Raw genomic sequence first — 105,710 nt, forward strand, 5'->3', positions numbered from 1 at the left:
AGTATTACAAATACAAGCACTTGATGCTGAAAATTGATTCCCCTCTCATATAATATCCAATTAAGATTCATGTGCAATTAGCTTTTTCTATTTTGTTAGTCCTATTTATTTTTACGATTGTGCTGTTTGGTATTTTAATCATTAACATTAAAATACATGAGCTTTCTGTATGTTATATATGTAAAATGTGAATTTCTTAATGTTTGTTCAACTAAAGTACAATTTATGGAACATTTTTGTGTAGTTGAATCCTTCTTTTTGTTCTAGTTTTCAGATATTGTGTACATATGACAGCCCCTCCTCAGGAGTCTGACTATACAAGAACTCTATCCATGAGCCGCATCTCACTGGACACCTTCACCTCTTACTTTGGATGTGTCCTGCTGTTTCATGTGAGGCTGAAGACATAACACAGCTTTGTGTCAAGGGAATTAAACTGCAACTGTACTGGTAACCTCGAGGTGCGTACTAGATTTGTCTTGAGTGCCAAAGAAATGAAGTGTCTCGGACAGGGAGAGCCCAGCCCTGAAAAGCAATGTCATTATCCAACGTCTGTGTACGCCTGATGGGGCTGAGGAGTGGACGCACTGGCCAAGCAGATCTGCGGAGAAGAGGAAGGAGGCAGGTTTCCAGGAAACTTGTGCATTGATGGATAGCCATTTCCCTGTTTCAGCTCTTGTACACCGATACCTGCACATTCTCGTCAGTGTACACAATCAAGTTTGGACTTTATAGGAGCTAATAAAACCGAGCTGTCATTTCAACCACAACATCATTGCTCTGACCCAGAAAAGGAAAATAATATGATGTGCACAATATGGATTTTTTCTGGAAGTGACAGTTTTGGTAAATCATACTTGTGACTATGGACATTGCCTTCTCTGTGTATATGAGGAGAAAAGCATAGATATCTGCAGCCACTGCTAATGTGCACTACCGAAACCATGGTGGTCCATGCATCAGCTTCTCAGCCCATCTCAGTCCATGACTACAGAAGCCTTTAGAGGCCAGGATCAGGAACACGCTTGCCAGCCAACATATACAACTCATATGCAATGGAAGAAGACATTGATGTCGCATCCCACACTGAGGTAAAATTATTTCACCTTTGGTCTAAAATGTGTCACACTTTAATCTCATGCCATGGTTTTTGTTTCCAGCACTTAACCATTAACACATAAAAAGGTGCTGTGTTATGACTGTTGCCACGTTGATTTAGTCACCCGCTGGAAAACGTCTTCTTTTCCTATACCACACTTTAATATCAAATGAAGTGCTAATTTGTTTAAGAAGTGTTTAAATTAAGGCCTAAGGTCAAAAGTTGTCCCTCTGCTCTCAGTGTAATCTTTGGTCTAGCTTGCTTGGCATGTTGCTATGGCAGCAGCTGACGGGGCATTTCCCTTATCCCCAGCTTGGTTTTCTAGCCGTAACATTAATTATTGCTCCCTGGTCTCTATCCCTGTTTACTGCTTTTATTTTGTAAACAGTTGGATAAGTATGTCCCCTGTCTGGCTGCTGGCAACGTAACAGGGCAGGGACGGTTTTCCTCAAAGGAAGTGTACCTTCAAATTCCAGAATCTACCAACACAAAAAGCTTCCGAATAAAACAGAATAAGTAAAGTGTTTCCAAGTGTTCAACTTCTGAGATGTAATTTGGCTAATTGTACTAAATCTTTTTCACAACTTGGTTTTAGATGACAGTGATGGCAAGGCTACAACACGTGACGATAAAGAAGCATGCAATTAGTTTTATAAGCAGTGAAAGCTGTGCCACTGACATTGTGTACATGTCTGAAGCATCTTGCTCTGTGTTGCTCGCCTCCTGTTAGGGCCTGAATGGTTTGCCCCGTGAATGTAAACCATTAGAGGATATCACCAATGGACACTCCAACCATAAGCCTGTGAGCAAAAATAACCTTCCGTTGATTCATTGAAGTTTGCTTTTCTGTGCAAGTCTTTTCTTTGTTCATTGACAATTCAAACTTTTGTCTTCACAGGTCATGAATGGACTCGTGATTAGTCATAGTGTCAAAGACCAGACGAACGGCAACGCACCACTCAGATCCCTGCCGGTAATTAAAATGAATTATTAGCATCTCACTGCAACCAACATGCCCCTCCCTTGAATGTAAAATAATCCATAATTTGGTCATGGTCCAGATTTCAGCCCTGAAGCAGAATGGTCTTCTGCAGACCCTGACAGCTGGAGCGACCCAGCCTCAGCCTGAAGGTAACACACACATGCTCTCACACAACCTCCCCTTTGTCTCGCATCCTCTTCCCACCGGAATGTGAGAGCGTGTATCCTAGATACCAGGCAGCCGCTGCAGGTAAAACCTCCCTGAGGAGGGCAGGTTGCCTGCTTGGAGGAGGCACGGGGCCTCAGTGGTCCACTCTGAGTGATGCAGGTCTGTCGGAGAGGAAGGATTTATGACTGAGAATGAATTTGATGGGTGTCGGCCATTGCACCGCAGGCCATTGGCTGAGAAGATACTCATCACCTGTGCTCCTGGTGATGTTTGTGTGTGTGACCCAGTTGGGTGTTTTAGTTTGACGTGTTGCCTTATTTCTTATTTCTTTAATTCTCTCCAGAGGAAAATGTGGAGTTGGAAAAGGCCCGAGAAGAGTGGGAGGCTCTGGAGAACGTCCAACCAGGTCAGATGCTTCTTTGCTGTATCACCTGTTTGCATTAGGAATCTGACGGCATTGTTGATCCATTTAATTTTTTTAGTCTTTATGTTGCTGTTCCAAAAGATTAACTTTTTACGTGATATCCTCCAGCTGTCACTGAGGACTCAAACCCAACTCCGCTCATCTCCTTCAATGAAGCGCTGCAGTACTTCCAAACCACGGACCTCGGGGACTTGCTGGTAAGGAACACGACTAACCCCAAATTATTAAATAGAAGCTGATATTTCAATAATGGCCAGCTCTCAAATAATCGCAGAAGTAGGGTTTGTTGGAACAAATAAAGGCTTCATTCAACAAAATGTATATTTCCACCACTTTGTTTTGCTATTTGCAGACTTTTGAGTTTGATATCACAGTAAAACTATTTCCAGTGATGGGAATCATTTTCTTAAAGTTTGCATTTAAAGCGGGCACAAGCAACCGCAAATTAAAAACGTCATTTTAAAATAAATATAACGTAATGACCTATCTCTTATAAACCTGCGTCACTTGTCACCAAGGGAAATACAGAATTTACAGTGTGGGTAAGACTGACTTGCATAATTCCAGCCCAAAATGTAATTATTTTACTAAAATGAAATTGCAGTGCTCTTGTCTCGCCATCCTGATGCAAATATTTACATGAGATTTAAGTGGATTACTTTTGGACTTGCTTAAGAATTGTAATGATGGTGCTAACTATAGTTTTAAAGCAGTATTGTATTTCTGCCCCAACCCCCATCTGTAGAAGAACATCCAGCCAACCATACGCAGGACAGGTCTGGCCGCTATTTCACATTTCCTCTTCGGACCGCCACGGCTGCACAGGGAACTCCTGGAGGAGAGGGATTTGGTCTTTGCCATCGCACAGTGTGAGTGTGTGTTCTGGGCTTATTTGTGTAATCATCCTGCCATGTGTAAGATTTATGAGTGTGTCCAATAAACCACTCATTTTCACTCCTGCATATTTGTATATAGGCCATGTGGACAACAGCCAAGCAGTCCACATGCGTGTCCTCCAGACCATTTATAAGAGGCTGATTGGCAGCAGGCTGGACTGTCCTCGCTTTGGAGCACACTGGGAAAACATTGGTTTTCAGGGTAAGAGACATACTTCGCTATAGATACAGCGGTTCAAATGTCAGTTTTAAAGAAAGTTACGGTTTATTAGCAACTGTCAATGCAATACATGGTATTTCTACAGTATGAAATGCTTCTCTAAATAAATGCGGTCGTTAATTGAAAGATAGTCCGGAAGCCTCGGTGTGATGCTATATTTATTTATTTTAGAAAATATAGTTGTACACTACCGTTCAAAAGTTTGGGGTCACTTAGAAATGTCTTTATTTTTCAAAGAAAAGCACTGTTTTTTCAATAAAGATAACATGAATCAAAAATACACACTGTACATTGTTAATGTGGTAAATGACTATTCTAGGTGGAAACGTCTGGTTTCTAATGAAATATCTCCAGAGGTGTATAGAGGCCCATTTCCATCAACTATCACTCCAGTGTTCTAATGGTTCATTGTGTTTGCTAATCGCCTTAGAAGACTAATGTCTGATTAGAAAACCCTTGTGCAATTATGTTAGCACAGCTGAAAACAGTTATGCTGGTGATATAAGCTATACAACTGGCCTTCCTTTGAGCTTGAAGTTTGAAGAACAAAATTAATACTTCAAATATTAATCATTGTTTCTAACCTTGTCAATGTCTTGACGATATTTTCTATTCAATTTTCAATTAATTTGATAAATAAAAGTGAGTTTTCATGGAAGACACAAAATTGTCTGGATGACCCCAAACTTTTGAACGGTAGTGTATATCCAAAAATAATTGACCGCAAACATGACTCAATGTGTCGCATCGTCTCAGTTGGTTTGTTTTCTGTGCTGCAGGTACCGACCCAGCCACTGACTTACGTGGCACTGGTTTCCTTGGACTGATGCATACGCTGTACTTCGTCATGGACCCAGAGACTCTGCCGCTGGCTAGAGACATCTACAAGTTATCACAACACCCTACACAGGTATCGCCTTTAATCGCCCATGCCAGCAGAGTCAGCTAATGTGTGCATGCATGCATGTGTTTTATTCTGGAATCCGATTTCACGAGACATTGAAACACCTCACACCCCAGGCGTGCTACTTAGTAGCTGACCCTGACCGTTGTCTTCCCTGCAAAGGGAACTAGAGCGAAAAAAGAGAATTCCCCCTCGGGGATCAATAAAATGTGCTACAAAACGAGCTTGTTTCAGGCCTTGCTCTTGCAGCCTCCATAAGTACTGTGTGTGGACCTACATTTCCTTTTCTATTTTCTCTGGTTTAGAACTTTCCATTCTGTGTGATGTCAATCAACATGACGCGCATCGCTCTGCAAGTGCTCAGAGAGGAAGCCATGTCCAAGTAGGTCACCGATCCTCAGTCGTTGCCTCTTGAGTATTGATGTGCTGCGTGTTTGTCCCACCGTCCCTCTTCACTGACTTTGTCTTCGGTCACGCCAGGGAGTGCAATCGTCGTCAGCAAGTGGTTGGCGTGCTGAATGAGTTCTACGTTGCCACGTATCTGCACCTCTACCAACTTTGGAAGACCCAACAGAAGACCATTCTTGACTCTGGCTTTGTACTAAAAGGTAAATAAAGTGGTGTACTGTTTCTGTGAACTCGAGGTACTTTTACAGGATGTTTGTTCATTTGTAATGAGGAGATCTGTCCTTCAGTTGCAGAGGCATTTTATGTCGGTAAAAGTGTTGCATGAATTGGAGTTTCTCTTCATTTATCTTATATCGTAATGCATCGGAAAACCACCGATTTTACACATCAAAGTCTGTTTACTGGACTTGGGAAAACTGCTGAATAAAGCCTTTTCTAGCTCCAGTGGGAGCTGCCTGAAATCCGATAACTTATCTCAAGGGATCGGTACAAAGTCGCCGTTGTTTGGGTCTGGATAAGACAAGTTTGAAAACTAAATCATATCTGTGGGTGTGGAGTTTGAAAGAAGTGACCCTACCAGACCTCTAGATATGCTACTCGTCTGTGTTTAAGGCTATAAAAGCGACTACATAAGACACGACTAGCTTAACACCCCGGAATCTCGAGTAAGAAGAATGTGTAAATTACAAACTTCTACATTGTTAACTAAGTGCTAAATTGTTCCAATATTCTTGTAACTGTACATGCGTTTGCCCTGATTTTTAACCAGATTTAATCAGCCTGAAAGTTAAATGACAAGATCCATATCAGTCTGTTAAATAGGAAACTATGCAGCTTGTAATACTGCGTAGTTCACCGCTGATGGTATTTATTGGACGGTTATGCGAGTGGTCCTAGTTAAAAACATGAGTCACGGGTCTTTGCGCTGAACTCAAAATTCGACTGCAGAAGTAAAGTCAACCGCAGATCGTCGTCGCAGCACGAGTAGCACACTTTCTGTGTTTTTCTAACCCTCCAGAAGTGGAGCTGTTTGCCAAAAAGAACCCCAAGCAGATGCTGCGGCGACTCGAGGTCTTCCTGAAAGAGAGGCGGGCCGGTGGAATCCGCCGGGGGACGTCGCCAGAGCCTCAGGCCCAACAGCCCTCTCCCACCCAGGGGGCCCGAGCCGGGGCGGGACAGGGAGGCAAGGGGAAGGAGATGCACTTCACAGGAGTGTGTGAACTGCCGCCAGACATGGAGGGAGAGGCCAGACTCATCTAAGCTAGACTCTGTGTTTCTGTATGTGTGTGTGTGTGTGTGTTTGTGAGAAAGAGAGGGAGAGAGAGATCCTGTTTGTGAGTACATCAATCACTGTGTGTGCGTGGTTTCCTCTCGGGGAGCTCAAGCCCCACCAGTCCCCGATCTGGGACCTCTTATCTGAACCTATTCAAACACTTCCACTCCTTCCACTAACGATGGGGTGCTGCACTTTGACCAGACAAAGCTTGAGGGTCTTTCAGAGTTCGATTTGGGTTTTGTTTTGTAAATGTTTCATTATTTTTTTTTAAACACAACATGGAGCAGTCGTATAAAGAGCTGATGCCGGTCAGAAACACAGCGATCGTTGCACTTTTCTGTGGATTTAGTAGCCAAATCGATAGCTGCCAAACTCTTGGTTTAACTCTACCTTCCTAGAAGTCCAAGACACATTTGTCCCATAACATCGCGGCGTGGGGCTCGGAGCGCCTTCTTCACAAGCTCGCCGTTCGCTCTCGCTCTAACATGCATCTCTATCACGCGAGCTGACGGCTCATAATGCATGTTGCTGAACACGCCGTTCACTTCGCGGTCATGAGAGAGAGAACTAACACGTTCTCGCCCTTCGACAGAGCAAACGGGAAGCAGGTTTTCTCTCGGCGCGAGTGGAGAGCGTCGGAGAGGAAACCTGGGGAGGTGACGGAATAGTTTGAGCGGGGAGAAGAAGATGCCAGTCGATGCCGCCCTCAAATATCTCACACCGTCGACTTTGAAGGTGTGATTTGCGTTCTCTGTTGGAGCGTGGATGAAATGTGCAAGGATGGTCCAGATGTGTGGAGGCACAGCCAGTTGTTGGTGTCCTCGTGGCGTCTGTTAGACGTAGTCCAGAGCTCCCACGTAATATGGGGGGATATATTTTATATAATTTAAGAAATAACAATTTTCGACCTTTCTGAAAGGACCGCTGTCCAAACTCCACAGTGGTCATAAAAGCAGTTCAGAACGTTGTCGTGAAGCTGATGACCTTGAGAAGGGTTTTTATGAAATGTAACAATGTAGGAAAATCCCCCGAGTCCTCACCTGTCGGCAGTCGAAGCCACGGAGAAGCGTCTGGGTGCTCGGTCGGGTCCCGGCTGAAGCGGAAGGTCGGGTATGAGCGTTCTCCACATTACGTTTATAAAGCATGCGATTGTAATTTTATTTGACCAGTTCAAAATGTATTCCGGTGTGTTTGTGCGAGAGCTGATATTGGTGAAGGGCGCCTCTTCTCGGAGATGCACGGTCCAGAATGCAATCCCAGCTCTCACTCGATGATAATCAAAACGATAGTGCTGTGTGGCGATAGAAATCGTTCCTAACTTCAGGGTTTGTGCGCTTGTGCAAGCGAATGTGTGTGTGTGTGTGTGTGTCGTATGACAGGAAATGACTACAGATGGGGTGCTTTCCTCTGCACACAATAAGCCAGCTTCACGAAGTACTTGATCCATCGAGCTGCAAAGACGGTACTTTTTTGTCATTTAAAAAAAAAAAAAATGGTACATAACATTTCTGAGGACACGATTTATCCCAAACCAAGAACACCTTCGTTGGTTTTGCTTTTTTAAAACGCAAAACCACAAAGTGTCGGTTCTGGACACGGCTGCGTTCAGCGGCTTTTGCGGCCTGGGATGGATGGAGCTCCTCGGCAAAGCTGGCTCCTGCTTCGTGCTCACGTGAAACCATCTCCCATCGGTGTAGTCTCAATCTGTAGCATGTTCAGGTAGCACTAGTACTGTAGCATCTTATAGGCTCCTCCTCCTCCTCGTAAAGCTCGTCGATGTCGCGTCTCAGTTCCGGTCCGTCGTGTCGCTTTGGTGCGCAAGCTGTTACTCCTATAGCACATTTATTTAGTGTTTGCATTCACGCCTCCTTCAGCAGACGCACGTTTAATTGGCGCGCCGTCTGTTTTCGGAGAGATGTGGGAGAGGCTCGACGTGTCCTTGAGCTCGACCGTGTCTTCTAAGGAGGTCGCAGTTAAAACGGTGCCTCCATCCAGTGGAGCCACGTGGGGGAGAGCGCTGGTTTATCCTGGTTTCCTTTCTTTCGTTTGTCTTTCTTTTGATCCACCGTGCCATAGTAGACTTCCTCCATTCATGTAATGCAGTAAACAGAGTTGATGTCCCCCCCCCTTCTAAAACATGCAGGCCTAATGGATTATATACATCGACATACACAAGCATGTACATTGTCCATGTCAACATCGACTAAGATACTTGACCTTTGTCATCGCCATTCTCGACCGTATAACTTCAAAAATGAGCTGACGAGCTGAAAATTTGCACTGTTGTAGATATTTGATAGTATGTGTGACGTATGCAAGAGGAAAGCGGCCATCTTCAATCGCCATAATGTTCATTGTCGCCCACCTCATGAGACAGGCCCCTCCTCCCCCGAAGAAGAATTGCACCGTGGATATGATCTCACATTTAGTTTTATTCCATTTTAAACTGAGGAGCAGTACAGTGTATGTAAATCAGGAAGTTTGTATATAGAGAATTAATGATTGTAACTGTATGATTGTCTGTAGGGCATTATACTGAAACACATTGCTTACCTCAAGACTTGAGACAAATCTCCTTTCTCTCCTGATATTCGTTTGGCCTGTCAGTCAGACTCTCTTTTTATGTTTCCTTGTACCTAGGCCCTCTCTCGTGCTAATTGGACATGTTATATAATGTATATTCAACACCTGAAGCACTACGTAATAGCAAACTAACACAAAAGCTGGTCAATGTTGCGTGTATTCTATTTAAAGACACATTTATAGACTATATAAGCCCACACATCTGCAGATGGTAAAGTCCTTTTTTAAATTATCTATATAATTGGCTGATGTTTACCATGTTTGAAATAAGCTGGTTTTCTTGTGGCTTCAGTGACGGTACAGTATACTTTTGCTGTGTTTAAGTGTTCGATGTCCGGAAAACACCAGAAACAATCCGGTCTTACAGTCACCAACAGTTCAATATATATGATTGTGAAGATATAGACTTGATAAGCAGTCATAATACGTCGTATGCTTTGACCTTGGTATATATTCAGTACCCAAACGAGACCTAATTTATCCTCTCATATTACCGAAAGTCATATTTTCAGCAGTTTTAATAGATCATATTTGTATGCGTTTATCATTGTTTGGAAGTTGTGACACAGAACCAAGAGAAGAAGAAGAAAACGGGTTCTTGCAGGATGTCGGATGCTCTGAGGTGTGGTGTGAAGTTCTGCTTCCAACACGAGCACTTCTCTCAACATCCTGCGCTTTATATGAAGGTGTTTTCCTGTTGCCGTCGTCATGTCCCTCAGAGCATTTTATGACTTTACCTTGATTGTAGAAGCCCTATTTTATACTGAGTTATTTCAGAATACAGTATGTGCTGTTGTACATTAAATGTATTGTATGGAGAAAGCTAAATAAATGCTGTTTAAAAATGAATGTATTTCTCAATCTTTGAGCTCTTCTAAGGAATACTTACACTGGGCTGTGCTGTCTTCTAACTCCAGTGTGTGTGTGAGAGCTGAAACCAGAACATTTTCCCATTTTTTTTCAACTAAGACTATTGTTTTACAAACTTGTTGCAATTTGATTTTCTTTTTATCGAGTAATTAATTTGTCAACTTCTGTTTCCTTTCAGCTGTGAGCAGCTTTTATTTGTGCAATGCACTTTGGTGAAAAGCTCTCAAATCATGATTTTAATTTGCACCCTGACATTTTTTTTAAATAATCCAAATTTCATTTAATTAGTATTTTGAATTGAGACAATATGGTTGGTAGTGGGCCCTCTGCTTTTCTAAATAGCTTTTTCTGTAATTCAGCCACTAGAGTGCACACTTTGATAGATCTGCAATCAAAAGGACCAAAGCTATAAGAGCATCTTGCAGTTTACAGGTGCTGCATTAGTGTTTTATGTATTAAAGTTCAACAAAATACCCTCCATGTATGCAATAAACTGGAGTCTGTTCAGTGGCAGAAGCTCAAGTGTGATTAACACAAATATGTCTCAGTGCGTAAGCTTTTAAAGCATCAGCTATAAAACGTAACCTTATCTATTCTATCTTAGGTTGTTTAGTGAACCTCTCAAGTTCCTCTGGCGCTTCATCGTTAAATTGGAGCACCGTATTGGCAGATTGTGTGTAGACGATCTTGAAAATCTCAGAATCCAAGACTTCAGTCTGGAAAAAAAATCTGAATAAAAACCTCATGGAAGCATTATTAAACAGACATTCTCGTAAATGTGCCTCCCTTGTGTTGCTATGATGCAATGCCGCTGCGCTGCAATGTTGAAATAGTTGCAATGATCTGAGAAAAGGGGTTTTTCGGTCCTCGGTCAGAAGATGTGGGACGCCTCCAAAGGAATCGGTGCTGCGTGCTTCCACAGCTGCGCTCAATCAGACTTGTGGCTCCAGTCCCACGGAGCCAGATGACTGCTGTGGTCGACCTGCTGAATCACAGCACACACACGGTGGAAAACATCTCTTTGCCAACCTTTTATTCACGAATCTCTCGTCAAAATCACAGTTCCATAAGCAGTTTTTCATATCTGCTCGTACTTTTCCGTGCCGTCTGCGCTTGTATTCGCATTCTTTACACATGGGTTCAGTGGAGAGCAAAGGACAACTGGAAGTGTATGACTCAGGAGCCCATTAAAGGGAAAATAATCTAATATACAGACATCAGTGATGTGTCATGTCTCCTGAGGGAGGGTCCGTGTGTCCACATGCTCAGTGAGAGTGAAGGGGAAAGAGCAGGATGGAGTTTTAGATATGCGTTTCCATTTGTACCTAGTGATCCTGCTGGAATACAGCATTGCTTCCTCTCTCTCTCTCTCTCCCTCTCTCTCTCTCTCTCTCTCTCTCTCGTCTTCCCTCCCCCAACTCTCTTCCTCTCTGTCTCTCCCTCTCTGATGTCATTGTTTCCTGCCCAGTAGATGCTGAAGCTCAGCTCAAACTCTGTGTGCACAGACCTTAAACTTATTGATATAGGTTGCCTAATCGGGCTTTATAGACACAAATAAAAACGGATGTCAGATCCATTAAATACCAAAGTCAGCCAATTGAGCTGGTTTCTGTTGTCTGCTTGGCAATTATGTGTAAGTGCTGAGTGTCAACAGTTGTCCTATCTCAGTTAATTTAAGGCCTTGAAAGCTCATCTGCTCTTTGTGATCATGCACGGGGTCCGTTCTGACACAATGCACTCAATCTTTTAGGAGAAAAGTCCCTCTGACTACTAATAATTAAGAGTAATCACCATGTGAGTGACATGAAAGGTCAGGAAGTCTTGTCTTCATGTCCTGGATTAGTGTGTTTTGTCTTCAGACACCACACTTGTGTACAGCAGCGGGGAGGTGGTCATATCCCTAAAGTATGAGCTGGAAAAAGACCAGAGTACATGTGGAGTTAATCTAAAGTGCGATGCAAGCAGGAGGGCTGCTGGTCGTTTTATATCAGCGGTGGAACGTCAAGAAGTACATTTACAAGAACTGCAATCGATTACACATTTCTGACACGTTGTACACCAATTTAAGTCAAAGGGAAATACTTTTGATTTCTGATTCTGATTCTTTTAACTGAACTACATACGTCTAAAGTAATCAGGTACTTTCATTGACGGTATATAGGAAATACTTTACAAACCGCGATCTAACCTCCATAAAATACTTAAACTAAAAGCACTAGATTCAGTTAAACTAACTGCCAGTATATAAATTATATTTAATTAGTTTGATATTTAATACTTTTAATTTGTAAAAAGACAAATGTTTTTTGATTAGTTTTAATGTTACGTAGTTCTGCTAATATTTGGAGCTAATATTGACTAACTAGTTAGCATTTATTTATTAATCTCTACTGTAGCTGTCAAGTAAACAAAGCATGAATTATAATATTTGTCTATGAAATGTGAAGCAGAATTTGTGTAATTAAGCAAAGTAAGTTATGTTACAAGCCCCTCAAAATGTTACAATCTTCCCTCGATCACTAGATAAGACATCAGGGATTTCTCTCCGGGAAGTCGCTGCTGTGCCTTTCTTCTCCAAGTTTTATCAGCAAGTGATTGAAGTGATTCACAAGTTGTTTTATATACTTTCATTTGGCTTTTATTACTGAAGGCATTGCCCCTGCTGCAGATTTCTGTCTGTATTGTGAAAAAAGAGAAAGCCTTTTCCAGCTCTCCCCCGAGCGCCCCCGGCCCCAGGATGTGTCTGTATGGCTGCCAGTTGAAAAGGCCTCTGCTTGACCTCACTGGAGTCTGAATTATCTGCTGCACTTTTTGTCTTCGTCATATCCTCCTTCGATGTGTTTTTCTTCAAATCCAATTCTGCACAGCTCAATGTTTACATATTTGTGTGTGTGTGTGTGTGTGTGTGTGTGTGTGTGTGTGTGTGTGTCTTTTCTGTAAATGTGCTCAATAAACCCTCCACTCTTTACCACAATTAAAAGGACTTCAGTGGGATGTGCAGTGTTTTTATTGAACTGTTTAGATTCGGTCATTCTGGATAATAAAAACATTTTCATGTGTGACGATAGAGTTTTGGGGAATTTGGGGTTAAAAACTTGAGCTGAGCTCGTTGCACTTGGTAGGAATGTCTGCATAAACTGGGTTAACGGAGTAACACGATGCCTTTTCCCTTGAACATATGTTTGCCCTCATTCCTTGCTTGAATTATAGAAATGATTGTTGAGAATTTGGACATTTTATAAAAAATTTGGTAATTTCTAGCTAATGTCTTTACATGGACTTACATTTCAGACCCAAGATGGAGCTATCATATTCCTCACTGAGAATATACTGCTCTACGAGAAGATTTAGACCGCCAGTCTAGTCCAGATTGACCTTGACTAGACTGGTGGTCAGATAAACACATCCAGCATTTCAAGGCCCTGACATTCTCTCCTAACAGTGGAGAGAGGGGGGGGGGGGGGCTGAGGGGTAAGCACCCACCCTTTAAAGGTTATTATTCCATCATATGCTCAAACTATTCTCTCATTCTGTGTGTGTACACCTCCATGGTCCACTAGCCGATCATTACTTTTTTCTTCTGAGAAGAGAAAGCGAGCTACGCAACACCATGAGGAAAGTGCACAACCAAAACAAGTCCAGGACTGAAAAATAGTTTATGGCCTATTGCTGCCTGTTTTCATTTTTCTTTGAATTCCTCCCTCTGCTGATTAGTGGTGTTTGGTTTTGTTAACACACACACACACACACACACACAAAATCCCTCCTCCTCCTCCTCTTCTTCTTCCTCATCCTGTTGTGGAATTCAACGTCCTCGTCGCTCCTCTCTCCTGCTGTTCTGCTCTGTGGTAAGTCTGCGGAGCAAAAGCTTTCCTCGGACCAATCCAACAGGAGTTGCGGGCAAAAAAATGGAGCTGGCTTCTCTCACCAACTCGGGAGGTGCGAGCCCTGTAGTCTGAGGCCTCGTCTGGACCGAGCCCCCCCCCACCCCCACCCCCCGTCTCCTGTCTGAGCCCTGCACCTGTTGTGACTCGTCAGCCAGGTGAAGGGGATCCTCTGGCCTCGCGTTGTTTTTTCAGCTGACCGTAGCTGCGGGGCAATTAGGAAACCCAGTCTATTCATTTGACTGGATTGCTGCTTTGCTTTGTATCTCTCTATCGGCGTCTCTCTCTCTCTAAAACCCACCTCCCTGCATATCCCTACCCCCCTCCCACTCCATCTCCGTCCAGCCCAGTCTGAGTCTGGTCGACACTGTGGCTGGGAGTACGTGTGCAGCTGCAGACGTTTCCGTGCCGGAGTGAAGGTGTGGATCACATTGCAAAGACACAGGGGAGGAAAGGGGGGGGGGAGCATTCTTCTTCTGGTGGACAAAGTTGGATGGAGCATTGAGATAGAAAAGTTAAAAACCACAAACCGAATAAGTGTGCGGTTGGAAGAGCAGCAGGTATGAAAAGCCAGACGGCGGTTGTGACTGTGGCTCTGCTGGCCCTGTGCTGCCTGCTGATCCCCAGAGGAGGGGAGAGCGCTGGGGGGATCGTTTCTCTCCGGCGGACTGAACGGGAGAAGCAGGCAGAGGATCGTCTGCAAGGCGACTCCCTGGATAACCCAGAAAGTGAGAAAGAACTCGCAGTGGACCCCCACCCACTGGGGAGCAGCAACAAGGACAAGAGGGACGCAGAGGAGGCGGCTCGGGTTGGTGAGTAGAGAAAAGTCTCATTTGAACCACAAGAAAAACGCCATCATTCAGGTATGGTCCGAGGTCCAGCAGGACACGGGGGAGCAAACACAGACACAAACACACACGGAATGTCTGACAGCTCCAACAGGGAGGAGAGAGTCCAGGCGCTCACCTGTCCACCACTATTTTTCCACTGCGGAGAATACAATGGACAGACCGCCAGACGGGAGAGGAAGACACACAGTCAGCATCTTGCAGACAGATTTCATGACACTGACCTTTTCCTCTGCATAGTGCTGCTAACCATGATTAATACACTCTGGGGCACATTTACAATGGGCATGGATGACTGTTGCACATAGTTAATAGGCCTCTTTCCGAGAGCTTTAGATGTAATGCACCTAAATGAGTCTCACTGACATGATCATGGTTTAACAATAAGATGTTGCCGAGGCGAGAGTGATATGTTTATTGAGTATCTGGATTGGTTTTTGTCATTAAACCTAAAGTGTGGTTAATGAAGCATGACTAATGGAAAGAGAGAGAGGTTCTTTCCATGAAAATGTCTCAACACTTCAGACAACCTCAGAAGGAAATTCTGATGGACCTGAAGCAACCGCTGAACCGCGCATGGTTGTCTGGGTCTTTTTCCTGCCAGCATTGTGTTGTGAAATTGCAAGAAATATTTGCTCGTAAATTATAGTAAGCGTTAAAATAAGCTTTTACTTCAGTGTTCAACATGAATGTGCTTTCATTGATTCATAATTTGGCATCCGATAAGCATTTACAGATTTTAAACCGTTAAGAGATATATAAATAACAGCTGAGGAGAGTTCAAATGAAAAATGCTTCTTTCACATCCCATCTCATATTGTTCCCCTATTTAACAGTATATGGGGAAAAAATTAAAGAACAAATATATTTTTTAAAGATTGTCCCATTTTGAGCTTAAGTAAGATAGTCCCACCTCATTTTTAACCAATGAAATTATGACAGTACTCTGCCAATCAATCTGCTAATTTTAGGGTGTGTGTGTGTGGAGATTGTTAGCTGCTCCACTTTTTATCAATCAAATGTTCTGTGGGAATACTTAACAATGCAGAAGCTAAAGTGATCCAACTCCTGTTTGACCGGGGGTTTGAATTCAGTTCAGGAATTTTAGTGGAAAAAGGAGTATAATTTGGTATAAATATCTATCCAGATCATGAGTGCTTATTTTGATTCTGACCAAAAGTCAATTAAGTGAGTTTTGAGTTTTTCTTCTCTTCCTTTTTCGTTTTTTCCAGGGTTTTCAAGCAGAGTGAGGAGAGCACCGGAGGAAGGCAAAAAGAAGAAGAAAGACAAGAAGAAGAACAAAGAGCCAAAGGACCCCAATGCCACCAAAAAGCCTAAAACTGACAGGAAGGGAAAGAAGAAGGGCAAGAAGATAACCACAACTCTACCACCGACCACAACTCCACCACCGACCACAACAGGTGAGGGCCGAACTGAGCGGGGACCCAAGTTCCTACTTGAAGAACTAAGACGTGAATGAAAGTCGTTGACTTTGTGTCCGTCTGCTGCCTCCAGAGATCCCCACTGAACCCCCCACTGAACCTGAGGTGGACACGGACTACCCCTATCCTGATGCTGGTGAGTGACACACACCCTCCACAGCATCATTCAGATTTTATTTGGACCAACCTGTGACTTTGAAAAGGAAACGGGAACTCCCTCAAAATATAGCACTGGGTTGGTACAACTCATTCCAACGTTAATTAGGCAAAGCATTAACAACTTAGAGTGGAACTCTGCCTATTTGTAACATAAGATGTCTACAGGTCCTTAAGCCTATTCAAGTTTGAAAATTAAAAAAATTGGGGATGTGTCATTAGAAAGAAGGGAGTTGACCAGAAGTCTGTTGTCCACGTCATTACATTTTGGATATCATAGGTGTCATGTTTTGACAAGTTAATAGATTGGAATTAAAAAGCCAAAACAAATAAGTCACACTACCTCAGCAACTATTACAAAAACACTTCCCTCCTCCTTTTCTGACCTCCCTTCGGAATTTAAGACACTGTACAGGACGTAACTCAGATGCTCTTCTGTACTCACAGAACCAGACACAATATTCTAGTTCAGTCGTCTTTCCATCTGTTTCTCTGGCAGACGATTATGACTTGAAATCGGACGATGACTACTGGGAGGAAGAGCCCACACCAGCCAGTCCTCAGCCCGAGACTACGGTCCCAGATCTTCCATACGACGACTGGAAGCCGGAGGAGGAAGACCCAACTGCCCCAGTGACAGACGCCTATGATGACTACTGGACACCAGAGGAGAAAGAGCCGTCCACTCCGGCGCCTGATGCCTATGATGACTACTGGACACCAGAGGAGAAAGAGCCGTCCACTCCAGCGCCTGATGCCTATGATGACTACTGGACACCAGAGGAGAAAGATCCGTCCACTCCGGCGCCTGATGCCTATGATGACTACTGGACACCAGAGGAGAAAGAGCCGTCCACTCCGGCGCCTGATGCCTATGATGACGACTGGAAACCAGAGGAAAAGGAGCCGTCCACTCCGGCGCCTGATGCCTATGATGACTACTGGACACCAGAGGAGAAAGAGCTGTCCACTCCAGCGCCTGATGCCTATGATGACTACTGGACACCAGAGGAAAAGGAGCCGTCCACTCCAGCGCCTGATGCCTACGAGGACTACTGGACCCCAGAAGACAAAGAACCATACGCTCCCGTGACTGACAACTACGACAGCTACTGGGAAGAGGCGGACTCGACTCCCCCTGCCCCTGAGGTTGATGGGAAGGCCGGGACAGATGACACCGATTACTGGGAGTCCACATGTAAGTCGGACTGTTTCCTCCAGCTTTGTTTTCAGGATGTTTGTTTGAATCCTGGTTTGAAATGTGTTTCAAAGGAGGCAAACTTACAGGAAATGGTTGGATCTCCATCTTGAATGATATTGTTTTAATTTTGATCAAAGAGAAGACCATGTGACTCATCTGAGACACTTAAAGAAACGTATGACACATGTTAGACAAAAGGTGGTTTCTGGTGGTTTTGAACTCGATACAATGCATGCTGGGTAGTAAGCTCACAATGTTTCTAAACAACTAGATCTAATGTGTTTGGTCACAGCAAGAAATGTGAAGTTATCATGATTCACCCACTCTTGTTGAGGCCGGCTTTCTGAGTTGCCACAACTTTACTATAGTTTGCTTAAACAATGTGAGGATATTACCATTTGTTTTATATATATCTGTGACAACATGAACTGGCTCATATTTAATATATATATAATATCTTCCATCCCTTGATAATCACAACATGTTGTTCTGCCCAGACTACACGTTCAAGCTACAAACTTCTACTAATGGTACAACTATCTTTCAGGATCTAATCTCCTGACTTCATGATGAAAACTTTTACGAGAGTCGCTATCTCTTCCAGCCTTCATCCACCAGACATCTCAGTTACTGCATTACTTTCCTCCACAGGTTCAGATGTAGGAAAGAGTGTGTTGTGTGGATCTGTGGCACTCATCTGGACCGGACTGACATGTTCTCATTACTCTGTGTTTCCAGCGTACTGCGCTGTACCTCTAACTCCACTGATTCATTCACACTCCCCCGTTTCTGTCACTTTCTCATGTTTCTCAGTCTCCACATAAATAATCTCTCTGTTTGACCTTTTATATATTTTTTATATATTTTTATTTTTTCCAATGTTGCAGTTGAGGTGCCGGAGAACCTTCCATTCCCCGATGGTAAAGAGGTCAGCCCTGAAATCAAAGTAGAAACTCTACCAGGTAACACTCATGAGAAGTCCCTGTGGACGAATGAAAGATGAAATGTCCGTTCCATATGTGCCTTTTGGCTGAATGAGGAGAAATCATGAGCGATTCAACACATGGGAATAACATAATAGTGAGTCTGTGAGCTAACCTGCCCTACTTTTCAAAGAGTGGGTGGGATGACTTGGTTCCACAGAGTCAACAAAACTTTCCTCCATTTTGATGTGGAGTTAAAAAAAAGAGCCCTGTCATCAGTTCACAACTCTGTTATGATTGTTGTAAATGTAAATTCAAGATTTAACAACTTAATTACAAAGTAGGCGTCGCATTCACATCCAAATTGAAAACAGTTGTTGGGGTTGAATAAATCAAGGCTGTACTAACCATTAAAACTTTATTAAATCAGGTCATCGTATAAATTCTCACTTGTAGCCGTGCCTCTGACTGACTTGATGTTTATTTGTGTTATTTTTACACAGACGAACCCACTACCACTCCTCCCCATGAGGGAACCTTTTATGATGATTACGACGAATATGGAATGAGTATGTGCACTCACTCACACACACACACACACACACATATCCATACTGAATGTTTTATAATAGATTAATTAGTTAAGCTGCAGTGAAACTTCCTGGCAACAATCGGTTTCCAGATTTATAAATCCGTTGTGCCCTTTTTACGGTTTATTGTTCCGAATGAAAACCGTGCTTGATGCACACTGCTGTATACAGGAATGCTCCATTCATGGTTGTTTTTTTTCAAAAGCCATTCTTGATTTTCCACAGGGAAGAAAGAGGCCGAGGCGGACGACAAATGGATGGAAAAGGAGCGAGAGAGAGCAGCAAAAGAAAGAGCGAGGGAAGAGAAACGTAAGAAAACTCCGATGTGAATCTTTTTTTCCCCTTGCATAACACCACTCTGCACAGTCATGTCATATAATACTTCCAGTAATGTAGTTACCAAAGCAAAGAACACGCCCTTTGACCCAAGTGCAAAAGTACGAACAGATAAAAGCGTGATGATGTTCCCTCCCTTCGATCACATTTCTGTTAGAAGAGAATGCAGATGTGACTTCCCGCCATGTTAATGACACCGGTCCTTTGGTACTTGCTCTAACTTGCATCCAAGGGAAAAAAGTTAATCTCTCTATAACAAAAAGGAGATTTTGCCAAAGAAGTTCAGAAATCTCTTTTGAGCTAATGGAGACGGATCCACATGGAGCGGATTAGTGTGAGTGATAAAGGAAAAAGGCAACACGGGAGAATTAGCAGGCAGAGGATGTTGCAATGGAGGGCTCTAAAGCATTCCGCCAGCACCGGTTTGCCACGTGTAGCGAGGCTAGCTGGTGGTTAATGCTGGAGACAATGATATACAACACCATGAGGATGGTGTCAATAGGGCACTTCCTGTGTGGACTGCTCTCTGGGTTTAAGCTCCAAAGCATTCTTAGCTAACATACGTTTTTTAAAAAGTCTGCAGCTTGAAGCACTCATCTGTGACAGATGTGTGTCTGCACACAGGCACCCAGTGTGGGTCAGTGGGTGCGTGGGTTGGTCCACTTGTACATGTGCGTACGGTCGGCCAGTGAGCTTACAACATGTTTCACGTTCCCACTGTCGGTAAAGATTCTGGCAGCCAACAGGTCAGTGTTTGAGAATATGAATAATGATAAAGATGTGTGTGATTCAGCAGCTGACCTCTGTGGGTCAGGAGGATGTGAGTTTGATATGAGCACACTTGGAATGGGAGGGAAATCCCAACATCTGGGATTTTTTTTAACCTTTATCTAATCCTGGGGGGGATACATTTAGAAATTGTAAATATTTTTTTTCTTCTTTTTTTTTTTTTTTACAAAGTATCGATGAGTTCTTAGATCATTTCTGGGCAGAGAGAGAGCAAGAGAGAAAAATATTCAGCCAAGACAGCAACATTTATTTGGCTTTAAAACTGTTTTCCTGACTTCTGCCAGAGAGAGCGCAGAAGCTGAAGGAGGCCGAGGAGCGGGCCAGGAACAGACCACGCATCTTCAAAGCGCCAAAGAGTAAGTCCACGTCTGTTCCCATCTGGAAACCACCACATAAGCTTTGCGAAAATTAACATCCCATTTGATTTTCTCTGGCAGACTGTCCTCCCCTGGGGATGGAGTCCCGTAAGATCGAGCCAGACCAACTTTCAGCCTCCTCTGTGTCTCAGTATAGTTTTGCACCTCAGAGGGCTCGCCTCAACATGCAGGTACACAACAATCAGAGCAGCTTACACACAGTACAGCTATCACACAGTACACACAGTACAGCTATCACTTACATGCTGCCAGGCCTTAAAATAAACACCAACTACCAGCCACATGTTAGAAAATACTGTTTTGGCTGAGCCTGTCGCTTCCATTAGCTGTTTGGGGTATTTACGTTCACAATCTTTATAGTCTCAGAATCCTTTTAGCAACGTAGTAATTAAATCAGTCAATGTCTCTTCAAATGTTTCCGCTCACCACTGCTGCATCTTTTAGTCATCATGACATCTGTGCTGTATTTAACGACTTGCATGTCAGTGCACAATACGCTCATATTTGAAGTGTATGCGTGAACTCCAAATGAGTCGAAAGATCCATCAGCATGTGTTCTGGTCTCCGTGGCTCCCAGGGCTCAGATGATGAAGACAACATGAGAGGCGGAGCCTGGTGTGCAAACCCAGAAGACAAAACCCACTGGTTTGAGATCGATGCTCGCAGGGCGACGGAGTTCACAGGGGTCGTGACACAAGGACGCGACTCTTTGAACGAGTAAGATGCAAACACACAGATGAGTGCACTGTATTTGACCTGTTCTACATCCAACATGTTGCCCACGTATTGCTTTGTTTCAGGAGCGACTTTGTGAAGTCCTACTTCCTGGCCTTCAGCAATGACAGCAGAGAATGGACCACCATCCACGATGGATACACTGACTGGGTGAGCTCACTTCACATTATGTCACTTCTTTGGCACCATGAATGATGTTTCCCTCCATTTTCCCTGACTCGCCTTCCTCCCACGTATCGCTCCCTTAGTTGTTCTTTGGAAACAGCGATAAGGACACTCCATTGATGAACCAGCTGGCGGTGCCTGTGCTCGCCCGTTACATGCGGATCATCCCTCAGAGCTGGAACGGCTCTCTGTGTATGAGGCTGGAGGTCCTCGGTTGCCCCGTACCCGGTGAGCCTCAAACACACACACACACACACACACACACACACACACACACACACACAATTAATAAGACATTTTGTTCTTTTTTGCTTCACAGATCCAGTGGATGTTCAGTACAGGCAAAACGAAGTCACTCCAGTAGATTACTTGGAGTTCAAACATCACAGCTACTCAGACATGGTTTCAGTGAGTATCCTCACAACCTGGACAGGTGTCTGCACGTCTGCTGGCGGATGTTTTGAAGAGTAGTCATTCGCTGTTTTATAAATAATATATAGCTGTAATGATATATGTTGCACTCTGACTGTTTTTGTATAATGTCATGTATTCAGTTCATGAAGTCAGTGAATGCGGAGTGTCCCAACATCACCAAAATCTACAGCCTGGGCCGCAGCTCCAAGGGACTGGATATCTTGGCCATCGTCATTTCTGGAAACCCCACAGAGCACGAAATAGGTGAGAATGACTTCATACAAGCATATAAAAGACAAATCTAAATATCTTTAAACGTTTAAAAGCTGATATGTTGAAATCAAACATATGCGGACTGGGGGGCCTCGATGACACCGCCAATGATTCCAGTATATCCACATAAACACGAGGTGGAAGTCAGCAGGCTATAGTTAGTGTCACGACGGGATTAGGGTGGACCCAAATGCACGACTCAGGAGACAGATAATGCTGATAAAGATCCTTGACTGAAAGTGTTGTCAGGAACAGAAAACACCAAATAAACAAACACACTGTGGAACTCTCACAGGCTTGGTCTGAGAAACACAAGACAATCTGGCAGAGGACAAGTGCAAGAGAGGGAACCTAAGTAGACAAGGACTAATTAGGGAATGGGTAACAGGTGAGATGGGCATGAAGACCAGGTGAAGGTAATGAGGGACTAACGAGGGAGTGATCAGAGGCAGGTGAAGGGAGTTGGACTGATGAGATGGGAAGCAGGATCTGGAATGACATCATAGTTAGTGACAGGATGAAAACAACTCATACAAAAAGGAAGGTGTGGAGCTAAACTGTAACAGTTAGTGGACAAACAGCTTCAGTCTGGTCCGTTTGTCTCTGCAGGCGAGCCAGAGTTTCGCTACACGGCAGGTCTCCATGGTAATGAGGCCTTGGGTCGGGAGATGATCCTGATTCTGATGCAGTACCTGTGCAAAGAGTACAAAGACAGAAACCCCAGAGTACAGCGGCTGGTGGAGGGAATACGCATCCACCTGGCGCCATCGCTCAACCCTGACGGACATGTGGAAGCTTTCGAAGTGGTCAGTGATGATCATCAAAAATCTGATGTTTTGACTCAACTGGCAAATAAAAGGGAGAAACAAAAACAAACAAAAAAGCCAGTGAATTATGTTGTGGTCTGGGGCCAACTTGGCTCAGTGTCTCATTTGACAAAATTCTCCCCGGCAGGGATCGGAGCTGAGTGGATGGACCACTGGACACTTCACTGAGGACGGCTTTGACATCTTCCAGAACTTCCCCGACCTGAACAGTATCCTGTGGGATGCTGAAGATAAGGGCATGGTGCCCAAACTCACCCCGAATCACCACGTGCCCATACCGGAGAACTTGGAGACCAACAGCTCGGTAAGCAAGAGGGTCCCAGTGTGTCTTACGACTATTCATAAAGTCTGGGGACAGAATACCTCCAGTTCAGGGTTGTCGTGAGGCAACTGTTTTGCCTCGAGAGCTCCTCTTCTCATACACAAGTGATGTTTTACTAAACAATGGATTTGAAAGTTGTGATTTTACAAAGGTGGCTTAGTCAGTAAACTAAAATGAAGGTATACTGTGCTTGCATCTGTTTTTGTTCCAGATTGCTGTGGAAACCAAGGCCATAATCGCCTGGATGAGAAACTATCCATTTGTGTTAGGTGCAAACTTCCAGGGTGGAGAGGCGATCGTAGCCTACCCTTTTGACAGCTTCCGCCTCAACAAGCCTGCCGAGAGCCAGAAACCCCACAGCCGCAAGAAGAGACAGTATGACTTTCCCTCTCCTTTTGCCACTGCTTTACCCAGAATTAATCTCCTCTTGTCTTCATGAACTGCTTACGATCATAAATTAACGATCATCATAAATAGTTCAACTAGAATCCTTTCTTACAGGTATGAAGAAGTTGACGTAACAGAGTGGGGGAGGGGCTACCGCGAGGAGCCGGAGGAAGACCGAGGAAGAGGATATGCAGAGCCAGAAGAGGAGAGAAGGGGCCAGGGGTACGACCAAGGTTACGACCGTGGCTATGACCAGAACCCAGGTTACGACCGTGGCTATGACCAGAACCCAGGTTACGACCGTGACGACCGTGGCTATGACCAGAACCCAGGTTACGACCGTGGCTATGACCAGAACCCAGGTTACGACCGTGGCTATGACCAGAACCAAGGTTACGACCGTGGCTATGACCAGAACCAAGGTTACGACCGTGGCTATGACCAGAACCAAGGTTACGACCGTGGCTATGACCAGAACCAAGGTTACGAACGTGGCTATGACCAGAACCAAGGTTACGACCATGAACACAGCCACGGGCATGGCCATAGAGAGGAAGAAGAGGATGATAGAGGAAGAAGCGACAGCCGGCAGTACTCTGAGCCCGAGGATGAGCCTCGGGTGATCGCAGACGAGTCCCTCTTCAGGTGGCTGGCTGTCTCTTACGCCTCCACACACCTGACCATGACACGCGAAGTGTACGGCTCTTGCCACGGAGACACCGTAGGAGGGCTGCATGGCATCGTCAACCGAGGCAAATGGAAGCCAATCACAGGGAGTAAGTAGAGGCCATTAGGTTCAATAAATGTGTTAAAGGTATTTAAGCTTTCTGTAGTTATAACACACCCTGGTGGACAACATGTGTAGTGCGGGCTCTGGGATCAATGTGTGTGCGTGTGTGTTTACCCCCTCTCCAGGTATGAATGACTTCAGCTACCTGCACACCAACAGTTTTGAGTTGTCCATATTCCTGGGATGTGATAAGTTCCCCCATCAGAGTGAATTGGCCAATGAGTGGGAGAAGAACAAAGAAGCGATCCTCATCTTCATGGAGCAGGTCAGTCACTCACACAGCATGTGATGTACTGTGATTTTAGATTGCCCTAAGAGAGACAGGTATATTAAAATGAACTCAATCACGGCAACATGAGAACTAGCTACGTTCCCCTTTTTAAAGCCCCCCCTCTCTCTATCTAGGTGCATCGAGGCATCAGAGGCATTGTGAAGGATCAGCAGGGGAACAGCATTGCAAATGCCACCGTGTCTGTAGAGGGGATAAACCATGATGTCACGACAGGTCTGGTGAAAGATGTCCTCTTTGCCCTTCCTTCCGTCTAATGTGTGTGAACTCGGGTGCTTTGACATACACAGTAGCCCCTCTGCTGAGAACAACATGCCTATCCTGTCCCTTTCATTGCAGCATTAACAGGGGACTATTGGCGGCTGCTTAACCCGGGAGAGTACCGCGTGACAGCTCGAGCTGAGGGCTACTCCCCTGTGACCAAACTCTGTGTGGTGGGTTACCAGTCAGGAGCCACCACCTGCAGCTTCAACCTGGCCAAGTCCAACTGGGACCGCATTAAACAGGTACGGCACTTCTGCGCTGCGATGACCACAACCAAAATACTCATCTGTCCAGTGATTGATAAAGGGTCTTTTTCCATTTCTCTGCAGATCATGGCCCTCAATGGCAACAAGCCAATTCGACTGAGCTATCGCAACAACAGAGCACGGAACCCCGCAGTTGCTAATGGCAACAGGCGTGTGGTCGGTGGCAACAATTCACGAGTCGGCACTGAACAACAGAGGAGGCTCAAGATAGCTCGTCTCCGTCGCCTTCGGAGACAGAGATTACTGAAGTTAAGATCAACGACGACGTTACCCCCGACGACCACAATCCCCACAACGCCAGAGACCACCACATCCTGGTACGACTCGTGGGTCATCGGGGAGGGACAGACGTCCACGCCAGGCGGATTCACAGACTCCATCCTGGATTATAACTACGAGTACAAGATTGATGACTATTAATCTGAACCCACACACAGCCCGATGAAGCACGCGGTCCTTTCCTAGAGGTAGTTCTCGTTGCCTTGTTGTCCTCTGAGGAATCCTGTCTTTGTAGGATACGCAAGCAATGGGAACGTAGAGTATTAACTTCATAGTTGTATAAAGATTGTGTATCTATTACATGACAAAATGCCTTTCCACAGAATGTTACCCCGTTAATAATAATAGTATTTCCGTTTGACGGGATCATGCTGCATTTTTCTGATGGTTATTCAGTCTTTTTGCTTCCTGAAAAGTTGTTTATTGTAGATTAACATTTTTTAAAAATCATGATTTTTTTTTTTTTTTTTACTTCACCATGGCAGAAACATTTTTTACAGTATGAACAGTCACTGAAAGTAAAAAAAAAAACATTTGTTCAAACTTGATTGAGTCAGAGGAGGCTCAAATAAAGGCTTGTTAACACACAATGCTTGCCTCCTTTTTCTAGCACCTGTGTATCAACTGGGGTGTCAGTGCTGTAATCTCTCACAAAAAATACAACCACACTAAAGAAAACAAGTAACTTTGTATGACAATTGTAACAGCTTTTCATTCACCATCACGATACAAGAGAGCATCAGTGTAGCAAGAACAGTATTTCTTGGCCCAATTTTGTTTTGATTCCTCTGGAGTCAGGTGAAAGTAGCCTCAATATTCATCCATAATGTCCAAGAAGTGACAGCATGTTGTACTGCATGTGGATTTGGATCCTCAGTGGCTGACATCCATCTCATTTTCCTCATCAGCGGAGAAGGCCGAGAAGCTCACTGGCTCACATGCAAGAGTGCGTAAATTGACCAGACATGCCGTTTGAGTGCTGCTGAAGACTGGAATTGTAACCAAAAGGACTTCCTGGCCATCAGGACCTGGCAGGGAGAGAAGAAGCAATATTGTGGCACATTAGTGAGCGCAGTTCAAATTCAATAATAATGTCAATACTTTGTCAGTTTAGAGAGCCTAAAGAAAGACCATTGTCCAACAAGTTTCTTATGTGTACATGTACACAACACACACTGACCGTTGATTAGCTTGGACTCAAAGGAAGGGGCGTTGCCACTGAAGTAAACATCGGGACACTCCTCCAAGATGAAAGGGTCTTTTTGGTAAAATGGGTAACAACCTGTACAGAAAACAGTGTCAATACTTCCAGCCGATATATCAGCCATACGGTTTGTGTTTTATTCTGCATCAACTTGTCCGACTAACCCAGAGTATCAGGTGCAGTAGGGGCCAGGTGTCTGAGTCGTAGCGTATACTCCAGTATTTCCAGGTGACTGTCCATGCTGCTGTACCTCTGAATGTCACAGATATTCTGGCCTGATGTGCCCAGGAACCTTTTTGGAATCACAGTTTAAAAAATCTGCACGCCAACTTGGGCTTCAAAAGTAAATACAAGATGGGAGATAGTGACTGTGCATGATAACACTTACCGTACTCCATCAACGCTAGCTTGGTGTGGATTAGAGGCCAACTGTAGTGTGGGGTACACAGAGGACAAGGGGAACATACAGCGGTGGAGAGGCTGCTGAGGGAGGGTGTAGTTGGTTGGGTCGTGGTGGCCTGGCATTACATCCACAGGTACTGAGGCCTAAAACAACAGGAGACGGTTCAATTCAGTTCATTTCGGATCAGGAAAAACTCCCCCAAAAAATAGAAAAACCCTTTCCTGGAAGACAGTTAAACCCATATCTATTTATATTTTTTTCATTCATAAAGATTTTTGACTCATCGTTGGTTACAGGCATCAGTTCTTGCTCATATGACCTAGGAACTTCATTTATATACAAAATCATATATTTTGGGGCTGCTGCAGCTAACAATTATTCCGTCAACAATGTTTTTTGATTCAATCAAGCTACACTATAACATATCAGAAAATAATAAATGAAAATGTAGTCTCAAGTGATTGTCTTGAAATTGTTTCCTTCCTCCAACAGTCCTAAATCCAAAAGATATTCCACTCAGACAGAAAACCGTGAATACTCACATTTGAGAAAAAACTGTTTGAATTATCAGAATTGTTCTCAATTACCAGTTACCATGTCTTTTATCAATTTATCAACTCTTTCTGATCCAACTTTTCTTATACCAGCAGATAAATACCTAATTATTACTCTATATGTTGTTTGATTTAATGTTGATATTTTATAATTTTGGAAATATTTTGAAAAATCAATTAAGACACTGTTTATGGATTGAAAAATCCAAACAGGAATAATACAACCAGAGATATTTAAGAGATCCACCACAGTGTAAAGGATATGGTAACATCTCTGAGGCTATGCACATACACATCAACTCACACAGTATATAGTACATTGTCATATTGCACAACATATGAGTGTGAGTGTGTGTAAAGGGGGAAGCAGACTCACCACCAGCTGACACAGCAGCTCATCCAGGAGTCGAATGGCTTCCACGCTGCCAGCCTGAGTCTTCTTGGTGAGGTACTTGGGCTTGGCACACAGAGAGGATAAAACAGCTGTTTTAAGTGAGCCAGTTCATGTTTGCTTCTTTTCTAAAACGGAAAACTAATTAAATATACTGTCATGTCAGTAAATGTGTGAACGGTTAAACCATTTCCAGTTACCTTCGTTGATGCGTCCTTGTCCTGGGTGCTTTGGCTCAGCAGGTTTCCAGCCACTAGGACCCTGGAAATTGTTGCTGCCCCACTCTGCTCCCCCTGGTCACCAAGTTGACCAGTTACCATGTCTACCAGCAACTGTAGCCCGAGCATACTGTCAGCCTGACTACTGCCGAGACCAAGTCCTGAGACCAGGAGCACAAACCTGGATGGGGATGGTCAACGATATTAGAATAAATTATCACCGAAGGCTGGGATTTAAGCTGTGTGTGTGTTAGTGTGTGTGTGTGTGTGTGTGTGTGAGTGTGTACCTGTCGGAGCTGAGCGCAGGTCTTGGTGTCTGCTGCGGAAGGTCAGCCATGCAAAAGTCCTCAACTGTAAACTTCCCATCATTTTTCTCGGCTCCATAAATTGCAATAACACTACCTGAAGAAGAAACAGAAGAGGCCCCATGACATCCAAGAGATCTGTCCATTGGCTGCATTTCAGCGATGAAATCCTTTAGTGGCATGATCGTGACATCCTTCTTCTCAACCTCAAGAACAATTCTGACCTGTGACACACTTGTCTTTGTCAATTTGTCCTTCCAGTTTGATCCTTTGCAGCTCATCCTCCAGGATCAGCTCGTCTGTCTCACTGATGTATTTGGAGCGTGCAGGCTGAGGCAGCAAGTTGTGCTAATGGAGAGGGAAACACAAGAGGTATGACACCTGCCAGCAAATTATTTGTATTTGGTCTGGGATGTAGGAGGCCCGATTTTAAATTAAGCATGAATGCTCACCTCCTCGCTGATCTCTTTCAGAATAGATGGCTGCAATTCCATACGCTTGAACACGGTTCCCACAATGCAACACTGCTCCCCTGTCTGAAGATCACACAGCTTCCTGATAAGCACTTCTGGTCCTGGCAGAAACACAAATAAACTAATTAAAAACGACATGGAAAAAACATTTCTACCTCTCTACAAGTCCCAGTCCCAGATGTAGGTCAAACTGTCCAGCGCTTACCCCACTTCTGCTGGGCCCTCTCTGAGAGCAAGGGCCTCATCTGCATGAGTCGTGCTGCGTAAATATGAGCATACTGGCGACTGAAACTCCGTTCCCCGACTGTGAAGCGCTCGGAGCATGGACTGTAGGCCAGTGACACCCTCTCATACACCGGCCCCTGGTCCTCGGAGGCAGGGCGGCAGAGCAGCGAAGCCTCCTTCTGGGCGCTTATGTCGGAAAACATGACTGTCCTGCAGCGGAGGCACGAGAGAGACTAGTTGAAATATGGTGTTACATGCACACGGTATGTGCATGTTTACAAAGTTGACAGGCTTGCAAGTCGAGGGTGTAGCTTAACCCAATGACTTAACGTTCATGACAACTAACGTTACTACCGTCTAAGCTCTTACAAACAATGCCGACAGATTTAGCGATCTTACCGTATAAGATGGAAAGTCGCGCTTCAGCTGTTCGCCGTATTACATCAGCTATTAAGTTATATTTTTAGATATCACTGGTTGTTTTCCTTGTCAGCGAGCGAATAAAACTATTCCCGCGAAATCACCTGCTCAACGTGAACGTGTGTTCTCGCGAGAAACTGTGCACAGCAAAATAAAAATAACTAAAAAGAAACTAATGTATCATTGGCCTGAACGAAAATTGCCTTCCTAAACTTTAGGAAGCAGTGTTATAAACGCTGAGCATAACGTTGGTTGTATAATGTAAGATTTGGCAAAAGCCGCGACCGGTCTGTTTTTAGTTTTTCTCGCACCGTCGCACGGAGACTACGTCACAACTTGATATGCACGAGTCGCGTCATGATGAGGTCACATTAACGTCGCGGCAGCACGCAGCGTCGCCATTTTCGCAGCTCTTTGTGCGCCACTCTGCTAATAGTTTTAAGTATTTTGTCGAGCGATTCGTCGACTCGCGTTTTAAATCTTTTCTACAAAATGCAAGGTAACAGAGGCCCCCAGCAGAACCACGGGTCTAACCGCCCGGGAGACCAGAAGAAACCCGGAGGAACAAATGCTAACGGCCAACAGCCGGAGCATTGCGATCCGACCAACCCCAAAGAGGCCTTAACCCTGGATCTGCACAGCTTCAAGAAGCCCGGGGAGAAAACCTTCACCCAGCGCAGCAGGCTATTTATAGGAAACCTCCCAACCGGGGTTACTGAGGAGGATCTCCAGAAGCTGTTCAACAAGTACGGCAGGGCCAGCGAAATCTTTATCAACAAGGAAAGAGGTTTCGGCTTCATCCGACTGGAGACCAGAATCATAGCAGAGATTGCCAGATCCGAGCTGGATGATGCTCCCTTCAAAGGAAGACCCATACGGGTGAGGTTCGCCACACACGGTGCTGCTTTGACTGTCAAGAATTTGCCTGATTTTGTGTCCAACGAGCTGCTGGAGGAGGCGTTCGGCGTCTTTGGTCAGATCGAAAGAGCTGTGGTCATAGTTGATGACCGGGGGAGGCCCACGGGGAAAGGAATAGTGGAGTACACCTCGAAGCCAGCTGCAAGAAAGGCTTTGGATAAATGCTGCGATGGGGCCTACCTCCTCACAGCTTTCCCTCGACCTATTACAGTGGAACCTATGGAGCAGCTCGATGAAGAGGAGGGACAGTCCGAAAAACTCATGAACAGAAACCAGCAGTATCACAAAGAGCGCGAGCAACCGCCGCGATTTGCTCAGGCGGGCTCCTTCGAGTTCGAGTACGCCATGCGCTGGAAGGCCCTGATGGAGATGGAGAAGCAGCAGTACGACATGGTGGACCGCAACATGAAGGAGGCGCAGGTGAAGCTGGAGGCTGAGATGGAGGCGGCGAGGCACGAGCACCAAGTGGTGCTGATGAGACAGGACCTGCTGAGGCGGCAGGAGGAGCTGCGGAGGATGGAGGAGATCCACAGTCAGGAGGTGCTGAAGAGGAAACAGGCTGAGCTCCGGCAGGAGGAGGAACACCGGAGGCGACTGGAGGAGATGAGGATGCGCAATGAGGAGATGCTGAAGAGGCAGCAGGAGGGCTTCAGAGGCAACTTTTCCGAAAATAGGGAGCAAGACATCCGGATGCATATGGCCAATCACGCGATGAACAGGAACTCGCTAGGTGGCAATCCTGGTCCCGCGGGTACTCCCGGCATGGCTGCTGAGAGCGCTCCAATGATGCCGGGGCCAGTAAACAACAACAACAACAACAACATGCCCGCAGGAGGCCAGGGCGGCTTCCCGAGAGGCCTCCCCGGACCTGGAGACTTTGGACCTAATAATAAGCAACGCAGATTTTGAATCGCATGTCTTTTTTTAATTTTTCACTCGATGCATTTTAAAGTTCAGGAAGTGAATTTTACTTTTGAACTTTGAAACCTGTTGCATGTGTTTTTATTTTGTACCATGAGTTGTGTTTTTAGTACTAAAATGTCATAACCCAAAAATGAGCCATGTCTTTTACTTTTCATCTCATATTATTGTCCTGGACATGTTAACTATTCTGGAATAAAGTCACGATTCCCTGTTTCAACATTAAAGATTCATCAATGTCTTTCAAAGCAGCGTGGAGCCAAATGTGTCACCATCAAGAAACCATTGATCTCCAGGATGGTACTGAGGGGCGGGGCTCATCCTGGTCCGGGTCCAGAGGATATAGTCCCAGCTGTCAGCTGGACTTTTGGCATTGATTATAGTGTTGATTTAATTTACACTGACTCAATGGCCTGAAACACAATTCCAAGGCAGTGTATAATCAATACCACCCAACTCCTTTCTGTTAGGCATAATATAATGCAACATGTCATGAATGGGAAAGATTGAGCAGAACAAACTAACGCTGTAATAGTACAAATGTTCAGCTATAGTTATTGAGTTAGTTGGTCAGTCTAAATAGAGAAAGGCAACAAGAATGCACTGACAGTAGTATTGAAGTTATTTTGGGTTTATTGTTAATATCTGCCATTGTCAATGCCCTAAATTTGATTTACGGATTGACATTTATTTCACTACAGGTGTGGCACCCATTCTGACTTCCTGGGATCTAAACTGACAGTGCGTCTCCCGCTGTGCCAACATACAGTGAGCGGTTGTAAAGTCACGTAATGCTCACAAATGTATCCTGATTGCTGACTGGGAAATCCACCACCTACCAAACTCAATGTGTTGTGACTCATCGTTCCTCTAGACAAGGAGGAACCGGAGAGGGGTGGTGATCCGTCTGAAGGAGGAATAAAACACTCATGATGCTTAGGGCAGGGACACCTGCACACCCACACAGTCCTAAAACATCACAACCCACTGACTTGAGACAGAAGGAAGAGGAGTGTCTTTTCAAAAACAGTTGGCAGTAAGAGGGGGGTCTGATTAAGAGGCACAACTTATTTTCCATCACATTAAAAGAGAGGGAAGCGGTGCTCCACACCAGAACATTAGAGGTGGGGACAATTAAGCAAACGATACACTTTTCATTTACAGCCCGGTGATTGGCCCTGAGGTTTACGGTCAAAGTTCACTGATCGCAAGTATTAAATGCTTTCGAATGGCGTTTTAGCTTACTCCCCGTGCTGACCCCAGTTTCACTTCATGCTCCATCATCAGTGTGTTGCTCGTACTCTAGTGTTTGAGTTTCATGTCAAGATGAAACCCAAACAGAAGCGGCATGCAGAGACATTCTGGTTTGTAAACAGATGTGTGTTGGTGGGAGTTGACTGACACTTCAGGGTTGCATCATACCAGAGCAGTGGAGGGAGCCAGGTCGTATCGGTGCGCAATGTCACTGGTTGAGCAACTGCTCAGTACAAACCACACGGCCATGCAAAGGTTAGAGGCAGGTGGTTAGTTAGATGATTAAATCAAGTAGCATTTAGTCTATCGCTTCACGTCTTTAATGTCAGAGCATCCAGGGGTCACTTGATGAAAGAGATGAAGGAAATTGGAGATTTTTTAAAGCATCTTCAAACAAATATGCAGCTCAAAGTGCTTCACGTAGGAATAAATAAATGAAATGTTACAAGACTAGAATTGGCAACAATAAAATTATAAAGATCAATAACTTGAAGTAAAAATAAATCAAACACATTTCTGTAAAAAAAACAGCGATTGAGGACTGAGAACCAATGCTATTATTACTACAAATTAAAATCCATATTTTATAGGGCAGGTTTAATTTTCTTTAAATATTCAGAGAAAGCTTGCCTCTCGAACATTCAATGGCAGTGAGTTCCACAGTTGAGGGGAAACACAGGACTCGCTGCTTTTAAAGGACACAAAAGGAACATTCCCTCCTGTTACCTTAACATTTACTAACATATTTTACCCTCGGGGTCAATTTGACCCCAGCAATTAAAACCTCCAGAAAACTATTAGAATTAATATTGTTTCCCAAGTTTAAGTGTGAGGTACTTTATGTTTGTTTGTTTGTTGACTACCTAAATAGCCCTTTAAATATATAAAAAAGTTTCTATTTCTTATATGTTTGACACAGTGAAAAACAGCCTGGGGTCAAATTGACCCCAAAGAACACCGACATTAAACATTGAATGGGGTCAAATTGACCCTAAAGGTAACAGGAGGGTTAATTAAACGAGCAGTGATGGGGGACCGTAGAGATCTGGCTTGAACATAGAAAGGAAGAAAATCTGTGAGGATTAATTTGATTAATGCTTTATAAACAAGTACAATAACTTTGAAACTAGTTCCAACAGATACAGGTATTCAGTGCGTTGTCTTAATCTCCATCACGCAAAGGTTTTATATTTTATGGTGTTTTCAGCTTATAGCCAAGATTTTTCGGAGGAATCTACCCTTCATCCGTATCGGAGTTCAAGAAGTCAAGACCGTCCAGTCCGCACAACGAGAGCCCCATAAACGGTGATTGCTTAGGACTCGGCCATAAAGAAGGGAAAGTGTATTATCTGGATGAGATCAGCTCTCAGGGGGAAACTGGTACAGTCAAGTTCTTGTGCTGGCAACAGCTTCTCTGGAAGATTTGTATTTTTTATTTCGATCACAAAAAGACAATGTAAATGAAAAAAGAAAAGCACAGATATTCCGTGGATCTTTTTCACTATTAAATATTGTGTATAGACAGTTTATCATTATAAATTCAAATGTGCACCATAATTGAAAGCCTGTACGATTATATAAATGCAATACATGTCAGACGACTATTATAAGTAGAACACATTATGCATCATATTAGTCAGGAGTGGTTGAACTCCAAACAGAATTTGTACTTCTCAAAACTTTTTTTGATAAATTAGTACCGGTACTCTATAAATGATATATGTTTTAATACCTGAAACCTTTTCACTTGCACCACAGAAGGTATTGTTACACCCATATTCATATTCATCCTTTGTCAGTGCACATAACATTTAGTGCACTATACTATCTCAAGACCAAATTGTACTATTAATACATGAAAACATGCATTTCAATGAAAGTAGATATGTATGATCAGCACACACATATGAAATATAAAAGTTATTTTTGAGTAAAATGATAATTTTTTCTTTCAGTGTTAAAACACACATAAACAACAACTTTAACAACATTTAAATGTAATATGTACTTTAAGGTGATTGGTTTAAATGAACAACTTCATCATGTGTTATGAACCTATCATATGTGCTTTCCATGTAAAATCTTATTCTGTGCAATTTAGCTAGATAATAAATATGGTGCAACAAAAGTATAACATTTTAAAAAATAGAATTAATCAATTCATGTATTCAATTTATATAAACTATATGCAGTACTTGTGTAGGAATGTCCATGTCTGTAATCCTGTATTAACGTCTTTACGCTCAGAGCATAAATCTCCTTTGCTCCCTCTTTGAAAACTAATTAAACACATTGAGCTTTTATTTCAGAATATTTAATGTTGAAGTAATTTAGCATTATCAGTTTAAGTGATGGAATTATACTTGTTGACTTGTCCACTTTTATGAAAACTTTACTGCAAAAGGACAATGGGAACAACAATAGAATAAGGATATAATACAATGCAATCAGATTCAGCATCACAAGTAACAGAACAATACAAATGACGAGAGATACAAAAATATTCTTTTGACAGCCTCAACCGAAATGTAACATTACACGGTAAACATCAAGATAGTATTTATTTGAAGTATAAATACCACCTTTAAAGGCTATCTGTTGCATTTTTGTTTACATTTGTTGCTGATAATCTTTTGTGTTTTATTTGAAGTATGTGAAAAGTTTATCACTTTTAATGCTTTGTTCCTGTGAGTTATTAAAAAAAAGATAAAAAGTGGGAATAAAATGCTCAATAGATCCATAAATAACAATATAAATAGATTTCTTCACAGATAAAACACTGTAAATATAAAAAAAAACAATTAAAAGTCATTTTCAAAGTACTTTTAATTGCAGCGACGCACAGCCGCTGTAACAGTAGACAAATAACACTGATGTGTAACATGATTTTACTTTTTTATTTATTAGTGGTCAGTTTTTGTTACAAGTTAAAAAATGTATGTGTTGTTGTGACTTATCAGCAGAAGAAAGAACAAAGAACATCACGATATCAGCTCCATTTCTTCTTGCCTTACTTAGCATCTCCGTTTATCACAAATTGAAATGCGCATGCACCTTCGCCCTGACATGATCGTGCAGTCTCGCTTGAAAGTCTTATCTCAGCCGTGGCCTTGACACGTGTTGACAACTTAATTAAAAGTTGATCTGATATTGTCGGATTTGATCCAAAAAGATATTAGTCGTGTTGACTTGGTGGCCTGCTCATGCTACTGGGTTTATTGTAAGATGTTTGTGATGAAGACACATCTCCTGGGACATTAGCAGGTATATTCCTCTCTCTGTTCATTACACATCAGATAACTTGCACACACCCGTGTCTAAAGGTCAAGTTCAGTGAACAGATGTTTTTTTAGGTCAACCAATGGGTGGATGTGTCTTCAGTAGACCAAAAGGGGCAGAGCGTTAGAACATATTCAGTATATGAAGGGAAGAACTGGGTGCGGTTGCTATTTCAGATCATCCTGTAGTTTTTCACTGCTGCTTTTGGTCTCCCAAGCAACCCTATCGAATTGTCCCCCCCTCCCCTATGTTATCAGACAGGTATTTAGTCATCCATAGCTGCGATTGGCCAGCCGCCGCATCACACCAGATAGGAAAGGTGTGACATCACAGGCTTGATGACCCTTTACTTGTCGTGATGTTTTTCCTTCCTTGACCCAAACCCTGTTAGACGGGGCTGACCGACGATAGGAGAGACTGTCTCTCACTCTCCTGCTCTGTCTGCTCCAACAGGGCAGCAGTGATTAATACCCACTCGTCTACATACTGTACGAGTGAACTCTGACTCTGCTGGCGTGGAAATCACCTGGAATCATGTTCCGTGTCGCTGCTCTGATCACCTTCCTGTCTTTCGTGGTAAGTTGGTCCAGTAGTTTTTCTCATGAACCTGTGACGAAGTTGTCTTAAGTGTATTCTCAATACGGTACACTTTCAGTCAACAGCTAAATAACTCACATTGCTTTGTTTTTATACATAATAACTGTATAGGTATTAACTTTAGGATATGATCTGCGACCAGGATGAAAAGTAAAGGAATACATAGAAGTGCTTTTGTAATTTAAAAACATCCAGACATTGGTATTCAGAAAATGTCAATGGTTGAAATAGTTTTTGCAGTAAAGCACCATCAAGCTCAAAGCAAAACTGGAATTCGAGAGTATTGTCACGTCGTTGATTGAAAGACAAGTTCAGAGAAGTGTTTCTGTCCGTCTGTTGTATGAATGTCTGCTTCGATAAAATGTTTTCTGTCGTTGTAAGTTCAACAGTATGTATGATATTAAAGGACAAGACAAATACAATACATATTGTAACATGTGATTCAATTAAAAAGAATAACATATTACGATGTTTATTGTATTTAACTGTATCTGTTTGTTTAATGTGTATTTATTTTTTAATTTACAATCTTTCATACTCCTGAACGTTCTCAGGAAATAGTCAAACATATATTCATAAATAATCTAATACAAATCTTTAAAAGACGTCACTCTTAAACATCTTAGTGACTTCCATCTAAATTGATGTTTGCCATTTATAGTAAATCGTGTTAAAATTTACAGTAACAGGGTTCTGGAATTTATTTTCTGGTTTTGGTTTTGGTTTATTATTACACCTGGATGAATGAATGCACTTATCCTAATTTAAATTCTGATTATAAATTCGAATCACAATAAAACATTTTTAAATGTAATACATTTTACTAGTTTACAAATATAAATATAACTGAATGGAAAGAATTTCATGCAAGACTTACTGTAATATGAAAATAAAGATAGAGAGATAAAGATTTGTTCTGTATTTTTGGATGTTGTTATCTTCTCCTGTGGCCACAAATGAGCATTGTGGTTGTAATAACCTTGAACATACTATATTTTAACTTGAACATTTGTATTCTAATTTGTGATGTTGGGCTATATAAAATAAACTGAATTGGAATTGAATTAAAGTCACAAGTCAATGACACACATGGTTATTGTTTTCATGTTGAATACAGTGTTTCTTTGTAAAACACAGAGATACGTAGGCCCAAAAATGTTACGTAAGAAGACTAAAAGATTACAATATAACATAGTTGTATGATATCTCAACAGTTGAGATGGCTCGAGTTATCGCAAGAGTCTTCTTCATTTACCTCCAGCACAATGTAATACATCCTTCTCCTGTGCAGGTGCTGACAGAGGCCCAGCATGAGCCGGGCTACTGTGCTTTCTATGATGAGTGTGGTTGCAACCCGACGGTCTCAGGATCGCTCCTCCCTCCTATCGTCCCATGTTACGACTACAGCCGTGCCCGAGCCCTCTCAGGGGAACACTACAGGAAACTCATAGGGGTCTGTAGATCCTGCTTCGTGTTTTAAGGAAAAACAGGATTGAACTAGAGTTTTCACTCGGTAGAGCGCATACCTTCGCATATCACACGATTGGGCATTGAATTATGAACATTTTGGCATTAGTTGCATGCCAATTGGATACAAATTGACCGTGCTATGGTAAAAATAAGATGTTGACCTTTTCATGACCTTGACATTGACCTTTGACCCGATCAATCCCAAAATCTAATCAAATGGTCCGCGGATAATAACCAATCATCCCACCAAATTTCATGCGATTCGGTTTTATACTTTTTGTGTTATGCGAGTAACACGCATACAAATAAATAAATAAATACACGGCGATCAAAACATTACCTTCCGCATTTTCAATGTATTTTCGGTGTATTCTTAAGTCTTTTTTAGTCTATTCTTACAAAATCATTTTCAAAGTATTCCTTTGACATGAAGTGAGCTTGTGTTTGAGTCGGTCAGTTGATTTAACAGCCCCTGTTCTCGATGCAGGTGTGTCCCATCCTGGACAAAGGAGAGAGCAACACTTTCGCCTGCTGCTCCATGAAACAGCTTTTGTCCCTGGAATTGAGTCTGGCCATGTCCAAGGCCTTGCTGATGCGCTGCCCCATCTGTGCGGACAACTTTGCCCACCTGCACTGCATCAACACCTGCAGCCCCAACCAGAGCCAGACAGTAAACGTCACAAAGGTGATGAACGTCACCACCGGAAACATAACGAGGGAGGCCGTGATCTCTTACCAGGCGTTCTTAAGCGACACCTTCGCATATGGCTCCTTCCAGTCGTGCAAAAATGTCCGGATCCCCGCCACAGGAGGCTTTGCCATTGCCACCATGTGTGGTCGGTATGGCGCCAAGTTGTGCAACCCCCAGCACTGGTATGACTTCCAGGGAGACTCCAGTAACGGCCTGGCTCCACTGGACATCGACTTTCAACTGATAAAAGAGGGAGATACCGAGGGACTTCCCGAGGGCGTGATTCCCTACAGTGGACGTGCTCTGATGTGTAACGAGACCACGCCATCCGGAGGTCAGGCCTGCTCCTGCCAGGACTGCCAAGAGTCGTGCCCGAGGATGCCGCCCCTTCCACTGCCGCCCGGCCCCTTCAGACTGTTGGGGACTGACGGATTCCTCGTGATTTCGATCATCTTACTCTGTCTCCTGCTGTACGCCTTCATTTTCTACCTCTTTGTGGCTTACTTTGTGAGGACTTGGAAAAGAAAGGAGGCAGAGAAAGGAAAAGGAAAAAGCAAAGACCAGAACAGTAATGATGTGACTCAGCAGGTCATTGATCCGTCAGAGGTGACCTGTGTGGACAGGAACAGCCTGGCTGCTCAGGCTTTCCTAAGCTCAGAGTTTCGCCATTGGGGAACCCTGATGGCCACTTATCCTCTCACGGTTAGTGTCACCAAAGTATTTTCAATCAGCAAAAGTCGAACACATCGTCTTCGGCATCGATACAGACATTTGCCTTGTTGATTTATTGAGCCTGTGTGACTTTTTCTGAGCCACTGTGGCCACAATGGCAATTACAAGAATCTAATTTAATCAGCTTCATTCATTTAATTTGATGTATTCATAGTTGAGCTGTAGCACAGATAGAAAAGAGTCATTACATTAAGTCAGTGATTCAATAATGCCAGAGACTAAATTCTACACTCTTTAACCCTCCTGTTACCTTTAGGGTCAATTTGACCCCATTCAATGTTTAATGTCGGTGTTCTTTGGGGTCAATTTGACCCCAGGCTGTTTTTCACTGTGTCAAACATATAAGAAATATCAACTTTTTTATATATTTAAAGGGCTATTTAGGTAGTCAACAAACAAACAAACATAAAGTACCTCACACTTAAACTTGGAAAACAATATTAATTCTAATAATTTTCTGGAGGTTTTAATTGCTGGGGTCAAATTGACCCCGAGGGTAAAATATGTCAGTAAATATAAAGGTAACAGGAGGGTTAAACATTGAATGGGGTCAAATTGACCCTAAGGTAACAGGAGGGTTAAGAGAAAAGAAGGTCGTCAGCCAGATGATATTAACGTGTGAATCTCATCTTTATTCAAGGTGCTCCTGCTGTCGGCTGTCGTCGTGGCCGTTTTCTCTGCCGGCCTCAAGTCCATCGAGCTCACCACTGACCCGGTCGAGCTGTGGTCCTCTCCAAACAGCCGCGCCCGCCAGGAGAAAGACTTCCACGACACACACTTTGACCCTTTCTTCAGGACTAACCAGCTGATCTTGACGGCGCCGGACAGGAAAGGCCACATTTACGACTCTTTGCTCTTTGGGCTGCAGAACTTCAGTGGGCTTGTCTCCAAAGATCTGATCATTGAGCTCCTGCAGCTCCAGACACAAATCCAGGTAAAGAGACCGGAATCAAAATTGTATACATGGAGAAAATATACCACCTTGACTTAATAGTCACATTATATTGTATCTCATTTGAGTTTGTAAGAGTTTAGGTTTACCCTGCCCTCCTCTCTTCTCTTTCCTTCACTTCCTTCACGTTCCTCTTCCTCAATATTCTCTCCCCTCCCCCTCTCTCTATTGATGATGCATCACTTACTTGTTTCGGACCAATATATTTCGACATTGGTAGAGAAGCATCCTCCCACTCTGCTGATCAGTTTAACACCATATATGTATGCAAGCTGACAATAACCCTGATGAAGACCCATGTCGTGTTGTGTTATGTTCATATTGCCATCTAAATTAAAGGCATTCTAATTTGGCACAAATCCTAAAATGTGCTTGAGGTTATATCTGAAGGAGACCTGCATTTCACACTTTTTTGAGACCATATTTAACCAATGCAATGAATCTTTCACAAGATTAAATAAGCAGATCTGACGGCTCCACAGAGCACCTGTACTTCATCACAAAGCCATAGTGTTTTGGAGAAGTGTACTGTATGATGTTGACCCATTGAAGTCTCTTCTATGCCATCTTTAGAACATTGAGTTCTGGTCAGAGGATCTGAACCGCACAGCGAGTCTGAAGGACGTGTGTTTCGCGCCACTGAACCCATCCAACCCCAGCCTGACGGACTGCGCAGTCAACAGCCTGCCGCAGTACTTCCAGAACAGTCTGAAAAACATTGACGCGAAGGTGAACATGACAGAGCTGGGAGTGACCAAGGAGGTGGACTGGAGGGACCACGTCATCTACTGCCTCAAGTAAGGAGTCATCAAACAGACTTTCACATCAAACATGACAAACAATCGCTGTGTGATTTAACACGAGCGTCGCCCTTCTTCTCCCAAGCTCTCCCCTGTCCTTCCAAGACATCACGGATTTACGTATGAGCTGCATGGCTGATTACGGAGCTCCGGTCTTCTCCTTTCTGGCTGTGGGAGGCTATGAGAGTGAGTAGCTTTCGGCACCGTCTTTTCCACGTGAAACAGCTTTACAATCAAGACAAAAAGGGTGGCTCACTTGTATATTTGTCTTCTTGCTTCTTCCAGATGACGACTTCACCAACGCGGAGGCTTTCATCTTGACCTTCTCCCTCAACAACTACGCTCGCGACAAGCCCAAGTTCAAAGTGGCGATGCAGTGGGAGACAGAGTTTCTGAAAATTGTCCAGGCCTACCAGAAGAACCCAGCAGCCAAATTCACCTTTGCATACATGGCAGAGGTGCAGTAAATATTGTATATGCATTGGTCTGCTGTCACAGCTTTTTCAAGAGGCTGTTGAGTTCTTAACCCCCACTCCTTCTCCTCACTCTGGTTTCCCCCTCGGTCGACAGAGGTCTCTGGAGGATGAGATTAATCGGACAACAGCCGAAGACATCCCCATCTTCATGATTAGCTATGCTGTAATCTTTGTTTACATTTCCGTGGCACTGGGAGAGTACACTTCATGGAAACGCATACTGGTGAGATTTCAGAGAGTAATGTCTATCTTTTATTATTGTTTGTTTTGTTTGTTTGTATTTTTTATTCAGTCAATCAAATCAAATACAATACAATATTATCCTATATAATATACAAAAGAGAAAGACTGAAAAGGTATAGGTAGAAGTAAAAAATGCTTATAAATTCCTATCCTAAATTGAAATCAAAATCAATCAGAAAATTAATATAAAATAAAGAAGAAAATAAAACAACAACAAAACAACAATAAACAAAATATATTTAAATATACTACCACATACATCTTCCATATTAATACGTTTTTAATTACATTTATAACTCTCTAATTATAATTATAATGCTGTATTTCACATTCATCAGCTTTTTTGTGTGTGACATTAGCGGTTGGTCGGCATACTGCTTTGGCTAAGCCTCCACCTATAAAGTACAACTGATAAAGCAGTACTTATCAGGTACATACAGTAATAGTCATGAGATTCAGCTGTATAGCGCTTATCTCTATGGGGACCATGAAGCTATATAATACAGAAGACACGATACAGCAAAAGATACGGAACATAAAAAAGGTTCACTGAGTTGTCCGTCTTGATTCTTATCTCTGCCTCACATTTAGGTGGACTCCAAGTTTCTGGTGGGTCTGGGTGGGATAATGGTAGTCGGCTGTTCTGTCCTGGCCTCTATGGGCTTTTACTCCTGGATCGGCATCCCCTCCTCGCTGATCATTCTGCAGGTCGTGCCTTTCCTGGTGCTCGCTGTCGGCGCCGACAACATCTTCATCTTTGTTCTGGAGTACCAGGTGTGTATACTTGTGTGCAGGCACGTGCACAGACATTTTGGGGGGCAGGTGCTCAAACCAAAAAAAAGGGCACCCATCGGCAAAATGATTTTTATATTGATCGCTGTAACCTGAAGTTAGCAAGTAATTGAAACACATTGTGTCGTGAGAAGACATGAGAGCTAAAAAAAAAAAAATGTTTTCTATTCACAATTACAATTAGTTTTTATTTACAAAATGATAGGAGCGAAAAATGCCATATAATAAACAACTTACTAACCTCGACCGCCCGGTCATGCCGTGAAATATCAAACCTCTGTAAAAAAGTTATAAAGCCTCAGTCTGATATTTCCCGGCATGACCTCACTCTGGGTTAGTTAATACAAGTGTTGTTTTTTCTTGCGTTTACTCTTTTCACCCTCTGCAATGCTCATACAAGATTGATCTTTGTAAAACTGGAACAGACAAAACAAAGAGAAACATACCACAAAAAACAATGTGGTACAAGTTTGTCGGGGCGAAATTCTCACAAGAACTCAAATAAATGCCCCGTCGGATATCAAAACACATTTGGGGGGACTTGATGACAGAGAGTCATTTTTATTCTTAAATGCTGATGAATGAAAAAAAAAAGTGGCTCCAGCAAAAAGGGCACTTTTCTCATCCAGGGCAAAAGGGCTGGTGCTTGAGCACCACTAGGGCTCTATCTGTGCACGTGCCTGCTTGTGTGCTCAAGAGACGTCCAGTCCTGCTGTAAGAGACGTATATCATTCTTAGTGATGTTACTCTTCCCTCCCTTTCCGCAGAGAGATATGCGGAAGCACGGCGAGACGAGAGAGGAGCAGATTGGTCGCGTCCTTGGAAACGTGGCTCCCAGCATGCTCCTGTGCAGTCTCTCCGAGACCATCTGCTTCTTTCTAGGTCGGAACCTTTGCACAAAGCAATACAGTTCTGGGCACCGACAGTAAGAAGGGACCATTGCATTTGATGCTTTAATCTCTCACTGTTCTGCTACCCAAGGGGCCTTGTCCACCATGCCAGCAGTGAAGACCTTCGCTCTGTACGCTGCTCTGGCCGTGCTCATGGACTTCCTGCTCCAGATGACCGCCTTTGTGGCGCTGCTGTCCCTGGACACCCGGCGCCAAGACAACAACCGCTGTGAACTGCTCTGCTGCGTCACAGTGTCCACCCAGCACCCCAACAAGCCCAACGAGGGCATTCTTCTGCCCCTCATGAGGAGATACTACGCCCCTGTTCTACTGCACCGTTACACCAGGATCATAGTGGTAAAGCGACTAACCCTTAAACGATCACATTAGATTATCCCTTATAGAACAGGTATTCTCAACCCGTTACCTCTGGTGTCCCTTTAAAGTTCCAGTGTGTAACATCGAGGAGGATCTATTGGCAGAAGTGGAATATAATAAAATAAGTGTTTTCTACACGGAAGAAATGTCCTAAGAATGAGCTGTTCATATTTACTTACAGGGAGGGTCCAGGCGTTTTATCTGAATATTATGCCCTGTGTTCTCTTCAGATGGTGGTTTTCATCTTCATGTTCTGTGGATCCGTATTTCTCATGTTTAATGTGACCGTGGGTTTGGATCAGGAGCTGGCTATGCCTCAGGTCAGTAAGCCCTGCTACATAAGTATAAATTAATACCTGCACACTTTGCGTTTCAGTGTAACCTCACTCGTATTTTTTTGTTTTTGATGCAGGGCTCTTATATGCTGGACTATTTCCAGTACCTGTACAAATACTTTGAAGTTGGAGTCCCTGTTTACTTTGTAACAAAGAAAGGCTTCAACTTCACCACCGTGGAGGGCATGAATGGAGTCTGCTCCAGCGTGGGCTGCGATCAGTTCTCTCTCACCCAGAAGATCCAGTACGCCACCAACCACCCTGAATTGTGAGTTTGTTGATTTTCCTCATAGGGACAAGAGAATTGATAAGTTTTTAGACTAGCACCTTTTTTTTTACTCAGGTCTTAACGTGTGGCTGCTAAATGATCTAGTACATCAGCAAGTTCCTCTGCTGAGATCCGTGGAGAGTGTTTCTCTCCCTTTGTCCTTCACGTTTGTACTTCTCATCGGCAAATCCTTGAACCTGCTGATATCGTAGTAGCAACCTCTTACATACTAGCCAATCAGATCTGTTAATGATGAACTTGTTACATGATGCCACTGAGCAGATAAGGGTGCTGATCATACCTGAGAGCAAACACCCAAAAGATCCCCTAAAATGACAATTCAAACAATTATATTGTGGTTATGATCGAGCTGATTAGTAGGAGTAATACATGTGTGCCTCTATGCTGCAGTATAATATGTATGTTTCATGTTTCATGAACAGACAACATGAATGCATCCCAACACTTACAGTAGAGGGAGTTATAATACCTGGTGGCCACTGTAACACATGTTGTCAGTATAATAAACTATCAGCGATAGATGACTTGAAGGGGATTTGACAGTTATTGGATTACCAGCAACATCGGCTTGTTTCCTTGAGTTAACAAAGACTATGGAGCTAAGTTATCATTGGTAATATCAGTTCCTTACTGTTCCTGGCAAACAGTAAAGCTCTTTTAATCGAGTGGGGATTTTCCAGAATTATAATATGAAATTGAAAGATGTAAGACTAAAATAGCTGAATATGGAATGTATTGGCTATTCAATTTATAGTTTAGTTTCCAAATACTGGCTTGAATGAGCTCAATTGGTGTGAACTTCAATAATGTAAGTATCCTGTCAAAAGGTAGAAACAAATTGTTTAGACTTCGCTAAATACACTTATTGTCTTTCTTGCCGAGAGCAAAATGTATGCATGGACAACCGCATTGATGTTGTTGTTCTATTCATGGGATTTGGTGATCACAAGAAAGATCGAGAATAGCACTTGTCCTATTCATAAATAAGGACATCTGTATTCCTGCCTTCCTTGACCCACTGGCGATGTGACCTGCAGATCCTACTTGGCTATTCCTGCTAACTCCTGGGTGGATGATTTCATTGATTGGCTGAACCCTGGATCCAGATGTTGTCGTCTGTACAGCTTCGGACCAAATGCGGGAAATTTCTGTCCTGCAAGCGAATGTGAGATTCACCACAATACTCCACATTCTTTACTATGAATGACCTTATAGGATGAAAGACATGGCCTTTATTTTATTAACACCTCCTCTTCTTCCATATCTCAGCCGCTCCTTTCCTCTGTACCACAAAGTGTGTAGATGCTCCTCCAGATGGTGTCCTCAGGCCCACGGTGGAAGATTTCAACCGCTTCCTCCCCAACTTCCTGGGTAACAGGCCTGGCCTGAAGTGCCCCAAAGGGTATGTCGTGGAACATGTGCACGTTATACACAAAACAACAGGACATGAAAACACGTTTCTCATTGCTTATTGTCCCCTTTGACAGTGGCCTTGGAGCCTATAACAAAGCGGTGGTGACGGATCAGAGTGGAGAAATTATAGGCAAGTCATCTTAGAGCGGCCAAAGTTCCTTTAATCGTTTCATGAATCTGTGCAGCGCGTGAACCTTTTCCTCCCCGTGTTCCTAGCCACTCGGTTCATGGCTTACCACACACCTTTAAGCAACTCTCAGGAGTTCACCGCTGCACTGCTGAAGGCCAGAGAGCTGGCCCACAACATCACAATGGGCATGAGGCAAATACCAGGCACCTCCCCTGACTTTGAAGTATTTCCTTACACGTATGTACACCTTCTCTTAACTACAATAACTACTATTGCTTCTACAACCCCGTGGGCTCTTTTTCTTATTTACATGGTGATTTGTCATCATACGAAATGGAGCCTGTCACTCCCGACTGATATTCCTCTTCCCTTCTTCTCCCAGGGTGACCAATGTGTTTTATGAGCAGTACCTGACTATTGTGCCGGAGGGACTCTTCATCATCTCCTTGTGTCTAATGCCGACCTTCGTCGTGTGCTGTCTGCTGCTGGGTTTGGATCTGCGCTCTGGTCTGCTCAACCTGTTCACCATAATCATGATCACCGTGGACACCGTTGGTGTCATGACACTGTGGGGCATAGATTACAACGCAGTGGCCCTTATCAATCTGGTCACGGTAAGGACATGTCTGGGATGGAGATTCAAGAGGCAGCGTGGTTGTACTTGATGTGAGAGGCACTACTTATACAGTGAGGATTGTCTCTAGCGTCTCCAGAGAGAGCTTTAAGTAAAAAAATAAACATATGTCATGTTGACGGGGTTACCCTGAATTAGGCTAGGAGACTTCAGATTTATAAGCCTGCGGTACAAATAGGAGGATTGGGTGTTCGCCGGGTTTCTATCTTGTGAAAGATTGAGTTTTATAATAGGAAATGTAGGACCCAGTGGTTTTTGAGCTGGACCCGTGCTAGGGAGTAAAACATGAGTATATTTAGCCTCTGATGCTCTGATTTATTTGATATTTAGTGTCTTTGGTGCTATATGTTATTTTCAGGAGGGCAAGTTGTTTATAATACATTTTACCACCATGCATTCCTATGGTCAACTTACATTCTGTTTGTTTGCAGGCGGTGGGAATCTCCGTGGAGTTTGTGTCTCATATAACGAGATCTTTTGCACTCTGCACCAAGACCACACATGTAGAACGAGCTATGGAGGCTACAGCCAACATGGGCAGTGCGGTGAGTGAACTTTAGAGCAGACACTGTTACTCCCTCTCTGTGAAGAGCCTCCGATCCGCTGTGTTCTTCGTCCTGGCAGCTATTTATCTTGCATAATCTGGGTCGTCAGTTGATGAGCCACACCTGGGCCCGGTTTGGTTCTGGCTATAAAAACTCACGACCTTAACATGGAGTCCTTTTACTCTCTTTGCTGAACTGGCTGCTTTTTAAGTTTTGTTCACGCATCAAAAACATTCTTACATTACTTATTACAGACTTCCACGCTTGTTTTGTTAGTTTTTAAATACATATACTTGAACTTGTCTGGTCAACATGGGATCACGTCCTAACTTGTCTGACCTGGTCCAGATTTGTCTTGTACAGTTGGATCCACTGGTTGTTCATGGCTTGTTGGGCAGAGACTGATTTCAAGATACGTTGTAGCCTGGCAGGTGCGCCTCGTTTGTTAAATGATGCAATCAGGACTCCATGACATTATTGAACGTTAGAGCCTGGCTCAAAGGCTGCAACAAGGAATCAGATGAGTTCAAAGTAATAAACTAACAACAAATAAAATAACCATGGAAGTCTGTAAACAGGGACGTAAGCATCTTTGGATGTGTGACAAAAACAGTGGCAATCGAAAGAGGGGACTCCATGTTAAGTGGTGAGTTTCTATCTAGTCAGGAGCAGACCAGGCCCAGGTGTGGCTCATTAGCTAACGACGCAGATCCTGCAAGACAAATAGCATCCAGGACAAAGAACACGGACCGCCAGTGGATTGAAGGCGTCACGACAGTCACATTGAAATAAGAATTCCCTTTTAGTGCCACACACAGACATGTGATTGTATAAATGTACACATACAAAAACAAGTGTTATACTGTTTGTTTTGTGCTCGTTAGGTGATTGCTGGTGTTGCCATGACCAACCTGCCAGGCATCCTTGTGCTGGCTTTCGCCAAAGCACAACTCATTCAGATCTTCTTCTTCCGATTAAACCTGGTCATTACACTTTTGGGGATGGCTCATGGACTCGTATTCCTCCCTGTACTGCTCAGCTACTTTGGTATGTACTTTATAGCTGCTTGTTACCTTCACATTGAAAATGCGGAAGGTAATGTTTTGATCGCCGTGTATTTATTTATTTATTTGTATGCGTGTTATTCGCATAAGTAAAAAAGTATTAAACCGAATTGCATGCAATTTGGTGGGATGATTGGTTATTATCCGGGGACCATTTGATTAGATTTTGGGATCGATCGGGTCAAAGGTCAAGGTCATGAAAAGGTAAACATCTTCTTTTTACCATAGCGCGGTCAATTTTTATCCAATTGGCATGCAACTAATGCCAAAATGTTCATAATTCAATGCCCAATCTTGTGATATGCGAAGGTATGCGCTCTACCGAGTGCCCATTCTAGTTTATGTATGCAACAAAGAGGTTTGAAGAACGACTGTATAGTAAAGCTGGATACATTTGTGTTCTTTCTTCTCAGGTCCTGGTGTGAATAAAGCGCTGTTGCTGCAGCTCCAGCAGGAGAAAGCGAAGGCCAACCGGGAGCTGGAGCTGAGACACAATATGAGACAAATATATGATAACTTAGGCTATGAAAGCAATGAGCTAAAACTGGACTCGGACTCAAACTCCACAAAGGCCCCCACAGATACCTGCATACCTGCCCAAATGATGGAGAACCAACAGGAGGAGGGAGAGGAGAGAATCGACCGTTTCTGAGCACCAACAAAAGAACCATTTTTTTAAAGCTCTGATGAGTGAATACCTCTGTAACTGAACACGGATGGACACAAACGACAGAGATTGCAAACGAAAATACTTGTTTGTCTCTGTATGGAAATCATTAACCTAACTATGTACCTTAATCAGAAATGGGATGGTGGAAAGAAAACGACAAACAGTTGTGCAATGTTTCTGAGCAATGCAAGAGTGGACTATTGCAATGAGTCAACCTTCCTGTCACAATGTTGACGTCTGTCTTCACAAGCACTACAGCTGGGCAATAGTTATTGTTCAATTGTAGAAATATTTGACAGGAAGTCAACAAATGTTCTTGAATGTCATTTTTGTTTTTTGTATTGAATGTAATTTTTGTGTGGCGTATGTGTGAATACTTCACATCAGTACGGTTAGGAGTGATTCCAAGAAACACACTCCAGCTTTAAATATTATAGTTTCTTTCATAGCACTAAGGTGGCATTGTTGTAAAATGTGCAATCAGTGACAATATATTAAAAGAGTTTAAACATTTAGTATCGCAAGTTATTTATGGTACTAAAAGAAAAACCTCCATACAACAGATTATTCTGAAAACAAAGCCTGACTCAAAGGATGTGTGTGTAATTAAGTAAATAATGCAGATTTCAGTGTGTATGTGTTACCACCTGTTTTTGCCCTCTGAGCATCAAGCAAATGCTTTAAGCTAATGGAGCGGCGAAGACTTAAATGCAATTATTTCTATTTATAGTTATTAAAAGATATATTCCCATTGTATCTGTATATACTGAGGCAAAGGATTTGTTTGGTCACGAGAGAATCCTGCTCTAAAGGTCTCCACCAATCACCGGATCCAGAATACCTCAGAACTTCTTTAATGTCTTTGCTGAAACTGTTGTTTTTTTTTTACATTTGAGAGATGCTGTGTGTGAGTAACTTACAAATAGAATTCGTTAAATATTACAAATTAAAAATAAATAAGGAAAGTGTCAAACGTTTTGGGTATTTCAAATTTTGTTTTATTAACAATGCATCCCTTTGATAGGATTGTATGTTTCTTGAGGTCATCAATGCCCCCAAAAACATACTGTACACATTATACAACGGAAACCACGATTCAAGCAAAAAAAAGGATAAAAACAAACTTTAAATTATAATAGTCTTGAGGAAAAAATATAAATAACTTTTTTTCTTCTCTGGTTGAGCTCACTCTATGGTACAGACATATAATAAATAGATCGGATCTGACATTACTCAGCTGATCTATAAATCATCTCTACGAGTCCATTTGTGTAGCAGCATTATAGCAAAAACAAGCCAATGGAAATGGAGATCCCCGTTTCCCTGGAAACCTTTTACAAAACCTTTAGTCATCATCACAAGACCCCTCCTCCAGCTCAGCCAATGACAGACAGTGATATTGCATTGTGGAAACAGACTCGGGGGGGAATTATATTCCTACAATGTAATGGCAACCTATTTTTAAAAAATCTATTTAAAAAAGTTTTACAAGCAAGAAACACATTAAGATGACATTACAACTTTGCCATGCGTGTTGCACATGCAGTGGAAGTGAAGCACAGAGGAAAGAAGGGATAGAGCCGGGGCGCTGCTGGGCGAATGAAGGTTTCACAGACGTCTGTCAGCAGAGTTTGGTACTAAATCTGTCATGAATCATTCTACAGATAACGTGCACAACTGAGCATCTTTCCAAATGATCGACCCGACTTCTGAGAAGTTTAACAGTAATGCAATGGCGAAAGAAAAAAATTAAAGGTCCTCGACAAGTGAAGGATGGCATAAACTAGCATCGAATGACATGCTATGCTCCTCGTGTACTGTGTAAGGGTGGCATATATAGTGCGTTAGAAAATACAATACTAGTGATGTTTGATTGTCTGAGATACAAGAAATAGAAAAGTAATTGGCTGTCTGTGCAGAAGAGAGGCTACAGGTTGTAGGAAGTGTCGAGGCAAGAGAAGCAAAAGCACATCATCTGGCGAGAACAGATCACAAGTCGGAGTGGGATATGAACCGGGGAGGCTCCGGATACGGTTTTTAAAAAAAGCAGGACCCCTTCTGTAGTGTTTTATTTCATAAGGAAAAAATAACGCAGGGGTCCGAGGAATCACTGGGTAGACACAACAACATGCCTTATTTCATTACAGAAAGAAAAAAAAAACTTCTGAAAGAGATAAACTGTCGATAGAATTTTCTATTTTTTTTCTTCTTCTTCTTCTTACACGTGAGTCTTTGTGTTAATGATCCCGCTTGACCTTTAGCATTATGTTGATGTGTTATTGAGTGTTGCTCACGATTGCCAACCAATCTGAAGACAGTATTTGGTTAAACTGCTCCCCCTTATTCCCGTTTTAAAATGAAGGTCTTAAACAGCATGTCGGGTTAAATTAAGTTTGCAGATATCGTCATCCTCCGTTTCCAAGAGAGGCCAGCAATGACCTCCTCCTCCTCTTCATTGGCTAAGGTACTCTGTTTTGAGCAAAATAAACATGCCAGGCGCCTCCCCAACCTTATAACTTATATTCTATCGGCTGTTTCTTCCATGTGTGTAGGGTGGCAGGTCAAAGGCTGTGCAGGGAACACGAGGGAGAGGATGATCAGGATTCTGCAGGAGGGTCCCCATCTTCTTCAACGGGTTTCGGTAGCTTCGTCAGGATTGCCTCGGCTTCCTCATACATCTGAAAAAAGGAAATAATAATATATTACTTGGCATGGCAAACACAAAGGTCAAGGTTTTTTAAAAAATGCAGAAGAACTGGGGTGTAATGTCCTACAGGCATGAACTGCACGTCCTGGAAGAGTTCCTGTATGAAACGTCTGGACGTCAGGCGAAACATACAGTGGGCTAAGAGGTGGGAAACCTCAGAGTACAAGCAGATGTCATCAAACGCACTGGGAAACTTCTCCTTTATCCTGCGGGAGAAATATATTTAAGAGGCTTTAAAAAAACAACTTCTATTAACATGAAGCTAAAAAAATATATACATAGAAGAAAATAGAGCGTTTTACGTCAGCAGTCCTGTTTCGTGGCCTTTGGTCCCGACAGAGGAGCTGAGGTTGATGATGAGGCGGAGCACCTCCTTCCTCAGCAGGACTCGCGAGGCGGGGCCGTCTTCTGATATTCCCTTGCCTACAAATATTCAATATTCATTTCTTGTTTATTTTGTTATGGAGCTAATTATATTTGGCAGACAGTAAGAATCAAAACATATATTACCACAGCTTCACTGACACAATCAAGCAAAACAAATGGTCTTTTAACCCTCCTGTTACCTTCACATTTACTAACATATTTTACCCTCGGGGTCAATTTGACCCCAGCAATTAAAACCTTCAGAAGATTATTAGAATTAATATTGTTTTCCAAGTTTAAGTGTGAGGTACTTTATGTTTGTTTGTTGACTACCTAAATAGCCCTTTAAATAAATAAAAAAGTTGATATTTCTTATATGTTTGACACAGTGAAAAACAGCTTGGGGTCAAATTGACCCCAAAGAACACCGACGTTAAACATTGAATGGGGTCAAATTGACCCTAAAGGTAACAGGAGGGTTTACGAATGCAACATGTTTTTTGTCGTTGTGTAAAACATTGAATCCCTGCAGGTTGAGTTCCTCGTGGTCTCACCCAGGACGACGTCTCCGGGTGTGGGCGTGCTACAGATGGAGCCTTGTGACACAGCAGCTTCGCTGCAGCCCGACACCCCAGACAACTTGGACTGAGGCATCACCTCCAGACGATGGCCGCTCTGCCCTCCCCATGAAGGGAAGTCGACAAAGTCTGAGTGATAAAAAAACCATCACGTGTTATATTCTGCACCGAGTGTGACCGTTTGAACGACAGAGAGTGCGAGTGTGTGTGGCTCACCTGTCTGAGGGTGTGTGCTGTTGATCTGCGGCTGAGTGGGGTATCCCAGCACGCTGGCTCCTACACAGTAGAGGCAGTTTTCTTCCGTGTGTTCCTGAAGCCCCGTCTCCTCTGAACCCACCAGGTGGTTCTGGTTATCACCTTGGCACACGATCAGCTCAGAAATGCTAAACTGTTGCTTCAGTGACGGTAGAGCAGGGCGATCACCTACAGAGCGGAAAACCACGGTGAGCACAAACACAACCATCCGGTTCAAAATATGTTCCTTCAAACATTTCTGTTTGAATTTAAAATTGTAATCGGCCAAAGAGTTAAATTCACCGTCTCCATCGCCAAAGAGGAAGCGTTTTCGCTCTTCAGACGGCGGGCTGATCCTCTGCTGAAAGTAAGCCGATTCTCTGATGTGGAACATGTCGTTGATGTCCATGGGCAGTGCGAGGCCAACGTAGTCATCGTTACACCCATAGGTGGCGCTAGAAACCATTGAGCGCACTGAAGAGCAGCGGTGCAGAGTGCTTTGGTTGATTGGACTTAGGAGTTCCCCTTTCTCCAGAGAGGCAAAGCTAAGAGCCTTCAGAAACCTAGGGAGGGCAAGAGGAGAGGTGCATGAGAGGATGCAGGGAGAGAGACTGGGACGGGAAAAGGATCACGAGGAATAAGTGAAAAAAATGACACAAAGCTTTAAATACTCTAAAAGCACCCGAGGATCAGAAATCTAAAGCTTCACACATAAAAAATACCGAATGAGTCTAAATGGAGTTAATTAGAAAAAGAAAAGGGGTTAGAGCTGGTCAGTAGGACTTATAATGGGATGCATATTTCTAATATTGGAAGATTACAATATATATTTACAGTATGTCATTTTTTTCAAATTAGTTCAAAGAAATTGAATAGGTTTTTGATAATAATTATTTTGTATTATTTATATAAGGAAAATAGTTCTCAACATTCGCTGGTTCAAGTTTCTAAAGGATTTGCTGCTTTTCTTTTCACATAATTGAATACATTTGGGACGGGTCACAGCTCTAGGAGGCGGGAACAACCAGCAACTGACCAATCTAACACACGCTACAGAAATCCAAGTGATGGGAAAACAACTGCAGGCACAGAGCTACAGCTACGACACGCGAGTCTGGATCTGCGCTCGAAGCTACGTCTCTACAGAGGAGGACGCTGGGTCGGTCCACCCACCGCGGTCCCAGTGTTCTGGACAGCCTGCGGTACGGAGTTAAGGCGCTGGGATCTGGACAGGTACCCCTCCTATCTGATATCCTGACAGACACAGAAGGTGCACAGAAACACACTCACACCGGTCATCGCTACGGTCGACGGAAGGCAAACACGAGCCGAGGCAAACGGCTGCTTACGCTACAGGAGCAGAAATGAGTTTCACGTTTAGACTTCTTCGCGAAAAAGACTTAATTCGTGGAAGAACAAACAGATCAGAACAAAATAATGCATTCAAGTGGAAAAAAAATCAAATATTGTTTCGCGATGGCCGACTTACCTGCGAGGCGTTAATCTGGAATCCAGGCTGCCGGTCTTCATGGTGATGGCGTCGGTGAACAGCACGTCTTTGGCTGGCGAAGCCAAAGCTTCGCTGTGAGACAAAGACGGGTGTATCCTCTGCTGCTGGAGCCGCTTCAGCGTCGCGTAGCCCAGCGCGTCCCGTGGGCTGGTGTACATGAAGCTGCAGTCAGCCAGGCTCTTGATGGTGGTCACTGAAGGAGACTTGAAGGACTGGGCTCGGCGGGGAAGAGTGTGCGACGAGCCGGGCGGCGCCAAAGAGACGGATGAGGACTTTGACGTGGACGTGTGGGGGATGGGAGCCTGGGGGGTGAGAGGAGAGAGCGTTTTGACAGTCTTGGCCGACACCACCGTGTTGAGGCTCACGCAGTCAGAGGAGTCGGGTTCGGGTTCGGGATGCTCGGGGTTTCCGACAGTCTCCCTGGAAGGACTGGAGCTCATGGAGCTGATGCCGCTGGTCGTGGTGTCCGTGTTGAAGCTCTGGCTGCGGCTTTTAAACTGAGTGCCTCCTCCGCCGCCTCCCACGTTGCCTCCACAAGACGAGGAGCCGCCGTCTCCCGCGAGACGCTCTCGGCTGCTTTGCTCCCTCTCTCCGCCGGGGTGCTCCACGGCCCCGGGCCCTCCGAGACCACCGAGTCCAAGGCCTGAGCCTCCTTCCCTGGCCAGCCCACCGTCCACGAGCTGCTCCTCAGAGCCGCCCCTGGTCCCAACAAAGGATGTCTCCAGGCTGACCGTGGGACTCTTCGGCACTCCTCTGCCATTAAACGCCGGCGTGAAGACGACCCCCTGGGTCGGGCTGGAGACGGAGGGCTCCGTCACCGTCCGGTTCCGCCTCAGACTTCCCAGCTTGAGTTCAGTAGATGTGCGAGAGCCGGATAAGTTCTTGTGGTCACTGGTGGAGCGCAGCTTCTTGCTGGGGAGGGAAAGGGAGTTGAGGAAGCGAGTGCGAACAAAGCGCGTGGAGGCCAGGATGGTGAAGGGGCTGCGGTCCTTGGCTGGTTTGGAGTGTAGGTCGACAGAGGGCTCGTCGGTTTGGTCCAGAAAATCACACTTGTCATCGTCCAGGATGTACATGTCTGGGGGCACAGGGAGTGAGTTAGGAATACAATAGGAGCATCGGAGTGTCTGTCATAGTAACCGGGGTACATTAAAGAAAGCTGATCACTGTAATCGTGGAACTTCATAGATACAACTGGTACCGTGACAAAATAGTGGCAATAATGCAAAGACAAAGTAAGTCCAACGTACTTGGTTGAGACTCGCTCTCGCTGTTGTGGCGCGAGCTCGTGGATTCGGAGTTCAGACTGAGCGTGCTCGGTACTGAGCAGAGTTCGGCGGTCAGCTGGGCATCGACCTCTTCTGGAGTGACGGGCCACAGCGTCCTGCGACTGTGTCGGACCGAATCCCAACCAAACTGCTTCAGCACCTGACAACCCTGCCTGGTCTTGGAGATGACACCCAGCACATAAAGACACGTCCTGTGGATGAGAGGGGACCGTTAGTAAACACGCCAAATGCATGCGTTTCATTGAACCATTACATATTTTCAGAAATGCGTGCCATTGCTTAATAAGTTTTGTGCTATAGATGTTTAACAACCAAGATGTTTTACATGACTAGTCCAATGTAGATGGAGAAAAGATAAACATCAAAATCCATTACAAATTAAAATCATCTTTTCACAACATTTTTGGCATCTGGATAAAGTCCTTAAGACCGAGAGACCAGAGTATTTCCCACACTACTTTTGGTGTCGTAGTTCCATTATTTATAGGATTCCATTATGCAAACCGCTTATTTATTAATCCTATATCTAGGGTCGTGGTAGCAATTCCAGCTGACGTTAGGTGAAGGCCGGGTTCACCCTGGACGAGTCGCCAGTTTATTGCAGCGCACATATAGAGACAAACCACCATTCACGCTCACATTCACAGCTTCAGGGGATTTAGAGTCTAACATAGAGATCTTTGTATTTAAAAATGTCTCAATGCCAAGCTGCAGAATCATAAGCAGCTCATTTCTATTTTTGGAACATTACTCTACACAGTTTTATTTATATTTAGAGCTCTCGCAATCAGAGAACTCTGTTGGCTGTGAACATGGTGTGTTTTGATCAGCCTACCCTCGTACTGACAGCACGTCACAGTGCTGAGCCAACGTGAGGATGTCAGGAATGACGTTCTCCTCCTGCAGGAGATTCAGTCCCCAATTTGAAGAGCCAATGTTGCCCTGCACGAAAAAACAACAAATCAACCAGAGACATCTCTTTGCAACGTTGGTTGTTATGGCGAAAGAGTAACAGAGGTGACATAAATTAATAGCAAGCGATACTGACCAGGGCCCAGAGAGCAGCCTTTAGCTGTTTAATGCCCTCCCAGGTGTCCAGCATCGGGGAGCGAACAGTATAGCTGAGGTCAGGAACGACGCTCTGGAGACAAACGGAAAAAAGACATGAGGAAGAAAGGCATTTGCAGAACCCACTGCTCCCCAAACAATGACGGAAACAATTAAAGATTTGAAAGAACAGCGTGCAAGGAATAAACTGAAGCGGTTACCTGAGCCTCCAAAAGATGACAGCCCGTCTTATCGTGTACCAGCTGACCGTACAAGTGCACAGGGAGATAGACATTTGGTCTTTGTAAACTGGAGACACGACCAGAGAAATTAGGCACACGCTCACACTTGACAGTGGATCCTGTGACTCGTCGTCGGGTGATGACAGACTCCAGCTTCTCACCTTTGGTTGCTGCGTCGGACGTAGTTGTCTCCATCGACAGGTTTGCGGTAGGTCGTTAGTGCTTCGTTGAGCTGCTCCTCTATCAGGTCCACGTACTTAAGGTTGTATTCCTGCGGTCAAAAACCTCCATTAAACTGTCGTCAAATCAAATCAAACATGGAATGAAAATGCCACTTATAGTTTTTGCTGTATGCCAATGTCCTGCTCATACCTTCTGCCATTTGTCCAGCTGTTTGCTGACGTAACCTCTCTCATTGAGGTAGGAGAAACCCTTAGGAATGGAGAGGAATCTGAACGGCAGAAACAAGATGTGCAGTGTATTCAAGAAGGCGTTTGTGTTGGATACAAGACTGAAACATATTATTTACTCTCGGTCCTTCTGTAAACACCCACCTGAGGAGCAGCAGGAGGCCCTTGTCTCCCAGGTGGGACAGAGCTGGTTTCAGCTGGATTAGAGCGTGGAGGTTGGCCTGTGGAGCAGCACAACATACCAAGTTGGACAACAGGAAGTGTGGACACACTGTCAGACAAACACCAGCGACTCAAACTAAGATTTTTTTCAAGATACTAATATACAGGGTTCTTACACATTTTGACCGATGGATTTCCAGGACTTTTCCATGACTTTAAACCAAAGGTCCATGACCAAACTGAAATCTCGGTAAAACATGAAAAATTTAGAACATTTTGTGTATTGAGAGCGTACGCCGGCTTATATTTTGAGCATCTTTCTTTAAAAAACATATTAATTATTTCAAACTGTGTAAATGAACAAATTTCCATGACTTTTCCAAAACTTTTATGATTTAAGTTTTTTCCATGACATTTCCAGGCCTGGAAATTACCATATTAAAATTCCATGACTTTTCCAGGTTTTCCATGACTGTACGAAACCCTGAATATATATATTTTTTACCATCAACACATTTTAAGTAAAAGTTGTTGATTTTCTTTTTCCTGCTCAAGAGAGGGCTCACTGCATCCTGATCTGACAAACCGCTCTCCAGTTCTTCTGTACCCACAGAGCTCGACAGTGTTTTCAAGCATTCACCTTGTCCTCGCAGGCCTCGTCCAGTATGTCCAGGGCCTCGATGGACACTGCCTTGCTGTGGTCGTGAAGCTGTGTGACCAGCAGCTCCATTCCCCAGCTGCTGAAGAACTCCACGCTCGCACGCAGCAGCACGCGGAGGTGTTTGGTGGCATACAGCCTGCACGCCTGCTCAGAGGCATTGTGGGAGTAAGGAAGGGACATCAGAATGCAGATCGTGTTGGTGCGACAACGCAATGATGACGCATTATTCTGTATCCAATAACTCTACAATGTGACGTCGAATGTTTTCACAATCTGGGATACTTGACCATGTAGTGCTTTATAAGTATGTATGTGTTGCTGTTGAATGTGACGACCTCTTGTCGTCATGGCTTTCTTACATCAGTAGCCGCAGTGAGGCTCTTGGAGAGGATCACTCTGGCCAGACCGTCTCTGCTGTAGTCCAATGTGGATACAGTGAGTTTCAGCACAGAATCCTGGTTCTTCACAGAGCACAGACTCAGCAGGCTGCAAAAACCGAAAAAAACAAAGAGTTGTCGGCAGAACCTCAAAATAACGTGTCGATGTATTCAACAACCTTTTCTGAAAGTCGGACATTCCATGTCTGTCCACTTACCACTGAAACAGGCCACATTTCTCCAGCAGTTTGACTCCCTGCGGGTGTGCAGAGAGAGTCCCCAGGAAGAGGAAGTAGTGTTGGCTGAGTGTGGTGAGCAGACCGTTGCTCTGCAGACTGCGCTCAGGCTTCAGCCCCGAGGACGAGGAGAGCCATGACACCATGTCCTTCACCAGGTCCTCCAGGTAACCCTGGCCATCCTGGTGACAGTGGGGGGGGGGGGGTGGACAGAAAGAGCCGACGGGAGAGCCAAGTTAGAAAAATACAAAAAGGTAACACAGGTATGTGTGTTTTTCTGTGTTCTTGCACACTTCTCTAACCTCATCTGATTCCATGAGGAACTCGATAAATTGACAGCCAACCACAGTGAGCTGTCTGGCCTTTGGGTGATCCAACGCCAGCCCTCCGTACAATTTACTACTGGGCTTATAAAAGTACAGCAGCCTTCGCACAAACCTGCGTCACAAAGAGAAATAAAGGAGGCATGTAAAACACATCAAACTCGAATGGGCACTCGGTAGAGCACATACCTTCGCATATCACAAGATTGGGCATTGCATTATGAACAGTTTGGCATTAGTTGCATGCCAATTGGACACAAATGTATCGTGCTATGGTAAAAAAAAAGATTTTGACCTTTCCATGACCTTGACCTTTGATCCGATTGATCCCAAAATCTAATCAACTGGTCCCTGGATAACAACCAATCATCCCACCAAATTTCATGCCATTCAAGAAGATTTGACCTGTTCATGACCTTTGACCTTGACCTTTGACCCGATTGATCCCAAAATCTAATCAACTGGTCCCCGGATAATAACCAATCATCCCACCAAATTCCATGCGATTCGGTTCAATACTTCTTGAGTTCTGCGAATAACACGCATACAAATAAATAAATAAATAAATACACGGCGATCAAAACATAACCTTCCGCATTTTCAATGCGAAGGTAACTATTGCAAATGTTGCACGGGGTCTTACTTGTGCATATGTTCATCTTTGTTGTTCCTGAGGTTTACATGTGGCCACTAGGAGAGAAAGCACAACATGTCAACATTGAAGAGGAATACAGACATACAACAGAGTCTGTGGCGCCACATGACATCATCCTGACCTTGAGGATGGTGGCAATGAGCAACCAGTTCCACTCCAGGTTCTGCTTGTGGTTGAGAATGTGACTGTCTCTAAGGTTCAGCATCAGGGCTTCCTCTGTGTCCTGAACACAAACACGGAAAACATTGATTTGATAGGTTTAATAATAATGCAGCTTCGTAAGAATTTGTATTCATACATTTAAAACATCAGCTTTACATTGTGCCAAAACAACATGATTAGCACAAACACTGAACAAAGGAAATGGACCAGCTAGCGTAGCTTTGTATACGGCGTGTGGTTAAAGGAAAAAGTCAGTTAACAAAAAATTCTAAACATCATCATCACTCCTAGGGAAACTGGCGGCTAGCTTGCTAGCTAACAAAAGATTGTCGGTGTTTGTGCTGAACTAAACTCGACCAGACCTTCGTACTTGTGCAATAACTGCAATAATAACTTCATATCCACACTATGTTGATCTGCACTTCACACATTTCATTTACTTACATTACACACATACACACACTTCATTTTCATTTACACTACACACATACACACTTTGCATTTTGCACACTGTCTATATTTAATATTTAATTTAATTTGTCATTAGTATTGTATTGTGTATTGTGTATGCATATATGTTGTATAGATACATATATATTTTATTTTATATTTTACTTTGTATACATCTTTATCTTTCATCCCTGTTTTTTATATTTTATTTTTTATTCTTGTGTGTTTAGTTTATTGGTGCTGCTACTGTTACGACAAATTTCCCCTTGGGGATTAATAAAGTACATATCTATCTATCTATGTTGCTGAGACACAGAGGGTAGATTCTGAAAAGCATGTTCATATTTACCTTGATGGCATAGATGTCCCTGTGGACACGTGAGTGTGACTCTCTGCGGCTATGTGAAGACACAGACTTGCGGATGATGTGGTCCAGGTACAGACTGTGTGGTTTCAAACCTTTCTTCTTCTTCTCATGGAAACACTTAAGATTGTTGACTGCTGCACTTGCTCGACTGTAACGATAACAGACATGGGGATCGTTTGGATTTCTCAGAAGTTAGGTTTGGAAGTGTTAACATACATCATGTTCTTAGTTCACTTCGGTACTGTGTTCACTGGTACAAGAGAATACGGAAAGGGGAAACGGACGTGTATTTCTCTGGGTACGTACAGTCGTTTCTGCTGTGCGATATCAAAGGAGGCTGCCATGTTGATGAGGGTGGGAAGGCAGTGCAGGTGGTGACTGTGAGAATGGGGAAGGATGGTGTTTGCCTAAACAAGAGAACAGCAAGTGGAGGAAAAAGAGGGGATGCATTTCGTATTAGAGTCGCAGTAACTCGGTCGAAGCAGGCAGTTTTCAACACACACAAATCTTCCAGGCTGATGCAATGTAGATTTTTCAGTGACAGACAAGAACAAACATTAGTTCATTCTCTAAATTTCAATACTTTGTGTCAGAGTTGCATTTTAATGTCACCATGTGTAGGAGTTCTCCCAAGAGGATCGTGGCTCTCACAGCGAGCTGATCATCGCTACTGGTCACAACTTCAACGAGACCCTATGGGGACAACGGTGACGACGGAGAGAAGGATACACTTTAATAGCAACATGGAGTGAAGCTGGAACATTATGCAGTCAGAGAGGCCATGATGTGCGATACCCCTAAAAAAACATTCAAGCTAAACATATATAGAACTAGAACGGGCACTCGGTAGAGCGCATACCTTCGCCGCAGCCACATTTTGGCATTAGTTGCATGCCAATTGGATAAAAATTGACCGCGCTATGGTAAAAAGAAGATGTTGACCTTTTCATGACCTTGACCTTTGACCCGATCGATCCCAAAATCTAATCAAATGGTCCCCGGATAATAACCAATCATCCCACCAAATTTCATGCGATTCGTTTTAATACTTTTTGAGTTATGTGAGTAACACGCATACAAATAAATAAATAAATGGCGATCAAAACATAACCTTCCGCATTTTCAATGCGAAGGTAATTATTTCTTTTTTTTTTGTATATACATGAGCCCTCAGGTGCAATGGTCTAAAAGGAAACACACTGCGTCCGCTCACCTCCAACAGCCCACTGGAGATGAAGGCAGAAAGAACAAATGCCAGGTAGTTGTCCATCAGATCAGGCCTAATGAAGCAAACAGAAACATAAGAATTTAGTGGCTCATCTCAACACTGAATTAACTGTTTTGTCATTTTATGTGCGACTTCTATTTCCTCATATTATCTCCCACCTAGAGCGGGCTCGATGGGGTAAGATGACTTTGGCCTCAGCAGCAAGAAACCCATCAGAGAGTCTCCAGGTGTCCTGGAACCTGGCGGGGTCTGATGAACACCAGAGCAGAGAGGAACTTACTCGGTTTGTCGAAAACATGGACTTCTTTGGGTTGAAATAGTAGCGAAACATTTTAATATAACACTTTGCCGTATGCTTTCTGTCATGATAATACAAGGCCACAAAGTCAAACTGCAATTACATAGAAGTAATGTATGTAAAAAACAAATGACTCGGAACGAAGATGCTGGGGGGGGAAGTATAAAAATAAATTATGAAGTTGCAAAAGATGTTTCTCTCACCAACACTTAGAAGAGCTTCCGTGAAGTCTTGAGTTGCAACGGGCACAGGGAGCCTGAATATCTCATACAACACCTCCAACAAGCCTTTCTGCAGGGCAAATTACATGAGAGCTATCAGACACACAGTTGACGCAGCACAAACTACATTTGCTAGCGCTCAAAAGAAGAGCACTTCTAATATTTCAATGTTGGGCTGTGTAACGCAATACTCAAATTACTGGAGGATATTCATAATCGTTCCCTGAAGCCACAGGAAACAGAAAGATAATATTACATGTTATCTATCTATCTTCAAGGATACTGTATCTGAGCTCTGATACTCCAATCAGACACGACTCAAAAACAGAAAAAAGCCTTGTTTTTTAAATATTTTGTACTCTACCTTAAAAATAGAGGACAAGTTATTATGTAGTTCTAGGTGTGTTGGAGTTCAGGCTGTTGACCATAGAAATGAGTGAGAACGTAACACTAAAGCAGCAAAATGTAGACTGTTGAGGCAACATTTCTACAGGAAAGTTATTGATCAATTGACCTCCAGCTAAGCTCCGCCCCCACTGCTACTCATTCAAACTATCAACACTAATGTTACTATGGAGCACCCCCTGTCACTAACTGCCTCCTTTCAGAAATATAATTTTTTTTAATGTCAAACTGATTCTGCTGCAAAAACAGGTTAAAAAGATAAATATAGAAGCTCAAGCCGACAGATAAAGGTGAACCATCGTCAGGCAGAACAATACTGTTCCTGTGAAGCCAGTTAGGTCTTTAGTCACTGTTACAGTCATTAAAAAGCAGAAGCGGTACGTGTGTGTGTTCAGTAAACCTTCAGTGCTAACGTACGCTCCTAATATGAACTCCACAGGCTTTATGTAGAAAAGTTACGTTTTAGGAAAGTATATCTCCTTCCAACCTATCTAGGTAACAAGCTTCACGAATACACAATGTCCATGACGAGCAAAAAATACACAAATACAGTCTGAAAATGAACACAATCCGATACTACAGCATGGCAGTTTAAGGAGCAGAGTTTCAGGAGGTTTCTGTCAGATGGAGGTGAACGTCTCCCAGGTGCCTGTCGGACCCTGGTCGAGGCTAGCCGTTGCTAGGCTATGGTTGGCCGGTCTTTGTTCGAGGGAAACACATTCATATTTATGATTTATAACTGTTTAAATACTCACTCTAACTTCCATATTTGGTATGCAAAGTAAGCCAATTAAAGATTGGATTCCAGAATTTCCAACCTTGCAGAGGTTGATAATTCCTGAGAAAGAAAGAGACAAAAAGAGTTAATACATTAAATTCAACAGTATCGTAAAAGTGTTTTAAAACAAAATAGTCAATCTATTTACAAATAACTACACGTATTACTACATCCAAGTCCTTACCAGACCAGGAGCGAAAGGCTGCCACTATGGCCATTCTACTAGACAAGAAACGGGCCTCTCTGTCCTCCCTTTGAACATGAAAACACACACATTAAAAACAGGACACCACAAAGGAATGGATCAAACTACATCACGTAAGCAAGACACAGAAGGAAGTTATATAAAAGCTAATCTTCCCGAGTGATTTAAGAGATTATCAAGATTTAGCCTGCTTTACATCCTCGGGCAAGTCATGCTGAAGTCAAGCAGCCCTGATAACAAGGGTCACGTCACAAAAAACACACAATACAAACCCTCAACTTTCTCAAAGCATTGTATTACCAATATGGGACCACGGTAAACAAAGGGAAACGTCAGAAGACTATATTTTTGTTCCTCTTGTAACAGCGACACACACACTCACTCACTTGAGCTGCCCTTCAGCCGTGTCTGCGTTGTGACGGTAGTGAAAATCTGTGAAAGGAGCGAGGATTTGCTGGAGGACCGAAAACAGACAAGAAAGGGATGAGTGCAAAATATAACAGACTTCATTAGTTATTGAATATATCTCATATGACATTCTTGTGGATAATATGTAATATGAATGTGGTAAAGAAATGCTTCCGTCCCAGAAGTCAGATTACGGGCCACAAGGCTTTAGAGAACTGATTACTGTCATCTCTATGGGATCTGTGTGTGTGTGTGTGTGTGTGTGTGTACCTCCAGTTCGACGTCAACACGCACATACTGACGGGTACGTGGGTGGTTGAGTAGATGGAGGATGGTGGTGATCAACGCTTCGTTGATGCGACTCAGTTGACAGTCGATCACACTCTTTAGGATGGTGCTGAGGCCTCCGCGTTTGGCCACCACCTCTGGGTTCTTCAGAGCTACACAGTCAGCAACAGAGAAATATTAGTGGCTTTTCACATCTTTATCACAAACGCGGTATTTTACGAGGCATTTCTGTCCACTGGCATGACGTTTCCATCGACAAGGGCCAGAAACTCACCGAGCTCACATACGATGGCGATGGCTGCGCGGACCATGCGGTCCCTCTCCTGGAGTCCATCGGTGCCCACGGCGATGAGAGAGTTGGTCACAGAGGAGGGGAACAGCATCGCGTTGACAGTGATAATCTACGGAGGGAGGGAGAAACACCAGAGGAGGAAAGCAAGCGTCAAACATAGACAGAAAAACAAAACAAAAGCAGAAAAATAACTTTTGCAGTGGGAAAAAAAAAAAATGACATCACAAAATGTTAGAACAGATATGTATTTCATAACAGGTATGTTGTTTACTTAACTGGGTGGTTGTTTCACTGCCTGGATTGCCATTAGTCCTTTACTGAAACCAGACCCTGACTCTATGTGCGTGTGCAAGTGCGTGTGTGTGTGTGTGCGTGTGTGTAAAATGTTTACAGTAAACTACAGAAGGGGCTATAAATAACCTTGCCTGCAAACTTGTGTAAACTGTCCACACACTGACACTGCTGCTAACCCAATGATATTTCTGGTGGCCCCCAGGCTGAGGGCACCTTTATCTAACATTATGACAGTGACTTAATCCATTGGAGAAAGATATGGAATAAAAAAAAGCTTTTTTTAAAGAGCTTACCTTTCTGACTAATCTCAGAGCCTGAGTCCTCTCCCCCTCATTGCTCTGCTGGATGTCAATACATCTAAAAGAGCACACGGGCTTAATTAGTCATGCTTATTGCCACAGCTAGCAAGTAGGAGAACAATAAATGTGTCATCAGAAACTGGGAAACGTTTAAACAAATACGGACAGCAGGCGGTGTTGAGAGCAGGATCTCACCTTGCTATCAAATAGTCCACCTGGAGTCTGAGGACCTTCTGCAGCACGGCGGTGTCTCTAATGAGGTAGCGGAGCGCCCGCAACCCTGCAGCACGCACTTCCTTAGCCTCATTCAGTAGAGCTAGTCGCAGACTAGCGGTTCAAAATCAAACACTTAGATGAGTCCATCGTTGAAATTTGGACATGATGTTAGTTTTACTGAGACTCGACAAATTAGTGTTTTTTCCTTAATATTTTCATAAGAATGGTGACTTTTTCAATTTAACACTTTAATTAATGTAATGCAATTTAAAAACAGACTTTAATTTTGCACTTGGCTAAATAAATAACAAACGTACACTACCGTTCAAAAGTTTGGGGTCACTTAGAAATGTCTTTATTTTTCAAAGAAAAGCACTGTTTTTTCAATAAAGATAACATGAATCAAAAATACACACTCTACATTGTTAATGTGGTAAATGACTATTCGAGGTGGAAACGTCTGGTTTCTAATGAAATATCTCCAGAGGTGTATAGAGGCCCATTTCCATCAACTATCACTCCAGTGTTCTAATGGTACATTGTGTTTGCTAATCGCCTTAGAAGACTAATATCTGATTAGAAAACCCTTGTGCAATTATGTTAGCACAGCTGAAAACAGTTATGCCGGTGATATAAGATATACAACTGGCCTTCCTTTGAGCTTGAAGTTTGAAGAACAAAATTAATACTTCAAATATTATTCATTATTTCTAACCTTGTCAATGTCTTGTATTTTCTATTCAATTTTCAATTCATTTGATAAATAAAAGTGAGTTTTCATGTAAGACACAAAATTGTCTGGATGACCCCAAACTTTTGAACGGTAGTGTATGAATTTAATACATGTTGCTAAAAACTACATGTTGTACAATTAGTAACTGATACTTGTCGCCAACAACACTCACCAAATGATGATTTCTTCGTATGTATACCCAAAGTTTTCCTCCCGGTGGCTAATGCTGCATAGCAGCTATAACACAGAGAGAACAAACATTAATAGATTCATAAAATGAAAGCATCACATGGCTTTGTTCATGGATGAATGTGAGCATTGCACAGATAGTGTGGCAGCGACTCGAGAGTTCAGGAAATCTAAAATTAGAGCATCTTTCACTTGAGAAGCTCGATGTTTTACAGTGTTCAGTCAAAGAAGCATCAAACTAACTGACTATCCAATCCAACAAACAGTGCGATCCTTGACTGCAGAGTGCTGCTGGGGCCATGCTGGTGCGTTTGTTCGATTTTCTCACTTGTCTGTTAAATGCCGACGAGATTGGAGTGGGTAATGTGATGCGTCACTGGTGATAAATGGAGGTTATAATCCCGAAAACGTCGGGGCGACACATTCACAAGTGGCAGCTTGTGTCACCTCCACCACTTGTTGTTGTAAAGTGCACTTTCTTGTAGGAATACATGTGTTGTACATGAAAGACTGAGAACAGAAAGTAAGAAGTCGGTTCCGTTGTATTCTCCTGCCTGTAGCCTGTTTGTTCCTGCTTTCTTTGCTCTACACGGCTGAGCAACGGACCCCGTTTATAGCGTAATCTGCCACTTTTAGAATACTCCTCACCATAGGTCTACCCATCATTAACGGGCACCCACACACAGCTAGTGTAAACCAGATTCTAATTATATGCATACAACAGCAGTTCATTGTAGGAGCAATAAGCCTCCAGCGGCAGGCTGTGTCAACCAGCAGGCCAGAGCTAACGGCACAGTCTGAAACTCATTATATGAGCAAAGCAATGAGCTTTTTATATCTGCACCCTGAAGCACCTGAGCTCCCCCAACAAATCAGTGCTACTCCAGCGCAATAGTTCGGTCTCCCCTCGCTTGTCCCGATGCAGCAGCGAAGAGGTCACGGAGATAATTGAACAGCTATTTTTTGCTTAACGTCTTCCTAAAAGCAGGCCATACATCTCATCTGTCTTTTTTCAGAAACCACAGAGGAGAGCAAGAGGAATGACAGAGAGTGATGGGATGGCTGATGAGAGGCATGGCGAGTCGGGGGTCGTTTTAAACCAGCTGTGATGTCAGAGCTCAAGCAGGCAGGAGGAGGGGAGAGGAGATGGGGAGAGGAGCATGTGACATTCTCTGTGGGGGTGGTGGGGGGGAGTATTAGGACACACACACACACCCCCACCCCCACCCCTCCTCCTGTCAGTTGTAAACGAGAGAGTTAGGTGGAGGACAGGCCTGTACTCAGCCTTCATCCTGCTTTAGTGCCAGCTGCAGTTTTCTGAAGGCCAGCACCGACTGACAGCTTCCACTGATAGATACATCGGTATGTCCATGACAGACTGTCAGACTTGGTTAAAACCGGCAGATTGCTCAACTGAAATCAGCAAAGTCTGGGCAGGAATTGAGGATGGAGTAAATGGCTTCGACATTTCACAATGTGGGGATGGTGTGCAAAAAATATGTCTGCAAGTTTTCCCCACATACATGAGCTTTCAGTTTTGCAAGTGATTTAATCATTGTCTACACCCTGTTTAAAATAACAGGAAGGCTTGACACTATGACAACATGTGTTGGGTGGAAGGCAGAACAAACACCCTGGAGAGGATGCTCGTCCATCACAGGGGCTGACAGGCCATATCCACAGAAAAACACAAACATGTAAATCCACTATTTTAAGACTGTAAATACTGTTATAAATAACTTGTGCAGACACAATCAGAAACATAAAAAAACTAGAACAGGCACTCGGTAGAGCGCATACCTTCGCATATCACAAGATTGGGCATTGAATTATGAACATTTTGGCATTAGTTGCATGCCAATTGGACAAAAATGTATCGTGCTATGGTAAAAAAAAAAGGATTTTGACCTTTCCATGACCTTGACCTTGGACCCGATTGATCCCAAAATCTAATCAAATGGTCTCCGGATAATAACCAATCATCCCACCAAATTCCATGTGATTCAAGAAGATTTGACCTGTTCATGACCTTTGACCTTGACCTTTGACCCGATCGATCCCAAAATCTAATCAACTGGTCCCCGGATAATAAACAATCATCCCACCAAATTTCATGCGATTCGGTTCAATACTTTTTGAGTTCTGCGAAAGATTTTGACCTGTTCATGACCTTTGACCTTGACCTTTGACCCGATCGATCCCAAAATCTCATCAACTGGTCCCCGGATAATAAACAATCATCCCACCAAATTTCATGCGATTCGGTTCAATACTTTTTGAGTTTTGCGAATAACACGCATACAAATAAATAAATAAATAAATACACGGCGATCAAAACATAACCTTCCGGCATTTTCAATGCGAAGGTAAAAATTCAGATTCTCCCTCTTGGCTCATACTCACCATGATCACTTAGAAATATTCACTTATATATATCGCACCATATGTACCGGGGAGTCTTTGCTTTTACCATCAACATTGTCGTGCAAAACTAAGACAAGACTGACCCTTTATCATCCATGCACAACGCATTTACATTGAAACAGACATTTTAGGAACGAAAGCTTCTGAGGTTCATACGAACATGAAGTTCCCAAGGAATCCCAGGTTTTAAAGTCAAAGTGTTACTCTGAGTGCACATTGGGCCAGATTGTTTTCTCATCCCTAATGCTCCCGTTACATTCACTGTCTCGTGGACGGGCACAGCCAGGCCTGCTGGCAGCAACAACCAAGTGTAGAGGCTCGAGGAGAGGTTAGTGACGACAGTACAGAGGAGGGGAACAGCTCGTCAATCTTTACAGATATGTGAGCAAGGAGTCAACTTTCTTCAAAAGCTGCATGTTTGTATCCACAGCTTCATCTGGGTCTCCATATTGGTTTTGGTAGAAAACCAATCCACTAATTCTCAGTGTCGTCAACACTGTCCAGTGTAACAAAAAAAAACATAACTTGACAGCTTTACCTTTATGAAGTTGTTCAGGTGGCCCAATTTTCGCATGTTACTGACTCCATGTGGTTTGGCCACATTTTGAAGGATTTCACGGAAGTTTTCTGATGGTTCTGCCGGAGAAAGAAAAGGAAATACAATGTAGCTAAGAAAAGCATGTAGCCTTATTGCCATAATATCGGTCGTTGAACTGTAATTTATATGTTGCAGGAAGGAAGTTGGTTTATCTGGCTGAACATATTTAGTGTGTACAGTCAAAACAGGTCTAGGCAGTAAAAGCAAGTTTTTTCTTCTTCTTTCAAACAATAGCTATTAGTAATCATGGTAGAAGCGTTCACGTTCACAATCCTGCGAATTCGACAGAAGACATTGAAGCCGAGTGAAAGTCAAACCCGCTTCAGTGAAATGAAAGAAGTAGTGTAAGTGATCAGTCAAAATCCTAACTTTAAAAAAAAGTTAACCTTTAAAATATTAGACTACCGCAAACTACAAATAAGATTAGAGAAAATAACTGAACCGAATAATGTGGTGTGAGATGAAGAAATAAACAAGCATTGAAAATGATTATTATCCAATAAGAGGGAACCAAAAAGGCATTAGTTGTCATGGCAGTGATGTGAATCTATCAATACCTGCAAGTCACAAGCACATGGTTTGGGCTAGTTTGAGTATTTGGGACCTATGAGTGTGCGAGGAAAACAGTCGACGGAGACTTTGCAGAGACATTTTGGGCTTCATTGTGTTGAATCCTTGGACACAGACAGAGCTTTGGGATTGTCCAAAAACACCATCATGTTTTACACACAGATCACGAGCTGAAATTAAACATTCAGGTTGACCAACATCCTTCACATAGTTATGTTTCAAATCCAGGATGAAACAGCTCACATCCGTATGTAGCGGGTTTATCTCGTGTTAACTCGTCTAAAATACTGTTGTTTTTGTTGATGCATTTATATGCAATATCGGATGCAACACATCCTCTGGTTTACACGGTGACATAATAAAACGAGCCGGTGCATGGGTTGCAGAGAACGGCTGCTCCGTGTAAACAAACCGGTATGAGCTGCTGCTGCTGTCGAAGCAGATGTGACCGGGGCTGTGCAGCTGTGCATCAGTGAGCCACTGGGGGGGAAAACCAAAACACACCCTGCGCTTTCTAAATGCTACTCATCGAACCGCCTTGTAGCCCAACGTCTCACACAGCCCGCGGTGACCAATGCATGACGACAGCACGTCTGGTCGGCTGGCTAAATAACAGGCTATGTTGCCCACTCACACCAATCAAAACAACAAAGCGTCGCCACGGCTGGTTAGCTGAGGCAGCTAGCGAGCTGACGCTAACCCAGCTAGTTAGTTAGCACGCCGCCGCCTGTTATGATGTCGCTACCGATGTTATTACACGAAACAGAAAGAGGCAACCGACCAAATGACCACAGCAGTGACAGGACATTGTCACGGAATAACTGCATTTTTACTTCAGCGGGCCAGTGTTTGCAGAGGAGTCCCTCGTCCATTTTGAGCAGTAATCTCTTGTGATGCGATGCAGCTCAACGTTACCTCGGGTCAGATCCAGCGGTACGTTCTCCTCCCCGCTGTCATTCCGACCTGTGAAAACACACACACCGGGGACACGGTGAGGGCTCGCACCGGGCTCATCGCGTGCCCGGAGAAATATATTTTCGCAATATGCAGCAGTGACAGACGGCAGTGTGTCGAGTTTTTTACGCTTACCTCGCATCCGAAGACTCCGTATAGGACGGCCGCGGAAGCTGGCCGCCATGTTTCCAGGAATATACACAACACCGGAAACTTCGCGGCTTCTCGCGAGAAAAATAAAACGGACAACGGGGGTTGTGCCGAGCAGGCGCAGACGTCCCACAGACCTGAGATCAGATGGATCGCACTCATTCTCCATCTCGTCTTATTCGGGATTAAAACACACATCTGACCTAGCGACTGATTTATGGTCAGTGAAGAAGACTCAGTTTGATATAACATTGTAACATGAAATAGAGGTCTCAATGAGCATAACCACACCCATCATGAATGAATGCATATTCACTGTTCATCAAACAAGTCACAGTAATTTTAACAGTGAATGTATACATTAACAATGAGTAAACAATAGTGATCTATCTGTTCAACGTATCAACACGTGTCTTGAGTGAATAATGAAATTTTTTCCAAACCTAATAATCTACAAAGCAAAACAACTACTTAAAATAACATTATTTTTATATATTTGTAAAAGCAAGTCACCTATACTGTTTACAAGCTCAGCAGTATAAAACTATAAACTGAAAGTAACACAAGGTTGCATCATTATAATCACCAATATCATGTATGTTATCCAATATAAAAGTTCTCTTTTTGACAGGGTGCATACACATGTTGACTAATGCATTTCAACATGTGTATGACCCCTTGCAGCTGACCTTTTTGTTATTTGTCGCCACATCACATCCACGTTGTTTGATGAAAGCAGACAGGTCTCTGTGTGTCAGTGGGCTTTCCTTCACTATCTGTATGTCAGTGGGCTTTCCTTCACTGTCTGTATGTCAGTGGGCTTTCCTTCACTATCTGTATGTCAGTGGCCTTTCCTTCACTATCTGTGTGTCAGTGGGCTTTCCTTCACTGTCTGTATGTCAAAGGGCTTTCCTTCATGTCTGTGTGTCAGTGGGCTTTCCTTCACTGTCTGTATGTCAGTGGGCTTTCCTTCACTGTCTGTGTGTCAAAGGGCTTTCCTTCATGTCTGTGTGTCAGTGGGCTTTCCTTCACTGTCTGTATGTCAGTGGGCTTTCCTTCACTATCTGTGTGTCAGTGGCCTTTCCTTCACTATGTGTGTCAGTGGGCTTTCCTTCACTATCTGTGTGTCAGTGGCCTTTCCTTCACTATGTGTGTCAGTGGGCTTTCCTTCACTATCTGTGTGTCAGTGGCCTTTCCTTCACTCTGTGTGTCAAAGGGCTTTCCTTCACTATCTGTGTGTCAGTGGCCTTTCCTTCACTCTGTGTGTCAAAGGGCTTTCCTTCACTATCTGTGTGTCAAAGGGCTTTCCTTCACTCTCTGTGTGTCAAAGGGCTTTCCTTCACTATCTGTGTGTCAGTGGGCTTTCCTTCATGTCTGCAATGTTGGAAAAAGTACTTTTCACTTCTGGCATTTCTTTTTTCTTTAAGTGGAAAACTTAAAAAAGCACTTGACGCCACTCGGTGTGAGCGCTGCCTGTGAGAGCGCTCGGCAGCCCCGCCTCCTTGTACTCAATGCGTGCAGACAGCATGTCAAGGAACGGAGCTAAATCTTATTGTTTTTAACGTACGGATAACTTGGAAGTATCGATCCACCGTGCAGCATGACAGCAGTAGATGTAGCGGGCTGACATTCAAGCTAACCTGAACCCCCCAAACGCTGTCGACATCTGAACGCTGATTGGCTCAGACTCCACACGTCCCATCAAAGATGTTTTATTGCGAAGATGACCACATCACATTTTCTCCGCGACTCACTGCTATCTCAACAGCAGCGGGCCAGTTGACCCCCCACCCCCTCGCCCCTACCCCAAAACAAAAACTCTTCGCATCTACACGATTCACGTGGATGACCTATTTTGATTTTAAAACGGCTAATTTGGCCGAAAGGTGACAAGTTTGCAGGTACACTACCGTTCAAAAGTTTGGGATCACCCAGACAATTTCGTGTCTTCCATGAAAAATCACACTTTTATTTATCAAATGAATATAAAATATAGTCAAGACATTGACAAGGTTAGAAATAATGATTAATATTTGAAATATTAATTTTGTTCTACAAACTTCAAGCTCAAAGGAAGGCCAGTTGTATAGCTTATATCACCAGCATAACTGTTTTCAGCTGTGCTAACATAATTGCACGGGTTTTCTAATCAGACATTAGTCTTCTAAGGCGATTAGCAAACACAATGTACCATTAGAACACTGGAGTGATAGTTGCTGTAAAAGGGCCTCTATACACCTATGGAGATATTTCATTAGAAACCAGACACTTCCACCTAGAATAGTCATTTACCACATTAACAATGTAGAGAGTGTATTTCTGATTAATTTAATGTTATCTTTATTGAAAAAACAGTGCTTTTCTTTGAAAAATAAAGTCATTTCTAAGTGATCCCAAACTTTTGAACGGTAGTGTATGTCATTTGCTATCACTGCAAGTTGACATGAAGGGACTGTGTGGTGATAAAGACATGATCATTATCAACTGGGAAACATTTTAAATGTTGGAGTCGTGCCAGAGGTTGTAGTTGTGGCAGTCAGTAGTTAAATACAGTCTTTGACAATCAAGAGTAAGTAGAAAATAAAAGCCATGTCCCAGCATCGACATAAAAGAAAAATCTTTATTTTGGTCTCCACACATATCAGCAAAACAGCGTCATATCTTTTCAGGTATCAAGCTAATACATTGGGGGTTTTATTCTGAAAGTGTTTCTCTTAAGCAGACTTTTTCAAGTCAGCGTGGCTGCAGATATGAGAGCATCAATGTCACGTATGGCTTTGGATGTTTTCTGAAGAGCCTCATTGATGCACTTCTCATTCACTGGTTCATGAGTCACCTCCTCTGCAGAGCTTCCTTCCAGTTTTGCACAAACGTTCTCACTTCTTATCATGTGGTTGTTATCCAGCAGAACTGGGCGCAGGTTGTTAAAGACTGTGCACGATGTTCCTCGGCTGATCTGGCAGCAGATATGATAGTATAACATGGGTAATTTATCATTTGTTCACAGCCCCTTGCAAAGGATACAGTTGAATCGTTTAATTTTCTCCAGTTCTGCAGCTACAAGTTCGGACCTGAATGGAATTGAAATAATATTACATTACGCATTTATTGATAAAATACCAAAAGAATTATCAGAAAAATACAACTCACCGACTTTCTACCATCTGTGTGCCATTCACATTCTGCTCAACCGCTCCAGGATTGAACAGATTTTCTTCGATCCTTGCCGGTTTAGAAATATGTCTTCCCTGGAAAGAAAAATGCAAACGATTTGGAAGCTTGAACCCTGTGTAAACACGGCAGATATCAACCGTTGAAGTATTATGGGCAGGGACTACTTCTTTGACCTCTTGAAGGCAGCTGGGTGTGGCAGAGAGCTTCAGTGAATGCTCGGCCTCGTTGAAGCACGCGAGGATCCTGGAACGGTGACATGACGGTCACTGACTGCGAGTCATCAAAACCTTCTGGCTGTGAGGAAGCGGCGGCTCACCTGCTTGCACGTCTCACGATAGAGCTCACAGAGTACAGCTGTCTGGGTGTGTCTGGTTGAAGGTTGTTCAGATGGTACGTCATCTCTTTTACCTGCCAGATAGACACAATCAATTAAAGCCAGTTTGGTTTTGTATTGTAGCTGTAAAAAACTAACAGCATGCATCTTTGAATAATTGTTTTCATTAAATGTTTGACACTTATAGGACGAGAGACTGAAATGTACCTGCTGTGACAAGAGCTCAGGTTTGTAATGGGTAAAATAATTGTTGAGGACACCGTTAGAGCGGATGACGGATCCATCTCCCGGGGAAACCTCGATGACTGAGACCTCCCCACTCAGCATCCTACACAGGAGACATGCAGTTTGTGTACCATCATCATATCAGGTATCCCTTCATTGAATGCAAACAAGCTTATATGGGCATGTTTGTCATAATAAACTGTTTAAAATCTCATATTGATATTCACAATCCTAAAACACAGAAAGTCAAAGCTCTGCATACCAACCTGTAGGTGACTCCTTGACACCACACCACTTTTACCAACTCTGTTGGAAGATCTCGGTCTGAATGTTCCAGTGGCTCTTTAAACTTCCACCTTAAATACACGAGGAAGGAAGCTTAAATCAGGCGGTCAACATTGTGAGATATTGCTCTCCATGTCTGTTATTTACAAAAGTCCATTAATCATTCAACCTGTGCCAGTGAGGCGATGGACATGTGAGAGGCAGCGCCTGAGGAAGTTGAGACTTTCTATCTTCAATGTCTAACATTTGTATTCTCCCGTCTGCCTTTTGGAGACCGCTGGTTCCTTCTTCTCCGACATCTTCAGGTTTAGAGAAACGAGCCGTCCGGAGATGGCGAGCCAAGGAGAGAGGGTAACACCAGATGGGGGCCACAGCGCAGCACGAGTGATGCTGGACCACTGTGGTGGATTGGAACATCTTCTCAGGCTGGGGGAGGAAGGTCGATTATTTAATCAAAGTTATTATACAAGTAGAGAAATATTACTCTGAAGCATTACCTTCAGCTGAGCAGTGCTGCTGATCCGAGGAGAGCAAGACCGTGATCTAATAGACTCATTACTTCTGCTTCCTGGATGTACTTCTCTGTTCTCACCATTTGTGGTGTGACTGATCGGATTGCTTCCTTGCTGCTGCTGCTGCTGCTGAATGCCTGAGCTGCTGTCAAAGCCTTTGCTGAAACCCTGCATGATGTGGTGCTGATTTTGAATCTGACTGAGGCTGCATGTAAATTCAACGGAGAATTCTTCACCTGAGGGCGAGAGCATTAACGTAGCTCGTCCCCCCTCCGAACGGATGACAGTCTCTCCTCCATGTCCAGGCTCAGCATCACAAGAAGACCACTCAGGCCAGAGCACGTCAGTGTCAATGCTGAAAAAAGGCTGCAGTAGGAAAAGCAGCACATATATCATTAAGATAATTTTAGGTACCAATCGTGGAATAGGAAATAGCTCTTATACCTTCTTGTGGTCAACTGGGATGAGCTCCTCCGGCAGGTATGGTCGACTAGCGTATTTATTCCTGAATGCCAATGCAGCGACCATCAACCCCTGTAAAATGGCACAATCATATTGAATACAGTGGACCCGATGCATAATACAGAAGACCGTGAATATTGCAATAGTATGGAGCCTCAATTCGAGCCTTTTGAAACTGTAACTAATAACCAATTATCTAATTTAAGTGTGCACCTTATACGTGCTGATCGTGAACCTCGTCCTTTGTCTGATTCTCTCGCTGGTCTGCAGAGGGTGTCCGGAGGGATCCGAGGGTTTTACCAGCATGAATTCACAGCCACACGGCGACAGTTGTAACTGGGCTCCGTTTCCGTAACGCACGTCAACAGACTCGTCCTCATACAGGATCATCAAGCTGACGCCGGTTCTGGTTTCCATTGTCTGAACTGAAAATAAACACGTATTTCCTGGGTTTGACTTGTTGAACATCGACGTGTTCAGTGAATAGTTGTAGACGCGCCGAAACCATGGTTGAAAAGTCAAAACATGGTGACGCGCCGGCCTACGTCATCAGGAGGAGACGTTTGTAATTGGCGCGGACCGGAATTTACCGGCGACTTTTTCCAGAAATGTTTCAAAAATAAAAGTGCCAATACTCGAAATCTACACCTTTTATTTCCTGCCTCAAAAAAAGGTTTGAAATGTATATGATAACAAACAACTATAACAAATAAAAATAAAACTGCCGTTGTTCGTACTACGGGAACACAAGTCTCATTAGAAACGTTGACGTCAGCGTTTAGCAGCCACTATCACAGGCTTTTATTTTGACTTTCATTTTAAGCACTTCCGTTCTATCGTTTTTGGTTTCAGACAGAAACCAAAAGAAAGTGTTTTTCCGTGTTTCCGTTTTTGGTTTCAAACGGTAAACGAAGAAACCACGTTATTTCCGTATTCCGTATTTTGAATGAAACGAAAAAACAGACGAACAAAACCTACACGGACAGACGAGGTCGCCATGGAAACATTGTCACATGACATGTATGTTCTCTGGTTCTGTGACGTCGCTAGTGACGTCACGGACCACCGAAACAGAGTTTATGTATAGAAGTGACTTCCAGCAGGAATTTGTTCTGTGAATTGACAGAAACCCCCACCACGACGTGTGGTAAGAGAGGTAATGGGGTGTGGGGCTCTGTGAGATTCACAGAAAGGGTGGGTGGGAAGGTCCAAAAGATAAAAGAGGAACAAAAATGGAATTAATTTCTTACATAAAGTAATTAAAGAAATTAAAAACGTGTTCAAGTGCGTTGTCTTTTTGAATGCATTTTTATTCCTTTTTAATCGTGGATGTATTCAAAAATGTATTTGCAGAAGTATTACAGTAATCATCCCCAATAGTGTGGTCTTTGTTTGTTAAAAATTGCAAATGTAGCGTTTTGACACAATTACATTACTTTTGTTCCTCTTTTTTTCCGCTTTCACTTTTGAACCGGAAGTCTTGGAAACAATAAATATGTCATTCTTGGACCAGATGAATCGACCCATATAAGCCACACCCATAGGTCGTTTTTATTCTATTTTTAATTGTTTGTCATTAGTGTTATTTTATTGCTGCTTTTCCTACAGAGTGGGAGCAATCGTCCCCACGTTTGGTCCAGAACATCCTGGACTTTTTGATTTGAGATGCTTCATTCAGTTTTGCTTTAGCTGTCCCTCTGAGTTTTTTTCTCAAATGCTGAGCTCAAGGATTACAGCATATTTACTTTGTGCTTTTGTGACCACATTAGATATGATGTCTGAGTAACCATGTTGTTTAGCCACGAGGTAGCGCTGCAGCAGCAGCATCGATACATTTATGAAGCTGACTGTGAGTGTGTGTGAGAGGGATGCTACAGCCAACTAAGCATTACATTTGAACAATGTGACGGTGATGACTAATAATTAGGAATATCCTGGTCATGGTGGGAGTCACGACACTTCCTGCACAGCCTCTGAGATGCCGTGGAGTCTGTGTTGTTGTTGGTTGTTGTGTTGTCAGTGTTGGGAGTAACGCGTTACAAGGAAACGCGTTACTATATCTACTTTACTTTTAGCGAGAACGAGAGTGTAATTTTTTTTTTTTAAATCAACTAAGTTAGTTTTATTTAAATGAATTCGTTAAAGTTCGTTACTCGCGTTACTCTCTTTGTGAAAAAAAAAACAAGAAGAGACAAGAAAGAACTTAGCTGCTTCTGATCTGACATCTGATCCGACATCGGTGGACCAATGATATTGTAACGTCTCGTGTAACGTCCGGACGACGGAGCGACGACGGAACACGGAGACGGGACGACGTGGCATCCACCTCCACCAGACAGCGTGAGCAGCCAACACCTCAGCTCCAACGGTTCAACAACAACGGCCGTCAAACAACAACGAACCCCGTTTTCCACCTTTCCTTTCCCCGCCTCCGACACCTCGCCTCCCCTCTACTCCGCTCCGCCAATCACCCACGCCTCCCCCCTCGCTCCGCACGCGCACGCGACACCCCAGCACACACCAGACACATGAGCAGCCCAGTTCCGCGGTTTTTGCTTTGTGTCCGCTGGTTCCGCGGTTTTTGCGCTCATTGCAATTACATTATTTGGTTTGCATAATAAAATATTGAATATTAAATAATAATATTTATATTTAAATAAAATCCATATTTTAAATGAAATACTTTGTAACCCTGATCAGCCCCCTACACCTCTAGAGCACCCCTCAATTTCCTCATGCAGCCTCTAATTAGTTAATTTTTCTTTTAATTTTCACTTTTTTTCACTGTAGGCCAATTTTATTTCATTGGCCCTGTAAAACAAAAAAAACAGATTTTTTAATCAAAAAAAACTTTTTATTAACTATGTTAAAAAAAAAATTTTACTGTTGTTTGATTGAATTGAATATGTTGGTTTGTTGATGTTAATGAAAATGTACTTTCTATAACATGTTGTTTGTGTGTTCTGTTCAATTAAAAGTTAATATAAAAGTAAACTTAACTTTATTTTTTACAGTAACTAATTACTTTGATAGTATACTTAAGTAAAAGTAAATTAACTAATTTTTAAAAAGTAACTAAAACTAATTCTAATTTTCAAACTGGTTGTTGTGTTAAAATGAAGTGGGTGCTAAATGTGAAAATGAAGCTGCAAGCTCCAGATATCGCAACAGGCAGCACAGGGTCAAGAAATGAACTGCTTTGTGTGTTTATTTTCCTTATTTGGGTGTTATTGTGCCTCCAGAAAAAGTAAAAAAATAAATATAATACATCTTCTAATACATGAGTTTTATTATCCGTTTCATTTGCTCGAATGATTGAACCACCAGTCCTACAATTAACGCAAACCCCATTTATATTTCCATAGGTACTGAGATATGTGGGTTCACTTTCTACGGTTATTATCCATATTCGTTGAATCAAAGGAAAACATATCTTTTATGACGAAGCAGCATCACTCTTAGAAAAAAAGACGGATCTTTAAAACATGATGAATGTGTGAATAACTTTGTATGTTGCCCAGGAATATGACAATAAACAGGAAGTTGAGAAATTAAAAAAGGCAGGTGTCTCACATGTGTCTTGTAATTAGCTGATGTATAAAACAGCTGGCGATGAATCAGTAAGCAGTCAGTCACTTCTCTTCAGTTGGTCTGTTAGCAGGTGTGCTGGATGTTCAGTGCCAAGCTCGGCTAGTGATTGGATCTCTAGTTCTTTTGTTTGGTTGCTCTCAGACTGTAAGATGTGGAGACTTGGGAACATGTGAGTTACTTTACTTTCTTTGTTTAACGACTGCTAGCTGCACACTTAATGTCTCTAAATGATGTGTTTTACTTTAAGGTTGTTATGGAACTTGATGGCTGCAGTAATCCTCTTGGCTCAAGCGAGGCCAAATATGAAGGTCAATTCACAGTCAAGTAAGTCTGACTTGAAACTAAATTACTTTACCATTGTCCCAGAAAGTGTACTGCTTCTCACAAGCCTTTTCTTTTTACAGGCAGTGGCTTGCATTCAGACTGCGTGGGTAATCTAATGAGGCTGTCATTGGACAAGGCCCTCGCAGTGGGGAATGTGCTTGAGGTGGAGGCCATCAGTAAGTATGCAGTCTGCTAATAAGCATGGTTGGTTAACACTAGGAGAGAGGTGTCATGCTTGTCTTTATCCCCCCCAGATGGCACCCAGCACATTGTGATAACACCCAACTTGGCTGCTCAGTGTGGCTACAGCATGGAGTCTGACCCGTGGGGTAACACCAGAATCTACTCGTCTCTGCTGGGCTGCTACGTGGACAATAAGGTATGTTCAAGGTCATTTATCGGATGACATTCAATTATCAGTTGCCACTGAGAAACATGTTTGCACATCTATTGCATTATTTACTTTAAACAAATTAACTTATTTTTTACTAGGACTTTATTTTAGTCTGCAGGTATTGACTCTTTTATACAGTGGCCATCTAAAACAGCCAATGTTTGACCTGCAGGGCTCTCAAGTTTTGAAGACAGGCAAGAGTGACATGTGCCCCCATTCTGCACGATTTTTTCTGATTGACTGTTGTGTAGCCAATTTCTTTTTTTTGATTGGCTGATAAGTGGCACCTCACAGCCGAACTCCAGGGGATTTGGGAATCCTCCGTGGTGAGGGCAGCGCGGCCAGGTCATGTTTGCGTGCTGTGGCACATTAAATAGTCTAGAGGGTTTTTTTTCAGCGTGAGAAATAAGATGTGTGGTGGGAGTGTGACTAAAGACTGAAATGAGTGACTGTTACGCTCAATGCGTTACACTTGAGAGCCCTGGACTTGTGATTGAAAATGTATATATATATATTTTAGCCACTACATAAAAAAAAAACACATTTCCACAATTTTAAGCTGCTTTTTTTTCATGCATTTAATTTGTAGGACGACCAAACCTTTAATGTTGGCTTAAGGCTCCGGCTGAACAGCCCCAGTGGATCAGATGTTACCCATGATGTGATGCAGACTTGCAGCTACACTCGCTGGGCCTCTAGAGAGATTCTCTGTGACAGGAACTACATGGAAGTAGGTCACTTAATATTGAAAGCTCTACCAACTTGTCTCTAACAATCTATTAAGCCACCATTTCCTGTCTGTAGGTGTCACGCCACATTGCTGCCTCTGATGCTGAAGTGAAGGGGCAGACTCGAGATGTTAAAGAGATCGACATCATTCCTGATGTACGTGTACACATTCCTGTTACATTGGGCTTGCTTTTCAACCTGCATCGTTCTTATCTCATTAAAGAGGAAATTATTCATTCTCTCCTTGCCTATAGGCCTCTGGGGCAGCACATGGCATCTGGAAGTTGACATTTTACACCCCAGAACCAGTGTCAATGGTGCTGAGGGAGGCTGAACAAGCCGGTTATGGTGCCATGGTGACGTCAACCCGTCTGGTTATGCGATCCCCCTACAGTACAGCGGAGACCACTTCAGAAGAAGTAAGCAACACACCCATCAAGTGGTTTGCATAAAAGTTTGCTCTGGAAGCATAACTATAAACCTGACATCTCTTAGGTGGATGGAGTCTCCATGGAAGTTTTCAGGGTGAGCGCCTACTACAAGACACCACATGGTCTGGGTGTGGTGGACTTGGCAGCTGCTTGTCCCACAGGCAAGTCTCGAGCATTATGTGTGGACATGGTTTTCTTAAGTTTGTCATATGGATGAGTCAACAGTTGGTTATCATTAACAGGTGGCGTCCTCTTCACCAACAATGTAATCTCTTGGCACGTACCTCGCCGTATGACACCACTGGTAGATGGCAGCTTTGAAATCCGAGAAATGCACATGGGCATCAACGGAAGGAGGCTTGATGCATCTCAGATGGCTGCACGAGGGTACACGCTGTCCGCCACAGATTTCCACATCATCATTGAGATCCCAGTCGGCTCGCCTGATGGTCACTACAAGGTTGGGCAGTCCTCTAGCTTAGAAATGAAAGGGTCACTTTTCTTTGCATAATTTATTAAAATGTGATGAATAATTGCAGAGCCATGCCCCAGATTACCAGTACCACGTCACCTACGTTGTGGAGCCCATGCTCGAGGTACTGTGGGGGACCACAGTCACCCGAGATCATACCAGATACAAGGTGTTGTTCCCCATTACCACCCCTCTTATTCTTCAAGCTCTCCACGTCCAAGAAAGTAAGTCATTATCTGGTAAATGACAGAACTTCAGGCTAATAAAGGGAGGTTTATAGCCTTTTTCCTATTCCTCAGATACTGTCCCAGAGGCTCGCCTTTTCAGCATTGTCTTGGGGCCCCTACTTCATGATGTTGTGCTGAGGAACATCTCCTTCTCCACCAGCGTGCTCACTGTTGAAGAGAGCAATGCCAGAGGTTTTACAATCCAGGAGCATCGCCACTCCAATGGAACCAAGAGCATCTCTGTTTTAGTGCCCTTTGATGCCGATATTGTCCTGAAAGATGCAAGTGAAATTATAGATGTTTAATGTCACTTGGTGCCCGCTTATTTGCTCTATTGGTTTCAGTGACTTAACGGATTTGTTTAAATCTGCAGAATCCTGAACCCTTGGTTACAACCTACTTCCTCTCTCTGATCTTTGGGTTTATCATCCTTACTGAAGAAACTCCATTTGCCCACCCAGTCGAGTTGCAGGTATCTCTGCAAGATGTTGGTGAGATTGAACTTTTAACTCTATCTAGCTCACAATTGTGTCACGTGGGGAAAAATTTAACCAATATGGCCATGAAATTTCCCAGGTACTTTTAAAATGTACATGTTTTAAATGCAACATTATTGGTGCTGAAGGAGACAGTTTATCTGTCAGTCGACTGAAAGATGTGATATGGATGTCAACTGACCAAAAACCTTGGGTGTCTCCTTTTAAATATGACATTACACTACCTCATAGAGTTTAAGATAAAGATAATCCAATGGTCAACCATGTCTATGCTTTTAGAGCTACCAACCATCACGGGCACTTGTGACCAGAACCAGTTTTACATCAGTGTGAAATACGGGAGTCAAGGCAACAATTTCAAGGCAATGGTTGGACATCAGCAGCTGACGCCTGACATGGCTCACTACCAGTTCCAAGAAAACGGCACACACTTCAGCGTCGGTCTTCCATACAATGCCAAGGATGCGACCTTCGAGGTATGTTTCACTGTAACCTCTCACCTTGAAACTTCTGCATTGGATAACTTCCCTCTTTCTCTTCCAGCTGATAACCTCAGATTCACTAAGAGCCCACGTTGACTTCTTTCTGCTTCATGCCCATAACGACTGGGTGCTCGCTGATCTCCTCTTGTCCTGCAACTTTCCCTTAACAACAACCGGTAAGACTTAAACATGTTGAGGGTTTCTGCTGATGGGACTATAGGACATGTTCTTCACCCTTACTACCTCTACTCGCAGAGTGCTACCCCAATGGAACGATGACGGCTACGGCTGTGAAGGTGGCTTCTGTGACCAATATGGTCCCAAGTAGGCTGACTCTAAAGGACCAGTCTTGCAAACCAGCATTCAGTGGTGATCGCTTTGCATATTTCTCTTTCAATGTTGCGTCCTGTGGAACCACAAGAACAGTAAGTGTTGGTTCACCTTAAATCTCCACACTATATTGTTAAATGCTAATGCCCCCGTCCTTTTGTCCTCAGTTCTTTGACCACTACATGCTGTATGAAAATGAGATTGCCTTGCCTTACAACAAAGGAGCATCACCAGTTGGTCCTCAGTACAGGTAGAGGGACTCGTCCACTCTTTTAATCGAATATACTTTCTAGTGAAGTCCACCTCAGTGTATTTTCTTTTCTCCAAGACAAACTATTTCCTGCTACTATGTGGTCAACGAGACTCAGACTGTTGGCTTCAGCTCAAAACCAAGACTCTATGAACCCACCGCAGAGATCGGCTCAGGACAGCTGATGGTTCAAATGAGGCTAGCCCAGGGTAAAGTTGACTTCATCACAACCTTGTTTTACGACTGTACCCAGTCTGGGCAATGCCTCTTTCTAATGGGACTCTCCTCCTCCAGATTCATCGTACACACTCTTCTACCAAGCAGAAGATTATCCAGTTGTAAAACATCTGAGGCAGCCTCTCTATTTTGAGGTCGAGCTGGTTGAGGCTACTGACCCAAATTTGGAGCTCATCTTGGAGAACTGTTGGACTACACTTGATGAAGACCGGACATCTCTGCCTAGCTGGGATATTATTGTGGACAGGTAATGAGTCGCATAAAGCTAGGTAAGGTCTCAAAACTTGTGATAAATCAAATATGTTGTCAATCCCTCCCCAGCTGTGCGAATCCTGATGACAGCTATGTGACAATCTTCCATCCTGTTGTGAGAGATGCCAGGGTTTTAGTCCCATCCCACATCAAACGCTTCTCTATGAAGATGTTCACCTTTACTAAAGATGAGGTGGTTCTGAAGAACGAGGTAACGTGTGCGCAGTGTGCATCGTCCACATCGCATAGTGGCTGTGTAAGAAACCCTTCTGTCCGTCTACAGATCTTTGTCCACTGCGACGCAGAGATTTGTGACTCGCACAGCCAAGCAGATGGTTCATGCCGAGGCCAGTGTGTTCAACCTGCACACCAGATGAACTACAGACGAGAGAGAAAACGAGGTAAGGGACATATGGGAAACATTTGTCAACAAACTACATGCAGTTGGTGATCGACTTTGTCTTTTTTTTTTTCTAGTACAAAGAGCAACGGACTCAATCAACCAAAGGCACATCTCCTCTGGGCCTATTGTGTTAACCTCTGGTCAAACTCCTGAATAAACTAATTTGAACTTCTGTAATCTCTTCACTCAATTTGTATCCATTTGGTTTTAACCCTGCATTGCATGTGTCATACATTCAGGGCAGCAACTTTTACTGTGGCACTTTAGGCAGATCGACAATAGGTTGTGTACAGATGTGTGAGAAGCAGCAAGATGACGAATTTAGACGGACCAGCTCCACAAGTTTTCTGATGTGCAGTGGTCGGGTGTATAAAGGATGGCACAGGTGGCGAGGACACTGATGAAAGTATTGGCCATATGAGAACCTTGACCACCCTCTCCCCTACCTGCTGCAGGGACGGAGCACGTTCTCAACAGACTGCTTCAGCAGAACATTCTTGACTACAATAAATCACTTCTGGTCACATCCTCCTCAAATTGAACATCACTAAACTTTGCACCGCTTTCACTTCATACTTTAGCTACACTGTATACACTTATTTTTTTACATTTTCAAGGGGAAGTTGCAGGACACCGTCACCAGTCCGGCTTTGGACTACGCTGTGTTTTTCCCGTACGCGCCCGATGGGTTTGGTCTTGCCTACCAAGTCTCAGACGACTGGATCCGCTACACTGGGTCCAGCTACCCGACTCGAAACGTCCACAAGTCCTTGGACATTTTCACTGTCCTGGAAGGAAAGACACTCGGCTAAGAAACACGTGATTGGTTTTATGAAACTGTGGCATGCGATTACCTTCTCTGGGCAACCATGCAGAAAGTGAGATAAATATGAATATTTAATGCACCACAAAATAAACACGAATATGTTCGCTCTCCACTTTAACGGATTCAATTCTTTTTTTAAGATGAACTTCTCTGCAACACAGAGATTAGAGTATGAAGTCAGCTTCTGTGCCTTCATCAAAATGTATTATCAAGTAATCGAACAGTATACATTAAAAAATATATTTTCTATGTCTATAATGTACTTTATTATTGATACATGTATTATCAGGATCAGTTTTGTTATTGCAGTTTTGCCACTAGGACATGGCCCGTGGATTCTTCGATGTTGCTCTGGCTCAGTGTCTTATGCTGCAGCCACAAAGTCCTAACGCTACAACCTTCTCTCACATCTCAGTTAAGTAAGTGATTTATTCCCTGCAGGCAGGTTCTCTTGCTGCCTTATATTAGTGCGCTTATAGTGCTGCGGGTCTAAAGTTTCTGCCTTGTAATTGGATAGTGTGACCCATTAGCTAATTCTATCCAAAATAGGAACAAGATGTTTGTCCATATATTACTTTCCCTTTGGGATAATTCGGAGAGGTCTCTGAAAAAGATGGAGCCTTTAAATAGTTTTCCATACCTGCTATTTGACATTATTGTGATAGGGCGGATGTGGAAGCAATTTCTTCATGAAATTGTGTCTGACAAATTAAGGATAATCACAATCCACCATATCATATGACAATGGAGCATAATTGGCCTGCTTGACTGCTTTGTGTGTCTCTGCTCCCTGAATGAGAAACGCTGCCACGTCACACGGGATGTGTCAGTGAGGACTGCAGCTTGTGGGGAAGAAGAGGAAAACAGGCGGAGGGGTCCCACCTACACAAGATGAGAATACAATCCTGTGGTTTTAAGGCTCGTTTATTCATGAAGGGATTCCTTCGAGGTAAGAAGCCACTGGGAAGTGTATCTCAACCAAACGAGTGTGAATAGAAACATTTAAGAAAGAAGGCCGTTTCCTGTAAAGGTATAGGACACCGAGCCGGGGCCCCAGGCTCCCGGGCCGAGCCCCTCTGGGTGCATACACCGGTGGTGTGTTTAAGTTTGTACCCTCGTCAAATAGTGTTCCCATGAAGAAGAACAACAATGGGTTATGTATCAGGGTTGGTTCAGTTCTAGAAGGGTTTATGGGGGTAGAGCCGTATAAAGAGACGGTTCTAAGTTTTGTGAAACACGTCTGTCTCAAGTGGACTCCACTCAGTTCTGCATACGAGCTGAGGAGGGCAGCAGAACAATGTCCATGCAGAGCTGCACCAGGACGAAGCAGCCGCAGCGGCAGCAGCAGCAGCAGCAGCAGCATCTAGCGGCGCTCGGGTCGCGGCCGTCGCTCTCGTCACTTCAGTCCAAGACGCGTTCAGGGGATTAGAAGTGACGCTCCACCACCTCGCAATGTTTACACCGTCAGCCTCCACTTTCTCACTAGACGCGCCGGAGCTGCAATGAAGGTGCCGTTGTCTTTCCGCAACCTTCGTTAGCTCGAGCAGCTGTATGTCGCGTTACGGGGCCTGCGCTCGAGATATAAACTCTCACAACGTCCACCGGGGCAGCCGTCACGTAACCTCGACTTCAGTGTGACGTTAAGCTTGAAATGAATCGGTTACATCTATTTGAATGTGCGTGTATGTTTCCGCTGTCTCGCCACATTGACGTTTAAACATATTGAAACTGTGCAGCTACTGTTAGCTTAATGGTCTCGTTTGCTCTGCTGCAGTGTTTTGACAGTTCTAGCCGTCTGCACTTCCGGTCTGCATGGTTTGTGCTTCATTGTTTTCAAGTCGTTTAGTTAGTTAACCTACCTCGTCTATAATTAGAGTTGGTGGGGTAGCCATGTGCATGAAGGATGCTATCGGCACGCATTCATGTTGAAGACACTGTTCATGTTGTGCAGTTTACACAACATGAAGGTGAGCATGAGGAATACTGACATTCCGGTGTTTCCTGTCTGCCAGGCAGGGGCCTCGTCCATGTGGGCTTCATGCTGTGGTCTGCTGAATGAAGTCATGGGTGCTGGGGCCGTCAGAGGCCAGCAGCCAGGATTTGGGGCCGGTGCTGGAGCCTTCAGATTTGCCCCCAGTGCGGGGTACTCTCCATACCCGCCCACCAGCTCAGGGACCCCCAGTCTTGTATGCAAGAGCTGTGGTCAGGCCTTCTCCGTATTTAAGAGGAAGGTAGGTATCACTATCCGGCTGTTCTCGGGGTTCGTACGGTCATGGAAAACCTGGAAAAGTCATGGCATTTTCAAAATGGTTATTTCCAGGCCTGGAAAAGTCATGGAAAAAACTTAAATCATAAAAGTTTGGAAAAAATCATTGAAATGTGTGATAACCACATGTTCATTTACGCCGAGTTTGAAATTATGAATACGTTTTTTAAAAGAAAGACGCTCAAAATACAAGTTGGCGTACGCTCTCGATTTGCACAATTTTCAAAAATGTTCATGTTTATACCGAGATTTCAGTTTGGTCATGAAAATTTGGTTTAAAGTCATGGAAAAGTACTGGAAATCATTGGTCAAAATGTGTAAGAACCCTGTGTTCTGTGTGATGCCAGCATATGTTAATTGGTGCACTGACTTATTGAGAAAGGAAAATGACTGCAGAGGGGGATATTAACGGAGGGGATAAGGCTCGCAGAATCAGTAACTTCTTTTAAATCACTTCTTAAAACCCATTTTTATAGAGAAGCTTTTGAGTGATCCATTTAATTTAAAATTTTAAATATACTTGTAAATGTAATATTGGTTTCTTGCTGTTCCAATTGTTTGGCTTTGACTCTTTGTGGAGCACTTTGTAAACATTGTTTTTAAAGGTGCTATATAAATAAAGTTATTATTAGATTAATATTTTAAGTAACTAATTACTTGCTATATACTTGGCTGTAGCATTTAGATGGAGTGCGTGTTTTACACTCGATTTCTAGTGTGCATTCGTAATGGGTGTTCATATTTTTTATGTTGTCCAGCCAATTTATTTAAAAGTGAAATTATTTTAGCTTGTATAAGCATACACCCTAATTATTATTAAAATTAATCTTCTTATGTCTTTGTCATACCTACAAAAAAAGAAGAAGAAAAAGCTTAAACCTAATACAATTTACACCCAGATGCTTCTAATGTCTTTAAAAAAAGGCTGTGCCATTCTGGCTGATTTCAGAGGCAGATGAACACCACATTTGCTCTTTAATATCTCCAGTGCTCATGTTCATGTGTGACTCTGGGTCTCATTTTGTCTGAACCCTGTGCTTCACGCGCTCACTGTGCAAGTCTAATCCCACGTCTTGCATTTATTACTGTTTGATGTTTGGCACTTAAAAGATATGAGCTGCTTCCTTTCTCTGTGCCTGGAGAGCTATAGGAGATGTGAATGATTGAATAAGGAAGGAACGGTCTCCTTGCATTGATATATGTTCCAGTAATTGCTTAAATAATAGTTATCTTTCTGTTTTCCTCTTTTGAATGTCATACTATGATTTTAAATTTGAAAATAAGGGGTTCATTTAAAAACATTTGGCAACATTTGTATGTCAAATGCAGAGTTGTTTTTTCAGGCAGTTTTGACTAATGGTCCAATCTGAAGTTGCCTCATTTCCATTCCCTTGTTGTTCTTCTTCTGTCTCTGCAGTACATTTGCTGCGACTGCAAGAAGAACTTCTGCTCTCTGTGCTCGGTGCTTCAGGAGAATCGGCGTGTTTGTGCCACATGCCATTTGCTGAAAGCAACCGCCTTTCAGCGGCCGCGGCTCATGCGCCTACGAGTCAGGGACCTGCGTCAGTACTTGCTGCTTCGTAACATCCCCACCGACACCTGCAGGGAAAAAGAAGACCTGGTGAACTTGGTGCTCTGTCACCAAGGAATTGAGGAAGAGGAGGAACCTGACATGAGCAGCCTCCACTCTCGCTCCCTGTATACGCCGACTCCTTCTACCACACAGTCGGCCTCAGAGCTGTCTGCATTCGTCGCCTCCCAGGAGGAGGAGGAGGTGGAAGAGGAGCAGCAGCTCGACAGGAGTGATAGCGCTGATACCAACCAGGTTGGGACTGACTTTAGATATGATGTGGACTAGCACCAGACATCAGCCATATCCTTGTAATCATTTGTTGAGACCCAGAAGTATGTTAGTGACTAGTTTCTCAGTTTTTAAGTCATCACATGGCCCTTCTAGTTTGTTTTTTAAACTAATTTTGGCAGATAGAATAATTACTTTGAAGTTAAGATTTTCTATACTGGTGGCCTGGAGGAACAAAAAATTAGATTCACGAATTTAAACTTTTTTTAACTTCCAGATCTTATACATTATGTCATCACATCAGGCTGATATATTTGTCAAGCTGTCACAACTGAGACCGTGGGAACCACTTGACAAATAATAACCAAGTGAGGGATTTTGCTCATCCTTTCATTCCTTTCATTACTACAATTTGTAAGCCAGCTAAATAAAAAGTGCTCAGGATTTTAAAAAACAGGGAAATAAAAAGTGAAAGAGAGAATAAGAAGCACCGCAGCTCGCACTGAAAAGGAGCTCAGCTTCGATCAGCTGGGATCCACTATAAATACTTGTACTTGGCCTGCTTAGGGAGCAGTAAGCTTTCTATGAATGGAAGGTATGAGACATTGTTGTTCCCAAGGTGTCAGGGAGCTGAATATTGTCTAATCCTGCCTGATCCTCTGGTTACTGGCTGCTTCCTTGCGTATTGTGCGCACTAATGTTCGTCATTGTTGCTGTTGTGTTTCAGGATATCGGCGATGCCACATCTGTGTCTCTCCTCAACTTGGACGCGAGTGAACACACAACTGAGGTGATCAGATGTCCTGCGGTCATTATGAAATCATACTTATGCGAAGTATTGACAATTGCATCTCAATTATGTTGTTGAATATTGTGTGGATCTTCTAGAGTGCAAGGAAGTCAATGTAGGGACTCAAAATAAGATGATCCTTACTTTTTTGTCTTGGCTGGATCTGAATGGAAAAAAACAATAAAAGCCATAAGAGTTTGGCAGTGCAGTGTTGTGCAGAATACAACACTTAATATACTTCAAACGTTCACAATTTTGTCAAAGTGCTTTAAAGAATCGGCAATGAAAAAGAGAATTTCGATCACGAGACGTGTCAAGTGGTCGGGCATTTGTATGAATGAACACGATGACCTTTGTGTCCCTGCATGTCACTGTTTTGCATGAGGCTAATCTCCCATGTTTGTTTTAGGAATCTCAAGGTCCAGTTTTGTTGAGTCTCCAATGACTGGATTTGTGCTCCTTCAGGTCAGTCCTCAGACACGACGTCGGGCCAGGGCGTCTCTCTCAGACCTCTCCAGTTTGAGGGACATCGAGGGTCTTTCTGTCCGGCAGCTGAAGGAGATCCTCGCCAGGAACTTCGTCAACTATTCAGGGTGCTGCGAGAAGTGGGAGCTGGTGGAGCGCGTCAACCGACTGTACAGAGAGACGGAGGAGAACAGGAAATCATGTGCGTATGAAATGAATAAATACTGTGTGCTTTAGTTATTATTATTATAATATATATATATAACTAGAACGGGCACTCGGTAGAGCGCATACCTTCGCATATCACAAGATTGGGCATTGAATTATTAAAATTTGGGCATTAGTTGCATGCTAATTGAATACAAATTTACCGCGCTATGGTAAAAAGAAGATTTTGACCTTTTCATGACCTTGACCTTTGACCCAATCGATCCCAAAATCTAATCAAATGGTCCCCGGATAATAACCAATCATCCCACCAAATTTCATGCGATTCGGTTTAATACTTTTTGAGTTATGCGAGTAACACGCATACAAATAAATAAATACACGGCGATCAAAAAAACATAACCTTCCGCATTTTCAATGCGAAGGTAATAATTGGATTTACTATGCAATGCATCTACTAAACAGAATACAGGATGTAATCTAATAATTGTTGCTTGTCAGTTGCTAAAGTCATTTTTATTTATTTTTCTTGCAGTGGAAAATGTGAGCACTACTGTAAGCACAGGTAAGCTGGAACTTAATTTTGTGTGCACTGTCTTCGGTGCCAGTATTGGAAACGACGTCCTGTTTTCAAACATAGAAACCTAAGACTCTCTGACAATATGACATAGTGTCGGCCGTAATAATAATAAAATGCAATAAGTGGCGCCGATCACAAGCGGAGTCATTCAAATGAGTTTTCTCATTCAGAATCATGATGCTATGTCTCTTGCCTGCTTTACTCCTCCCACACTAAAGTGGAGCACCTCCCCCCTCCTATCTGCAACAAGCCCATTGGAGGTAAGGCTTATAGATTCCTTGCCACGGTTGCCGTGGTCACATGCCCCCATCTGTGACTCCTCTCCATCATACGAGCCGTGTTGCCACCGCGGCTGTATTCACCGTGAACCCATTCTCATTCGTTATGCAACTATCCTCCTTGTGACATCCTGGTATGTGGTCCTCCCTGTGGAATGGCATTTAGCAGAAGGGTTTCTGGAAGTAAAATAATGTCGTAATTTCCCACAACATACATTTGAATATTTCAGTTGCGTCATGCTCCAGGAACATTGACCCAGCATGAGATGAATCTCCTCACGTGCTTCAACGTGTGACGCGCATCATACTGAGAGCTGCAGTATGTCAGCTGTGTATACAGGAAAAGTTCTTTATTTTCTGTAATGCAATTAAAAAATATTAAAAGAATAAAAGGCTTGCAATATTTCAGTTGATTTGTAATGAATCCAGAATGCATGACATTTTTGTTTTTTTAATTGCATTACAGAAAATAAAGAACTTTATCACAATATTCTAATTTTCTGAGACAGTCCTGTATATTCACTCTGGTGCCAGCACGCTTCAACTGATAATGACCGTGTGGTCATCACAGAAACACTTTGACGCATAGCCATAACAGGCAGTGACATTTTGGAGGAGGCTGTGAGCATGACCTTACCTCAAGATTGGGCTGACTGGATAAGATGAGGTGTTTTTTATTAAGCAACAAAGCACGTTGCCGGCCCTTTGGCCCTCCTCGGTGCATGATATATAAATTTTTTTTTTGCGCCGTGTTAAAAGTTTCCCTACATGTCCAGTCACCTGCCTGTCTCGTCATCAGACGGCGTGAAGGGTCCGCTGACGGTCCAAGAGGACAATCTCTGCAGAATCTGCATGGACTCGGTGATCGACTGCGTCCTCCTGGAGTGCGGTCACATGGTCACCTGCACCAAGTGCGGCAAGAGGATGAACGAGTGCCCGATCTGCAGGCAGTACGTCGTGAGGGCCGTGCACGTCTTCAAGTCCTAACGACGCAGTGAAACGGCACCTTACACCAACCACGCAGCTGGTCACCTTTGGATCCCCAAAAGGGCTTATTTTGTGGATGCTCTATGTTTGCATTCGCAACAACTCTCATATTATTTGCACATTGAAAAAGTCTTGACATGTGTTTTTCAAAAGAAATTGTCTTCAGTTTCAGATTAGATTCTATTCACAAAATCTATCTGCAGTTCAACCAAGCCTGTGTGACTCATGGCGCCAATGAGAGGCCACCTGTTCAATGAAATAGGCTTGAATCGGTGTAAATATACTGCAAATAGGAGTTTAAATTGAGTAACGTATGACTTGATTACCTTACATTGCTGCATTAGGAATTACAAGAACATTGTACGAATCTCCTGCAAATCATAATTTTTCTAAAACTAATAATCCGAGTGAAGTAATCTTTGAGTCACTGATATATTTCACGGTAAGTTTGAGTCAAAAGGCAGAATCAAAGGTAAATACTTCCAATAGATAATAAGTAAAGAACTGCCAAAAGAATGTATGCTAATTAACGGTGGTTGAGACCGATCCAAAGTCTTTGTAAAAAGGTCAAAATACTTTTATTCTCCCTTCCCTGAAATGATTTCCCCTCATGAGTAAGTGTCTGGGTGCACGCGCCTTGCTTTTCTGGCATTATTTTTCAAAGCAAAGAATGTGTGTACAGTATTTTTAAGCGCAACTCGTCATCCTCAGATCTGCCTATGAACTGTAGCTTCGGAGCATCTCTCTTTACGACCGTCACTGCGTGTGAATACGTGACATCTTAGGAACACCGAGGATGGATATAGAAAACGTCCCCACGGGAGAGGAACGCGGTGCCAAATAATGGATCACCGTGCCCTTTTGCTTCTACCCCCCCTTGAATGCTCTGAATAGTCTGTGGAAAAAGTGAATAAGAAATCAGTGAGCTTGTGAACTTCGTGTTGCTCAGCCCACACAGGAGCAGGTGCTTTGCCTTTGCTACTCAAGGATATTGCGGATTTATGAAGAAATCAATGCGTTATTAATTATATTCTCTTATTTGTTCTATAGGTGCATATTGTCATGCATTGCACATTAAAATGGTCATTCAAAGATTGTCATCGCAATAGCTAACGTCCACCGTCACACGCGTCTCAATGCCAGAGCGAAGACAACCGGTGCTAACTCATCCAACCATCTTCCGTGTTTCCCAGCTGAACTGTGGATGTGAAACTCTGAATGTTTATTTTTTATTTGTGTTGTGTATATTGTTGGGATTGGAATGAAGTGACTTCATGCTTTGTTTATTTTCTCTTGCGTAGGAGTATTGAACTAACTATTCAAAGATATAGCGATGAGTTTACTGACACCTGTGGTATGGAGAAGGTATAGAGAAATGATTGCTCATGTACATTTGCATATAATGATCCATTAGAGATTTGTGTGTATGTATATATATATATTTTTCTCCTCCCATTTGATTTAAATGTCATATCAGATTATTGAAATGTCCCTGGGAATGGGTTAGTTTTATTATCAGTTACATTTTCCTGTCATATGGTTTGAACCAGAGCATGACCCCCCCCCCCCCCTGTTCCTTTAGAAGTATCCACTATCCAGCTCTGTCCTGTACAACATTGCTGCCATTGAGAGTAAAGATTCCCACTTCAATCATGTGCAGTAGCAGGGCCGTTTGCACTTTTCTTGAGAAAGGGTGCAATTGTGTGCAAGGTTTGGTCTTTGTATTGTGGGAATGTTCAACTCTTTATTTTGGTAATTAAAGATTTTAATTAAAGTCTGGTTTTGTATACTCATGCATCCCAATCAGTTTACCTGTATTACCTCATGGAATAAGTAGTAATTAGTGCTGAAATGATGGGTTGAGTAATTGATCAAGGCAAACGACCCACCACGTTTAACCTACGGCTCACTGGTTTTAGCTCGTCCAATGGGAGGACTTGTTCTATATCATTGTAATTATTTGAGTTTTGGGATAGTTAAATATTTCACAGGCAATGCTCTGAGCTTTAAAAGATAATCGCTAACATGCTGGTGTTCATTCTTTAACTATTTAAGTTTAGCACGTCTGCATTTAGTATTGCAGGAATTCCGTCAGGCGTTAAAGACCGCTGTCAATCCATCCAGGAGTTGGAGAGACACGTCAATCAAAACCACATGGTAGCATCAGTCTGGGGAGCAGATATCAGATATATCATTTGGGAATCAACATTTCCATTTCTTGAGCCGTGCGGTGAGCATCGCAACAAATCCCTCAAATCCCCACCGAGGCTTTGACCTCCGAGGTTTCACATGAACCGCTGCAAAATGTGACATCTGCTTCAAATAGAAATCAAAATGGCATATGAAAGCTGACAAGACTCAGTGCTGGTACAAATGAAATTCTTTTAATGCATATAAGCACTTAGTTTTTGGATTTACAAATATAAACATTATCCCATTCACCTGAGGTGATAGGTTACAGCACAACACACCCCAAGATACACACAACACCTATTGTATGGAGTTATTATTTAAACATATCCAAATTAGTTATATGCAAAAGTGTTTCTGGAACAAGTTTGGAAAAGCACACCTGCGTTATAGATCGTCCGTTCGGTAAATCGGGAGTCACGCGTTGCTGTGGCTGCGACTTCTGGGTGTTGGGCGGCTCAAACCAGCTCGATAAAGGATCTGCAAGCATTATTTGCCCGAGCTCTGAGAGATCCAAGTGAAGTTTCTTATTAAGTGAATAAATACAGACTGAAAAAATAAAAAAATAAAAATCAATAAATTAATGTTGAAATGTTGGCAAAAAGCCTGTTAAACACAACACTCAACAATTCATAAAAGTATTAAGGTAAGTGAAGACATGAGGGTGTAACGGAAATATTAAATTTGATAGCTTTGTTTTTATCATTCTGGAAATACATTCTAAATATTTGGGAAGTAGTTAAGACAATGTATTTCTGTACAGCTTATTTTGTTGCCTGATACTAAAGTTACATTTATGTTAAATACAGATTTTGGCACATAGAAGACACTGTTGTATGAAGGCAAACTGAGACAAGGGACAACTTTCAGTTCACATGCCGTCTCTCTCCGTGATATTCATCCCCGAGACACTGAAACTTGTGAAATTATGCGCGTATAAAAATGCTGCGTTCTTCAAATATTTAAAGAATAAAAATAAAACAACCCCAAAAACTCAAATACAAGCACGTCTTTATAAAAGTACAATCGCAACACAAATACATGCATGCCGTTTCCTCTTTTTTTCTGTCCAGTGAATGTTCGTCACCTCCTCGAGTCCGTTGAAGATCTCCGTCCAGGAATCCGTCTCTCGTTTCAGTTTGTTACCACAGGACCAGTTAAAAAAAGGACAAACGTGTTCCTTTAAGTGCAAAGACAGTCTTTCGTGAATGGTTGTCCGGTCGGGAACTAGCTCGTCTTCTGCAGCAGTTTGTCCTCCTTCAGTCGAAACGGTACACTTACAGACATCTCGGCGATGAACCTCTCGCAGGCCGTCTTGGTCACCTGCTTGCAGAAGCGAAGGTCGATCTGACAGATGCTTCCACAGCGCTTAAAAAAGTTTAGGGAATGGTCTGTGACTCGGTTACAAACTAAAAGAAAACAGAGAGAACAACAAATCTGTCACAAACTTGGTATGTTAAAATAAAGGGGTAACTGTAGAAACCTCCCACATCACTTCATTTCATCTTTCTCTTGATGCATAACGTCGACATTAACAGAGATGCGTGTCGATTATGAAAGTAGGGCAAATGAAAATGATGTAACCAAACTCTGGAACGGTCCCCGTCTTTTCCCCGTGGGCTCTCCTGAAACGGGACCCGCTGGGCCGACTCAACTTACAACGATTTCTACAACTTTCCCTGTGAACCATATCCCATTTCAGGTCATGGTTATTAGCATTTGTTAAGTAGCAAATGTGTGAAAATGTTACTTATGGGACAATAAACATGTCCTAGGCAATCAGTGTGTTCCCTCTTTATTCTGATGTCTTTGGATCTTAATTAGGCATATCCTGTTTTTATAAAAGATATCATGGATTACTGAAGATGAAACTCACACTTCGTGGTCTCAACATAGCGACAGCTTCCTCTGAGGACGCTTACTGCTGTATCCTACGGTCTCACCTGACAGGTTGATATCTGTGAGGGAGTCTCTGGTCGTGGTCCCAGCTGCTGTCAGCAGGTTAACCGACTGGTCATTGATGTGGTTGCAGTAGCTCAGGTCCAGCACGGACAGAGAGGGCATCTGGCGACTGATGAGACGTAAAGACGTGTCGGTGATGTCGAGTCCCGCCAAGCGCAGGTCCTCCACGTTACGCAACTTGCAGCGGTTATCCAGCTGACCTGTCGGTCACAGAAGAAACATCACAGATCAGTATTTGGACAACAGGTGCAGTCTACAAGGATCTTTAGGATGGCTACAAGTTGTAAATGAGGAGTCCCTTATGTTATCCTCCAACTTTGCAATAAACTCTTTTTTTAAACCAGTGTTTTTAGTTCTAAAACAAAAGGAAGGTCTGAGGGGAAACAAATACCCGTTTTTTCGGGAAAATGATCAGTTTTACAGAAAAGAACCTCTAATTTGGAGTCTGAACTGGGTAGGTAACATGTGCAACGTTAACCATTACGACCACTTCGTGAAGTAATCACTAAGAATCAAAATATATACATTAAAGCATGGAAGGCAGGAATACAAAATAAAAAAAACATCCATGGCAGTGCTTGTTTTCGGTTGGCCCATGAGTTACCTGGTCTGTTGTCTGTGGGGGGCGAAAGGAGGTCCCTCATCTGGGGGTCCTTGAGTCCCTCCACCCACTGGACATCCAAGGTGCGCAGCAGCGGGCAGCTGGAGGTGCAGAGTGCAGACACCGCAGCCCAAGAACACCCCGACAACCGCAACACTCGCAGACCTGAAACACACACAGCCGCACTTTCAAATACTGAACAACAAAACAAGAGAGAGAATTGTCCTCGCTCAAAGATCAATAAACATTTATAGTTCGGTACCTGGCAATCTATTAATAAGCCAGCTTAATTGTTTCTTGGAAATGTTGGTCCAGCTGAGGTCCAGAGACACTGGCTGCCGGCGGATGATCCCACTCAGCATGAGTGGCGTGATGGAGGTGCAGCGGTTGAGGTCAATCTTTGTCCAAAGTCTCTTATCACAGCACCTTGACATCAGAAAGAAAGATTTGCATTTCAAAATAATCTCTTTCAATGGTTTGTACATTTTTGTGCAGCAGTATTTGAGTTGGATTATTTGGCTCTACTTGGCGTGAGCTGTGCACGCACCATCTGTTCCACGTCTTGCACACTCGCATGCAGACACACAGCTCCTGGTGCGCGAGGTAGCCGAAGATCTTCATCCAGACCTCGCGCTGTATCACGTGCGTTTTACCATCTTTTAGGGGCAGTCGGTCAGGAGGCGGGCTTATCGGAGGCGGCCGAATGACGTGGCGCTCCATCTGCACGCACTTGGGCGGGGAGTGCGGCGGCACCGGCCGGTTGGTCGGGGTGCTCCTGTTGAAGCCCAGCGGGGTGATCTGACTCGGGTAGAAGTGGCGCAGCTCCCAGGGGGTCCCGTTCATCTCTTTGGCCTTCAGGTGGGTCCTCTGGTCCGCGAGTTCGTTGCCGTTGCGGAACAACCTCTTGGGCTCCTCGTTCTCCGTCTCCACCTTGAGAGGCTGGCGGTTCTCGTTGGCCAGGCAGTCCTCCGTCTTCTGGATTTCCTGGTTCAGTGCTTTGCTCAGCTCTCGACTCAGCTCGCGGTTCGGCAGGCGGCGCTTGCGGCGCGCTTTGGGACACGGCCCTCTCTCTTGGGTCTCACTCCCGCCCTCGCTGCTGGGGCCAGCCTGCGGAGAGCTGCAGAGGGACTGGTCACTGTCTCCAACCGGTGTTTTCATGCAGGGGTTCAAAAGTGCATTCTTGGAGTCCTTTTCATCCCCCTCTTCTTCAGTGTCTCCAAAAGGCCCTTTCCTCTCTACACCCCGGAAGGGAGGCCCCCTTCCATCTTCCTCCTCCTCCTCGTAATATGCATCGTCGTCATCCTCTTCGGTCTTTATTTGGTGGAGAAGTTTGGAAAAGTACGGAACATCGGACTTTTCCTTCACGGAAGAAAAACAAACAAAAATGGGACGAGAATCACTTACAAATACTTTGTCGCGGCGCAACAAAAACATGCATCTTAAAGGGTCTCAAATTAAATCAGTCACTCTGTAAATGATACAAACCTTCTTCCTCACACCGAGGTCCTCTTCGTCGTCATCATCATCAAACAGCTTCCTCTTCTTCCTCAGTTTGTCCTCGGGCCGGGGCAGGTTGCTGGGGGAGAGCAGCGGTGGCTGTCGGTGGAGAGGCTCGTCGGGCCGGTACCTGGGCGTCTCCTCTCGGTCGGGCCTCCTCTTGGCCTCGGAGGAGACGTCCCTCCTCCTCCTCCTTGACCAGCTTCTGCTCCCTCAGCAGAGAGCCAGGGAGGTTGGAGGCGTACTTGAACCCTGGCCCCCTTTTGCTTCAGCACCAAGGGGGACAACAATTGCGAGACAACTTTATACCTTTAGCCTATCGCGGACGGATGAACCAACCGTACGACAACTGTGCCTGCGGATTAATGAAGCGTGTCAGTGTGATCAAAACATGCGTTAGTCGGTGGTTTCCTGATTCTGTGACAAGGCGTGTGAAGGCTTTTCACAAACCAGAAAAGTATAAACAGGAAGTGGCAAGCTGACACACACACACACACACACACACACACACACACACACACACACACACACACACACAATAGGAGTAATACCTGGACTAAGAACAAATTGTTTGACTGTTTTCAAAGTGAACACACTTCCAACACACCCTGAGTAAACTGTTACATAACCTGAGATCTACTGACTCACACATATTTGTACTCACTTTTCCACTTTTCCCCGCGTGGTTGCATTTGGGACATTCCCAGCAGTTGGGGAGCTCGTCGTTCACCACTCCCGAGGCTTCGCTCACCTGATAGACCGACGAGGAAATGAACCACATTTCAACAAGAACAACACGTTTAAACGGTGTCCGACCTTAAACACGAACCAGACAAAGGAAGCGGAAGCGACTGTTGTGATGTGGTCCTGCTCGGCAGGTTAGCACAGTTTAACCTCAGCTGACATGCAGACGCTCGCTTCAAGCATGAAATAGGGAAGTTAAGTTAAAGGCTCCGACTTCAGAAAGTTAAATAAGTACCTCTGAATAGATATAATGTGAAAATTGCTGTTTATTGTTGTGTATAAATATCTCACGTTGTTGCTGGCTGCTAAACAACTAGACGGTGCTTGTCTGAAAAACTGGTTTGCCCAAGCCTGGACTCGCCTGGTAACAAACAGGGTGTGTGCTGCGTTACATTAGAGTCTTTATGGAACAAAATGTTTGAGTGCCTCAACTAGTTCGGTCAAATGTCTCACTCTACATTTTTGATGACTCAGTAAATATTGTTATGCTCGATTACTTGCATTCTCAGGCATGTGGCGGGAGTCAGATCCTCCAACACATTTAAGCCGTAAAACCTTCTGAGCCACCTAATAATGATGAGTTTGTTCAGCTCTATAAACAACACCACATCCCTCAGTGACGACAGTCCAAATGTCTGAGTCAATCAGTGCGTTCACATGATGGTATGATTCTAATCTTGCTTTAGTCGGACTATGCTATCTTTTGGGGGATCTGCTATTAATCGGATCGTAGTCGGACCGCACATAGTCGAACAAAGGTGTTTACATGAAACGGATAATTCGATTTCAGTCCGACCAAGCCAGTTATTCGAATGCATGTAAACACGGTCACTCACATTGTGTGACAACGACCTGGGATTCCTGCACACTGATTCAACAGGAGTGAGTCTCAGAGCGAGTGACTTGGCTCAGGTGACGTCATTCCACTGTCCTCCGTACCTTGAGACAGTTGGGATGGACGATCTCGTTGCAGATGGAGCACTCCATCAGCATGAAGTTGAACTTGTCCTCCTCTTCCTCCAGCGTGTCCTCTTTCCCCGCTTCCTTACACACCACACACACCGCCGTGTGGGGCAGAACCGGCTGCGTGAACACAAAGAACATGAAGGAATGAGTACATCAACAAACCAGCGTACATCGACTTTTCTTTACGGAAGAGAAACTGTGACGGCGCATTGTTTTTTGTTTTTGTCAAATGTAAAACGGGAACTAAATATTTGTATTGGTGGAAAATGTGCGCGCGAATGCTTTCTAAACCCTTTTGAATACGCCAACAAACTGACCGCAATGCACTGCCTCATGATGCAAGACTGCTTCATGCGCCCGGGCCCGCCAAACTTCTTCATGTCCTTGCAGAAGTGACACTCTCCACACTCGCTCCGGAGGCACGCTTCGCACTTCCGACATCGCGTCCTCCGGCGCCTCGCTCCGGACAAGCTGCGGTTGGACGGCAGCTTGACGGCCGACGACGACGGCCCCACCTTCGACTTCGGCCGGTTGGCCGCTCGCTGCTAGAAGACCGACGGGGAGAGACGAGAGGTTAGATGAGAGCCACGCAAAACCAGTTTATTTCTGGAAAGAACAAATATGGTAGCCATCAAATGAGGATCTGACCACGAGGCCAGGTATAAAACTGATGCCTGATATGCGTCATAACTCAGAACACAAAATGCAACCGACTCATTTCCCTTCATTTTAATCAGGACAGTCTGTTTCTGCTGCTTTTTTGACAATTACTTGCCAGCAAAATGTTCACAAAGATATTAATAGGAGAAGCTGAAACCAACCAGCGCTTAAAGGATGAATGGACTCTTCAAGAAAATCTGATTATACTTCTGTTGATGGAGGGAATTGAATAATTGTTTCAACATTAGCTTTTGGACTCTTAAAATATCCCAGAAGTTATCAGATCAAAAACACATGTTTATATGACGACAAACGTGCCTCCAGTCTCACGGCCACGACTGAATACATGTCCTCTGTGTGTGACTCACGGGCATAAATAAAAGAAAAGGCAACATGGATATCTCTCTCACACACACACACACACACACATACACACTCACACACACACTTCCCTGTTGCCATGGCAGGAAGGTAAAGCGCTATGAAAATAAGACAAATCACAGACCATTAGTGATTCTTGTTCTAGCAGGAGAAGGAGGTTACCGTGGCAACACGTTTGCCTTGCTGGTGGCAACTGTTTGACTAGACGACTGCTCGAGATGGATAAAAATAAGCGCAAAGGAGGATTTAATGCGAGGCTTTGAACACTTTCCTGATGTCATTTATTATCATTCTACTACTGATAATTACTTCTGCGGAGCATTTCAGTACATGCTGATTTCATTCCCAAACGACAATGCGAGAGTGCCGTGTACAGGTCAGACAGGTAACGCCAGATGCAAATAGAACAAGACGTCCCAGGCTAACGACAATCACACTAATGCAGTCAGAGAGACTTCCTCAACAGAGAAGACAAACCAGCTCTGATTCTGCTGACTGTGACAAACTATCTCAGTTGATGAGTAAGGGTTTTTTATTTTGGAAAATATTTAGTTTTTTTAAATTGTATAATTTCCCAGCTCAATACTGTGTGTGTTGCCCGCTGGAGAATTTAGTGGAGAGGGAATAATCCATCCGACGGCTTTCCATAAATCCGTCAGACGACTGGAAATGTGGGAAGGAAGCATTAAAAGGGCGGCTGCTGCAGGGTGGTTGACTGTCAACATTGCACAATGTGTTTCTGTTAAGCCATCGCATTATTTTCCTGACCTTGCATGAGACAAGTGTTTTACAAAAATCATATGTAATGTCAGGCCCTGAACAAAGCTACGGCAAGTTAAGTGTCCATGCAAAGTTGAAACGCAAATAGTGAAACACTGCTTCCATTCCCTGAAGATCTCAGACGTCTACATTCCTAGTTCACTCTGTAAAAAAATTACAAAAACACCAGAGCACATTGCAGAGCATGGTCGCAGCTATCAGCTGACCCGTCTCCACTGTAACTCTGTGCAGTAATATGTCAGGAATTTGGGATTGGTTCCTGAGGTCTGCGAACAAAAACATGGCCTATATTCAGCGGAGTCTTCTGACTCAGCTTGAGAGTGGATTGCAGAGGGAGGAAGTCACAGGGCTCATCATTTGTTGCTCATTTACAGTGTGTAGTCCTGTCTTCAATGATGTGTCACAAGAGAGGTCAAAACACCCTCTCTGATTAACTGTTTGTGGGTGTTAACATTGTGTGAGCACAAGAACCTGGCTCTTATGTCAGCACCTCTCATGTTTCAGAGACGTGTGCAATATCCAATAAGCCCGGTTGGAAAGGGTTCATGCAGTGAACCCCACAATAAATGCACTTCATAGCACAAATACAAACTTTTTCCTCAATCGATAATATATTTTGTGTAACTTCAGGCATACATCACACGTGCTGTATATTCCTGCACCGTATGCAGAATAAGTGGCCAAACTACTGATGTAATCAAGCCAACTATTTTTTTTCCAGGGGTTTGAGGGGTCACTGGACCCCCAGTTTGGGAACTACTGGAAGTAGAGCCACTTCATTGTTCCCTAAACCCATCCCCCTCCTTGGTCCCAGCCCAGACAATATTTTGCCTAAAGCCTTCTTAAAGGCACAGAGTGAAGAGGCAAGTTTAGTTAGTGTGAGGAAATGAATCACAAGTATGCATTTTTTTTCTTCCTCAAAGGATATGTGGGGTAAACGTCCGTGTGTGTATCACAGCTTTTAACAGCATGAAGTTGTGTTACTGCTAATGGGGAACACTGAGTTTCTGGTCACAGCCACAAATAACAGGATGAGAGGTGCATTAAGAGCTGGTCAGTGCGAAGTGGGTCAGTTATGCTAACATGATAGATGGTGTCCGAGGAGGAGAAGACACGGTGCGTTTGGACGTGCAGGAATTAGATTCCGATGAAGCAGCTCGAGTCCAAATAAACTCAGTGAACACAATATTGACCGAAGTTACGTTATTCACTGCTATAACCCGGTTAACGGAGGTGGTTTCAACTCGACTAAATACGGAGAAGAAGAGCGGGTGAGAAGCCAACGTTAACCTGAAGCAACAAAAAACACTATTCCGCTCACAAAAGGTGTTATTTCATCGCAACACATTTGATAAAAACACACGCGCGCATACACAGAGGTCACATAATTAAATGCAGCAGCTCTGACCTGCTCAGACTCTGAATCATATTCCTCATCGTCTCCGCTCAATGACAAGGCCATGGCTCCTCTCTCTCATCGTTCGTGAACAGCAGAGAAAACTAACATGGCTGAACAAGCATCCAGCTTAGCTCATTCCCCCCTCCTTCACATCGCACCAACACAGAGGCAGCTGGTCGCAAATGGTGCTGTGTTCAGGAACCATGGGAAACCCGGGAAACGCTAACTTCCTGCTCACTTTACGCACAAACGATACAGCATTTAGGTTAGCAAAAAAAAAACTCGACCGAAAGGGTAGATAATAGTGATAATATACGTATTTTGCATGTAAAGGAGTGTATTTAATAGATAAGTACGGTGGCTATACAAAACGTAGCGTTGCAAAAATATTGACAAACGTTGTAACGATTATTAATGTGTGACTTGATAGCAGCATCGATGCAACAGGAAATAAAGATCAGCAGGAACCACAAGATGGTTCACTCCTACATACGTCCGTCTTAGCTTCTCCTGTCGTGAGTCAGTGAGTTCTGGTACAGGTTAAATGCAGGCCATTGAATTAAATTATTAAAAGATATCTACAATGTAAGGTCGGTGTCATGCCAGTAAGGACGATTTGCATTGTGTACATGTCGTTGCCTAATGGAAATATCTTCGTCTGACTTCAGTCCACCTGAACAGGTTTCACCTTCTGAACACCAGACACAAGCATAGAAAAGCCAGAGCTGAATTGCAAGTACATTTTGTTCCATTAAAATTGGCTGACTATCAATGTATTACAAGTGTATAATGACCACAGCCACACAGTTGATCTGATGTTGATAATCAAATTAAGGGTGAGAGACTTTAACCTCGTTATTGCTTTATTTATGATATACTGATGATATAATAAGGAAGCATGTACAACCACTATTCTTAAGCTTTTAAAATGTCTCACCCTGGCGTCATCCAGTGGTAGTCTGAAGAATACGTTTTTGGCAGACGGTTGTTTGTTTAAAAAAATAATACATTTGTATGAGGAGCAATGTCAAGGAAGGTTATTAAAACTGTTGTGAAAAAAAATACAATTAAAAGGTGTATTTCGGGAATTAATTTGCCTTCTATGAAAGCTGATTATCGGACGTATACTCATATTTTGCATTATAGACATACATGATTAGTATTTTCAGGGTCTGTTTTTCCGCCGGGACACATTGAACATTCCTTGTTCCGGCTACGACCACTTGTAATTCTAGAAGTAACTCTTGTGACAACAACACTTCAAATTGAAATTTCTGACTGTGCAGGGAAATATTAAAGAGTGTCCTTTCTAAATCTAAAACTTGATATATGTGAGATCAGATTGCAATGTGCTAAAGGATAAGGATTACACTAGAACATAA

The 105,710-nt window shown here is 43.4% G+C and overlaps 10 protein-coding genes across 21 annotated transcripts in view; 6 read left to right on the forward strand and 4 right to left on the reverse strand.

Annotated features, from left to right (window-relative positions):
* elmod3 (ELMO/CED-12 domain containing 3) overlaps positions 1–9,809 on the forward strand; it is an 11,014-nt gene extending 1,205 nt beyond the window's left edge. Inside the window, exons 2-13 of the mRNA XM_056419612.1 lie at positions 268–1,091; positions 1,830–1,901; positions 1,998–2,072; positions 2,161–2,230; positions 2,593–2,655; positions 2,782–2,870; positions 3,419–3,542; positions 3,649–3,771; positions 4,569–4,699; positions 4,999–5,075; positions 5,174–5,301; positions 6,120–9,809. Coding sequence (XP_056275587.1) covers positions 1,056–1,091; positions 1,830–1,901; positions 1,998–2,072; positions 2,161–2,230; positions 2,593–2,655; positions 2,782–2,870; positions 3,419–3,542; positions 3,649–3,771; positions 4,569–4,699; positions 4,999–5,075; positions 5,174–5,301; positions 6,120–6,361 — 1,230 coding nt within the window. The 5' untranslated portion in view covers positions 268–1,055 and the 3' untranslated portion in view covers positions 6,362–9,809. The remainder of the gene's footprint in view (positions 1–267; positions 1,092–1,829; positions 1,902–1,997; positions 2,073–2,160; positions 2,231–2,592; positions 2,656–2,781; positions 2,871–3,418; positions 3,543–3,648; positions 3,772–4,568; positions 4,700–4,998; positions 5,076–5,173; positions 5,302–6,119) is intronic.
* Positions 9,810–13,947: 4,138 nt separating this feature from the next.
* On the forward strand, positions 13,948–25,977 carry aebp1b (AE binding protein 1b). Of its 3 annotated transcripts, none has more exons than XM_056418734.1 (23): positions 13,948–14,526; positions 15,795–15,983; positions 16,078–16,140; positions 16,660–17,358; positions 18,249–18,323; positions 18,788–18,853; positions 19,100–19,183; positions 20,284–20,355; positions 20,437–20,546; positions 20,954–21,093; positions 21,177–21,261; positions 21,360–21,504; positions 21,596–21,684; positions 21,831–21,954; positions 22,573–22,769; positions 22,918–23,094; positions 23,324–23,487; positions 23,614–23,792; positions 23,832–24,275; positions 24,415–24,554; positions 24,695–24,794; positions 24,918–25,084; positions 25,172–25,977. In XM_056418734.1, the coding sequence occupies exons 1-23, from the start codon at positions 14,277–14,279 to the stop codon at positions 25,526–25,528; spliced, it is 4,116 nt and encodes a 1,371-aa protein (XP_056274709.1). In that variant the 5' UTR covers positions 13,948–14,276; the 3' UTR covers positions 25,529–25,977. The 3 variants fall into 3 exon arrangements, with proteins under 3 accessions (XP_056274709.1, XP_056274710.1, XP_056274708.1); XM_056418735.1 differs by having other exon boundaries at positions 13,949–14,526; positions 23,614–23,762; XM_056418733.1 differs by having other exon boundaries at positions 13,951–14,526; positions 23,614–24,275.
* Positions 25,978–26,070: 93 nt separating this feature from the next.
* pold2 (polymerase (DNA directed), delta 2, regulatory subunit) lies at positions 26,071–29,879 on the reverse strand. The gene is made up of 11 exons (XM_056418736.1): positions 29,560–29,879; positions 29,141–29,370; positions 28,915–29,036; positions 28,687–28,810; positions 28,445–28,559; positions 28,140–28,338; positions 27,925–28,005; positions 26,980–27,137; positions 26,756–26,883; positions 26,568–26,669; positions 26,071–26,415 (listed from the first exon to the last, which is right to left on the reverse strand). Exons 2-11 carry the CDS (start codon positions 29,361–29,363, stop codon positions 26,261–26,263), a joined length of 1,407 nt encoding a protein of 468 aa, XP_056274711.1. The 5' UTR covers positions 29,364–29,370; positions 29,560–29,879; the 3' UTR covers positions 26,071–26,260.
* Positions 29,880–29,971: 92 nt separating this feature from the next.
* On the forward strand, positions 29,972–31,667 carry nono (non-POU domain containing, octamer-binding). Its single transcript, XM_056418737.1, has one exon. It carries the CDS (start codon positions 30,073–30,075, stop codon positions 31,405–31,407), a length of 1,335 nt encoding a protein of 444 aa, XP_056274712.1. The 5' UTR covers positions 29,972–30,072; the 3' UTR covers positions 31,408–31,667.
* A 4,611-nt stretch (positions 31,668–36,278) lies between these two features.
* On the forward strand, positions 36,279–49,568 carry npc1l1 (NPC1-like 1). The gene is made up of 21 exons (XM_056418199.1): positions 36,279–36,528; positions 37,841–38,002; positions 38,507–39,412; positions 40,083–40,376; positions 40,968–41,191; positions 41,280–41,380; positions 41,480–41,652; positions 41,765–41,893; positions 42,505–42,687; positions 43,473–43,587; positions 43,687–43,952; positions 44,204–44,293; positions 44,386–44,576; positions 45,635–45,762; positions 45,867–45,999; positions 46,085–46,140; positions 46,227–46,377; positions 46,523–46,754; positions 47,206–47,319; positions 48,204–48,366; positions 48,797–49,568. Exons 1-21 carry the CDS (start codon positions 36,487–36,489, stop codon positions 49,033–49,035), a joined length of 4,092 nt encoding a protein of 1,363 aa, XP_056274174.1. The 5' UTR covers positions 36,279–36,486; the 3' UTR covers positions 49,036–49,568.
* A 460-nt stretch (positions 49,569–50,028) lies between these two features.
* Positions 50,029–71,410, reverse strand: LOC130196240 (rapamycin-insensitive companion of mTOR-like). 4 transcript variants are annotated; one of them, XM_056418195.1, is made up of 38 exons: positions 71,362–71,410; positions 71,188–71,235; positions 69,643–69,740; positions 66,664–66,728; positions 65,738–65,869; positions 65,537–65,600; positions 64,932–65,058; positions 64,640–64,809; positions 64,348–64,415; positions 63,941–64,008; positions 63,734–63,816; positions 62,556–62,643; positions 62,213–62,303; positions 62,040–62,106; positions 61,439–61,519; positions 61,133–61,233; positions 60,809–60,974; positions 59,969–60,070; positions 59,836–59,882; positions 59,172–59,307; positions 58,852–59,051; positions 58,616–58,742; positions 58,236–58,400; positions 57,578–57,654; positions 57,396–57,474; positions 57,185–57,294; positions 57,003–57,090; positions 56,783–56,875; positions 56,570–56,676; positions 55,696–55,925; positions 54,428–55,523; positions 54,112–54,192; positions 53,242–53,501; positions 52,921–53,127; positions 52,681–52,833; positions 52,063–52,183; positions 51,828–51,966; positions 50,029–51,731 (listed from the first exon to the last, which is right to left on the reverse strand). In XM_056418195.1, exons 1-38 carry the CDS (start codon positions 71,408–71,410, stop codon positions 51,651–51,653), a joined length of 5,265 nt encoding a protein of 1,754 aa, XP_056274170.1. In that variant the 3' UTR covers positions 50,029–51,650. The 4 variants fall into 4 exon arrangements, with proteins under 4 accessions (XP_056274170.1, XP_056274172.1, XP_056274171.1 ...); XM_056418197.1 differs by lacking the exon at positions 54,112–54,192; XM_056418196.1 differs by lacking the exon at positions 54,112–54,192 and having other exon boundaries at positions 53,242–53,549.
* Positions 71,411–73,978: 2,568 nt separating this feature from the next.
* On the reverse strand, positions 73,979–77,052 carry c7h5orf34 (chromosome 7 C5orf34 homolog). The gene is made up of 11 exons (XM_056418967.1): positions 76,582–77,052; positions 76,351–76,440; positions 75,892–76,272; positions 75,564–75,820; positions 75,376–75,465; positions 75,092–75,212; positions 74,867–74,958; positions 74,724–74,793; positions 74,527–74,624; positions 74,401–74,447; positions 73,979–74,286 (listed from the first exon to the last, which is right to left on the reverse strand). The coding sequence occupies exons 1-11, from the start codon at positions 76,834–76,836 to the stop codon at positions 74,105–74,107; spliced, it is 1,683 nt and encodes a 560-aa protein (XP_056274942.1). The 5' UTR covers positions 76,837–77,052; the 3' UTR covers positions 73,979–74,104.
* Positions 77,053–80,065: 3,013 nt separating this feature from the next.
* On the forward strand, positions 80,066–85,144 carry LOC130196973 (uncharacterized). The gene is made up of 21 exons (XM_056419412.1): positions 80,066–80,128; positions 80,207–80,283; positions 80,364–80,459; positions 80,538–80,662; positions 81,267–81,407; positions 81,482–81,562; positions 81,661–81,825; positions 81,902–81,998; positions 82,080–82,297; positions 82,377–82,533; positions 82,609–82,817; positions 82,910–83,027; positions 83,313–83,509; positions 83,577–83,691; positions 83,771–83,940; positions 84,013–84,095; positions 84,174–84,304; positions 84,390–84,579; positions 84,654–84,795; positions 84,868–84,985; positions 85,062–85,144. The coding sequence occupies exons 1-21, from the start codon at positions 80,109–80,111 to the stop codon at positions 85,142–85,144; spliced, it is 2,733 nt and encodes a 910-aa protein (XP_056275387.1). The 5' UTR covers positions 80,066–80,108.
* A 2,017-nt stretch (positions 85,145–87,161) lies between these two features.
* rnf34a (ring finger protein 34a) lies at positions 87,162–94,927 on the forward strand. 7 transcript variants are annotated; one of them, XM_056418873.1, is made up of 9 exons: positions 87,328–87,489; positions 87,588–87,628; positions 87,826–88,044; positions 89,497–89,904; positions 90,608–90,670; positions 91,136–91,337; positions 91,839–91,868; positions 92,102–92,143; positions 92,961–94,927. In XM_056418873.1, exons 2-9 carry the CDS (start codon positions 87,626–87,628, stop codon positions 93,146–93,148), a joined length of 1,155 nt encoding a protein of 384 aa, XP_056274848.1. In that variant the 5' UTR covers positions 87,328–87,489; positions 87,588–87,625; the 3' UTR covers positions 93,149–94,927. The 7 variants fall into 7 exon arrangements, with proteins under 7 accessions (XP_056274846.1, XP_056274850.1, XP_056274848.1 ...); XM_056418871.1 differs by lacking the exons at positions 87,328–87,489; positions 87,588–87,628 and adding an exon at positions 87,162–87,321; XM_056418875.1 differs by lacking the exons at positions 87,328–87,489; positions 87,588–87,628 and adding an exon at positions 87,162–87,321 and having other exon boundaries at positions 87,830–88,044.
* Positions 94,928–95,510: 583 nt separating this feature from the next.
* On the reverse strand, positions 95,511–104,456 carry kdm2ba (lysine (K)-specific demethylase 2Ba). Its single transcript, XM_056418884.1, is given in 11 exon segments — positions 95,511–96,747; positions 97,282–97,500; positions 97,905–98,066; positions 98,164–98,327; positions 98,449–99,260; positions 99,387–99,578; positions 99,580–99,664; positions 100,049–100,149; positions 101,082–101,225; positions 101,426–101,653; positions 104,338–104,456. Coding segments are annotated over 11 exon segments (2,343 nt in total). The 5' UTR covers positions 104,392–104,456; the 3' UTR covers positions 95,511–96,565.
* Between the last annotated feature and the right edge of the window lie 1,254 nt (positions 104,457–105,710).

The sequence above is a fragment of the Pseudoliparis swirei genome, chromosome 7 (assembly GCF_029220125.1).
Source record: "Pseudoliparis swirei isolate HS2019 ecotype Mariana Trench chromosome 7, NWPU_hadal_v1, whole genome shotgun sequence".
Classification (NCBI taxonomy): Eukaryota; Metazoa; Chordata; class Actinopteri; order Perciformes; family Liparidae; genus Pseudoliparis; species Pseudoliparis swirei.

Coding starts and splice junctions, on each gene's coding strand:
- aebp1b (XM_056418733.1), top strand. CDS start 14,277: ATGAAAAGCCAGACGGCGGTTGTGACTGTGGCTCTGCTGGCCCTGTGC. Junction 21,262..21,359: donor ACGATGGATACACTGACTGG/GTGAGCTCACTT, acceptor TCGCTCCCTTAG/TTGTTCTTTGGAAACAGCGA. Junction 22,770..22,917: donor ATGTGGAAGCTTTCGAAGTG/GTCAGTGATGAT, acceptor TCTCCCCGGCAG/GGATCGGAGCTGAGTGGATG.
- pold2 (XM_056418736.1), bottom strand. CDS start 29,363: ATGTTTTCCGACATAAGCGCCCAGAAGGAGGCTTCGCTGCTCTGCCGC. Junction 26,670..26,755: donor TACTGCACCTGATACTCTGG/GTTAGTCGGACA, acceptor TTTTCTGTACAG/GTTGTTACCCATTTTACCAA. Junction 26,416..26,567: donor TGAGTCCAAGCTAATCAACG/GTCAGTGTGTGT, acceptor TCTCCCTGCCAG/GTCCTGATGGCCAGGAAGTC.
- nono (XM_056418737.1), top strand. CDS start 30,073: ATGCAAGGTAACAGAGGCCCCCAGCAGAACCACGGGTCTAACCGCCCG.
- npc1l1 (XM_056418199.1), top strand. CDS start 36,487: ATGTTCCGTGTCGCTGCTCTGATCACCTTCCTGTCTTTCGTG. Junction 42,688..43,472: donor TCTTTGTTCTGGAGTACCAG/GTGTGTATACTT, acceptor CCCTTTCCGCAG/AGAGATATGCGGAAGCACGG. Junction 45,763..45,866: donor TTTCTGTCCTGCAAGCGAAT/GTGAGATTCACC, acceptor TCCATATCTCAG/CCGCTCCTTTCCTCTGTACC.
- LOC130196240 (XM_056418195.1), bottom strand. CDS start 71,410: ATGGCGGCCAGCTTCCGCGGCCGTCCTATACGGAGTCTTCGGATGCGA. Junction 59,308..59,835: donor AAAGATGAACATATGCACAA/GTAAGACCCCGT, acceptor TTTGTGACGCAG/GTTTGTGCGAAGGCTGCTGT. Junction 56,677..56,782: donor AGGCTGCTCTCTGGGCCCTG/GTCAGTATCGCT, acceptor TTTTTCGTGCAG/GGCAACATTGGCTCTTCAAA.
- c7h5orf34 (XM_056418967.1), bottom strand. CDS start 76,836: ATGTTCAACAAGTCAAACCCAGGAAATACGTGTTTATTTTCAGTTCAG. Junction 75,466..75,563: donor CCATCGCCTCACTGGCACAG/GTTGAATGATTA, acceptor CGTGTATTTAAG/GTGGAAGTTTAAAGAGCCAC. Junction 74,448..74,526: donor ACACAGATGGTAGAAAGTCG/GTGAGTTGTATT, acceptor AATTCCATTCAG/GTCCGAACTTGTAGCTGCAG.
- LOC130196973 (XM_056419412.1), top strand. CDS start 80,109: ATGTGGAGACTTGGGAACAT. Junction 81,999..82,079: donor GGCAGCTGCTTGTCCCACAG/GCAAGTCTCGAG, acceptor TATCATTAACAG/GTGGCGTCCTCTTCACCAAC. Junction 84,305..84,389: donor TCAAATGAGGCTAGCCCAGG/GTAAAGTTGACT, acceptor CTCCTCCTCCAG/ATTCATCGTACACACTCTTC.
- rnf34a (XM_056418869.1), top strand. CDS start 87,736: ATGTTGAAGACACTGTTCATGTTGTGCAGTTTACACAACATGAAGGTG. Junction 91,869..92,101: donor GAGCACTACTGTAAGCACAG/GTAAGCTGGAAC, acceptor CCCACACTAAAG/TGGAGCACCTCCCCCCTCCT. Junction 92,144..92,960: donor CTGCAACAAGCCCATTGGAG/GTAAGGCTTATA, acceptor TCTCGTCATCAG/ACGGCGTGAAGGGTCCGCTG.